This window comes from Talpa europaea (assembly GCF_964194135.1).
Source record: "Talpa europaea genome assembly, chromosome: 9".
Lineage (NCBI taxonomy): Eukaryota > Metazoa > Chordata > Mammalia > Eulipotyphla > Talpidae > Talpa > Talpa europaea.
The window spans coordinates 58,560,128-58,666,304 of NC_140076.1; the positions used below are offsets into that span (position 1 = coordinate 58,560,128).

The 106,177-nt window shown below is 38.4% G+C and overlaps 2 protein-coding genes across 4 annotated transcripts; both read right to left on the reverse strand.

The window, feature by feature from the left end:
* Window positions 1-800: 800 nt before the first annotated feature.
* On the reverse strand, window positions 801-64,174 carry PGM1 (phosphoglucomutase 1; the record flags this gene model as incomplete). 3 transcript variants are annotated; one of them, XM_084243931.1, is made up of 11 exons in its annotated part: window positions 801-890; window positions 2,254-2,388; window positions 3,625-3,808; window positions 6,522-6,657; window positions 19,281-19,396; window positions 21,858-22,012; window positions 23,322-23,512; window positions 25,969-26,094; window positions 27,499-27,645; window positions 27,978-28,140; window positions 63,929-64,174. In XM_084243931.1, the coding sequence occupies 11 exons, from the start codon at window positions 64,172-64,174 to the stop codon at window positions 801-803; spliced, it is 1,689 nt and encodes a 562-aa protein (XP_084100057.1). The 3 variants fall into 3 exon arrangements, with proteins under 3 accessions (XP_084100057.1, XP_084100056.1, XP_084100055.1); XM_084243930.1 differs by having other exon boundaries at window positions 27,978-28,166; window positions 63,913-64,174; XM_084243929.1 differs by lacking the exon at window positions 63,929-64,174 and adding an exon at window positions 33,856-34,339.
* An 11,936-nt stretch (window positions 64,175-76,110) lies between these two features.
* EFCAB7 (EF-hand calcium binding domain 7) lies at window positions 76,111-105,244 on the reverse strand (the record flags this gene model as incomplete). Its single annotated transcript, XM_084243932.1, has 13 exons — window positions 76,111-76,185; window positions 77,761-77,868; window positions 80,089-80,298; window positions 84,530-84,678; window positions 86,273-86,406; window positions 88,469-88,626; window positions 91,229-91,338; window positions 93,860-94,001; window positions 99,107-99,228; window positions 99,672-99,867; window positions 100,431-100,517; window positions 101,236-101,447; window positions 105,058-105,244. 13 exons carry the CDS (start codon window positions 105,242-105,244, stop codon window positions 76,111-76,113), a joined length of 1,890 nt encoding a protein of 629 aa, XP_084100058.1.
* Between the last annotated feature and the right edge of the window lie 933 nt (window positions 105,245-106,177).

Below are 106,177 nucleotides of genomic sequence, written 5' to 3' on the forward strand. Positions count from 1 at the left end.
GTTCAGTTGACCCTACTAATTTGAAATTACAGTTCTTGAATCTAAAGATTTTAAACCTAGGACAGAGAACATTTTGTTTTTCAGCTAGGACATCAAAACAAAATACAATACCCTTTTCTTCTTTTTCAAAAAAGAAAAATTTGTCTTCTCCTAGAATCAAGAGCATTTTGTATTTAAGACCAAAAAAAAAAAAAAAAAAAAGCCTCAAGAAATAGTAGCTTATTTTGCTTTAATATCCCAAAATATTTGTGTGAATGGGAACTTTGCAAAACAAGGCAGAAATCTTTAGACAAGTACGTCTCACTCTGAGGAAAGAGCTGATTGGAGAGAAGGCACCAGAAATTGCATTTTGTTAGAGTACATGTAAACAGTAAATGGGGGGTGGGGGGGTGGGGGGGAAACGAGGGGGAAGTGGGAAAGATTCACCCAGGAGAAAGGAATTTGTACTGTCATTTCATTGGTACATCGCAAGGATGAAAAAGGGCCTCGTAAGCTAATGTCCATCTACCATTGTAGTGTAAACAAAAACTAGTGCTAAGGACACAAATACCCACACAGCAGAAGTGCACGAAAAGGGACTGACATCAGCATAAGCCCTTGGGCCCTCTCTTTCCCATATGTTTGCCGCAGTCATCTCAACGGGAAGGACCTCATTAATGTGCCATTCGTCAACAACTGGTTAGTGTAAAACCAAATCCTCAAAAGGCTGCGTGAAGATACTTTGTTTCTGTCCACGCTCTTCAATCAGATGACCTGGAAGGTCTTAGGGTGGAGGGACGTACTGCATCGGGCTGGTCTTCTTAGGTTATAACAGTGGGTGCAGTGCGTCCTGTCCTTTCCTGGAGCTGGGACACCTTCAGAGCAATGGAAATGAGGGGCGCCAACATGACCTGAGCGAGACACAAAGAGAAAACTTTCTCCATCATTTTTTCTAGACACAGAGTCATAGCTCCAGTCCCAACATTGCCTCTGCGCTCCAGATTCATGTATCTGCCCACCCTGATGTCCCAAAGGCTCCTAAAACTCTAAAACTCTAAAAATAAAGACACAGTCTTTCTTCCAAAAACCTAGTTTTAGCATTCCCTATTTCAGTGAATTGAAATAACAGTGAATCATGTAAAGTGAATGAACAACCAGGTGTCATTCTTAGCACCTTCTTCCCCCACATTCCCCTTGTTTCCCTTGTGCAAGCCTAAGAGATTTGTACCTCCTCAAGGGCACCAAGAGATTTGTATCTCTCAAGGGCACCATTTCTCTCCATCCCAGAGAAAAACCAATGTTTTATCTTTTTACCAAATTTAAAACAAGAGCTATCTAATGCTAAAACTTATGCTCTAAACCACAATGCCAGGGGTTTCCAAAAGAGTTCCACAGGATTTTACTAGGTGTTAGAAGGAAAAAGGCTTGCAGAAAAATAAGCAGGGTGAATGCTATTTAAATGGGTGTCTTTTACTGCAAATCTTCTCAGAACTTTTAAGATGTGGTATGTGTTATGAATTGCCAAAAAAGAGGTCAGTATACCACAATACTTGCTAAACTTTTTTTTGGCTGTGGATCTCTGGTTGGGGAGTATCTCCCAAGACCACTCATCAGTATTGTGAGAGACATAAGTGGGGAAAGCCTGTTCTATGTGTCACTGCTTCCCTTTGTGCCCTCTGTCCCACCTCTGGCTTCCAGGGGCCCTCCTCACTCTGGCATATTTCTGGAAACTCTAGGTGGGGCTAGGAATGCAAACCACCATACTGCAAGTCCGCAGACTTTTCCATAAAGACATTTCCTGTGAAGCCATGAAACTGTCTCCCTCCCCACCCAAATCTAGAACCAAAGTATGTTCTGCCAGGACAGGCAACCAGACCAAGCAAAGCAGTAAATAATCAGTGACAGATCAGAACACCATGAGAGGCTGATTGAAAGATTAGTTATCATAAATCTTCCACTTACCAGGCGTGTGAACCTATTAACTTCTATGTGCCTCAATTTCCTTGTCTGTAGTAAGGATAATAACAGAGCCCACCTCATTTGAGAAAGTCAAGCATATATCCATGTAATGGATTTAGAACGAGCTTGGCAGATAGAAAGTGTTTAGATAATTGTTAGCTATTATGGTTGTTAAGAGGTACTGACAGAGACAAGGAGAAAGTGAGCATACCTGCTTGATCATTTGAGAAACGAATTGTGGTATATATAACACGGGCTTAAGGAAACCATATTTCTCTCTCCAACAGAAAGAACTTGTCAGGGCTTGGGCATTACCTGGGGGTCCTGGTAGATCTTGGCAATGTCCTTCTCATAGCTGTCGATGTACAATCGGATGGTGGCCCCGGCACTCCCAGTGCCGCTCAGTCGAAAGATAATGCGAGAACCATCTGCAAAAATGAGTCGCAAACCCTGCAAAAATAAAAATAAAAAAAGATAAGCAGAGAATTTTTCCCCCAACATTCTGGCAGGGAGATTGAAGGCTGGAAAGTTACAAGAGGTCTGTTAGGATATCTAATTTCATCCATACTTGATCAATCAAAGATTAAATCCTTGATAAATGGCAGCAGTTGAGCCCCATGAGTCTACCCTCAGCCACCCCGTCACTACATCCAGTGCAGGGGCTGAGCTCACACAGGAGAGGCATTCCCAGCATCAGAGGGGAGACATGGGCCCAGGGAGGCGAGGTGACATGAGGCTTGCCCTCTCTTCCTCTCCACTTCCCTGTGATTTACAGACTAGCCATTCCAGTTTGAAGCTTATAAATAAGTAAAATAAATAAACTGCTAGATGCAGAAATTCAATCCCCAGATCACGAGGGAAACTAGGACAGAACAGGTTGAAAGCAGGGCAGAAGAGATTTCAGGAGAAATAGTGGCAGAACTCATTACAAAACACAGACTGAAAGCCTCAAAAAGAGAACAAGTGGAAAATGACCAGCTATTTCTGACCAAGCCCGGCCCCGACCAAGCCCTGACCAAGCCTGGCCCTCTCTCTCTGCTGCGCTTACCTTTCCCTCCCTTAGCAGCATATCTTTTTGCTTCAGGGGAAAAGGTAAGGATACCACCAGATATTCTATGAACCCAGGTAAGAAGGCTGGGCAAGCCAGCTCTTACAATTGTGTCAATTCTTCCATATGAAGAATTTTGCATAAAGCCAAAGACTGACCAATAGGAAAATAGCACTCCTCATCTGCTATTTGTCACCAAACCCCATCCAGTATTTAATCATGCTATTCAGCGGTAAAGACAGCATACATTCCCCAGTTAGTCATCATGGGAAGGATATAGGTAATTCTCATTTATCACTAATCACTTTCTAGATAATAACCCTGGCTGGGAACCAACTTTTCTTTCTCATTAACATTATAACAGAAAGGTGTTGAATGAAATGGTGTTAGAAGTTATTCAAGGCTGCAATTGTATGGGGAATATAACAATAAAATTTATAAAAAAAAAAAAAAAGTTATTCAAGGTACATGTGCAAGTCATGTGTGACGCAGCAGAAAGTCTGATAAGAACGGCTACCCTAGAAAAAACAAGACCACAAAGGAGAAATGCCCCAGGGACCTTTTTCTTTCTTGCCCTTAAGATTTCAAGGATGAAGCTTTGAGGTCTCTCTCCCACATACACACAAATCTGTTCCTACCTGATTTCTCGAAACACTTCCATCCACTGGATCACTGTATTCAAAGTTATCAATTTTCTCCACGGTATAAACTTTGTCACCCGCTGAGAACTGTTTCCCCACAAAGGAGCGATCCGATATCAGGGCCTCCAAGTCCTTCATCATTTTGTTTGCCCCCTCGGCTTCCACCTCCTCATAATCGTACCTGGAAGAAGTTACAGAGTTGAGGTCCCCTGACTTCAGAGTACACCGAGGTAGCTCAGCACTTTTTCCATTATTTGTTTGGTCTTCCCCTCAAACCCCCAACTTCAGAAGAAGCTAGCAAAAAGATGCGCATGTCATTTCCTAGAGATGGAGTAGGCCAGGGATGAAAGGAAGGATTTGGAGGGTTTTTAAGGAAGGACTAAGGAGCTTCTGAATAAGAAGAAATCTTGGCTTTTCTACAGAATAAAGCTCTAAGAAGCTTCAAAGGCTTTTGAGAGATACTATCTAATATTTAATCACACATACTGCAGAGGTAGAATTAAAAGCTGTGTTATCTCTAGAGGATTCTGATAAAACTGCTCATGACTCAGGTACTTCTCTTCCAAACCCGTAGAACTTCTTTGGGGCAATTACTGGAACTGCTCCCAGTCTGGGACCTGCCCAATTCGACTGAGATTTTAGGTAAGGAGAGTTCCAGTCCCCACAGGAGCTTCCGAAAGCGAGGCCAAGTTTTCACTGACCAGATGAAGGAGCCAGACTTTAACTCTTTACATCTGAAACGCCCCCTCCTTTAAGGGAGAGTGGATTTTGGCATTTAGAGTCACCCTGTCAGATGCAGAAAGGCCAAGGGGGGGAAAGGGCCGCACAAATGAAATCCTATGACTTATTTTTCCCCTAAGAATTGTTCTTGACTACTTTCTTATGAGGTTCAAGACTCTTACAGGTGGCTTTTCTTGACCTAGTGGCACCCCCACTCTTGAGAGAGTTATTTTTTAGAGGCTCAAGATAGCAGAGTCTATATTTATTTGTGATAGTGAAACAAATATGATATGTGCAAGACGACACCTTTGAGACATGACAAATACCAGGGAATTAAGGCCAACCTATTCTGGCTCCAGGATTCTATGAATCAAGGACAACAGTCCCCTTAATCTTGAAGTCAGCTCTTTTCCCCAGTTAAAATGATAAACAGCAAGAAATTACAACCAGGTGTTAGTGCTTTACATCTATGACCTTTGGGTGTTCAAGGGAAATGTTCTATAAATCCTAGGCACAGAGGGGTATAATGGAAAGAATCTGGACTTTGGAATCAGAATGAGCTGTGAATTCAACCTCTACTGGTTACTAATAGTGTGACTATGGCAAGTTGCTTCATCTCTCAGAATTTACTTCTTTATCAATAACTGTTTTAAGGCAGACAGGAAACAATGCATGCAAAAGTGCATGGCACTTTTGTTAAATAACTAAAGATGAACGTAAGTTCTAAGGGCTTTGTTTGCAATACATGGTTATTTGAAATTAATAAAAAATATGTTAATTTGAAATTAATAAAAAATATGTTAAAATACTTTTTAGGAGTCTTTTAACTAATCCCAGAGTGACTATTTCTCTGAACCACTCTTCCTAACCTTAATCCACTCTGGCTAATGGTTCACTTATTAACTCATCCATTTATCTATTCAAAGAATATTATGACAGTGACAACTATGAATTAGGTGTTTGCTGGTGCCATGGAGCAGAAAAACAAACATGGTCACACTTTTGTGATATCCCGGACTCTACAGAGTTCAAAACTGGTGTTCTGAATTACCAGGTTTTTCTGGTTCTTAGAGTAAAGATTCTTGCCTTCGATCCCAGAGCTACCGTACAAAACCACATGGCAGTTATTACTTAAACCTTCCACAAATGAATAACTTGAAGGAAGAAGACAGCAATAAATTTGTCCAAAGTTGATAAAATGATTCTGATTAAGGAAGTCAAGTCACTTAAGGCCAAATTCTTCCTATACTATCCAGAGATTTTAGACTATTAAATGGACAATATATTTTTTTTTAAGTTTTCTACTCACCAATTTTATAGAGAGGCAACTGAGATTCAGAGAAATTACATTTACACATTTCTTACAATTTATCTAACTCCTATTTCTTTCCATAATTAGAAAGTGAGGTCCAGAAAAACTTTCGTTAGATTTTTTTACAATTACTAGAAGAAAGGTAAATTGGAATGAGGGAAAAGCACTACTTGAAAAGAAAAATGCTAATGCCTTTTTGAAAATAGAAGCATGCAGCGCAAAGAAGAATTACAAAATATTCTACGTATTTTATTCACGGCTAAAGCCCCAGTGTCTGGTGGAAAGTAGGCACACAGTAAATATTGTTGAATCTATGAATGAAGTATTGACAAGTCTTTGGGGATCTATTTTAATGAGTCAGAAAATTTGATTTGGACTAAGCATAATCATTTCCATAATTTCAGAAAAGAATGTTTCCATACTTTTAGTGTTCCAGAGTTTATAAAACACTCTCAGACTCACATTTCCTTTAATCCACTCAATAACTGAACTGTTATTCCCATTTCTACAAATGAGAAAACTGAGTACAGAGAGAGGTTATATGACTTCCCATTCTACCAAGTGACAGAAATAAACTCCTAACCTATTCTTCTGAATCCAAATCCAATGTTGTTATCTTGTCTACCTGACAACTAGATTTAAGACTTAACAAAACGTTTATTAATTTGAATACAACTAATATTTTAAGCCTCATTCTTTAGGACTAACATAAAAGTTGACTTCATCTCAACCATGACTAAATTATTTGTTAAACTCCCAATCAGTTCATCATGCTGGATGAACTGAAGTTTTATTATGATAATACCGGAAAGAATTTGTATTCATAAGCCCATGTTCATATCCCAATAGGGCTGTGACTTACCTGGTGAAGAAATTACGGCCATACTTTTGCCAGTGATCTTTGAGAATGTCTTCCACACTCTGTTTGCGGGTGGCTAGAATAGAAAGCCAAGCTAGAACAGCCCAGAGTCCATCTTTCTCACGGATGTGGTCAGAACCTGGTTGGGAGAGAGTGAGCAGCTGTGAGAAATGGGATATCTCCAAAATACTTGGAAATATACTCAACAATAAACATGTAGACCCAACCAAAAAGTCATTAAGCTTTACAGAGGAGCTTGAGTACACAGAAGGAAACCCATGTTGACTACAGCAGTATAATATCGAAAAGAAGCTGATAATTCTCAAAGTAATTTAGAAATTTAGGGCAAATGCCAATAAAAATGTTAGTGAAATAATTTGGTGGAGATTGTAAATACTTGTAAGTTCAGAATTCATAAAAGAAATTGATGGATTTGTCTATTTAAAAATTAGCATTTCTTTCTATGTGTGGTATGATGGTTCACAATTACCCACCCACTGCCCAGCCCCTCTCGTGCCCCAGGACAGTTTTCTCTGCAAAATATATGTGACTTTGGTTAAAAGTTATAATTAAAAATGTTGACTGTGCTGAGAAGCAACAGTTTCACAGAAATCTAATTGTGCACAAGTTTCTGTTTTTTCGAGGAAAAGACAGACTTTGTCTTAAAACAGCAGCTTGAAATTTTTCAGTCTTATTTTTCTTTAAGATTCTCTAGTATCTGTAATGAGGTCTCTTATTTCTGATGCCAGTAGTTTGTGTTTTCTAGTTTATTCCCTTTATCTGTCTGACAAGAATTTTATCAATTTTATGGTATTTTTGCAAAAAAACACTTTTGGTTTCATTTTTTTCCTATTGCTTATGTCCTTCCAACAGTTCCTACTAAATCTTTAGGTTTAATTTGCTCTTCTTTCTCTAGTTTCTTTTATTTTTTTTAAAGATTTATTTATTTATTTATTTATTTATTTATTTATTTGTTTATTTATTTATACAAGCACTGGGTACAGTCAGAAGCACGGGAGGGTGAGAGAATTCACCAGAGCCAGAGCAGGGAACAGAACAGGCAGACTGACGAAATACACTGCTGAGGGGAGCAGCAGGCACGGCAGGAGAGGTCTGTCGCGCCATGTGGGACCCTCACTGGTGGCCGGGGATCGAACTGGTGCTGCAGAGCCTGCGGGCAGCTTTGCAGCCCAGCCCTCAACTGCTGCACCAGCAGGGGAGTCCCTTCTTTCTCTAGTTTCTTAAAGTGGAAATTTAGATTATTAATTTTGAAACTTTCTTCTTACTAAGAGAAATATAACATTTTAATGTGCTGTATTTATATTTTCATTTAATTCAAAATATTCCATTTTCTTTTTTTCCCATTTTTTTCCTTTGCCACATGGACTATTTGAATACCTATTTTTAGTAACCAAATATTTGGGGAATTGTCTATGTATCTATATTCTTTCCCTAATTTTATTCCCTTGTGGTATAATATCAATAATCTTAAATTAATTGAGACATATATATCCCAGGATATAGTCTGCATAGTGAATGTTCATGTGCACAGGAAAGGAATGTGCAGTTGTTAGCTGGAAAATTCTATAAATGTTAATCCAGCTATTAGCTAATGTTGTTTAAATCATGTTTGTATTTCTTCCATCATTATCAAGAGAGGACAGTTGAAATCTCTAACTGTAATTGAGTTCTGTTTGATATTTCAGTTTCAAACAGTATTTTCTCCACATATTTTGAAGCTCTGTTGTTAGATTACACATACACATTAAGTTTGTGATGTCTTGTTGAGAAATTTGGTCCTGTTATCATTTTGTAATGTTCCTCAACTATCACAAATTTAATCAAATAGATTTTTAGTTATTTATAAAATAAAAACACAACTTGGGTTTACCAAAGTCACATTCAGTTTTTTTATGGCCTCTGCCTCCACCACACAATTTATCTTTTTTTTTCTATGTCCCCTCACCAAAATAAAACTTACAGAGTCAGACTTCATCTGTTTTATTCACTGCTGTGTCCTAACCACCTGTTACAAAATATGACCTCTATAAATACTTTCTGAATGGATTAATATATGCCAAAACTACAATAACCGTAAGAACATAATTAAAAATTGGCATTTGTATAAGTAATATATACAAATTACAAGGCCATAGTTCAATTTTTTTAAAAAACACATTCTCAACATAAATTAGATGCTTAATATACTCAACATGGAAAAATATTCTAGTACGTTAATAAGAAAAAAGAAAAAGCTCACTAGAAAAATAGGCCAAGGATACAAATAGGCAACTGTCCACAGAGTGAATACTGGTAACCAATTAACATAATAAAAAGCTGGCATTATTTTATAGAAGACAAAATTAAACTCACAGTAAGAAACTGCTACTTGCCAAACAAATGGCCACAGATTTTAAAGTGAGAACACCTAGTATCAGTGGAGGTGAGATTCCAACAGACTGAAGCTAGGACAATTCTGGAGAGCAATTTCACAAAGTAGTATTAAAACCTCAAAAATGGACCTACTTGTCAACTTGTCAGCTCTAAATCTCAGACATCTTTCTTTGACCAATAAGAAATTGGTTAATAACCAAATATTAACCAATATAAATGATGCCACATCTATTTATATACTGGAGACTCTTTTCTAAGAGTCTGATTTGGAGCAAAACTCATACTAGTTGCCTTTAAATTCTTTATTCTAAAAAACAAAAAAAAAGCAGACTATATTGAGCTCTATTTTCTGGTTTCTGAATAGCACTCAGTGCAATCCCTCCCTAAGAGTGCTTTGCATATTACCATGCCTTGAATTCATTATGTCTACACTTCTTGGCTTACCACTGGGTCTTCTACTGAGAATAGAAGTAGAGTATCTAGCACAGTGCTGGCAATGTAGTAGGCATGAGGAATACTGGTTTTCTTCCCCTCTTCACCCTTTTACAGCCAGCTCAAATGTCCTCTCCTCTCTGAGACTAGCACCCAGCTTCTATAGACAGCTATGAGCTACTTTCTCTTTCTTCTCTGTAGTGTCCTGCTTAAAACTTCTCCCTGAGCCTCAGTCATCTACTTATGTCTTATCACCCCACTAACCATGCAATTCTTGTAGGTATATTTTACTTATCCTTGTAATTAAGTGTGATGATTAACAAAGCATATGTAATATAATAAATAACTGTATTGTACATGAATGAAATAATCAATGAATCTACTCCAATATTTTCTCTCTTTTTGATTCATAAAAACACACATGTACTTCTTCTTTCAAAAGATTTTATCTTCAATAGACACTAATTTAGAAAACATTTCTCAAAACATAGATGTTGGCAAAATTAGAGGCATTGAGCAGTAGTTTTTATGTTATATAACAACTGTTGGATGTTTACCTAATTTTATTATCTATGGACTTTTATTTGTCTTTATTGCTATTTCAAGAAACAGAAGTTATCTACCTGATCCTTATAGTTTTTGCAAATGTTGATATGTTTTGGCAATAGTTCATTCTGGGAAGCAAAATCCTGGCAGCTTCCCCAGTATATTGAGAATTCATGATAGCAGTATAGAGCTTGGAATTATTTGTCTGTGCTTGCCTCAGCTTTTTTTCTCCCTCCTTTCCTTTTTCTTTTTCATTTTTCTTCCTTTCTTATTAGACTAGGCTAAAAGCATAGGGGGCAGTGGTCTTTGTGCTTTTCCTTCTCTATGTAAGGAATTTGGCATTTTTCCTTAAGTTCAAATGAAAACAGAAACTAAAAATCTTACTCACCTCTGACCAAGTTACTTGGAGATATGGAAAATGCCCAATATTAATATTATAAGCAAAATACTTGCTTGATAATAGAAATATTCTATTCATTTTCACAATCCCCAATATCTTTGGAAACTAGTCAATCTTGCTAATCACCTTAGATATATCAAAACTCTAGGTAATGCTAATAGTCAGGAATTCTGGTTGAATTTCATTTTCTTTCGGGTTCTGATGAATGACAGCAACTTACTAGTGAAAAATGGCAATGGCGTGTGTATGTATATCTAAAGCTATTTTTACAGCTGCAGGAATAGAAAATGTTTATATTTAAGCCCTGAAAAACATGGGTCTTAGACTCAGTTATTTATAAACTGTTTCATCTTAGGCAAATCACTCAGTTTCTTTATGGGTAAAATGGGTATAATACCACCTTTCTCACACAATTATAAAACTATAAAAAGACAGTCAATAGAACTGTCTTAGAAATTTAAGTACAGTGGAAATGTAATGGATAGCATTATAAATAAGGAAAAAAGTTAAAAAAAACATTTGGGGAAAATCAGTGCTTTCCACTACCTTATTAAATCAAAAATATTGGGTGAAAATGAATTATTACTTAGCATGCTTTTTTTTCTCTACACAGTGAGATTACAGTGTTATTCCCTTCTTCCTTATTTAATTTTCCCATAGTGAATGTGAATTAGTAATATCAGTTTTTTTAATTTAAAAAGGTAAAAGAGGCTAAGTTCGCTTAAATGTGAGAAAAGGGAAAATACTGTCAGAAGCATCACTAGTCCTGGTTGACACAAAAGCAGCAACAGGTTTTGCACTGGGCCCCGTCATACATGGGCCAGCTCAGGGACCAACTGAGTACATGAGAATTCTGCCCTTTCAGCATCATCAAACACCTGTCACTTTACTTCAGCCTAATCAGCACCTTGTGATAAGCATAAAATCAGTGAGGGCACACTCTGGGTCTCAGTCAAGAAAAAATGTCAACTCTTGCTGAGGGAGCCAAGAGCAAACAGGTTAGGGATTAAGTTCTATTTACCAGGATGGGCATCTTAGGAGAGCTGGGCTCTTGGTCCTGCCAGGGGTCAGGCATGTGGACAGGGATGTGGCAACTGAAAAAGAACTGCAGAGTTCTCTGAAAACACTAGTGTCTATCTGGCTGTCTCCCTTTTTTTGCCCCATCTCTATTTTTTCTTCAGTCTCCTAAACATATGTTTTCTCTGCCTGGAAATTTCCATTCCACATATACCCATTAGCCTGGTTAACATCTCCTGCAATGACTTTCAATTTCACCCTTATGCAAGCTGCCTTTCTTGTCACCCTCTGTGCTTATCCCTATTCTACCATTCCCTTCCTGTTTTCACCCCCCTCCACCCCTCATACACCATGACAGCTATTCCTATATGGAGCCTAAAATATAGTTAGCTTCCAATAAGGGTTTTCCAAGAATAGTCAGATCTGTTCTGTCCACAGTCCTGTCCTCTTTGATTTCTACTGCACAAAGTGACTACACTTTGAAGGGAAGTATAAGCTCCTCAGAAAGCCTTTTCCAGATCACTCTAGCCCTCAAGGGATTCTTCTGCAGAACCCCTAAGACTTTCCATTTAGCAATTAATCATCTGCCTTGTGACTGCCACTGCAATTTTGTTTCCTTTGGAGGAAGGTAGTTAGCTGTTGGGCAGGAACTTGGTCTTAACCCAAACTCCATTTTATTTTATTTTTTCTTAAATTCCACTCTACACTTGACAAATGTGAATTAGTGCTGCTATGTTCCAAGTACCTGAGAAAATACCAAGATGAATATGACATGTCCTTTACCCACATAAATGAGCCTAGACACAAGGTGAGGGAGTCACACATGCAGGTAATAGTTATAGGTGAGTTAATTACAATTAGAGCGTAAGCCTAGTTCCACTGTGGTATTCTGTCTGGGAAATTTCCTGGGTCAGCTTGCTTCAACCTTTCCATGGGGGCTTTACCCACAGGAAAATGAACTCAAGAGCTATGCAAATTTTAGATGGAAAATCTGATCTCTCACACCACACCTCTAGGTTAGGTGCCCTGAGTATAATGCTCCAAGAACTCTGTATGTCACTTTCTACCACTTTGCACACTAACAACCTAGCCAGGGTCTGATTACCTTCCTCAGCTGTAGACTCCATGAAACTCCTCCTTAGGAGATCTTATTTACCAAAATGCCCAGGCAGCTGGGATGCTGTTGAAGTTCAATAAACATTTGAGGAACGAACTGATGAAAAGAGGTTCAAATAAGGACTTTCCTTGAAAATTAAAATTTTTTAAGTTTGTAAAGTATTGATGCTGTACTTCAAGCTATCATGCCTAGAAGGTGCATTATCACCAGAATTTAAAAAAAAAGTGGGACAGGGATAACTACTAATTTCCAGACCTGACCAGATCATAATGAACTGGCATATTTACCTAGGATGCCAAATTATCTTCAAACTGGTTTCCTATCCCTCTTTCCCAAGTCCCCCATTTTCCTGAGGAAGAATTTCAAAGGCAGGGACTTACTCTAATCTAAATAAAATGCAGTGACATTCTAATCTAGTCAGTTGACTCCACCTTCAATTTTCCTCCCAATTCCCCAACAAGTTCAAGGTAGGACAAAACAGACACTTTGCCTTCCATCATTGTATATAAACATGTACATCATCCTCCATTGTCAGGTGGGAAAATAAATTTGCACCATGAGATCAACCAAAAATAACAGGTTCACTCTGTCAAGTTCTGGCCCCAATTTCTGATGCCTAACAAAAACACCTTTATCTCTAGCATTTGTAATGCTGATGTCTGGGGAGTGTACTAGCTTCTGTGGCTAAGATAATCATGTGAGCCAACTGTGGCTTCTCCACCATGAGCCAGCTAAAGTATGTTTGGTAACATTAGTAATATGACTGGGCTTTTACTTGTTTATTGATCTTTTTGACTAGGAGAAACAGCTTTATCTGGACTGAAAGCTGGAGACTGAGAGAAGGTACTGAGCTCAGGATTAGAGATTAGGTTCCAAAATGACAATCGGAGATCATCCACCAAAGGTAAGTCTCTACTTTCCTGCAGTCTTTCCATCAATAAACAGCTCGCTGGGAAACGCGCTTGCCACTAAATCACAAGAGTGCCACCATTATGAAAAAGGTATAGGTTTTATTTTCCTTTCCCCCCATAATTAAATTTCCACAACATCTCCCAAGCACAAGTATTATAAAAGAAAGTAAAAACTCATACTTTACAACTCTTAGACTTGTTATCAGCATTTAGTTCAAAGCTCTCGCCATCTTCAAATAGTCTTCTTGCTAAGCCTATCAGTTAAAAGTTCTAGCAGAGGACCTTGGCTAGCCCCTGGCCCTTCTTCCCCACTGTTCCTAGCCAGATAGGGCCAAACAACAGAGTGAGGCTCGGGTGATGGGGGTGGAGCTAAATAGGAACACAATTGCTAATTTTCCCCAGTACAAGACAGTATCTGTAGGTTGATGGGAGAATAGAGGTGGGAGACTGAAGGATCTAGGGAAGGATCTAGGTCCTGTATTCAGCCAGAGTCAGTGCTAAAAGAGGAGGAGGAGGAATGCTCTCCATGCTTGTGGTGTTTGTGCATCATTTTATAAGCTTTCTCTATTTTTTTAAAGATTTATTTATTTATGCAAGCACTGGGTACAGTCAGAAGCACAGGAGGGTGAAAGAATTCACCAGAGTCAGAGTGGGGAACAGAACAGGCAGACCCACAAAATACACTGCTGAGGGGAGCAGAGGGTGCGGCAGGAGAGGTCTGCGCACCATGTGGGACCCTTGCTGGCGGTTGGTGATTGAACCGGCGCTGCAGAGGCTGTGGGCAGCTTTGCAGCCCAGCGCTCAACCACTCTGCCACCAGGGGAGGCCCAGCTTTCTTTATTTTTTTTTTTCACATCTTATCCATCACCATTCCTGATTCTACCATGCCCAGGGATTCACTAGAGGTGTACCAGTGGCAGATGATGGATCTGGAGGAGGCTAGCATCCTTAATACCCTGGATGAGGATGCCATCTGAGGGAAAAGATGGATCCCCCTGGGGAGCTGCTGTGGAGTGGGCAGGAGACTGTAGAGTGGGCAGAATTGGCAGGTGGTGGATGGGCAGGATTGAAACCTCCAAGGTGCTTGGCATTAGGGGGATGTGGATTTGTTTCTGGTTTCCCAGCAGTGGGATTCCACATGTTCAGGTGTTCTCTGAAGCTTTTATTCCCCCAACTGGGTTTAATTAGCCTTTCTCAGTCACAGCTCTCATCCATGTCTCATGCTTTTAAATGCTAGTAGTTTGAACAAATGTCGGCAAGGATGTGGTAAAAAAGAAACTCTCCTACATTGCTGGTAGGTGCAAACTGGTCCAACCACTATGGAAAGCTGTCTGGAGGTTCCTCAGTCTAATAAAAATGGAGCTACCATATGACCTGGCAACTCCACTCCTAGGGGTCTACCCAAAGGACACAAAAACATTGATTTAAAAGAACGCCTGTACACCTATGTTTATTGCAGCACCATTTACAATAGGTAAAACCTGGAAACAACCCAAATGCCCAAAAATAGATGACTGGATCAAGAAGATGTGGTATATATACACAATGGAATATTATTCAGCAATCAAAAAAGATAAACTCATGCCATTCGAAGCAATATGGGTGGAACTAGAAGGAAGTATGCTCAGTGAAATAAGTCAGAAGGAAAAAGAAAAATATCAGATGGTTTCACTTATAGCAGGAATATACGGGAACCAAATAATAATAGTACAAAACACAACAAAGCAAAAACAGACAATTATAAATCAGAGACCTACTGCAGGGGAGGAGGAGGGAGAGGGATCAGAGGGAGGGAGGAGCACAGGGGACTGAGGTGATGGTGCACGGGTGCACTGGTGAAGGAAACTCTATGGGGACTACACCTGAGGGGGTGGGGGGAAGAAAATATTGTTCAAAAATGACCAATGATGTAAAAAATAAAAAAAAGAAAAAATTAAAAAAAGAAATGCTAGTGGTTTACTTTATTTGATGAGCCAGTTTTTCTGAAGTTTGATTCTTTTGCACCTCTTTGTAAGTTAACTTCTGTTCTTTTATAGAAGTTCACCTTGTCCCACAAAAAAATTGGGGACCTTAATTCTGGACTATGGGGTGAGAGTGGCATTGAGACTCCACAAGTGTCTCAAACTGCTGTAACAGATGAAGTAGGAATTCTCCATTGAGCTGGGAGTTTAAGCAGAAGAGCACTGACTGGTAACTTAAGATTTCAGCAGCAAACAGGAGATTACATCAGATGACTTTTCAAGTCATTTCTTTTCTCATACAAAGATTCTGCTTTTCTAAATGGAGGGTGCCAACTGAATACAAGTTGACTCTCAAACTACATGAGTTTCATATGTGCAGGCCCACTTATTTGCAGATTTTCTTTCTTTTTTTTAAAAAAAAAAGATTTATTTATTTATGCATACAAGAATTGGGGTATAGGCCAGAGGTGTGGGGGGTGACAGGATTCACCAGAGACAGAGTGGGGAGCAGAACAGGCAGACTGTCTGAACTACACTGCTGAGGGGAGCAGCGGGTGAGTCAGGAGAGGTCTGCTGTGCCATGTGGGTATCTCCCTGGCAGGGGATTGAACTCGTGCTGCAGTGGCTGTGGATAGCTTCACGGGTTGCATCTTAACCCCTTGCACCACCAGGGAGGCCCTATGCAGATTTTCTTAACAACAAATGACTTAAGATATCCAAATACCAAACAATACAGTTACAATTTTCTTAATAACATTTTCTTTTCTCTAGCTTACTTTATTGTAAGAATACATTACATAATATAGATAACAGACAAGATATGAATTAATCAACTGTTTATGTTATAGGTAAGGCTTTCAGTCAACAGCAGGCTATTAGTTAAGTTTTGGGGAAATCAACAATTATATGCATATTCTTGATGCGGGGGGTGGCCCTAACTTCCATGTTGTTCAGAGGTTAAGCATGGTCTGTTCGCTCATTCATCCAACAAGGGTTTGCTGAGCACCTAGCCTATGCTGGACTTTATAGGAGGCTCTCGGGATATGATGGAAAATGAGACAGATGTGATGCTTCTCCCCATGGAACTTAAAATCTAGTGGAGCCAAGAGACATGAGTTAAATAATCACAAAGGACTGTAAATTAGGATGTAGTACATGCAACACAGGAGAAGTGAGTGGTGCCATGAGAGCCAGTAATAAGGGGATTTGACCCACTCTAGAAGGTTAGGGAAGCTTCCCAGAGAAATTCCTTCTGCTGTCACCAGGAAAATAAATAAATAAATAACCTTACACCCAATTAAACTATAGAATTCAAATATTTCAAAGTTCATAGTGTCACTAATGTCTACCTTAAGAAACTCTGTAAGGCACTGTTGGAAGAGTTTGCTAGCAAGGGACATAGAAGGTGGGAATTGACTCTTCTATAAATAAGGAGATCAGAAGTTCAGTTAAATAAGTTCAGCTGTTCTCATTCACATGACTTTACAGCCTGGTTTTTTAAATGTTTATCTCAGAACTATTACAGACAATTATCTTTTTTGCAAAGAGAGCAAAAAATAGCTTACAGATCATTCCCATGATGCATTCTCTCTTTGGAGATAAAAGTTATCAAAGGGAAGATAAAGCCATGATTGGCACTTAGTATTTGTTGAATGAGTTGATAAATAAATAAACAAGAACAAACTTGAACAAGAAATAGCTTAAAGTCTAATACTTGGCTTCAAAAAATGATGTAACAAGGGGAACTTTTCTTGGCAAATGCTCCTGAGTAAAAACTTAAAGGGGTTTAATTATCTGCAACATTATATGGGCTAAACAGTATTATGAAACATTCAAAAAGCTAACATAAATGAAAGTTTCATGAAGTAAAGTACAGTGCCCACTTCTCTAGAAATAATCATCCCACACTATTCTTTGTCAGTTCAACCTTGAATTTCAGTTCTGGGCATGGTCTTCCAAGAGGGGCAGCGAGGACCTCCCTGGTGGCCTAGTGGGGGACTCAGTGCTATCAAAAAGAGGGACAGTGGAAGGATCTAGAAGCTGGTGATGCCTGGATAAATAATATGAAAAGAGGAATAACTGGAAGGATCAAGGATGAGTGGTCAGGAGAAGAGAGGATCTGAGAGTTTCCTTCCAGTATATGAAGTCCCATCAGGTGAGAGGAGAGTGGTTTGTGCTATCCTGTCTTCAGACCTGTCCCCAGTCAGGTGACACCAGTACTCCTACTTGATTCCAAGGTTCTGACACACATAGGTCTGTGGATCAAGAAGTTACTAGATAAACCACAAAATAAAAAAAGTACTGAACTTTACTATGTGTAAACTGTACAAACAAGATTCCTTACAGCAGAATATCTTGGAATCTTTAGACACCAATATCATTGTAAGTATCCAAGTTAGAGAGGTGAATTCCATGTTTTTCAATCTTTGTCAAACTCAGAAACCTCTCAAGGAACTACTATCTTTCAACATACCCAAATATGCCAGCAAACCTTGTCCTAGACTTTTCTCTTTTCACCTAGCTCAGCACTAGCTCCATGGGGTTGGAAGACCAAAGGTTTAGACATGGTGCATACATTCAAAGACATCTTCATCCACAAAGAAGACTGATTAATAGCAAGCCTGCACTGGATAAGGATAGATGGAATTTCGCCTCACCTCACAGATTCACTGGGCATTCCTCAAGTACCCTATGGAGTAACGTGCATCATCCATAGTTTATGATACAGAAAAAGACTAAATAGTGGACTTGTAATCTCTGACCAAAGACTGAGAAACTTGGGAAATCATCTAGCTTTTTGTGTGGACATTGTTCAACCCCAGAAACTCATCCATCTTTCTTAATACCCTCCAATTCTCTCAAGTCAATTCACTACGAAGGAGTATTGCCACTCCCTCAAGGATATTAAATTGCTTAGAATTTTGTAAATACATGTTTCAAATTTACAAGCTCATTCTATCCACCCTATTCTTGGACTAGAAGGAAAAGAAATGAAGTCATCCTTCTGTTTTGTTTAATCTAGCATAAATTGCAACTCAATTGCAAACCTGATAGAAGTTAGGTCTTTATCTTCTTTTCTTTGCTAAAGGATGACAATAGAGTACTGAAGGACCAAAGAGATTGGCCCTTTTGCTTCAAAATGTTAGAATAAAAAAGAAGAAATGTGGTCTGTGAAGTACTTTATAACTTGCCTGGAGACCAGCACATGTGAAAGGGCCACACACCTGAATGAATGTTTAGAAAAGAGAGAGATTAACATAGGTAGGGTAGCATAGGGTAGTGGGGAAGAGACATTCCCATACTGAAGTGGGACTTCAGGTTAATATTTGGACAGGCAGAGAGGAGGAGAGGCAGAAAGTGAGGTCTAAGAGTCCAGGGATACCGGCAAAGCACATTGCATTCCACTCTTTCATCGCATACATTTACACAAATATCTTCATGGACGGGACGTTGTTTTAATTTCTTGATCACCTAACAAGTTAGTTCTATCCCAATAGTCTCCTTTCACTTAACCCTAATAAATCATAGTGAATTACTATAGAAAACTTGGCCTATTACAGGGTAAGATTTAATGCTATGTTGAAACCACCTCTTAAGTAAAAATGAAAAACTGATTGGCTTCACCATATTTCTTCCCAGAAATGAAAACATTTATAAAGGTTTCCTTGACCACAAAGGGAAGAAAAATATGTTTATCACTCTGTTTAATTCCTACAGACTCAATGACCACATGGCCCAGGAGGGCCCCAAACTTCCTGTCTCCATAGATGTGATCCTCTGAAAGTAAAATTAGCTCTCGTTGGCTGAACGTGCTCACTGCTTTTCACATGTGTACACTTCATCGGTGTTGTTATAAATAAATGGTATCTTGATTTAGGACGCACCAGCTACAGTTGCTATTTCAGTGCTGCCTTAGCAGTCTAAGCTTTCATGGCAAGTTGTATTTACAGGTACGAAAATGGTGGCGCAGACCTGCACACTTACCAGTCCCGAAGCTCTCCTCCCCACAAAGAGACAGTTTGCTTGCATCCATCAAATTCCCAAAAAACTTCCAGCCAGTTGGGGTTTCATACAAAGCGATCTTTGTAGCATTAGCCACCCTTCAAAGGCATGAAATCAAAGTTACATCACAGCAGGACAGTAGCAAAGCCATGTGAGGGATGGAAAATAGCACCCGTTATTGTAATCAAGGGTTCCATTTAGCATGGCTCAGAGGTATACATAATTCTAAGGCTGGTGGAAAATCTAAGTGAAAACTTGTGCACAATGGGTTATTATATGTGGAGTCAGAGGAGGGGTTAGAAGAGGAAGGAGAAAGAATTAATTTAGATCACTGAGTAATATTTTAAAGGAAGTAACGGTAGCAAATGTGCAAGACTGTTTTTTAAGCCATTTAAGCCCACGTGGTTTTGATAGAGACTCATCTATAATAAATCTGTAAAGAACAAAAGAGTAATGTTTTAATCCTGTGATTTATTTTTCTCGGGTTTAGGAAGTCAGCCTATTGCAGACAAGCAAACTGGGTCCAGAATGTTATGTGTGATCAGCCAAAGGTCAGACAGCCAGGATGAACAACTACCTGCTATTCAACTGCTCAGTCAATGCACTTTCATTTCACCAGAAGGCCTGGCAAGGACATTGCCCAGTGGGGTCTCTCATTTACATCAGTTTCATCCACAATGATCCACAAACCCCTTTCTCCTCCAACATATCTTTTGCTCTTCCATATATATCTTTAGACTATTTAAAACTTTCCTTGAGTGACTTTTTTAAAGATCACTTCCCCTTGAACAGGAAAAGTTACATATATTTCACTCACTATTTTAAGTGAAATTTACTTTCCAGAATGCTTGCCTTCTTGCTAGCAAAACAAGATCATGTTTGGATTCTAGCATTTGAACAATATTAAAGCTATGATTTTAAAAACTGTGAAAGTATAACACACTTTTATCTGGGTCATGAGGTTTGCTCATTGTCTCTATATGAATTAAAATTTTTCCAAAAATTGGAATTTAACTGTGCTTGGCTGATCTGATTGAAGGTATAACATCACGGCCACAAACTAGCTCATGACTGCAGATGGGGGAGTGGAGGCAGGCACCAGCCTCACTAGCTCTGATTTAGCTGTGGGATCCTAGAAGACTACTAACTTCTCTGACTTTTGGTTTCCTCTTTTTTTAAATAAGGATGGCTACAAGGATCAATTGAGGTAGTGAATATAAAAGCACAATGTGTAAACTACAAACCACTCAATAAATATCAAGTCATTATTTTCTTGTTAGATGAAATTACATCAGCACAATAGAAAACTACTTTATGATCCAGTGGTTGGGGGCAAAGATTCTGGGTTCAAATTCTGACTCAGTCGTTCATTAGCTGAATGACCTTGGGAAGTACCTTAATATCTTCTTTTGTTTTCCCACCTGTAAAGTGGTGTCATACACAGCATTTACTTCATGGGATTGGTGTGATAAATAGATGAGTTAAAACATACAAAGTATTTAGTGTCTAAGCACCATAAGGTGATGAGCAATACATACTAGCTATTATATTAAGAGTCTAGATATTAAGCTTTCCCCCTGGTTTTGACTTTTTATTCATTCACTCATTTATCCATTCATTCAGCCAATATTTACTGGGTACTTAGCCTCTCCTAATTATGTTCTCCCCAGCCATTTGTTATTTATTACTTACATTTCAAACTGTTTTAGATATGATCTCATAAGCCGCCTTACAGCATTTGTATAAAGAGGGAACAAATAACAAGTAAACAAACAAATAAGCAAACCAGATGTATCAACATTTATTGCTACCAGTTCCTTTCTTTCTCACAAAAACTCAATGTAATATTTTTAAGTCTATGAGCTTTCTGTTTATATTTAGATAAAAGAACATTGACTGTGTTTATGTTTGCATGGACATTGAATGCGATAAGATATAGAATGTTCCTCTGAAAGTTCCATTGAAATACAGATTATAATACTAATTATAATAAAGAAATAAAATGAAATTATAGTATTATAGTATTATAATGAAATACTAATTATTATAAAGAAAAAAAGAAATACAGATTTTACTTCAAACTGCTCTTGCAACCCACACTGAGCACACTGCTGAAGGAAATGATTCTCTAGAATGATGTCTTGACCACAATGAAAACACCATCTTTTTGCTTATTTATTAATATTCAATCATTCATTTTTTAACTGAAGGTATAGGGGGTTCGAGGGTGGGTGTCCTACTATGTGCCAGGCACACAATGGCCGGACAGAGGTTAGGATGGTGAATAAGACATTTATCTGTAAAATTTTATTATTTAGCAGGGCAGACAGTCAAGGAAACAGGCTATCACAACACAGTGTGATAAAAGCTGGGGTGGAAAAAGTATAAGTGCTAAGGGAGATGGGGAAAAGGGCATCTATCCCAGAAAAATGTCACCCACTCCTATATAAAATAAATACTTATTTAGCACATATTATGCACCAGAGGCTTACACTGACAGAAAAGGGTTCCAGGCACACTGATGAACCTGGGAAAGGCCAAGGGAATGCAGAGACTTACCGGTCCAGGGCACCACTGGTGGGCATGCTGCGTGCAAAGCCACGGACCCCGGTTTGCTGGAAATACGGAATGCTGAAGATGTTGGCAGCAATGACAGCCACTGAGTCTGAAGGGTTCACAAAGAATCCATGCTTGCCCAGAATCATATTTCGATCCTTTGGGAGAAAGGAGATTCAAAGTAAGATCTTTTAATCAAACTGCTGAAGAAACCAACTACCTTACATGGGGAGTATTATAAAATTTAAATCTGATACATTTATTCACTATGGATAAACATTGTATTTTATTTCTAATGAATCTGTACAGTACCACTGGGCCAAAGATATCTCCATGCCAGAGAGCTAAACTGTTTTCAATTAAAATGCAAAGGCAAACTCCTTCTGAGTCAAATACTCTGTTCTCCCTCCAGAGGCCACTGACTTTAACCTCCCAGATCTCTTCCAAGCTCTGGAACCAATCACCCCTCTTCCAATGAAGGAAAGAGATCACAATGAGAGGAAATGTAGCTGTTTACAGAATTTGGTAGGTCTGCTAGGCATCCTTCAAGGAACAAAGCAGTTTTTTTCAAGGGAAGACTTCTAAATCATGATTCCTCCATTTGGTGCAGGACCCAACAGAATAATACTGCCCCCTTCACTGCTTCCCTGGTGCCTGGTCAACTGGGAGTACTCAAGTGACTAAAGCATTGAGTGGGGAACTCCCAGCATGCACTGCATCAGAAAGATACATTGACAAATACTGTCTGCTAGGAACCCCTTTATTTCCCAACACTTTGTTATGGGAAAAGTTATTTTTCAGGAAATAGTAGGTGTTAACTATGTTAACAAACAACAGCAACAACAACAAAAAAATATTTTCAGCTAAGTAAACAAGTTAATGTATGTTATCTCTGAGATGCCAAGGATATAAACCTGACTAAGACACATCTCCTTTTGTTATATATAGTCACTAATGTAAATGAAACAACCTGTTTAATTAAAAAGATTAAATGTAGAGAAGTAATGGAACGTTAATTCATTAGTTTCACGATTAGCTAATGTGAATGAATGACAAGGTTTACCAAAGATTGGATAAATAGCCAGCTGCTGGTTGAGAGCAGAAATCTACTTTAGGATGAGTATCTAGAACCCAATCAGTTCATGAAACGTAAGTCATTACTTTATAACCAGGCTCTGAATATTCTGCCACTTCCAGCAAACATGATTGACTGAAATTAAATACATGAGTTTGATTTCAAGGACTGATTTCTATTCAAGTGCATACTTCAATAACTTAGCTCTGATGCCAAGTGTAATGAGGGATCCTTGACTGTCACTCACTAGTCCCACAGCATTTGGTAGAAGCAGACCACTTTTTCCCCATCTATAGAATAGGACCTGGCCTCACCTTTAAATTAAAATTATTAATTAATTAAAATTATTAACTGTTAATTAAAATTATTAACTTCAAGACACCTATACCCACCCCATCTCCATCAAAGGCAGCCCCAAAGTCATGCTCTCCTGTCTTCATGGTCTCCACCAGATCAGCTGCATAGGTGAGGTTGGGGTCAGGATGGTGACCTCCAAAGTCCTCCAGAGGAACACAGTTAACTGCTGAGTTTGCCGGGGCACCAAGTTCTTCACAGAGGATCTTCTTCACATACGGTCCCACAACTATGTAAAGCAGGAAACAGAGAATCAGGAAACAAAACTAAAGAGTGTGAGGAATTGGGGATAGGGTGGAGGGTTCCCAGGGAGAATGGCATGAATAAGAATGGGTGAGCTATGCTCAGGGGCTAGTGGAGAGAAAAATTTGACCACAGAGTACAGTTTTTAGAAAAGGAATGAAGAGAGATTGGGTTGGAAGGGGGCAGGGCCAATAAACCAAGGGCAGAGAGAGGGAAGGGAAGGGATCTCACCATCAGGAAGGCCCTATTACACACCTGGGCCAGATGCCTCTCAACCATTTTCTCACTCAGTCCTTCAGGAAAAGCCCACAAGGCGATAGTGTTTTAAGAGACTGGACTCTGGGATCACCATGTCTAGGTTCAAGTCTCAGCTCTGCCAATCACTGACTATATGATTTGGAGGAAGTTACTTAATCTTTCGGTGCCTCTCTCTATCTCAACTGCAAAATGAGTATAATAATAGTAGCTACTCTACTGATGTGAGGATTAAATGAATCAATATAAAGCACAGAGAATAGCTTAATAACTGATATGAAGCACTGGCCCATATAAGAGTTTGCATTATGATTATCACCTCCAAATTACAGATTAAGAAAACTGAGGTTCTAAAATGAAACTACTTGCCCAAACTTACACAGGTCCTTACATCAGAACCCTGACCTTTCTAGTATATCAAGTTATATGACAAACTGATTTAAAAGAATATAAACAGGGCCTCCCCGGTGGCGCAGCGGTTGAGCGCTGGGTTGCGAAGCTGCCCGCAGCCTCTGCAGCGCCGGTTCGATCCCCGGCTGCTCCCCGGCCACCGGAGGAGGGTCCCGCATGGCGCGCAGACCTCTCCTGCCGCCCGCTGCTCCCCTCAGCAGTGTCCTTCGGTCCTTCTGCCTGCTCTGCTCCCTGCTCTGGCTCTGGTGAATTCTCTCACCCTCCCGCGCTTTTGACTGTACCCAGTGCATGTATAAACAAAAAAACAAACAAACAAATAAATAAATAATAAAACATGCCTCTATTAAAAAATAAATAAATAAAAAATAAAAGAATATAAACAAAAGACAATAAAAAGACAACAACAAATAACAGGAAAAAACAGTTTTTTGGGCGACATATCGTATAACTACCAAAAACATTCATCTAAAGGGCCCGGAGGAAGAAGTCCTCTTGATAACCAGCTTCCCCTCCTGGATACTTCTTCACAAGTTCTATTCTTGCGCCAGCCCAGACTTCTCACACTCTTAATGTGATGTCTATTTTTTAGTCTTCATGCATTTGCTGCAGCCATGGCCTCAGCTGAAAATCACCACTGTTGATTTTTCTTTTATTCAAGCTGATCTGGTCACCACTTCTTCCACAAACCTTGCTTGATATCCCTAGTCAAATATGCCTTCTTCTACATCCCAAAGAGAATTCTTGAAGTGCTATGTAACCCCCATTTGGAGTAACTGGCACTAGTTAGTTTTGCACCCACCTCACCTCCCCCCTGCATCATAAGCTCCTTGAAGGAAGTCATCTGCCTACACCCCCCCAACCCAGGTATGCATGTAACAGCAACTCAACATGTGCCTGTTGAACAGTTTTTGAAATGACAGAATAACATGTCTGAATAAGGAAGTAAATCCATTCTGTGGGCTCCAGAGGGCAAGTGCAGACCCCAGAGGGATACTGCAGGTGTGGGAGATCTCAGCCCACAAAGGTGGTTTTTATCCACGGTTTTGTAGTATAACAGGAGGCTATGAATTGCATCAATGGCAGGGTTCAAGTACAGCTAGGAAATTATCCTCCAACTAGGAAGGCAGAAAGATTCCCAAACTGGGGAAAATCCTTGCAACTAAGAGACTATAAAAATTCTAAGTTGTTAACAACTTAGTTGTTAACAAACAAATCAACAACTTAAGTGCTTCTGCATTCCCATAATCCTACACGTGAGAAAACCATCTCTACTAACCTGGCCACACAACCCACAGAGGAAAAAGGAGGGGGGGAAGAGACACATCCTGCCTTCCTGGATTTAATCTTCATCTTGCTCTTGTCCTCTTCCAAGAAAAGGTACATGTGGGGCAGGCAAGCCAGGGGTGTAGGAGTTTGTTTACCACATATAGTAAAAGACAGTCCCCCCTTGGAAAAAGATGGGGGTGTTTGGGAAGAATGTAAGGTATCTTCTGAGGGGGAGGAAGTCCACAAAACAGTTGCATGTACTGAAAAGCTGATGCTTAATAAGGAAACACTGACCTTCACACTACCTTGCCAGGAGGAATGTCTCTCTGTTATTTTTGCTGCATACAAATTAGATTTTTATCTGTGTAAATATTGCTCTGGAATGGTTGCAAAACAACTGTTTAAAAACCAACAGAGAGTTTTGCAAAAATGTTTGCTAAAGCATTCAGATATACACAGTAGAAGGCAGCTTCATATCTTTGAGAAAGTGATGGAAGAAATGGCGCATACCTCCGTGCATGGCATCTATACGGATCTTTAGTCGGTTTGGACCAGAAAGCAGTTCTTTCAGTGCACTGAAATCAAAGATGTTTCTCAGCATAGTAGCATAAGCTTCCACTGAATCCACGATTTCCACTGTGAGAACAAGGAACATTAAAAGATGGAAGAACTAAATACAGAAAAAATACTATTCTCTGAAACAATATTGCTGTAAGCTTATAACAGTGATTTTAAAAGAACAATTTTTAAGCTGTCCAGTATGCTAGGACTGGTACGTGATCTCTCATGTTCAATACTGACAGTTTTCCTAAGAGGTCAATGCTATTAGTCCTGTTTGATAGATACAGAAGCTCAAGGTCAGGGTGATTAAGTAACTTTCCTACACAACCAGGATGAGGCTCCCCTGATGGTAAACTTAGCCATGTTGCCAAATCCACTCCCCTTCCCTGAGGGTCCCACACACACACACAAAAAAGTATATTCTTGTGTCAAAGGTAATAGAATCATACACCTATTTTTCTTTCCTTTTCTTTTCCCAGGCCCACTGCCATCAAGACTTAATAGTAAAACGCAGAAAAAACATTTTTAATGAATCACTTTTCACGAGCACTTAAAGAAATAAAAGTAATGTAAGAACTTAGTATTGTAGTTCTTATTGTTGTCTTTTCATTACGAGCTTTAGAAACTCTACCGACTTGGGGGTCATTTCTGAACTCCAAGAATGTCTTCAAAATGTACCAATGTGCAACTTTCTCTTGATTTAGGAGGCATTGTCAGCTCTCAATGGGTAGGTTCTAACAAAAACATGCCTTCCATAAGTTGCAGTCCAGAGAAGAGAATACATGTTAGGGCAAAGTGAAAATGCAATTGCATTGCCAACCACCTCATCTTCATTTTATTAATATGAGTAACTTTATAAACATTTATTCCATCAGTCACTGTAATACTCTGGCCATCAATAACAAAATATTAACCATAGCTGCCTATGCAGGGAGTTTTCATTTAACCCCCAAAATGGTCTCATATGATTGTAGTGATTATTAGGGCAGGAAAAACATCAAAGGGCAGGCTTCAGAATCACTCACACCCGAGTCTGAGTCCTGATTTACATCTCATTGACTGTGTGACTTTGAGCCTGTTGCTTAACCTCTCTCTGTCTCTGTTTCCTCATCTGGAAAAGTGAATCCCAGTATGTTGCCCTCATAGGGCTATGCTAAAAATAAAATGAGATCATGCATGTAAAGAATGAGGTACATAATAAAATTTCAGTAACAGTTACTGGTCTTCTAGCCAAGGCTGCCCATTTTACAGGTATGAGGCCTAGAGATGTGGACTGACTCACCCAAGGTCACAAGGATGATCACTAGCAGGGCCTGGAGAGCCCAGGTCGCTAAACTCCCAAACCCAATTCCAAACCTGCTGATTCAAGCATACAATCACACTCTTTCCAAAGCTGCAGACCCAAGGTATTAAACCTTGAAAGGCACATTGCTCAAGTTGGAACTATAGTGGACAGCAGGTGGGTGGAAGGAAACATGCCTGTGAAGGGTTTGAACTTGTTTTCTAGGTCAAACTGCTGCTTTCCCAGTATTCCAAGGTCTACTTTCAGGTCAGGACAAACTGCATATTCTTCTATTGTCTTGCTAATTTGGAAAATCTTATCAGTGATTGCTTCTGGAGCAGGACCTGGAAATCAAACAGCAAACGGAGACTAATTTTGAGTGGCTGACATGGAAATACAAAGAACATAAATAAAGCTCATCCAGTCTTCTTCACATTTGCCATTCCATCATTCAGGTAGCAAAGTATGAGGATTTTCTCAAAGAAAATATCATGTTCATGATCATTCATGCATGGTTCCTCATAATCAGGTACAGAACAATGAGAAGCATTTCATTTTCACCAAAAGGAAACAAAGAATCCTCTTGCTAAGGATGAGAGCCAGAACCCTAGCCTCCCAAGGCTTTGCAATTGGCTTTCATCCTACTGATGTGTCCTCAAAGCAACAGCAAACTCACCTCCATTGGAAATGTTGAATTTGATTCCAAAATCTCCGTTGGGCCCTCCTGGGTTGTGACTGGCTGTCAGAATGATCCCACCAATGGCTTTGATTTTTCTAATAATGCAGGACACTGCAGGGGTGGAAAGGATTCCATTCTGTCCAATAACCAAGCGACCAATCTTGAAGAAGAAATACAAAATACACACTATAATATGAATTAATCCAGAGCTACCACACAGAAACACCAGCACAATAGACAGATGGACAAAGAAATATGTTATTGGACCAGGAAACATATTCTTTAATGAACAGCTACAGTTTTGGTGGTGTTATTATTTTTATTTTGAAGAACATTATTATTGTTGATTAACATTATTTTTGAAGTATAATCATCACTGTTGAACAAAGCCAATACTTCAGATAGTTTTGGAACCTTGCAGTTTTTGAACAATGTATGGTCTGGAGCTGCTATAAGATTTTGGCAAGAGAACACAGAGGATTCAAAACAGAGCCTTTCCAGACTAAGTTCATAATAAGGATATACTGAAAAGTTGTGAGAAACCCACATTTTTATCCAATTCAATCATATTTTTAATCCACTTTGGGAGAAGGGATATGAACATTGCTCGTTAAATGAATTCTACCCACAGAGAAGACTTTTGTAAATTAAAATGCTTGAAAAAAGAAAAAAAAAGCAAACTTTGTATGAAGAGTATTATAAAATGTATCTCATCAATTTATATTTATGGTCAGGCCTGAATTTAGACAGAGTAGGTACCTGGGTTGCCTCCTGGGCTGAGGCAAGGAATGCTGGGAGTTATTACTGAGTCAACCAGTCAGAAACACCTACATGAAAGGACTACAGGTGGTACTTTGGCTGTGTTCTTAACTCTTCTTCCTATGTCTCTCACAGATGGTATCAGCTCCGTTCCTAAATCTCCCTTTACAAAAATGACAGTAATTTGTATTTGTTTCAACATGACCCAAGTTGGAAAAGAAAGATGAAGCATTGTCAGTTCCTCTGACATTCTTGGAGAAGATGTGACTGCTACATAAACAGATCTATAAACAGATTTATAAAATGAAGAATTTGTGCTCTCTTTCCATTCTCTGAGAGAAGAAATGGACAGGAATGTTTTAAATTTTCCTTTTAAATTAAATTTATTTCTTTTCGCCCCCTCTCAAAATAAGCATTGTTGAAGAAATGACTTGATGGTAAAAGAGGTGTTTCTAATATTCAAAATGTCAATGAGATGCACACAACCTTTGGAAACTTTTTCTGGGTTTTCAATACCCTCCCACAGGTCACCAAAAACTTGTCTGCCTTATAATTCAAGTCCTCCACAGTCAACCACCTAGAAACAGCTGTTTCATTCCAGCCACCTCTTGGCTCTCGTATATATGTCTGGCTCTGAACAACTTTGGTTATACTCATATATTTGTTATGTTCTGTCCCCCTCAGGAAGTGGGAATGATCGGGTCAACTGCTCTAACGAGGCTCTTTTATAGACTAAAGGAACCTGCAGACAAGGTGAAATCAAAAATAAGAGTGATTACTAATGAGGTGCAGACTGTTTTCTAAGCTTATGGAACAGTTCATTCTCACACTTGCTCCTCCCAAGTACCCCTGCATTGATGAAGAAGCTAAGGCCTAGAGTTGTCCTGCTCCTGCCCTTTTACTCATTCATTCATCCACCCAACATCAGTAATAATAGGCATTTGAGGGCAGGTGCCATGACAGACATTAGCAGAGATGACATCACAAGGTCATGTGACAAGTGAATGACCATAGCTGGGAAAAGCATGAAAGCTCATGACTCCATATAGTGGGAAGAGTAACTTCTCACTCTTTCAGCAGTTTTTGAGCGTGGCTTTGATGAAAATAAAAGCTTAAGGTTGGGTAGTCACATAATTTCAATAAGAGGCACTTGGGATAGCAATTTAATCATCTAGAGTGGCTAGTGGAGTAATCTGGAAATTGTATTTGAATATCAGGCAAATTTTGTATAGATTTTGTGTGTATTTACTGCATGTATTCAGTATGTATGATGAATGAATAGTAAGCTATGTCACATAAATCCCTCCTTAATTCTGCCTTTCCTAACAGTGAGCTCTGCAATCAGCAACCTTCCAAGACAGAGAGGATTATACCAGGGATAAAAGCAAGAAAGAAATGCAAAAGATAGAAGCCAGGGAAGTCTTTCTCTTGAGCCCGAGAAGAAATAAAACTGCCCAAAATATCTCCTTTCAGAGAAGACTCTTTCCTGTGATCACCCTCTGCAACACTATTCCTCAGTATGATATTGGGAGATAATATTTTACTATTCTCCTTCCCTTCAAAATGTCTGGATCACTGTAATAGCTCCTGGCTCAATCTTCCCTGCCTCTCTCCTGCCTGTATTTCCCTTGTTCTATCCTGGTTGAATCCATTCAATTGACTCAGGCCCACATAGTTCATCTTTCTTTCTTTCTTTTTTTTTTAAAAGATTTATTTATTTATTTGTTTGTTTGTTTATTTGTTTATTTATTTATTTATGCAAACTGGGTACAGTCAGAAGCGCGGGAGGGTTAGAGAATTCACCAGAGCCAGAGCGAAGAGCAGAACAGGCAGACTGACGAAGTACACTGCTGAGGGGAGCAGTGGGCGGCAGGAGAGGTCTGCGCGCCATGTGGGACCCTTGCCCAGCGACCAGGGATTGAACTGGTACTGCAGAGGCTGCGGGCAGCTTCGCAACCCAGCACTCAACCGCTGCGCCACTGGGGAGGCCCTAGTTCTTCTTTCTTAAGCACAGATCTATGCCACAGTTGTAACACCAGTAGAGCCCACTGTTCTCTGACATTTCACAATTGTGTTCCTCCTCTATTCAAAAGCCTTCTCTCTACTACATCACCTACTATATAATCCTCCTGTATACTTTTAGGTAGAGACACAAAAGAGCTGATAACAGGGACCCAAACAGATATCTTACATACTATGTTCATAGCAGCATTATTTAGAAGAACCAAAAGGTGGAAACAACTCAAGTGTCCATCAACAGATGACCAGATAAATAAAATGTGGCGTCTACATACAATGGACTATTACTCAGTCTTACAAAGGAATAACATTCTGTTGCAACATGGATGAAGCTTGAAAACATACTAAGTAAAATAATCAGTCACAAAAGGACAAATATTATATGATCCCACTTATATGAGCATACTGAATAGGTAAATTCATAGACAGAAAGCAGAACGGAGATTGCCAAGGGCTGGGGAAAGGGAGAGGGGATCTGATGTTTCATGATAGACCTTCAGATGGGATGAGGAGACGTTTCTGGAAATGAACAGTGGTGATGGCTACTGAACATTGTGAATGCAATTAGTGCCACTGACCTGTACGCTCAAACGCAGCTAAAATGGTAATTTTTAAGTGATGTATACTTTACTGCAAAAAAAAAAGGAAAAGAAAAACAAAAAAGAAAAGCCCTTTCCTGACTCCCAAGTATCTACCAACTTAGAGATAACTTCCTCAGCCTGACACTAAGGTTCTTCATCAAATAGCCTTTTCTGCCCTTCCTCCTCCCTCACCACTTCCTTCCTCATGACTCACACTCCCAACCTGCACAAATCACTGTTCCCACAACATTTTAAAATCAAATATGGCAGAGAGCAAATGTGAATTTGCCTTTTTGTTGAAAATAGAGTCTGGTGTTTTCTTACATTTCACAAAAAGAGAAGTTCCAATTTCTTTGCCCGACTAGTCATACAAGTAAGTTATATTCTCATTTCTAAACTTATCTCCAAGTTTAAAGCTCTGGGGACTGAAGGAGTATTATTTATAATATGTAGTAGTATTATATATAAATGGAGTCTCTCCAAATGTCTTCTGGCACTAAAATTTCCTGCAAATGCAGGCAGCTCTATGCAAGTAAAAACAAAGAAAAATTTCTAACAAAGGCAGAATTTATCCTGTCATCCACAGATGCACTAGACAAAAGTGTAGTAAAGAAAAAGAAATGCAGGGATTTCCTTTTAGCTCAGTGGCTGAAAAGACCTCCAAGAATTAGCTCATGGGTGGAGGAGTAGTTATTGACAAAGGTGAGGAAGGAACATTGGCTTCTATCAAGATCTATGGCAATAAATTATCTTTTCTTATGATTTTCTCCCTAGAGCTCTGTCTAAATCAAGGGATATTAAAATAATCATAATATAGGATATATTAGAAAAAGAAGAAATCAAACATATAGGATTTGATAGGTATTATCAGATTAAAGTGCTTTTCGGTCCACTAAATGTTTAAGTAATTCAACTGGGTAGTATGACTGCTTTAAATGCAACACTATTTTTAATAAGGAATGTCCTTGAAAAGACTTGAAAATATTGCTTGGGCTGCCAACCTCTAACAAATAGGCAGTTACCATACTTAGTCAATTATTATCACTTAAATGTATTATTTAGCAAACCTTCAGATCGTAAATCTGAGAAAGTCTATTGGGTCTGCCTGAATTACACATTCCTACCACCTCTTGCACATCCTTCAGCTCCACACAAAAATGAAATGAAGCCAAATATATCACAGCAAAGGGGACAGTGTACCAGATCCACTCAACAATCTAGATATATGCGGAGAAATAATGTTCCATTTGTTCTCTCTCAAAAGATTAAAAGCTTCTTAACATCATTCCCTTTGCAGCTCGCCTCAAAGGTGAAATTTACAGCATGTCACATTTTATCTTAAAAATGTGTACGCTTCATAATAATTTCATAGCTGAGTGCTTTATCAGCAATTTTTACATGTGAGGCATTCAGATTCTGAAATGGTATAAAGGAAATCTTGTATTATAAGAAATAGGGTCTACAAACACTTTTAAACTTAATTTGGTGATGTGTGTTTAGTTTTGTATTTTTAATTTGGCATTTGCAATCACACCTATTTGGTGTATTATTATAATAGGCTGACAATGAATCCCAACACATCTAGGAACAATGCTAAATTTTCCGTTTTCAGAACTAGAATCATTTGCAGAAAGAAAAAGAAAATGAGATTACTGAAGGACTAGGTACTGCAAATTTTTGTGAAGTATAATCTAAAACATTCAAAATATATTTTTGGTCCCAGACAAGAATTTGAAGAGCAAAAATGGCAATGTCCTGATGTCTGCCTTCTAGTAAATCAATGGGATTTTGCAAAATTGCTAGATTATCAAGATCAGTGCTTTCTGGCGCCAGATTCCTTCTGATTTGGTTAATTCAGTCAACACAATGTTCCATGATGCAGAGCTTTAGCTATTATAGTCTTAACAGGAATTATCTCTTCCCTGCTGTACAAATTCACTGCACACAGGGCTCCTTTGTGTCCAAGGTCATTATAAGCAGGTCCCTGTAACAGGTCCTCTCGGAAGGCTCACACCTAACATTTCCCAATCCCCTCCCAGCCTTTCGCCATAACTCCCAGGATCCATAAACAACAGCATGCCCTGGCTTTTGTTTTCCTGTTTGACAAGTGACTGAACTTCAATAAGGAAGCCATTGAAAGAAAACAAAATCCTCCTCCCTCCACTACTCATTAGAGCCTTCTTATATAGGATAGGGTGCCCCTTGAAGCCAATTAGAGCATAGATAAGAAACGTTAAGACTGGGGGTATGATTCGAATGTCTAAAAAGCAACAGGTGTTTGTTCAAGCAACAGGAATACAGCACAAAACACAAGAAGCTGGACTTACATTCCTATATCCCAGTGTAATTTCAGGATTATTTGCACTATAAACAATCCCTTAAGGCATAAGGAAACTTAACTGGATGTTAGTAGAATTGAGGCATCTATCTCACACAAATCTCTGCACTCTGTATATGTCTGCAAAATGAAGCAGTTATGCGGAGAGCCAGAAACATAATACTTAACATATACCAACCCCATTGGCTGCTGCCATCTGCACTATTGTTTCTATTGCCGATTTATTAAAATACCGCCCATCTCCACCAACCACCAGTGAGGATCCCTGGCGATCTTTTAGGTCTATAGAAAAGAATAGACTCTGGATGAAATTCTCCAGATAGCATGGTTTTTCCTCAAAACAGTAGGTTTTCTTCCATAATCCACTGGTTCCTGGCTTCTGGTCATAGTAGGGGACTGTAGCAAAAGTCAACAGAGGGAGAGGTCCTTCTTCCATTTGTCTATATTTCCCAGAAATCCATTCACCAAAATTACTCATCTTTCCTTTCCATCATTTGGTGCAGCAAGGATATCCAGAAAGCAATCAAGAGTCCTGCAAATAGTCTGTCTAACCTGAAGCTGCAACGGTGCTGTCTTAGTAACTAAAACAGAGGTGTGCCTGGATGATCCTCAATGAGGAAGCGGGGTTAATTCCTGTTGTCGTCACCTCTGGTGAAAAAGTTGAAGCCGCACACCCACCCACACCCACCCGCAAAGGAGATCTTCAAAGTTGTTTTGATGAGGGCATTTCTACCCACATAACCAAGCCAAATACCCTTCAATTATTCTTGCCTCGTTTCCCTGTTAGAGTGGAGATGGCTCTAGAGGGTGCTGCGTGCAGCAGACTTCAGTTACAAACACCGGATGGCTGCCAGACACCACTCTCGGAACCAGGCAGAGAAGAAGTGAGTGGTGTCCCAAGAAACAGGTTCATGAACAAGACACCCTGGTGTGGCTCCCGCAGCTTCTGACACCCCTTAAACCAGAGCCTCTCTGGGCATTCATCGCTGAAAAGGCCACCTGCAGCTAACGCTGTTCCATGCCATCTAGCTAGTTAAAGGTCAATCTTAAAATGGAAGTGAAGGATGTCAGTGACCTCTGGTTTCCTTGGATCACTGTCATTTTCATACAGAAGTGATGTTTTACTTCCCACATGCAATCAGAGTCAGAAGGAAAAATAAAGATAAAACAGAAACATCTTGGGCCTCCCTGGTGGCGTAGGAGTTAAGTCTTAGTGCTATCATGCTATAACAGCTGTGGCCTGAGTTCCATCACAGACAGGGAGCAAATCCACATGATGCAGCAGACCTCTCCTGTCTCACCCACTGCTCCCCTCAGCAGTGTATTTCAGTAGATCTGCCTGTTCTGTCTCTCCCCACACCCTCTGGCCTACATCCTAATTCTTATATGCATAAATAATAAAAAAAAATCTTGAAAAAAAACCTTACAGAATATATTTCTTCCCTGACCACATAAGACTTACCAAGATAGTATTTGTAGTTACCTAGAAATAAGCCCTGAAAGATCATTGGCTTGGTCATTCCCTTGAAATTACAGCAAAGTGAAAATGATTATCTACAAAATCCTTGAAAAATGTAAGTAGAATGAGAGAGGTAGAAGTATGTTTTTCTGAGTGTGTGAGGTTTGATCAAGTGATTGGAAAAATATGATGACATAAATTTACATTTTGTGCGTTAATTTTCTCAGTTTTAAATAGACTTGACTTTTAAAAAATACTTTTAGTGAAGCAGTTTAAGTTCTTTGCATTTGAAACACCTAAAACATGTTAAAACATTCTAAGTAAATTTAATATCCCAGCCTATTTTATCCCTCAGATGTTATTAATGATTTTTCAAAATACATATATGGATGGATGTATTTAACAAGCAGAAATTGCCTATTACCAAGACACTCTATTGTCAAGATTTTGATGAATTTATTAAGGGTGTTTTAAAAGTAAATCAGGACTTGCTGCACTAACATTTGGGGAGTTTGGCTGAGGAATTGACTGAGGAGTCAGGGTTTCAAAGGGAAAAGTGAAAATCCTTTGAGAAGCAAAATCTGAGTATTTTCCTACTAACTTGTCAAGTAAGGTCCAAAAGCAAACAGACACTGGGAACCGCAGTCCACCCACTGTGAGGCAAGAATGCCCAGGTGTGTTCAGGAACCAGAACTAATGAGTCCATGAGCAGAAAGCAGGCTGCTGGCAAGGAAGCCTGGACTCCTTCAAATGACAAATGTGAGGGACGGGGGTCTCATTGGGGGGAATGCAGAGAGGGGGCCCCATGCAGGGAAAAACTCAAGACATAACATTAAAACATTCACAGGAAACATCAAAAGACAATTTTTATAGTTTATATTTGCCTCTTATTTAGTTCTTAAAATTAAATTCCTTATGAATTAATTTATGAAGCAAGTTTGCTTTAATGGCAGTTGACACACCTACTGTTTTTCAATTTAGTTGAAATGCATTTTTTGGTTCATATTTTTAAAGTTCTGTATCATCTTCTCTGGTTTCAGACAGGCTTGTAAATTAGGTCAGCATATATATGTTGACATAGTTCACAATGGGTCCATTGTATATTGTGAAATATCAACCCAATAATCTTTTCACTGGGAATAAGAGAGCAACTAACCATGTCATTGCTACTTTTCTTAATAAGATCTTGAAACCCCAGAGTAGATTAAGTAGCACTTGGTCACAATGATGGTCCAACATCCCCAACCAAATCTCGTTAGCCTACACATTCCAGGGGGTTCCCTGCCAGTGGCTGCCCTCTTCTCAGTGACTCTTTCTGAAGCTGGGACAAGAGAGTAATATCTTTTTTTTTTCCCCTACATTTATTTATTTGATTTACAGTTTATGGTTGATGCAAATCAATTCCATAAAATGAGAAATGATGAAAAATCAAAGCATTATCTTGCAAATTCAAAATAGATATTCAGCACAAAAGAAACACTCAACAGGTCTTGCTTTAAAGGATGGCATGCTTGCAACTTTTCTTTTTTCTTTTAAAGATTTTATTTTATTTATACAAGAGCTGGGGTACAGGCCAGATGCATGGGAGGGTGAGAGGATTCACCATAGACAGAGCGGGGAGCAGAACAGGCAGACTGATGAAATACACTGCTGAGGGGAGCAGCGGGCAAGGCAGGAGAGGTCTGCTCGCCTGCCATGTGGGACCCTCGCCAGCCGGCTGGGATAGAACCCATGCTGCAGAGGCTGTGGACAGCTTCACAGCTCTGCGCTCAAACTGCCGCGCCACCAGGGAGGCCCCCGCTTGCATTTTTTCTTGATGATTGTGGTCACATCAGATGCTAGAACACATCTCAGTTTACCAATGTGCATACATGTGAACTAAAATTTGTTGCCAAAAATACTTTTTCACATTTAAAGTGCTGTAAAACCTGCATTTCCCTAGAATTAAGCCTGTTGTTAGGCGTAGTGCCAGTTTCTAACCAACTAAATACTGACCAATACAAAACGCATTCCAAATACAACTATTCTGACTCATAAATGTTAAAAAAAAAAAGTTCATTTTCTAAAGTAGTTTTAAGGAATTATTGTAAACCTAATAATGCTGATGCTTTTCCAGTTTTAACTTTTCAAATACTCAATATGCCATCATGGAGTTCATTATTTATTTGCTTCTTAATTTCAAGATTTTTAAACATAGCTCCCAAATAGATATGCCTCAAATCTTCATATTTTATTTATTTAGAATTTAAAATTATACATTTACTTATAATAGAATCCAAAGACAGAAACAAATGGGGGTAAATTTAACAAATTATTTTTTATTTAAATATTTCATTTTATATAATTCTTACATCTTTTTTCATCTTTGCACAATGTATGCATTTTCATTTTGGTTATATTCCCCATACAATTGCACCTCCCCCCTTATTTTGACTCTAGTCCTTCCTTTCTCCCCCCTTTCCCACCCCTCCTCCCCATAGTGTGTCTCTGGTTTATAGTTGTTTATTGATTTTGATTTTTACTTTGTATTGATTAGTCTTTTTCCTGGTCCCTTATTTAGGTTTTCTAAATTCCTGCTATGAGACCCATCCGGTATTTTTCTTTTTCTTTCTGGCTTATTTCACTGAGCATGATCCCTTCTAGCTCCATCCATGTTGCTGCAAGCTGCATGTGTTTATATTTTTTGATTGCTGAGTAATATTCCATTTGTATATGTACCACATCTTCTTGATTCAGTCATCTATTTTTGGGCATTTGGGTTGTTTCCATAGCTTACCTATTGTAAATAGTGCTGCTATAAACATAGGGGTGCAGGTGTCCTTTTGAATTAATGTTTCTGTGTCCTTTGGGTAAATACCTAGGAGTGGAATTGCTGGATCATATGGAAGCTCCATCTTTAGCAGGTTCAGGAATCTCCACACAGCTTTCCATAGTGGTTGGACCAGTTTGCACTCCCACCAGCAGTACAGGAGAGTTCCTTTTTCTCCACAACCTCGCCAACATTTGTTGTTGCTAGTTTTTGTAATACGTGCCATTCTCACTGGTGTAAGATGGTATCTCATTGTAGTTTTGATTTGCATTTCCCTGATTACAAGTGATGTTGAACATTTTTTCATATGCCTGTTGGCCATTTGTGTTTCCTCTTTGGAGATGTTCCTTTTTAGCTCTTCTGCCCATTTTTTGACTGGATTATTTTCTTTGTTGTTGTTGAGTCTCATCAGCTCTTTGTAGATTTTTGTGATCAGTCCTTTATCGTTTTGTTGTGTGCAAAAATGTTCTCCCAGTCGGTGGGGTTTCTCTTTGTTTTGGTTACTGTATCTTTTGCTGTGCAGAAGCTCTTTAATTTGATGTAGTCCCAGCTGTTTATCTTTGCCTTCATTATCACTGCTTTGGGTGATGTATCTGTAAAGATGTCTTTGAGGTGCATGTCATGTAGTGTTTCACCTATATTTTCTTCTATGTATTTTATGGTTTCAGGTCTTATGTCTAGTTCTTTAATCCATTTTGAGTTGGTTTTTGTGCATGAAGTGAGGTGGTGGTCAAGCTTCATTCTTTTGCATGTAGTGACCCAGTTTTCCCAGCACCATTTATTGAACAAACTTTCTTTGCTCCAGTGCATATTCTTTGCTCCTTTGTCAAAGATTAGTTGACCATAAATCTGTGGGTTTATTTCTGGATTTTCTATTCAATTCCATTGGTCTGTGTGTCTGTTCTTGTTCCAATACCATGCAGTTTTGATGATTATGGCTTTGTAGTATAGTTTGAAGTCTGGGCGTATGATGCCTCCATTCCCTTCTTTTTTTTTTTTAAGAAGAGCTAACAAATGATTTTTAAATCAAATAAGTCAAAGACTAAAACATATTTGCTAGAAAAAAATGAAAGATAGCTTAAAAAAAAGAAGAGAAATAATCACATTCATGGGGTGGAATATTAAATATCATTCAGATGTTATTTCTTGTCTAATTGACCTACAGTAAATTCATGCTTAAAGTATCTAACACAAGTGGAAAATGGACACCAGTGCTGGAGCTTCAAGAGGCAATAGATGTCTAACCTGTGGAACTGGGTCACTAGGTGAACCAGATACAAATGTCTGTATGGCATATACACCTTTTGACTTTCAGATACGAATGTCTGTATGGCATATACACTTTTTGACTTCCCTACATCTGAGCCATGGACTAGGGAAGATTCTCATCACTCTCGTCTCTTGCATCTGCCAAGGAACACCAGCAATTTAAATGCATACCAAATCTAAGTTCCAGAGGAAAGAATTATGTACTCCCAAATGGGAACAACAATTTCAGTAACTATGTCTGTCTGGCATGATATTTGTCAACATGCAAAACTAAACCAAAAGAATAATCCTTGCCCTACAAAAGCTTCTATTCTAAAAATGGACCTGCGTAACTATTTTATGGGCACTATAAAACTCAACCCCATATAAAAATATTACCAGAGCAGCAATGTTAGATGGACTGTGAAGTGAGGTAAAAGAGAAGAGGCATTAAAAACATTAAGCTTCCTGAGACACTCAGACTAAGTGGGGCAGCTATTAAGAAACTCATTTGTTTTAGCTCTCCAGCAAAGGTTGAACTTCATCTTCAGAAACGTTACTGTCGAGCATAGCGAACCCAATTTGGCCTAATGAATTCGCCTGCATTGCCAGTACTCCTTCACAATGACGCAAATTACATTTAAACCATATGGGGGATTTAAGGATTACTCCCTTCAGACAAGGAACTTTCATACTGGTCTTGGGTCTAATCAATTTCGTAATGGCAGACTCATGAAACCCTTCACTTCAGGCCCCACGAAGACTCTGGCTTCCCTTCTGATTGACAATGATACCTTCCTAGTCGAGCACAGCAGAAACTGTAGATTTGCCAATCCTTTAAACTATTCTTTCTTTCCATCCGTAAATGTTTGTTGGGTAGCTAAACACTTTGTGCCAGGGTTTGTGTGAGGCCTGGACCCAGGCCTGAATAGGTTTACCTCTTCACAAATGCACAGGAGTGTGCATAGGCATTGGAAGTGACAACCCTGTCTCTAGGTGCAAGCACTAGAAAGCAGTTAAGTGGACTAAAAGCAGCAGGCATCTTCAGACCCTCAGCCCAAGGTTCTCACTGCAGGTGCTTGCCCACCAGGTTTGGGGTGCTTGATCCCAGTGTGAGAAACTCAAACTGAGAAATTGTCATTCACTTCTTCAATCAATGGTAAATAACCACATGGTAATATGAGTCCCAGGCAAGACATTGCAGGATAACACAATGAAGCCAGACATAACCAGGGCTCAAATCTTTGACTGTAAATGTATGGGAGGTACAATTTTGAGCAAGTCACTTAAGTGAACAGAGCCTATAAAATGGGGATAACTCTCAACATTGTTCTGAGAATTCAATCAGGTAACATATGTTAAAACACTTAGCTCTGTGGTTGGCATATAGTATATCATCAGTAATGTGAGCCGCCTCACCCTTATGATCTTCAATTTTTCATCTCTAAAGTGAGATTATAATACCTTCTTCACCTTTAGAGAAGTTGACCTCACAGGATGTCTATGAAGGACTTTGAAAAGATGTAAATACATGAATTTTTTTCATATTCTGAATGGACATAGGAATAGAAATAAAAGTGAATAAACCTTTGTCTTAAAAAGTTCATATCTGAGAGGTGTGTCACAGCATGGTGGTCTCAGTGCTATCCTGGGGATGTGTGACAGAGCCATGGCTCTCAAGAGGTTGCAAAGATGGGGTGAAATTGGAGAAATAGTTGGGGCAAAATGATAGTCACATGACCAGATTAAAGTGTATTTATGGATATGGAGAGATAGGAAAATTTTTAACAGGAGGTATATAAATCAATGTGTTTCTGGAAAGGTGATGGGCTGCCAGTAGTTCAACATGCAGCTAGGAGAAGGAGAAGCTGGAAAAAAGATTAACCAAGGCTTGTAGAAAGGACTCCTTCCTCAGCTGGGATAGTTCAGAGAATCCTGGTCAATGTGATCTCATCAAGAGCTGCAACTTTTTTGTCCTCTTACCCATGATTTCAACTTTGGATCATTTTGAGCCCCACTGAATTATTTCCTCCAACATGAAGACACTATCTGAACAACCTCTCTTTTCTCTGACCCCTTCTCCACATAGTGCCTTCTACTCATTCCTTCTCTTCTCTGAGAATTGTCCCTACTCTATCCAACAAGAATGAGCTCCTGGGACCATGTTTCCACTACAGGACCTTGATACCTTGATAAGAGGCTGTGATCACTGGGGATACCTGACCAAAGTTGTTAGACTGATCTTATTTTCTCTCCCAAGACAGACTCAAAAGTATACAAGTTAGATTCGGTTAGTCCTTTAACTGGGAAGCCAGGTAGACCCAGAGGCTGTGAGGCAGGTACAGTGAGTCTTGAGAACATCTATAGAATTGTGGCTGACAGATGATGCACAGGCATTCTCGACTTGGGTAGTTTTACATGCAGATTTCCAGGTAGCATGCACCTTGGCCAGCTCACAATGTGAAATTCAATTCAATTGTGAAGGCAACCCTGAATGACTTGGGATGAGAAAATGGTTTATCAGGTTGGCACTCTGAAATATAGAAGGATTGAGGATAAGTATAGACAAGATGAAGCAAATCATATGATACAGAAAACAAATCAAACTTACAGTATTAAAATTTTTACAGTAAGTTGGGAGAAAAATCTAAATATGTTTGGCATTTTAAGTTTGGAATATAAATGTTCATAAATGTAAAGTATCACACTGACTGGCCCTGGTGTATTTGTGTATCTAGCAGTTAGTCTTATGATCCCAATTGATAATTAGTAGTTCTATAATTTGTTTTAACTTACGATTTTATGTTTACAGGGGTTAGAGAATTAATTAAAATTTTAACTATTGGAACATTCAAGAAAACTTTGAAAGTACAATGTTTATATGTTTAAGTCATCAGAAGTAGACAGTTTGCTGTATTATATTTAAGTGAATGGTTTCCAAGGACAGATTAACAGTTTTGGGATCCCAGCTCTGCCAGTATGAGCCGTGTGGGCCTGGACTAGCTGTCTAACTTCTCTGTGCTTCCATATTCTCATGTGAAAAAAATGGGACGAAAAATAGCCCCACTACTCCACTTATTATTACAGTCATGACTGAATGAGGAAATATACAGAAAATTATAAAACCAGGACTGGGGCCTCCCTGGTGGTGCAAAGAGTTAAGCACTGCACTATGAAGCAACCGGCAGCCTCTGCAGCATGAATTCAATCCCTGCCCAGGGAGAAACCCACATGGTGAGGCAGACCTCTCCTGTCTTGCCCGCTGCGCCCCTCAGCAGTGTACTTTGGTCGATCTGCCTGTTCTGTTCCCCGCTCTGACTCTGATGCATCATGTCACCCCCCGCATTTCTGGCCTGTGCCCCAGCTCTTGTATGTATAAATAACAAATCTTTAAAAAACAAAAACAAACCAGGGCTAGTATAGCATGTCCTACACAGCTACCTGCTGTCATCATTATTAGAGTATATGAGGACAACTTGAATACTTTCAAGATTTTGCTTATTATACAAAGATTTTAAAAGATGAACACATTTGACTTATACATTTGAAATGCTCATAGGAATGTCAATAAATGTGTTTGTAACTAAGATCACACACACATACACACAAACACCAACTTACATTGCCAAGTGAGTCAACAGAGAAAGGAAAATGAAGCAGATGTGATGAGGTAAACGGAGGAGACTCAGAGCATGGTTGCCTAGGAGCTCTTGTCTCAGGCTCCTGTGAGACCCACCTTACCCTTCCTTTCAGGAGACACTTCTCTAGCTTTATCATACAGTTCTCCTGGCAGCTCACTAAAGTCTGACTGGGTTTCTATTACTTGCAAACGCCTACTTACAGCTCTTCACTGTCTAGCAGGCTCTAAACAACTATCTCCCATGTGCTGTGGGCCAGGCTCCTCTTCCTTTCCATTTGGCTAGAAGAAGAAAAGAAGAGACAATCCCTCCCTTATTTCTTTGAGCAACATCAGTCAAAAGCAAGGGGACAGGCAAAGGGGAAAGGCCCATTTACTAGTTGGGTGACTTAACCCCTCTATGTCCCATTTCCTCATATTTAAAATGGGGGTTGTACATAGTACTTACTGCTTAGATTTGTTGTGTAAAGATACAGTGAGTTCATAAATGTAAAGTCTTATGCTGACTGGCCCTGGTGCCTTTGTATAAGTCCTACATCAGCATTAGCCTTTATTACTGCCTGGATCTGAAAATATACAGCTGTGCTTCATACCTATTTGTGGGCATATGTGTTTTCATAGTTTAAAAATGTCCTGTAGGGGCAAGAGGTTAAGATGCAGCCTATGAAGCTATCTGCAGCCACTGCAGCATGAGTTCAATCCCTGGTCAGGGCGCGACCCACATGGCGCCAGCAGACCTCTCCTGACTCGCCCACTGCTCCCCTCAGCAGTGTATTTCAGTCAATCTGCCTGTTCTGTTCCCCGTTCTGTCTCTGGTGAATCCTCTCACCCCCCACACCTCAGGCCTGTACCCAGCTTTTGTATGCATAAAAATAAAATAAATCTTTAAAAGATAATAAATAAATAAAATGTCCTATAAAGGAGAAATTACACTAAATTACAAAGAAGGTACAAGGTCAGAAAAATTACAAGGGCCAGATGACAGCAAGCTGTTCAGAATCTCAGGTTCAAAAGGACTCTTAAAGCATATTTTGAAGGAAAAAATGAAACAAAACATCTGCCTCAGAGCATGTCCATCCTTTAGTATCTGTCAGTCTGTGATCCTTCTGCTTACCCATCCACATATCCAAAAGTTAATATTTAAACTGACTTTATTGCATTCATTTCATCAGGCACTATGTACCACAGGAAGAAGACAGACTCAATTTGTCAAGAAACCTTTTGGTCTAAAAGGAGATATAGATAAGCCAACAACAAAAAATTTTTTTAAATGGCTCAAAGAGCTAATCTGGAAGGTATGAAAGGGGCAATACGGTGTGGCAGCAAGGCACTGACTTTGGAGTCAGACAAGGGAGCTAAGAGCTCAGAGGAGAGAAAGAAGTATTCCACACCTCCACAAATACCATTTGCAATCAAAAAATAATCTCCTGGCCTCCCTGGTGGCGCAAGGAGTTAAGCACCACACTATGAAGTGATCCGCAGTCTCTGCAGCATAAGTTCAATCCCCAGTGGTCAGGGAGAAACCACATGGCACAGCAGATCTCTCCTGACTCACCTGCTGCTCCCCTCAGCAGTGCTTTGGGTCTGTCTGCCTGTTCTGCTCCCTGCTCTGTCTCTGATGAATCCTCTCACTTCCCCCCCATCTCTGGCCTGTACCCCAGCTCTTGTATGCACAAATAAATAAATTTTTTTTAAAAATCTCCTTAATTTAAAGTTATACAGGGCTTAGGAGCCTCATTCACACAAAAAGCCCATGTGCAGAGGACTCTTGTTTTATTAGATATTATCATATTCAACATTTTGATCTATAAAAACAGCAATTTATATGGCTCATATAAAATTTTTATATGTCTCATTTTTATCTTATTTCCTTTTTGGAGCATTCTCAAGAAATTTTTCATTTAAATCTCTCAAGAATATTCATTTGGAATATTCTTAACTCATTTGAGACTAACAGAATAACTTTCATATTCTGACTATTACCAGAAAGTACGTATTAAAACCACTTAGTAAAAAGAGGTCAAGCTAACGAATTGCTTTATTTTCAAATCATTCCTGGTTATATGTTTCCCTCTTGTGGTAAGAAAAGGAAAAACAAGCGAGTTTTTCTACAGCCCGCAAGAGAGTGTGCTAACCAGACCGGGTGACATTGCTTAAAACCAGGACCTGTTCACCTGGAGCAAGGGGAATCTGGCGCCCTGGAGTTTTGTGGCAGGCAGTGTGGTTGGCTCTCTATCAAATAATTACAACGTGGCAGGATTTCAGGGTTTTTGGGAAAAGTAGAATACTCTGTCTCATCATTAAGGATTTTTCCATTTACAATATTGGTCAACTTAGGTTACGCGGCTGGAAGTGAATCAAGTGGCGAATAAAGAAGAGACATCTTTTCCTATAGGATCTTTGTGAGCCCGAGTTTCTATAAAAATGGGAATAGCAAAACCTCCCTTTAAAGGTTCTGAAAGTACACGTAAAATGCTTATCACGATGTCTGGCTATATAGAGTAATCCCCCTCTTATTTACAAGGCGTGCATTTCAAGACCCCCACAGTGGGTGCCTGAAACTCTGGACAGTATAAAACCCTATATATATTCTGTTTTCTCCTATACATATACACACACATGTGAGAAAGCTTAATTTGTAAATTAGGCACAGTAACTACAAATAAAATAAAATAATAAGAACATAGAATAATAACTAATAATGTACTAGGACGAGTATAATGATATTATGTAATGAAAGCTATGTGTATGTGGCCACTCAAAATATCTTATTGTACCTAACATTTTGGACCATGGTTCATGGGTAACTGAAACCACAGAAAGCAAAACCACAGAAAAGGGGCAACTACTCTAGCAGCTTCTCAGTAAGTGTTTTCCAAACTACCAAGAATAGAAAAGAGATTGATAAAATCTAATCTCATCCTCCTGACATATCCCCTGATCTCTAAAGCAGGTGAACCCAAGCAGGAGAGAGTCAGCAGGTCAGTCTGTGGGACTAATTAAACATCTAAGATGGGCCAGAACTGGGGGCAGGAATAGATTGGGAAACTAAAGATAAACACAGTCCCTGCTCCAGCCAGAGGGATTTGGGGTCAGACAGGGCTGGATCTAATCCATACAGTCTCCCCAGCCTCAGCTTTGTTATTTGTAAAATAGAAACAAAGATAACTACTTTCCAGAACTTTATAGTAGGTCACCATGTGCTGGGCAGTGTTTCAAGTGCTTTACAAGCATTAACTCATTTAATCTACACAAAATCCTGTAAGATCAACACTAGAATTCTCAGTCCCTATCTTAGGGATGAGGAGACTGGGGGATACACAGGTTGTCATTTGCACAAGATCACCTAGCTGGGAAATTGCAGAGATGGGGCTTGAATGAGGCTGTCCAGCACCAGGGTGATAACCTTAACCATCATGCTATACTGCTTCTTACTGTAATATGTAGCCATGTGATCAGCAAATACTCAATAAGTAGCTGTTAAAACAGAGATCTAGGAAACTATGGACATTTTCTCTACTCCAAATGATTTTTGGGAATTCCTGGGGTGAACTGTGCCTCAAGGAAGCCTTAACAAGGCACTCTCTCCTAAAGGTTTGCATGAGAACAAGGCTTCGTGAAAATAAAACGTTGAATTTCAACATAAAAGTTTTGGGAACTCCCTAGTTCTAGCTAACTCATTAAAATTGACTAACGAGTAATTTATCACAATAGAAACAGGGGTCTGAATCCCAAATCTTCTGTTTTTTAGTATCTTGGTGATCTTGGCCAATCACTTAACCTCTATTTCCTTATGTATAAAACAGGAGTCTAAATGACAATCTCTTAAGACCTGCTGAAAAATTCAATGAGCTCATGTAAAGGTCTTTACACAGTATGTCATATTACATGTAGGTTCCCAAGAAGATTTTTAACAACCTAGTATTCTCACTACCTCCATTTTATAGATGAGGAAACTGAGGCTTAGAGAAATTAAATGACTTGCTCAAGGCCTCACAAATTCTAGTGTTGGTCTTATAGGATTTTGTGTAGATTAAATGAGTTAATGCTTATAAAGCATTTGAAACACTGCCCAGCACATGGTGACCTACTATAAAGTTCTGGAAAGTGGCTATATTTGTTCCTATTTTACAAATAACAAAGCTGAGGCTGGGGAGACTGTATGGATTAGACCCAGCCCTGTCTGACCCCAAATCCCTCTGGCTGGAGCAAGGACTGTGTTTATCTTTAAAGAAATACACTGGAAAGGTAGGCTTTGACATCAGTTGTTTTTTTGTTTTTGTTTTTGTTTTTTTGTTTTTTTGTTTTTTTTTTAAAGGATCTTTGGTATTTTAATTTTTTATTCTTTTTTTTTTTTTAAGATTTATTTATTTATTTGTACAAGCACTGGGTACAGTCCGAAGTGCGGGAGGGTGAAAGAATTCCCCAGAGCCGGGAGCAGAGCAGGCAGAAGGACCGAAGCACACTGCTGAGGGGAGCAGCGGGCGGCAGGAGAGGTCTGCGCGCCATGTGGGACCCTCCTCCGGTGGCCGGGGAGCAGCCGGGGATCCAACCGGTGATCCAACCGGTGCTGCAGAGGCTGCGGGCAGCTTCGCAGCCCAGCACTCAACCGCTGCGCCACCAGGGGAGGCCCTTGTTTTTGTTTTTGTTTTTGTTCTTTTTTTTTGTCTCTGAATGGGAAAATTTTTTTTTTAATTTTTTTTTATTTTTTACATCATTGTTCATTTTTAAACAATATTTGCTTCCCCACCCCCTCAGGTGTAATCCCCATAGAGTTTCTTTCACCAATGTACCCATGCACCATCACCTCAATCCCCTGTGCTCCTACTTCCCTCCCTCCTATCCCTCTCCCTCCTCCTCCCCTGCAGAATAGAATGTCTCTGATTTATAAATGTTCACTTGTGCAAAAGTGAACTGAATGCTTCCCATCATTCAGTTGCATGACTCCTTTGAATGATCAAAGTCATTTGAATTTGGAGATATTAAAAGAAAATAGATCTTGGGGGCCTTCCTAGTGGTGCAAGGGGTTAAATCTCAGCACTATGAATCCATCAGCAGCCACTGAAGCACAAGTTCGATCCCCGGCCAGGGAGCTCACTCAAATGGCACAGCAGACCTCTCCTGTCTCACCTGCTGCTCCCCTCAGCAGTGTATTTCAGTCAATCCACCTTTTATGCTCCCCACTTTGTCTCTGGTGAATCCTCTCACCACTCCCCCACCCCTGCACATCTGGACTATGCCCCAGCTCTTGTATGCATAAATAAGTAAAATAAATCTTAAAAGAAGAAAAAAGATAGTAGATCTCAAGTGACCCTCAAAGGATTCTTGCTCAAGTGTAAAGTATATGAGCTCTGATGCTCGTACAACCCACCTGCACTTGATAGAACACAGGTGTTGTCGTTTGAATTTTGCACACCCCCAAAAAAATACACTGAATTCCTAGCCCCAGGTATCTGTGAATGTGACCCTATTTGGAAATGAGGTCTTTGCAGATGTAATCAAATTAAGATGAGTTCATACTGGATTAGAGAGGGCCCTAAGTCCTCAATGACTGGTGTCTTTATAAGGACAGGGATATTCAGAGACAGAGGTACATAAGGAAGAAAGCCATGTGTAAATGGAGACAGAAGTTAGTGTTGTCCTGCACCAACAATTGCCAGTCACTAGCAGGAGCTAGGACGAGGCAAAGCAAGATTCTACTCCAGAGCTTTCAGAGGGAGCATGGCCTTGCTGACACCTGAGTTTAGACATCCAAGTCTCCAGAACTGTAAAAGAATATATTCTATTGTTTTAAGCCACATTTTGTGGTGCAGGTTTCCCCCACTATCCAAAAGTAGAGTTTGCCTATGAAACCTTTTCAAAACTGAAATGGCATAAAGCAAAGAAGCAATTAATCATTACTTCATATAGAAAAAATTTTGAGCACTCCCAGGCCCATAAATTAAACTACCAAATAATACTAAATAACACAAAAACACCTAAAATAAGACTAACATAGAGTGGAGCAGGAATGATGATAAATATACACCCTGTATAAAGCAATTCCCTAGGAATTTTGGTGGGGCTTGCAGTATGTGCTGCCTCAATAATGGCTGAGATAAAAACAAACACTTTTTTCGATTTTGCCTTGGAGATTCTGAACTTGGAGATATTAAAAGAAAATAGAACCTGGGGGCCTCCCTGGTGGTTCAAGGGGTTAAATCTCAGCACTATGAAGCTATCAACAGCCACTGAAGCACAAGTTCGATCCCCAGCCTGAGTTTGCCTTTTGACAAAATCGTAAAAATTCTCTTTGGATTTCTTTCAGTAAGAGAAAATGGTCTTTCAGTAAGCGAAAATAATCTTTTAAATATGTGAAGTGGCATGACACGAATTTTCAAAAGGTGGGTATACCTGTGCTTTGTTAGAGCAGCCCTAGGAAATGAATGCAATAAGTGGATTAAAAAAAAAAAATGAGAGAAAGAGAGAGAGAGCAAGCCCAACACCAAGGTTCTTCAATGCGTTGGCAGCAAGGTGTAGGTTTGAGTCAGAGCCTTGAGGGTCCCTTCTCCTCACACGGACACCCATTTGCTTGGCCCCTCATAGTAAGTAATAGTGCGTGCTATAGCTTGGTTCTCATAGACAATTCTCCCTTGCTCAGCAGTGAGGAGACAGACAGCACCTTGCTCATTTTGTCACCTAAGTACCAGGACAGAAGTCTGGCTCATTGCAGAGAGCCAATAAATATTTAAGTGCCTCAACAGTTGATGTGAGAGCTGTAGATGGCTGCTGTGACTAGGTCTTCCCATGAACGGAGCAGAGTTTTTTCCTAAGTGTGTCCCCTCCACAAACCTACCTTAACAGTAAAATTACTCCCACCAGTACAGACAAACTCCCCAAAAGCACAAGGCACCTGCAACAAAGCACACTCTGCTGGGAAACATTATGAAGTTTCTATAGCACGCAGGCTTGTGCAATAGCACTTAGGCATCAAACCAGAATCTGTACACAAGGCCTGGTTCATGAGATACGAACTTTCTATTAAAAAAATTTTTTTCTTCTGAAATGTACAGGCTAACAGGTATGGAACACTTGAAAGGTCATTGGTAAGGCTGGAGAGAAGAAAAATGAATCTGGGAAGGTGAGAGTTGACCAGGGACTATTAGCAAAGATAAGTCTCTAGTGTCTGTATTTCCCATCAAAATCCCCAACTGCCCAGTGCAGCTACCTGCTTATTATGACTATGTGTGAGGCCTCATGCTAGGTAATTTCCTATGCATTACCTTATTATTTCCCAAACACATCCCTATGACATAGTATTTTAATTGTATAAATGAGGAAAGAAAAAAAGAGATCAGCAGTTTGCCCACAATTAAACTGCTAATAACAGCAGTGTATCCAGGAACCAAGTTCAAGTCTATCTGGCATCCAAAGTTATACTGCAACAGAATTGTAGTATAAAAGAGGTAAGTATGCTATCCTACCAAGACCCTCACCATGACATGATGTCTTTACTTTCTGGTTATTCTTTAGTGCATCTGAGTTTTGGACTTTGAGAGATGTTAGATAGAACTACATGTTGAGATTTGTTTTGGCAGGAGGCTTAAATTAATCCAGGGTGACTTTTGTGAAGCAATTGTGGAATTTAAAAAACAACCAGGTTTGGGTTGTTCTTTTGGGTTTATCTTAGAGTTCCCCAAACTTTTGCATGCCCCGTTATTTAATGTCTCATAAAACTTCGATATGGCAGATATTAGAATTAATCCCATTTTACAATTGGGAGAACTGAGTTTTAGATCAGTTAAGCAGAATACATGATATTGTACAGTAAATTGCACAACTGGGGTTTGAACCAAAATCTTTCAACTCCAACCTACCACAAAATTATTTGTTAAGCTTCAGGGAGCCACCAAGTGGCTTGTCTTCCATTTGGCATTATGCCAGGAATCTACAGCAGCACTGAATTATGGACCCCTGGAACTTTCTTGTCGATTAACACCATTAGCATATTTTAAAACAGAACAACAGAGGTATTAGCTATATGCATTCCTCTAGTTATTGTGCCCTAATTCCACCCTCACTTCACTCTTGGCTAAGATTTCCCTGAGTCCTCTTTATTATTCTGTACTTGCCTCAAAAAACCACAACATGAGGGAAGAGAAGCTGTCCTTTTTTCCTTTCCCCCTCAATGTGGAGTTGGTGATTCTCCTCCAAGTCCTCACTGTTCCTTCACTTTTCCTCTCATACAGTTGCAGTGAGTTGAATAGTAGCCATACCACACTTCCCAGCTCCAAAGATATGTCCAACCAGAACCTGTGAATACAGCCTTGTTTGATATAGGGGTCTTTGCAAATGAAATTAACTGAGGCAACTCAAGAGGAGACCATCCTGGTGTGGGAAGACCTAGCCTACATAATAGGCTTTAGGTTTTCAGTAACACTGAACTACTCCAGTGCTATTTAAATCCAATAATAAATAGCCTTTAAAAAGACAGAAGAGGGCCTCCCCGGTGGCGCAGCGGTTGAGCGCTGGGTTGTGAAGCTGCCCGCAACCTCTGCAGCGCCGGTTCGATCCAGGCTGCTCCCTGGCCACCGGAGGAGGGTCCCGTATGGCGCGCAGACCTCTCCTGCTGCCCGCTGCTCCCCTCAGCAGTGTACTTCGGTCCTTCTGCCTGCTCTGCTCCCCGCTCTGGCTCTGGTGAATTCTCTCACCCTCCCGCGCTTCTGACTGTACCCAGTGCATGTATAAACAAAAGAAACAAACAAACAAACAAATAAATAAATAAAAACATGCCTCTATAAAAAAAAAAGAATTTAAAAAAAAGACAGAAGAGAAGACGAACACAGAGGAGATATTCAGGTGGAAATGGAGGCAGAGAAGGCACTGCCATGCCAACACCTTGATTTCAGACTGCTGGTTTCCAGAATTGTGAGAAAATAAACTGTAGTGTTTTTTTTAAATTTTTTTAAATTTTATTTTATTTTATATATTTTTTTACATCATTTTTCATTTTTGCACAATGTATGCATTTTCATCTCTTGGTTATATTCCCCATACAATTCCACCCCCCTTATTTTGACCCTAATCCCTCCTCCTCTCCCCCCAACTCCCCGTAACATGTCTCTGGTTTATAGTTGCTTGTTGATTTTGATTTTTACTTTATTATAATTTGCCTTTTTCCTGGTCCCTTATTTAGGTTTTCTAAATTTCTGCTATGGACCTCCCCGGTGGCACAGCGGTTGAGTGCCGCGCTGCAAAGCTGTCTGCAGCCTCTGCAGCACCGGTTTAATTCCCTGCCAGCCAGGGAGAACCCCACATGGCACAGAAGACCTCTCCTGCCTCACCAGCTGCTCCCCTCAGCAGTGTCTTCAGTCCATCTGCCTGTTCTGCTTCCCGCTCTGGCTCTGGTGAATCCTCTCACCTTCCCGCGCTTCTGACCTGTACCCCAGTTCCTGTATAAACAAATAAATAAATCTTTAAAAAAAATTTCTGCTATGAGTGAGACTATCCGGTATTTTTCTTTTTCTTTCCGGCTTCTTTCACTGAGCATGATCCCGTCTAGCTCCATCTATGTTGCTGCAAATTGCATGAGTTTATCTTTTTCAAAAATCTACAAAGAGCTGAAGAGACTCAACAAAAACAAAGAAAATAATCCAGTCAAAAAATGGGCAGAAGAGCTAAAAAGGAACATCTCCGAAGAGGAAATGCAAATGGCCAACAGGCATATGAAAAAATGTTCAGCATCAATTGTAATCAGGGAAATGTAAATCAAAACTACAATGAAATACCATCTCACACTAGTCAGATGGCACATATTAAAAAAACTAGCTACAACAAATATTGGTGAGGATATGGAGAAAAAGGAACTCTCCTGCACTGCTGGTGGGAGTGCAAACTGGTCCAACCACTATGGAAAGCTGTGTGGAGATTCCTGAACCTGCTAAAGATGGAGCTTCCATATGATCCAGCAATTCCACTCCTAGGTATTTACCCAAAGGACACAGAAACATTAATTCCACAAAGGGCATCTGCACCCCTATGTTTATAGCAGCACTGTTTACAATAGGTAAGCTATGGAAACAACCCAAATGCCCAAAAATAGATGACTGGATCAAGAAGATGTGGTACATACACGAATATTACTCAGCAATCAAAAAAGATAAACTCTAGTTTAAGCCACCAGTTTGTCATCATTTGTCACAGCAGTCACAGGAAACTAATGCACAAGTATTCATGCCATATTGATGTAGCTAGTATGGGTGCTCCTCTACCAGTAAGGGCATCCTGAGAACAAAGACACTGTCTTATTCACGTTTGTATCCCATAACAGTCCCACACAGTGGCGGGCACATAGGCGACATTAACATTGCTTATTGAGTGGCCGAACCCATGACATCTAGGAGGTTCATGGCAATGTCAGCAGCTTTCCATCTGCACCAAGACATTGGCCAAGGCCAGGTAACCTTTTCTCAGATCCATCCTGAGATATCCATCTTCAAACCACCTATGCTGCCTCATAACTCCCAAGAGGTGAAAGTGCCCAATTTATAGCAATTGTGAATCCCTTCCTGAAAGATCAAATCCCATGGACATTGTGTGGACAGAATCATGATAGGAACCCAGGTGATGGGGGTGGTGCGGGCACAGAAGACCCTCCCTTCTGTCCTGCAATTATTGAAATAATCACTGTTACCATCAGAATCGTCTACTTACTACACACAATGTCAGGCTCTAGGATAAATGTTTCACAAATTTCATTCCATCCTTACATGAATCTTTCAAGGTATTCTTCTTCTTCTTCTTTTTATATCAAATTTCCATATGGGGGAACTATCTATGGTAAACTGTGTGATAAGTATTTTTCTCATGGATTTGACTACTGAAGGCTTGTCACCGACTGTGTGGCCCAGTCCAGAGAGGCGGTTTGGCTTCTGTGACAAGTGCCAACCTTACTCCCAATTCCATCTGAGTTTTCTACACTTATTTCCCTTTTGCTTCATTTTAAAATGGATCTCATCTTGTTCCACTGAATGGATTTTTTGAAGTTCCCATGGAGGTGGTAGAAGTTCATCCTTTTATTACTAAATCAAAAGGTCTTCCCCTGTCTCCACTCAGTGAAGCTATCCCAGCTCCAGTTTCTGGTTTCTTTGCAGTCATGGCATCATGGACCTGAGTCAAGGCGGGCATAGGCTTACCAACTAAGTTGCTGGTTTCTGTGGCTTAGTGCTGACAAGCTCTAGTCCTGGGACAGGCTATCTTCTCTCCTGTATTTTAACAAAAATGTTCCCATGCTGTACAGTTTCTAAATGCTTATCCAAAGCATGTTTTGATGTTCATGAGAATGGAGGGGACCTGGATGCCCAAGTGACCTTCTGTGGAAGATGCAGACAGAAAGCACAATGCAGGCTTCTCCCTCAATACGAGCGCCTACTCAGACCCTTTCCATGGAGCAGTGTGCTAGCACAGTATGTGATATGGGAACTAATTTTAAATGGTTATGCCAGTGTTTTCATCTAAATTAATGCTACCTCCTTCAGTACAATCACCTTGGGAGGCAACACATTTATTCAAACAATGCTCATACCACCTGGACATTTCTGAAATCCTTTTTCCAGCAACCGTCTTTACAGTCTGTGGCACTTCCTTTGAAAGTCTTCAGTCATAACAAATTTAATCCTTTGAGAATAGATTTGAACTTTGGAAAGAGACAAAAATTGGTTGGAGCCATGTCTAATGAATAAAGTGGGTGATCAAATCTTGTTACATCGTTTTAGGTGAAAAATGAGGCATGACTATAAAATAATGTGACTGGTTTTCCTAGGTGACCCATAAACCGACTGGCTGAAAAATAATTCCCGTAGAGGAGTTTCCAAATGCTCTGAGCACTAGATGCATCGCTGGAGTGGGGGTACAGGTCCCAGAGTGGTGATTTGGCAGAGCCCAATACTAATTTGGATATATAAGTTCAATTATGTTTATAAAAAAAGAAATCGGATTGCTTACACTCAGGAAAATGAAGAAGCTATTCTCCTAGAGAAATTTCTCCTCCTTTTTTTGATAGCCTGGACTGCTCTGGACAAGGAGTCTGCTGAGAAAAATGGACACATCTCCTGCAGAAAGCCTCACTGGCCACACTACCTGTCCCCCCAACACACACATACAAATTCCAGGCTGCGGCAGGTGCCATGCCCTGAGCAATCCCAACCATCTCCTTTTTATTAGGTATTAGCTCTTATTATACACAGCAGGGACTGTCTGGTTTTGGGGGGAGGGTTCAGTCTTACCCCCATTCAACTAGAGATTTCTTGGGAAGGACATGTTCTTCCGCTCCATACCACCAATGCTCAGGACAGCAACACAGAAGATACTTACTGTTCTTAACTCAATCCTATTGCCTCCCTGGGTATCACTTGCTAAATTAACTTCTTCTGCCTGGCAACCAAAACTGGACATACAGACCATGTAAAATCCACCCATATAAACTTACGGAGACCTAAACTAGACTGTTGTTGCTCAGGGCCAAAGGCACAGGGCAGGAAGTGACTGGGCTTAAGATAATTTATTTATAAAGAAATTTATTTTGGAACTCTGTTATAGCAGCCAGATCTATAGTTTAACTATTAATAAAACTTGGTATCCTGTACCAAAACCTAAAATATGAGGCATCAGCATACTTTTTCTGGAATGACAAGGCCGTTACCACTGCTACCTTGGAGGGCAGACCATGGGCAAAAAAACCCCTATAGCTCTAAGCAAATGGTTTGAATTCAGAATAAGAGCGTTGTCTATTTCTTGCCACAATATAGAGATGAGCTCAGGCAAGGACTAGCCAGTCTACAGGCAGAAAAGGAAGTTATGACTCCACTAAGGGAAGTTTTCTTTGACTGGGGCCCTGCAACTATGTTGCCCAAGTCCAGTAATTTGTTGCACTACAGAGCTGAGCTGACTGTTATTTTATGTACCCAAGCTCAACAAAAAAGGCTATAGCCTCAAATCTTTCCCAGGATTCTCTGTCACACAATCAGAACTAGCCCACCAGCAAAGTTACATGCAAGAATACTATGTTCTTATTCACCTAGCTTTTCTTCCTGTCTAAGGCAACTGTGGGTGATAGAGAAATCGGAGGAGGGATAGAAAATAGGGACCAGTAAATAAAAACCAAACCTCTGTCTACATGAGAACTTTCACTATGGTTACCAACACATGGATCTAATCAGAAACTTAATGAGCTTTTTAAGTAACTATATAGTAACTATATAATGAACTACATAGTGAAAGAAACCACAAACTTGATTTTCCTCTCTCCCAAATTTCATCAGTTGGAAACAGGATGCCCAAGTTGTGCTCTCCCCAAATAGGCTCCCAATACCTACTCTTCCAATGTCAAGTACCAAGTGAAAACAAAAGATAGAGAACAAGAGTTCCTCCCAGAGAGCAGAACCAGGGCTGGCTATGCACACACCCCATCGCCAGAAAGGGAATCCACCTCCACAGCAGCAGAGGGGGAGCAATATGGCTGATGACCTTTCTCCTTATAGAACTGTGTATCTGTATGTATATGTTTTGGAATCTGGGGTGATTCCCTCGGGAAAAGGGATGTGTTTCACAAATGGGAAGAAGAGTGGGTGTGGTGATCAATATGACAAAGAGGTGACCATAGTAGAGATTTATAGTTGCCCCTCCCTTATTTAAGAGAGCAAACTCACTCATTTATAACTGGTCACATGCCTTCCAACATGAAGACTATACTTTTCAGCCCTTCTTGCAAGTTTGGTGCAACCTGCTGGGAAGATGTAGTCAATGAACTGTCAGAAGGAGTGGGCTGTACAGTTTAAAGGGAAAAAACAGTTTGTTCCATCTTCTTCCTGAGCTCACTGGCTGCAATGTGGACGTGGTGGTGGGGAACCATTTCCAACAAAGTGGACAAGGGCAACACTCTCAGGAGCCTGGAGACTGAAGGAGGCAGGGTTCTAACACCATGAATCTACACACTCACCCTGGCCTGCTTCCAGCCACACTGTTCCACAGGAGAGAAAAAAATTTTGTTTAAATCCACAAGTATATGACTTAAACTATAGGTGACAGGCACATCAAATTCACTTTAGAAGGCACTTTAAAGAGTCATCTTCCAGGGCAGCTGAAGCTGAACTACAACTGGAAGACAGGCTTCACAGAGAACTCCATAACACAGATTTCAAACAAAAGTCGAATAGAAGTCACAGGGGCATAAGGCTCCTAATCACATGTGCTGAATTACAATGGTGATGCTTCCAATATTTTCAACTCTGAGGAGAAGCAGGCATTTACAGGTACAAATATTTATCTTGCACAAATTTAACTATATATAACTGACACAGAGAGAAAGGCAGGTGAAAGAGATTCAAATAGAATGGGCAATTCTTCTATCACTTCGCCCAGTGACCATAAAGCCTCAGTCAGTCTTAAGCCCCATGTGCCTCTCAAGGTATAAACATTGTGTCCTGAGTGTTATATTTATAGACATGCACATTGTGTTACATGTTTTGTTTTCTAATATAGCACTTTCCTAAAGGATTTTAAGGATGATTTTGACTATTCTCAATTTTCATTTTCCACTCTTAACTCTAGAACCATCCATGGTAAAATGTAACTCCCCTGTTCTTCCCTCCTATCTCCCAAATTTCATTAGTGGGAAACTATTGTATTAATTGAATTAGTGATTTGCCTCATTGACCCAAAGGAAGTTAGCTGGTGCTAGAATTATATTCTGTGGGTTCAGTTTTTATTTTTTATGTAAATTATCAACAGAAGAAAAACAGTTGTGCCTTGATGTGGATTTTGCCTCTGTTTCCAGTTTGATTTCATAAGCTGGTGCCAATTCAAATCTAATGGCGAGAGACAGAGTAGCTTCAACCAAGTAGCAAGGTCTACACATGTCTCCAAGGCAACACTCATTTACTGCTTAAAACTTCACCTAGACTGACTGGCCTCAGCCACTCTTAGTGGGAACCTGGCATTTGGAAGAAAGTCCCAGAGGGACCTGTTTTTTCTACTGTAACATCTCTCAAATGCAAGGAACATGTGGAGCCTGAAAGTTCTCATTCTCTCTTTGTGACTCTGTGACCGTGGCTTGGGACCCCGAAATGTCTGCTGTAGAAAGGAAATGAAGCAATGTATGTGGAAACAGCTTGTAAACAGGAGGTGTGTTTTTAGTGCTGTTGCTTCACATAGAGTATGAAGCAAAAATATAAAGTAGGGGGGTAAAAATATAGAGGTAGAAAGTCTCCATCCTACGCCATCAACATGTCATGCTTTCTCACCTCTGGTTCTACTTGGAATATTCTAGTGCCTAAAACAGAGTCTGGCACAGAGTATTTATAATTCAATAAATATTTACTGAATAAATGAATCAATCTTCCCAAGACAATTTGTCCCTCTTCTCTACCTATCTGTTTACCAAATGAAACTTTATTATGAAAAGGGAGACTTTCTTGTTAGTCTTTAATATTCTGTGGGCATTAGATTTGATTTTTAAAGAGAGGGGAAAATTCTAGCAAGAATATTAGTAAACCTAAGAAAGAGAAACACTTGAAGAATTTGGTTTAAAATTGTCACATAACAAAGATTATTTTTTAGTGTCTAAGTGCTAGCTCTAAAAATTAATCCTGTCCATTGCCCCCAGCCCTTTCCTCTCGCCTATGTTCCTGCCTCACGAAAGGTATTCCCCTCTTGTCTGTTCACACACTACCCGCTCTCCAAGACAAAAATCAAGTTCTATCTCTTCTTTCCCCAATCCAGAATGTCCTCTCCCTTCACTGAACTCAGCATCTTTTCTAATTCTGTTCTTTGTATGTCTTTCTCCCTAGCAAGACCGCACACTCCTGCATAGAAAAGGACAATATCTTATTCACTCTAGTGTTTAGTGCCCATTCAAAATCAAGGAGTGAAACAAGAGGGAAACAAGCATTGGTTCATCTTAAAGTACTTTTAAAAAAAAAAAAAGATTTATTTATTTATGCATACAAGTGCTGGCGTATAAGCCAGAGATGGGGGTGAGTGTGTGAGAGGATTCACCAGAGACAGAGTGAGGAGCAGAACAGGCAGACTGACTGAAATACACTGCTGAGGGGAGCAGTAGGCAAGACAGGAGATGTCTACCTTGCCATGTGGGTTGCTCCCTGGCCTGCCGGGGATAAAACTCGTGCTGCAGAGTTTGTGGATTGCTTCATAGTGCGGTGCTTAACCCCTTAACCCCTTGCGCCACCAGGGAGGCCCAAAGTACTTTTTTTAAAAGAGGAATTCCAGCATATTAAAAAGTGATCCAAAGGTCTTTCTCCAAGTTATCCCTGCCCCAAGGATATCAGATTTTAAGTTAAGGGTAGCAAGATGCTCCCTTAACACTAATTCTCTCCATGTCCCAAAACTATTCCCCTCTTGCCTGGTATATTTTTTTCATTTTCTTCTCAGAACTGTATCCAGAAACATGTCCATTCACCAATGTTTTGCAGTTGGGCCTCATGAAAGTTCAAAAAAGAGGTTATCCATCCCAAATGGGAGAGGGTAGAATTCCTCCATTAAAAGGAAGCTCTCAAAGGTTTGGTCTGAGAACCTAAGACCTTTTATCTCTGAGTCATGGATTTGAAGCCTAAGCAGTACCTTAATCCTAAAAGGGAATCCTTTGTTTAGTGCAGGGGTTCTTATGTCAGGATCCTTAGACACCACTCCCATCCCCACCAAAGTCCATGGGTAGAATTCAATAGGGTTTATGAATTTGAATAGCAGAACAAACAATAAAATCCTTATTTTCACCAACCTCTAAATGAAATTTAGCATTTCCTTCAATTGTGAATGTAGGTAACAAACCACAGATGATGATGATGATGATGATGATGATGATGATGATTAATCATTATCGCACCACCACTACTACTAGTAGTTGGGACTTTATCATCAGTAGAAGTCAAAGAAATTTTCACATATTATTAGTTATCTCCAAATATTGAGATTGAGAAATCTGAAATGATCACTTATACTCATCTGTACTCTGAAGTAAGATGGTACTAGCCTCTCCACTAAATCTTGCTATTTAATGTGTCAATAACAAAACATGTATCTCTCTATAGTATCACAATTCTGATCCTCGTATTTCAGTATAATTATTTTCTTTATAATCCTTTGTATTTATTTTTATTTATATAAAAACTATTCTGAGTCCATACACAAGAACTTCTATGAACTGATTTAAAGAAAATCTGCTTATTCACAAGTCCTCACAAAGGCACTTAATATGCTGAGGATAATAAACTATCTTTAAAAATATTTGAAGATTAATTTATTTATTTGTGAGTTTGAACTCTCCCTAATTCCTAATACTGATCATTGGTAGACCATTGGACCAGTGTAGGGTAAAGAAAAATGTCAGGCTTTTCTGCCTTCCCGCCATTAGGATAGATGATGGATCCTTGCAGTCCTGAATGCATGCCTGATGGCGGGCACCTGGAGTAGGGTGTGTGCATAGGTAGATGGGATTCACCTGGGTTAAGACTGTGCTTTTTTAAGGGTGGTGTCACGGGGACGCCGGTAGCAGCGGAAGCAGAAGCAGAGAGAAGCAAGAGAAGCAGAAGCCAGGAGAAGGTCGGAGAGCTCATAGAGGGAAGACCTGCTGGGGGCTGGGAGGCTTGCCAGCACCTCTGCCTGCCAGCCCCCCAGCACCTCTGCCTGCCATATGCCTGGTGAACCCCAATAAAAACCTGCAAAACCACTGAGGACTCTGACTCCTCCTTTACCTGGTCTGCATGGGATCAGAAAACCTGCACTGTGTCCAGGTCCTGCCTTTACAAACAGGAATCTTTAAATCAAGGAGTTTGTTCTGGGCATCCCAATGACTTTTCAGTAACATGGGCCAATAGACTCCCTTTTCTCTTGGGTTACACAAACTTGGGGTTTTGTCACCTTACCCAATTGGGGTCTGGTTAACATAGACCACTCTATAATGGGGTCATTTGAGGGTTAGGGGAAGGTGGGAGAGAATGCTGATCTCTCTGGGAAAGAGGAGATACTACTATCTGCATTAACTTAAAATCCTGGTATCAACGGAACATTGATAAGATAAAGTCCTGCCCTCAGGTCCATTCTTAGGTTTCCCCACAAGGGTCCCCACAAGTGCTGTCAGGTATTTTTAAATATATTGTTTAATTTATGGCTCATCATAGCCTCTCTGGATATGTACTATCATTCCCAACCATTACAGACAAGGGGTGGGGGGGAGGTGGATCACAAATTAAATAACTTGCCCAAGAGAACTGCCCCCCAGTCCTATATTTTTCTTAATACTGCCTAGAATTCCTCACCTGACAAATCCGCCTTGGGAATTTCAATTCATTCTTTAAGTCTCACATCAGCTACCACCCCCATTTTCTCCCCTCCTTACACAGCCTTCTTCTCTACCTAGTACTTACCTCCATCCTCACACCTAACACACTTTGCTTATTCTTATCTACCTCCCCTTCTAGACAACTATTTCCTGAGGGTAGGAACATTTTGTATCCCAAGTACTTAGTGCTATGTCTGATACAAACTAACTACAATATAAGTGCTTAACAAGAAAAAATGTACTCGTCTCTAACTATATGCTGACTTTGTTAAGTGCTCGAATACATTTATATTCCAGACAACTTCACAATACACAACTCAGGAATGTAGGACATGGAGGTCACTAAATGCTGTATTGACCTACATACGTGGACACAGATAAAACACAGACTGTGCTAAAGAAGCTTACATGGGGGAGTACCATATGTAAGCAGATCATTTCACTGGGGCTTGATTAATCTGTTCTAGAGGTAACTATGGGAAAGAAGCATTTAATAGGGGAAGGAGAGTGGCAGAGAGTGGCTTTTGGGGAAAGCTGCCTGAAGATGTTATCTGAATTGAATCACACCAGAAGAGAAGCATATTTAAATCCCATGGGGGAAGGTGTGTGTGTTTGTGGGGAGGACGGGGAGAAAGAGGGATGAATTAGGGAGCAGAGGTTGAGGATAGAAACCTAGGGAATAGCTAGGGTGTGGGAGAGCAAATAATCCAGGGAGGAACTTTAAAGAGTGAGTAGAACCAGAAGACAGTACAAGGCAAGGGAATGAGCACAAAATCAGCAGTGTCAATTCAACAGGAAGGTCAAATAAAATAAGGCCTAAAAAGGCATTCAAAGGTTTTAGCAATCAGAAAGTCTTTGGCAACTTTGGCAAGAGCAATTTCAGTGCAGTGGTGGAAGAAGAAGCCAGATTACAGTGAAGTGGTGAGAGAGAACAGTTGGTGAATGCAGGCCGCTTTTGCAAAGATTGGCAACAAGGGTTCCCTTTAGGAAGTATCCTTTAAGAAAGCAGTAGCTAAACAGTGATGAGGTTTTAAGAAAATGAAATTTTGGTATTAATTCTTTCCTTCCCATCCCAATGGACACTTTTTCCATTTGAATCCCTAAAACTCTACAAGGCTGTAAACTCCATAAGGATGAGACTTGTGTCTCAATCATCTTATTCCACACACAGAATAGGCTGTTTACCTATGTATGGTATAGGTTCAGTATTTGTTTAACCAATGAATGAAATGCAAATTCAAAATGGGTAGTAATAGAGAAATGAAGGGATCTACTCAGATACAGCTATTCTTTGTTTTTCTTTCAAGGGAGTTTGTTTTTGTCTGAAAATTCAGGAGCATAAAGAAAAACCCAGACAATCTTATCTCAGAACTGCTTTTAAATTTTTGACTGGGGAGGGGGCATATTTAGGGCCCAGTTTAGATTCTGGAAACTACTGGAAAATAGATGTTTGGTGTCAAGGCTCCCTTTCATTACCAGAAGTTGTTCAATAAAGCTCTTGGCAGGTCTGTGGTGGATTCCCGGTAGTGCCATTCCAGTTCTGTGTAACCTGCCCAAGTTTCAGTTTTCTCATTGGCAACCCAAAGATGCCCATAATAGCATCTGCCTCATAGGGCTGCAACAGGATAAATGAGATATCACAAAGAGAAGTGCTTTATAGGGTACTTGGCAAAATGGCACATGATATGTTAATAAAATATGAAAGATACAAGACTATTAGAATGAATAAAAATATGACTAAAGGGTATGAGTTCCAGAAGAATTGGGTGCAATCTTATTAATCAGATTTTAAAAAAAAAGAAGTCAAAACTTATTTTAAATGAGGAACTTGTATTTTAAGTCCTTTTACAAAAGTGAACAATGAGCCCCTATTTACCAATTTCATATGTTAAGTTTACTGAAAAGCTATTTCAAAGCTTCACCTATGCGAGTGGACCTGCCCAATTAAACCAGTTAACATTCCTTAGCAGTGGTGGGGGCGGAACCAAGGTGTTGCCATAGTTTCCTGGCCTGCCACCACCGCCTGCCTCAGAGCACCCTTGGGTATGTAGTTTCTGTTCTAACGAAAATTTAGCCCCAGAAGCACCACTGTGCAAAGACTAGCCCTTTCAAAAGCCTGCACGCCAGCAACCCGGCAGCACTAAGGGAGGACTTTGTCCCAAAGCTGTCTAGGGGGTGGGGAACGAAACTTTGCAAATAACCTCAGCAGAACTTCGGGACTGACGCACCAGCGACCCGCCCCTCTGCCCCATAGAAGGGCCGGGCTCCGAGCCCACGGGACACGCCAGGCCCTGACCAGAACAGCTGGCAGCCGCGCGGGAGGCCAGGGGGTTCTGAGCAAGGCGGCGGCTGTCCAGGCTTTCCGGGTTAAGGCAAATGCGCTCTGCGCTGTAACCGCACCTACAGTCGCTGAAAAGGTTAATGTAAATGTCAGAGGCCCCAAAAGGGGGCGGGGTAGGAGAACAGCCGTGGGGCAGGAGGCAGAAGGTGGGGCCTCCCAAGGTCAAGCTCCGCTTCCCCGCCGCGCCTCCCGGGCCTCGGGGAGCCCGGAGAGCAGCAACGCGGAACCCCGCAGCCACCTTGGGGCACACGACGACCTCCGCCCGGCCTTGCAGCCCCGGGGCTGAGCAGCCGGGGGTGGAGACTGGGCGGCCAGCGCGGAAGTGGTGCGCCCCAGCGAGGCAGGAGCCGGGCTGGCGACACCCGCCGCACGTAGCGCACGGCCCCGCGCGCGGCCGCAGCCCCGTGGACCCGGCGGGCCACTTACCCCGTTGGCGGCGGCGATGCGGATGATGAGCTGGATGGCTTCCTTCATGTAGAACCTGCCGTCCCCGCCCACCACCAGGGTGGCCTCCTGTCGCTGCGCCGGCTCCACGGTGGAGATGATACTCTGGATAAAATTCTCCGCGTAGTTGGTGTTGCTCTGGAACACCTTCACCCGCTTCCGCAGCCCGCTGGTGCCCGGCTTCTGGTCCGGGTACGCCTGGGTCTTCACCGTCACGATCTTCACCATGGCGGCGACTGTGGCCTGTGGGGATCTTCCAAGCCGGGGGCAGCCGGAGCAGTGGCTGCAGCTGCTCCGGGGCGCGGGTGCAGGGTGTGAGGGTAGGCAGGGGCTACGCCGGCTCTCGGCCGCGCTGGGCCCTCCTCCTCCTCCTTAAAGGGACCAGGGACTGGGCCCTCCCTCGCTGCTGTCCACTGCCGGCCTGGTCCGGGAGGGAGGGGGGTAGAAGCGCCCACTTCCAGACCTCTTGTGAAATGGGTGGAGCCTCTCTGATTCACCCTCCCCCTCGGAAGCAAAAGCACTACAAAATGAAATTCGCAGCTCTTCCCCTAAGGGAAAAGGCAGAGCTTGTAGGGACCTTGTAGGGACCAGGTTTTGTTGCAAGGACTTGAAGCAGGGTGGGAAAAGTACAAAGTATAATGATCTCCGGTGGTTTAGCTAGTGCATCCTATTTCAAGAACTGTCTGAAACCTGATCTGAGGGATTGAAGAGCTAATCTTAGCTAATTTTTATGACTCCTTATATTTTCTAGTCTTCCTCCACATACTAGAGTATTTGGGAATTAGAAAAAAGGAGTCAGGCCTCCCTGGTGGCGCAGGGGGTTGAGCACCGCACTATGAAGTGGTCCACGGCCTCTGCAGCAGGAGTTTGGTCTCTGTTAGGCCAGGGAGCAACCCACATGGCGAGGCAGACCTCTCCTGTCTCACCCGCTGGTCCGCTCAGCAGTGTATTTCGGTCAGTCTGCCTGTTCTATTTCCGGCTCTGTGTCTGGTGAATCTTCTCACCCCCCTGCATCTCTGGCCTGTGTCCCACCTCTTGTATGCATAAATGAATAAATCTTTAAAAAAAAAAAAGAAAAGAAAAGAAAAAAGGAGTCAATTCTAAAGGTCTAATTCGACCTCCTACTTTCCATGTCTTTACCAATGGACTACACACTTTACTTCCACGGGTTAGGGTGGGTATACTAGTAACTATCATTTATTGAATATGCTTCTAATCCTTGCTAAAGTATAGGTTTTTGCTTTTCTCTATTTTATGCTTACAAAACTGAGAGTCAAAGAAAAACATGCTTTGCCAAGACCATAGAGATAAGCACATGCAAAAGATCAACTCAGGTGGGTCTGGCTCTAAAACCAGAGCTCTTATGGTGATTTGCCAGAGTCTCACCAGGCTTAACAACAAAGACATGTACAAAGAGGTCTTGATAAATGTAGGTGCAAAAATAAGGTAAGGTTGACCATGATTACCATCAAAGTAAGACAGTTATTCAGTTAATAGAAACTTGGTGAAGAGATCAGGAAGGAATATGGAAGACACGGAGTCAATGAAAGGGACTCGCTCGGTTATAGGTATTGCCAGTCTTTCCTTTAGGTTTGATGACAGTGAGTGGAGGATACACTCATGATACCTGTCATTTTGGTGAAGTGGAAAAAAATATGCCTCTTCCGCTCCAAGATGTGTGACCTGGGGAAAGTTAGTTAATGTCTATGGACATCCATTTATTTACTCTAAAATGAATATAAAACCTATCTTGGGGGACTTCTGTAAGAATTCATGGGGTTTCAAATGCCCAAAAATAGATGACTGGATCAAGAAGATGTGGTACATATATACCATGGAATATTACTCAGCATTCAAAAAAGATAAACACATGCAATTTGCAGCAACATGGATGGAGCTGGAAGGGATCATGCTCAGCGAAATAAGCCAGAAAGAAAAAAAAAAAAATACCGGATGGTCTCACTCATAGCAGGAATCTAGAAAACTTAAATAAGGGACCAGGAAAATGAATAACTGTAAGAAAGTGAAAATCAAAATCAACAAAAAACTATGAACCAGAGACACTCTATGGGGGGTGGGGAGTGGGGAGGGGAGGGATTGGGGTCAAAATAAGGGAGTTGCAATTGTATGGGGAATATAAAAATAAAATTTATTAAAATAAAATGAACCAAAGCTGTTTCCTGTATATAAAGGGAGAGAAGAATAGAGTTGGATTTTCTGGATTTATTTGCTTGCTTATTTACTTACTACAATTTATTTTTTGAGATATCTTTGATAATACTTTCATATTTGCTTTGGTATGGCTGAAATCACGATTGGATTGCATCATAGGTTTGGAAATTGCTGTGTGACATGTAATTTGTGCCTTTGCTGTTATTAAAAACTACTGGAAGAATTATTTGCTTTGAGAAATAAAAGTTACCAAAGTCATAATTTAAAAAAAAAAAGAATTCTTGGGGATTTAGATGTCAGTAGTTCTTAATAATGAGTACATAATAAAATCACTGGAGACTCTTTTGAAATTACCCATGCTCCATCCCCAGTCCAAACAGATTCATTCATCTTAATCTATATAAGCAAATCACCTAGCATGGTGCCAGAGACCTAGAGGTCCTCAAACAATATTAGCTTCCCTTCCCCACTTTCAAAACCAGACTCTGTGTGTGTGTGTGTGTGTGTGTGTGTGTAATTCCACTATATTCTTGTCTTTTTGTCAATTGGCCTATCTTCATCAAGCAAAGAGGCTGACAAACCCATGACTGTAACTCAGAAATCATATGTCGTTACAGGTATTATATAGGTGTGGGATTTTATTTAATCACTATAGATAAACTTCAGGTGCAAATAACATGAAAACTGAATCCTGGGCTGCTGGTAATGATTTCTAATATTTTCACTGGAGTTCAGAGTTTGTGGAGCGCTATAATCTTCTGAATTAAGTAATATAATCAACCCCATTTTATAGAAAGAAGAATTGAGACTAGAATGGTGAATGTGATTAAGGTTCCCTAACTCCACACAATGAAAATATAAAATAGAAACACTGAGTCTCAGAAATATCTACCTCATTGAGTTGTAAGAATTAAATTAGATAACAAATATAGAGTTCCTACCATGGTACTTATAAGTATTCAATAAATGGTAACTCATTATTATAAAGTGATGGGCTCAAATTTGGATTGCATGCCCTTTCTATGGTCTTAACTATTTTTGGAACTAGGATGTGGATTCTTACTTAAGAGGAATTGCTCTTGCTCTTAAGAGGAAGTTCTCTCACCTCAGAAGTTGTAACATTTAACTTTAACTGAATAGTAAACTGCTCTAATACTTAGTGACTTAAGACAACTACCATTTAGTATTGTTGTTATTGCTCATGATTTTGAGTTAACTGCTGCTTTGGGCAAGATTCTGCTGCCGGCTAAGCTCCTATGACAGTGGCCCCTATGTTTCATGTTTCTCGGCTCCTGGTAATCATGCCTTTATATAATTCCCTTGCATGACTTTTTATTTTTTGCTGTGTAGCAAATTACCATAGGCTCAACTACTTAAACAATGCCCACTAATTATCACAGTTCTGTAAGTCAGAAGTCTGGGTGCATTTGCCTCAATATAATACTCAGAGTAAGTAGGTAGGTGTATAGATAGATAGATAGATAGATAGATAGATAGATAGATAGGTAGATAGATAGATAGACAGATAGATATAATAAGGTTGCGATCAATGTGTTGGCTAAGGTAGGGTCTTACATTGAAGCTTTGAAAACAGAATCTGCTTCCAAGCTCAATCAGGTTATTAGAAAGATTCATTTTTCGGGGGGGTGGGCGGAGAGAGGAAGGATTAGGGTCAAAATAAGAGGGGGGTGCAATTGGATGGGGAATATAACCAAAATGAAAATGCATACATTTTGCAAAAATGAAAAATGATGTAAGAATTATATAAAATAAAATATTTAAAATTTTTTTTAAAAAAGAAAGACTCATTTTTCTGGACATTATAGGGCTGAGGTCCTCATTGCCTTCTTGGCAATGGAATTTATAATGAAAAAGTTTTGTACAGAATTTGTAATGGCAACACTGGATAGTGAAGTGGGTGATCTAGTGGCCAATTAACAGTTATTACTTACATAGTTCATATAGAAACTGAATATCAAAATAAAAAAATACTGACAGTTCATTAACATGGAGACAAAGCTTCAGAAAGCACGTAAGTGGTATACAGTAAAAGCAGTATTGTTAAAAACAGAACAAAACAAAACTGTGTATTTGTGTACACTCAACTTCCTAACTGGTGGTACTAAGTAATGATGGAATAATCTGTATTGAGAAATATTGGAATAGTCTCCCGCTTAGGCTTAGAAGAGTCACCCAAATCTCTCTCCTACCCAAGAGTTCTACTAGGCTTGAAGGGCAATCTCAAAGGAATTCCGATGGAATAGGGAAATTATAGATCTCCTGAAAAAGTTTTCAATTAGTAATAGCTGGCAAATAATTGATGATTTCATGTGAACCCATACAAATTAATGCTGAATAATACTGCTAATGCCACTTTAGTTCGCTAAATAACCTACATCATAGTTTCTTCCAGGCTGCAGATTTAGTTCATTATGTTACATTTGAACTATTTGTAATTTTCTCAAGTGACTAATTCCTACATATGGAAGCAATTTGAAACAATTTAATATCTATTTGTATCCATAAGTTATTCAGGTACTTAAAACTTTTATTTGAATAAAAGTCAATGGGTTTCTGGGGTCTGTGATTCTGAAATTAAGTTTGTTCCTGTGCCAAAATAATAATAGCTTCTGAACTCATATTTCAATGTCAAATGGTTATTCGCGAAGCTATATGTGAAATTGATATGTGATAAATTGGACTTTTTTTCTTAGAATTCATTTTTGGAATATACTATATAGGACATCAGTCTGAATTAATTTATATGAATATTTGATATGCAAATATTAATATTTTAAGTGGCAAAAAGATAAGATTTTTTTTAAATACAGATTATAAAGGACATTTTAAAGGAAATAACGAATGTCTTCTGTTATCTCATTTCATCAATATTCTTGTTTAAGGAATCAAGATGCTGTGATAGGCTAAATAATGGTCCCCCAAATATATCCATTGCCCTAGCTCCTGAAACATGTGAATGTTATCTTTTTAAAAAAAAAAAAAAAAAAAGATTTATTTATGGGCCTCCCCGGTGGCGCAGCGGTTGAGCGCTGGGTTGTGAAGCCTCTGCAGCGCCAGTTCGATCCCCGGCTGCTCCCCGGCCACTGGCGGAGGGTCCCGCATGGCACGCAGACCTCTCCTGCCGCGCGGGAGGGTGAGAGAATTCACCAGAGCCAGAGCGGGGAGAAGAACAGCCAGACAGACGGAGGACACTGCTGAGGGGAGCAGCGAGCGCGACAGGAGAGGTCTGCGCGCCATGTGGGACCCGCGCCCGGAGGCCGGGAACCGAACTGGTGCTGCAGAGGCTGCGGGCAGCTTCGCAGCCAAGCGCTCAACCGCTGCGCCACCGGGGAGGTCCGTGAATGTTATCTTATATGGCAAAAGAAGGCCTTTCGGGCAGAATTAAGGATCTTGTGATGGGGAGAGTATCCTGATTACGCAGGTGTACTCTAAATGCAATCACAAGTGTCCACATAAAAGAGAGATAAAGGGAGACCTGATTCCAGAGGAGAAGAGGGTGATAATGCCATAAAGGCAGAGGTTGGAGTGAAGCAGCCACCGACTGAGGAATGCCGAAAGCCACCATAAGCTAGGAGAGCAAGAAGCAATAGATGCATTCTTCTCTAGGACTTCTGGAGAGAGAACAACCCTAAATCACCTTCATTTTGGCTCAGGCAAAATGCTAATTTTGGACTTCTGGCATTGAGAACTGTGGGGAAATACATTTATGCTGTTTTAACCCACGAAATTGGTGGTAGTTTGTTATAGTAGTCATGAGAAATTCTTACAGATGGATTAATTTTATGGATGAGTATGATGCAGGAAGCTTATGGCTCCATTCTCTACAGGCCTAAAGAATGACTTAAGGTGGTCAATAAAGAGAAAGAAGGAAAAAAAGGATTCTCCTGAGACTCTACTAACAAATAAACAATGGAGGAAACTGTATCATCTATAGCAAGTAAAATAGGAATTGAGGAAATCATGGAGGTAATTATTTCCAAATTACTATTTTGCTTCTATTAATAGCTTAAATTTCATTTTTTTTCTTGAATTGTCTAGGAAATAACATTCTGTTTCATGTACATAAAGAATTGGATGCCATCTACTAAGAGTGTTCTACTTTAAGGTGTAACATTCCTGACAGACTAGTGTTAGTTTTCCCTCATGAATGATTTTCTTTCTTTCCCTTGACATTACTGACTCTTGTAATTCCTGTTAAATATTTTTCTTACTTTGAAGATATCTTTTAAAATAATTTACATTCACTGCTTTTATTTACTCTCCTTGCATCTATTCATCCCTCCATTCAAATTATCTGTGAAATACTAAATACATAATACAAGACAGTTAAGTCCAGATTAGTTGTGACAAGATTTCATCTTTTTCATAGCCAAACAGTGTTCCATTGTGTATATATACCACAACTTCTTTATCTAATCATTCTTCATTGGACACTTAGGTTGTTTTCATAGATTGGCTATTATAAATAATGCTGCAATGAACATAGGAGTGCATATATCTTTTCAAATTAGTTTTTATATTCTTCAGATACCTATCCAGGAATGAAATTACTGGATCAAATAGATCTACTTTTAATTTTTCAAGAATCTCCACACTGTTTTCCATAGAGGCTGCATCAATTTATACTTCTGTCAGTAGTATATGAAGATTCCTTTTTCTCTACACCCTCACCAACACTTGTGTCAGTTTGTTTTTAAGGCCGTTCTTACACGTGTGAGGTATTATTTCATTATGGTTTTGATTTCCCTTTCCCTGATGATAAGTGATGATGGACACTTTTTACATGTGCCTGATTGCCATTTGTATGTCTTCTTTGGAGAAGTATCTATTTACATCTGCCCATTTAAAAATATTGGGTTATATATCATTTGTTGTTTAGTTGTATTAATTCTTTATATATCCTGGATATTAATTGCATCTCAGATGCAGGATGTGCAAATACTTTCTCCCATTCAGTAGGTTGTCTTTTCATTTTAGAAATGAAAAGATATCTCATTGAAGAGGTGATATACAGATAGTGAAGAAGCATATGAAAAGTTGCTCAATATCATCATCCATTAGGGAAATGCAAATTGAACCCATTATGTGGTACCACTGCTCACCAATTAGAATAGATAAAAGAAAAAATATTGACATTACCAAGTGCTAATGAGGATGCAGAAAAATTGACACTCCACTACATTACTGGTGGAAATGCAAAATAATACAGTTACTTTGGAAAACACTCTGGCAATTTCTTAAAAAGTCAAACACATAATTACCATGTGACTCAGCAAGTTCACACTGGGATATCGAGAAATGAAAACATATGTTCATATAATAATCTGTAAATAAATGTGTATAGCAGCTCTACAACTATTGTCAAAAAGTGGAGAAAAACTAGCAGATGAATGAACAAACAAATTGTGGTACACCCTTGTAATAAAATATTATGCAGCAATTAGTCTTTTTCCTGGTCTCTTATTTAAGTTTTCTAAATTCCTGCTATGAGTGAAACCACCTGGTATTTTTCTTTTTCTTTCTGGCTTATTTTGCTGATCATGATCCCTCCCAGCTCCATTCATGTTGCTGCAAATTGCATGAGTTTATCTTTTTTGATTGCTAAGTAATATTCCATTGTGTATATGTACCACATCTTCTTGATCCAGTCATCTATTTTTGGGCATTTGGGTTGTTTCCATAAGAGACTAGGAAAAAGACTAATTGCAATAAAGTAAAAATCAAAATCAATGGTAACCATAGACCAGAGACACACTACAGTGGGGGGTGGAGGGAGGAGAAGAGGGATTAGGGTCAGAATAAGGGGGGTGGGAATTGTATGGGGGATATAACCAAAATGAAAATGCATACATTATGCAAAAATGAAAAATGATGTAAGAATTATATAAAATAAAATAATTTATTAAAAAAATTATGCAGCAGTAACAGAAGCGAACCGCTGATACATTGAGTTGAATGATTCTTAAAGGCATTATGCTAAGTGAAAGAATTCCATTTCAAAAAGGTTGATCCCTGTGTGTGTGTGTGTGTGTGTGTGTATTTATGTGAGAGAGAGAGGGAGATTGTATGAGTGTGGGTGGGCGGGCTTGGGGGGATAGGGGAAGAGAATTGTGATTATAAGGGATGGTAAAAGGGAGTTTTGGTGATGGAACTGTTCTGTATCTTGTTAAACGAATCTATACATGTGTTAAATTAATAGAATTATACAATCCTGTCCCCTCTCCCCAAAAGGTAGAACTATTTTATGATAATTTTTAAAAATATGAAATAAAAACTTCACAGGAAAAAAGCTTTAAAGTAGAAGCTCAAGGAGCAAAATAGTTTCTTCAGGAGTGGGAACAGTATTAAAGACTTTATGAAGGCATTTTTTAAGTGTATGTTAAAGGTACGGCATGTAACACTTGTTCACAGTCTATCTTTTTTGATGGACTATATATAATGAGGGCAGGAACAATGTTGAGTTTGTTTACCTTTGTATGTGTGGCAACTAAAGCACTGTTCTGCATGTATTAGGCACACAATAGATAAATGATTAATTGACCCATTGGCAATTATATTAACAGGCAGAAATATAAGAAATTCTAGCAAAAGAAACTTGAGAAAATACCTGAAATTTCATCTTCCCACACTTTCTAAATCCCTTTTATCTCTTCAAAGTCACTTAAAGTTTTAGCTCATCTCCCATATTTCTTCCAGCCCATGCTAATGTTTCCACTTGTCCAGAATAGTTCTATCAAATCTTGTTTAATATTTTCATGTAGTTATTCTCAATGTTTTAAGGGCTATGTCTCCTTTACTTCAAGAATTATTAAAATAGGCCTCTTTATATTATTTCAACTTTAAAATACAATATATTGCATGACTAAAATCAAAGCTTTCCTTAGCTTCACACTACATTTCCTACATCCTTCAATCCTCTAAAGTCTATTCCTCGCCACACTCCCAAAATTGGACTCCCTCTTGCTCTTCCTCTTTTGTTCCTATACCCCCGTATTAGTTAATATTTAACTACTGTTTACCAATTTAAGTAAAAATAAGAAATCAGTTTTTACTAATTTCAGATATTATTATTCCTTAATAGGCTAAAATGTAATTAATTTCCTCAGTTCTTTCTTTTCCAGAGGATAGAGATCACGTCAGCCACTTCTCTGTTTTAGCTAATACAACATGTAATAGACCCTTGCTAACTGGATGGACTGTGTACCATTCATCAGTCTACTTATCTACAATTTTTACAGTTCTGCTAAGAACAATTTTTTCAAAAGCTAAATCTAGATAATTTTTGCAACAAATGTTTAAAAGAGGCACAGAAAAATGTAATTTTTAGTAATGCTGCATATTCATATTACTATCAGAAAATTTACAGTGTTGGTATTCTATAATGTATTGACATTATAGACTGAACCTAAGCTCATCTTGAATTTAAGTTGGTTCATCTTTTGTGTAAATTGTTAAAGAATAAAAATTAAGAATATGTATAAAATGTTCAATAGTTATCAGTTGTGTCTAGAAGACACTGAAAGAATATTAATATTTGGAGAATGGAACTATAACTTTGACCCCTTTATAATGTGTATGTCTTTTTTCAAGCATTTATACATATATTATTTAAGTATATTATGTAAAAAAATACCTATTTTTAAAGTATAAATTGACTCAGTGAAATAACACAAATATAAGCAGCTTCTGAATTATTTGTAAGAATTGAAAAGGCTTTTTCTTTGTTTTCCTTACAATCCTAGCTATAGTTAACCAGTACATCACTTTAAGGCAACCAAAATCTTTTGACTTTTGGCAACTATTTCTACTTTATGGTCCCCAAATTCTCTCTCCATTCAAATCTCATTTACTTCCTCTAAATCAGTTCCACTATTTGTTTATATCTCTTCAAATCGTAATGCTGTTATTTTCCCACCCAGAAATTAAGCTAAGATGAGTAGCAAAGATAAACCATTTAACACCATATAAAGATAGCAGGGCTATCTCATTATGCTCTTATATCTTGTAACTTATAAGAAGTGAAAGTATCTTTTTAAGAGCAAAGACTAGTATCCACTTTATAAGTTAGAAATAATTTTTATATGATCTTTAATAAGAATGGTGTATGTACCCCTGTATGAATATATCCATAGTATACAATATATTTTGCTAAATCTGTCTTAGAAATCACATTGAAGTTAATGCAGAGCTTGAGAAATATCATGTCTCTCGCTAATGAATAATAACATAATGCTCTCACCCTCTGGTGGCCAAAATTAGAAATACATTTTCATTTTCCTGGATTGTATCCAGAATATGAAGTGTGATGTATTAAGTTTCTGCTTCATATTTAAACAACACCAAAAATAGATCTAACAAAAGGCCACTGGCTTAAAAAAAAACAGGTATAGGACAATACCAAGTATGAGTTTAGTAACTTTTTCCATCAAAGATATTAACAGTTAAATCAACAACTTAAATGTCTCTAGCAGAACACTTCTTCAAGTAGTCTGGAAATACAAAATACTTTGCACGACGAAAGCTGAAATTCCACGTGGGTACCACACGATATTATGTCTGCTCCAATTGAGCAAAATGCCTATTGTCACTAATATGAACTGTTTCCATAAGCTTTCTAGCATGGTTACCCATGTCCTGTATGGCTAAGGTTCCAAGGTCTGTGAGTTAAAGTGGTTATCACATTTTGATCTGTTTATCTCCTCTTGTAAATAACTTCTGGTAAGAAAGAATAGACTTGGGCCTCCCCGGTGGCGTGGCGGTTGAGCGCTGGGCTGCGGAGCTCTGCAGCGGGGGTTCGATCCCCGCGCTGGCGCGCAGATCTCTCCTGCCACCTGCTGCTCCCCTCAGCGGTGTGCTTTGTCGGTCTGCCTGTTCTGCTCCCTGCTCTGGCTTTGGTGGGTTCTCTCGCCCTCCCCTGCTTCTGACTGTACCCAGTGCTTGTATAAATAAATAAATAAAATTTAAAAAAAAAGAGCAGACTTATTATGTCTGAAAAGTATTCATATACGTTTTCTTTAGTACATCAGTAATCATATCTGCATGGCCTTGACATCAAAGTAGATTGTGAGGTTCTGTTTTAGCACTCTTGCACCAGCTCCTCCCAGGGCAGGGAGTCTTTTCACCAGAGAAATCACTCCTGAATCTGTGATTTACTGTAGGATTAAGTTCAATTGCTCAAATGTTAAATGACACCATTCTCACCAGGCATCCTTTCTATTGTGCTATCATGCATTCCTTTTAAGACAGGCATCCTGTCAGATTTAATGCCCAACTCTATACCTGTTGCTTCATTCTTAGCCGCCTGCAGAATGGTGGCCAGTGTGAATGATGGAAGAAACGTATTCACAGATCTTGAGAACCTGCAAGGCCCTGTGAGAAAGCACCAGCTCAAAGCTGAAGAGGTACAGCAGGAGGCAGAGACTGTTGGTGAGGAGGCTATGCAGCAGCAGCAAAGAGGGGCCCAGGAGGCCCCCAGCCTCCCTCAGCCACATGCATGTGACTGCACTGTCATAGACTAAACGGTAGTCCTTGGACCACAAGGTCCCTCAGACAGCACATTGAAAGGCCAGATCAAGAGCCCAAAGTGTTCCCCACAGTGATGCACATTTTTGTTTAGTTTTTTTTTTTATGAATAAGATAAACCAGAAGTGTATAGGATTTTATAGAAGTCATCAAGTATTACTTTTTAAAAGCTGACCTGCAATTTTATTTGATTTATTGTTCATAAATGAAATACACCCAGATTTCTCATTAAATTAATACAAAGGTCACATTAAAATCACTTATATTTTAATAATAAAGTATATAATGTGGACATAAGATATAAATACATACAAATTAAACAGAATATCACTTATTTATGTACATCAGTAAAATATGATTAGAATTTAGTTGATCAACAAATAAAAAACTAAATATAAAATAATAATTCTTGATTTGTCTCAGGTAGACATATTTCCTAAAAATAATTTTTAAGATATAAGAGAATACACACAATAATATACCCATTCTTGTCGTTCATTCAGAGGCATTACGTGTTGACAAACCTGCATAGAAAGATAGAAGTTTTTACTTTCTCATTTTGTTATTTCTGGCTTATTTTTCAATTATTTTTCCTAGACCATATGGAAAAAAATACCCCTCTACAGATAAAATTCTTTATTTGTCCTTATCAGGGACCTGATCTGATGTCTAATGGGATAATCCAACATAACATCTGTTCTAATATAGTAGTTGACAGTTGGTGTGTGCGAATGTGGGGTGGTAAAGGGGAAGTAAAATATCCTTTCCTCCCAAGCCTAGACAGAGCTTTTTTAAAATAAATTGTTGGGCCTCCCTGGTGGCCCAATGGGTTAAGACGCAACCTATGAAGCTATCTGCAGCTACTACAGCATCAGTACAATCCCCAGCCAGGTAGCTGCCCACATGGCGCAGTAGACCCTCCTGACTCACCCTCTGCTCCCCTCAGTAGTGTATTTCAGTCGTCTGCCTGTTCTGTTCCCTACTCTGTCTCTGGTGAATCCTCTTACCGCTCCCCCCATGCCTCTGGCCTGTACCCCAGTTCTTATATGCATAAATAAATAAATCTAAAATAAATAAACACTGGAATAACAGAAAAGTAAATCTCTATCCTGTTCTAGAATGTTGTAAGACAGTATGGAGAAATAAAGGGTAAGAATAGAAAGTTTTTCCTTTTTCTCTTCACTAAACCAGTTTCAGGATCTACTGATCTGTCCCTGTCCTTGAACTCCTGGCTAAATGAGAAACCCAGAGTTCTTTGAACACCAGAACTGCAACTGTTCCTCCCTATGAGTTGGTTATCTAAAATTCAGAGGCATGTCCCCTTTCAGTTTACCTTAGAATACCTTAGAATAATAATGTAGAATACTTAGAATATTCTAATAATGTAATAGATTAAAAATATTTTGGATTATAAAATTCATATTAACACTATTTTGTATTTGCACATGAGGTTCAATGGTACTTTTATGCAAATCGTATTATTTACTTTTACGTTAAGATAAAAATATTTTGTGGGCCTCCCTGGTGGCACAAGGGGTTAAGCACAGCACTGTGAAGCTATCTGCAGCCTCTGCAGCATGAGTTCAAACACCAGCTGGCCAGGGAGCTACCCACATGGTGCAGCAGACCTCTCCTGACTTGCCCGCTGCTCCCCTCAGCAGTGTATTTCAGTCAGTCTGCCTGTTCTGTTCCCCACCCTCTCTCTGGTGAATCCTCTCACCCCCAGCACCTCTGGCCTAAACCCTAGTTCTTGCATGCATAAATAAATAAAACTTTTTAAAAAAAGATAAAAATATATTGTGAAGTACCTGAAGATAATGCTATTATATTAATTTTATATTTAAAAAGAATGGAAGAGAGGTTAAGTAATCTTTCAATAAATACCCAATCAAATAGAACTGGGTTAGAACCAAGGTCTCCAATCTCCTAGCTCAAGGGTACTAATTTGAGTATCTTACTTAAAAGAATTTTCTACTTTACTTCATATCTATACATCTAATAACAGCATTAATAACAAAAAATATTTTTTTCAAATAAAATATTTTTTAAAAAATTTAAAAAATAAAACAAAAGATTTTAATTAGAAAGCAATGCATTACCATTGTAGATTTGGGTGCAACTTCTACTGCAAAAATGTTGAGTCCTCTGTTGTTTATGCAGTTTTTACTGAGTTCATTGTTGATATGAATAATCACTTTATTATCTGACTGTAAAAAAAAGGCTTCATAAGTTGCTAGTCCTTTCCCTTAATACAGAAATAAAATAATTACAAAACACAATGTAAGTCTTGTGATAGAAATATTTACAGGGTTCTATAAAACATAGCAGATATATAGAAACAGAAATATTAGTGAGACTGGGCTATCAAGGAAGACTTTATGGAAGAAGTGACATGATACAGTAGATCATAAATAACAGATAGCCTCTAGGATGGATAGCAAGCAAGAAGAGAAAGCCAAATGAAGCTGATAAATGGAGAAATTCATGTCAAAGTATTTCCCTGTCAAAAAACCTACAATCACTCCCTAATGGCTACAATGGGCAGAGATAACATTAGACTACCTGTTTTCATTTTTCAGTTCTTTTACTATTTACTTGTGCGACCTTCTACACACACTTAGCCAATGTGATCTTATATAATTTCCCTGTGTTTCACTTTACTTGTGTGTAAAATGAACATCATATCTCATAGGACTGTTATAAGAAGTAAATGTATTGGGCCTCCCCAGTGGCGCAGTGGTTGAGTGCTGGGCTGTGAAGCTGTCTGCAACCTCTGCAGCGCTGGTTCGATCCCTGGCCACCGGGTGAGGGTCCCACATGGCGTGCAGATCTCTCCTGCCTGCTCTCCGCTCTGGGTCTGGCGAATTCTCTCACCCTCCTGTGCCTCTGACTATACCCAGTGCTTGTGTAAATAAATAAATAAATAAATAAATCTTTAAAAAAAAAAAAAGTAAATATATTAATATGTATGAAGTATCTGGCATACAGTAAGCTCTTAAATAATATTACCTGATTTTTGGTAAAGGAAAGTTTAAATTTTCTTTGAAGGAACAGGAAGTGGAGAGCTGAGAAATGATAGGTAATAGCAGCACAGAGGAATTCTGATAAGGTAGTGATTCCTTTATATCCTTTTGATCTTAATAAGAGGGAGGAAAGAGAAACTTGATGGATCTCATGAATCACCCTCCAAAGTTTTATGATCTACTGCAATCTACTAGTTGAGGATCTTAGCTTATTTCACCAAGTCCAAACTCCTCTATCTTGTTTTCAAAGTAACATACAGAATCTGAACCCATTACACTTTTATTTGCCTTCCTAATACTTCTCAAAAAAAAGCTCTCTGTTTCTGCATATTTTTACTCTTTGCTCTATAGTTTTTATTAATGCTTTCTCAGTTTTCACCTTAAATTGTCTCTTTTCCTTCTAAAGGCTATTTGTCTACAGATCTAAATCCTAGTTATTTTTCAAATTCCATACACACCAGTTCCTTTCCTTCTCATCACAAATCCTCTTCCAAATTCTATTGTCCAAACTAACATCAACTCCAGGAGATACAAATACAGTCAAGCCACTGTATCAGATACAAACAGTATTATATAATTTAACATTTATTCTCTGATCTCTTGAGACTTTACAACTAGTCCATAAACTCCTTGTGAGTAAAGACTTTTTGTTACACTTCCTGGTGGCTCCTATTCTTGAGCAGGAGAGTTAGTTATATAACTCAATACTCAGCCAAACCTTAAGCACTTTTAAGAAACATATGGCAGGGCCTCCCCAGTGGCGCAGCGGTTGAGCTCTGGGTTGCAAAGCTGCCTGCAGCCTCTGCAGCGCCAGTTTGATCACTGGCTGGCGAGGAATTTCTAGATGACTATCTCTGACTTAAAAAAATTATACATGTAATCTCATAACCTGCAATATCAACAGTAGCAGGGAAGATGACCAAAGCTAGAAATAACTGGCTTGATTTAAAAAATAGGTCCTAAAAAGTGAAATATATTTAATTAGATAACATGATGACAGTCTACAGGAATTCCAAATTGTGCAAAGTTTTTATTAAAAAATGGGCTTTTTTCTTTATTTTTATATTTATTTAAAACATGATGTCTATTATTTAAAATAGATATGCATGTATGAAAATTTTCAGTAACAAATTAAATATTTGGTACCTAGATTATGCTCTATCCTCATAGATCTCCAAATATGTTATTTTATATTTTAACATAAAAACTATTACCTCATGTCTTTAAAAATCACACAAAAATTATCATGCCCAGTTTGAATTAGAAACCAGAGGAAAAAGAGTAATTGCCTGTTAGACATATTATTAATGTAATAGGATATTAAATATTGTACAAGAATAAAGTAAAAAGATAAACATATTTGTAAAAATTGCCATTATCAGAGGAAGCACCTAATAACGATACCTTGTTTTCAATGACTGACGATATCCAGCTGTTACATTTATAAGTATGTACAATTATATTTTCATAGCCATCCATTACTTTGGCATCACCTTTGTTAACGACAGATTTACAAATGGCCTTCTCAAATTGCCCACTGCATGCCTCCATATAGACAGCTTTGATTCTTGGCTTGCATTTTTCTGCATAGATATCAATGACAAATGGACATGCCTAATAGGAAAGAAGAAAGCAAATCTTGTTTTAGCTTTTTGATAGAATTTCAGATAAATTATTTTATTGTAAATGTTTATCATATGATTTAAGAAGATAAACAATAGGGCCTCCCCGGTGGCGCAGTGGGTTGAGCACAATGCTGTGAAGCTGTCCGCAGCCTCTACAGTGTGGGTTTAATTCCCGGCCTGCCAAGGAGATTACCACATGGCGCAGCAGACCTCTCCTGTTGCACCCTCTGCTCCCTTCATCAGTGTATTTCAGTCATCTGCCTGTTCTGCTCCCCGCTCTGTCTCTGATGAATCCTCTCACCCTCTCATGCCTCGGGCCTATACCCCAGCTCTTGTATAAAAATAAATAAATAAATAAATCATAAAAAAAAGATAAACAATAAAAAGTTAAAATGCTTTAAATCAAGCAGTTATAGAAAATTTTAAAAAGCCTTAATTTCTCTTTTGACCAAACAGGGAGTAGTTTGCCTCAAAGCAAACACTTTGTGTTGTAGCTGGATAAATGCTACAAGTAAAACCATCAACAATTTATCAAAAGAGCTTACAATAAAAGGCTATACAAAGTAGACTTAGGGAGACCTTGGGACTTGTGTTGGCCAAGCCTGGAAAATCTTGATCCAGGATTCTGCAGCTCCCTCCAGTGCCTTCTCAAAAAACTTCTAGTTATAATTGTTTGCCTCAGAGTTTGTTATCTAGAGTCTGAAAATATTTTGGTAGAGTCACTGTCCCAACTGATGACTTAGAGACAAATATGAGATGAAATCATGATAAATATACAAACTGAAAATCAGATCTCCAAAAATGAAGCCTCTTCTTCAAAGAGAATCAATGATAGTGATAAAAGAACCGTTTATCACTTCTACAACTTTAGCAGGATAAAAATCAAAAGAAGAGACTAGAAATAAAGTTCCCACAAATGGATGAAAAAACTGGTTAGTCTGTTGTCAGAGTAATGTGTAGTCATCAGAACTGTTTTTTAACTTGTTCAACAGATCTGCAAAAACTCATGTCAATGAACACATTTTTGTAGGCCAACCACTGTCAGCTCCCCACTTTTGAAAGTCAGACATCAGAGACAGACTCACGTCAATAAACACAACTGCTGAGTGCAACCAATCTGTCTCATTTGAATAAAGAAGCTTCCCCCGAAACTGAGATAAATAAGATAAGCATCCTGCTCTGCATGATGGTATTGTTCCTAACCAGCACAATTCTCCCTTATAGCATGAAATCAATTCAGTTTTGGCTTTCTATTTCAGTTACTGAGGATAATCTCATTACCCTTTGATACTTTCACTGGATATATATATAGGTAATATATATATAAAAGGTATATATATATATATAAAAGGTAAATATATATATATCTTTTGAATTTTCAATAATGTGCATATAGAAACTTTCAATAAATGGAATATAAATTAAAAAGTTTAATCTCAGAAATGCTTCTTACCTATGGCTCCAAAAGTCAATGACATCAGTAAATGTTATAAAATGTATTAAGTTGCTCCAAACTTATTTCTCTAGTAAGAGAAGCATATATAGTAGACAGAATATTATTCATAGATGAGGTGCTGATTTACCATGGTTAAAATCTGGTATTCAGGGCCTCCCCTGGTGGCGCAGGCAGTTGAGCGCCGCGCTGCAGAGGCTGTCTCTGCCGGCCAGTGAGGGTCCCACATGGTGCAGCAGACCTCTCCTGTCTCGCCTGCTGCTCCCCTCAGCAGTGTCTTTCGTCAGTCTGCCTGTTCTGTTCCCCGCTCTGTCTCCGGTGAATCCCTCTCACCCTCCCGCACATCTGGTCTGTACCCTGGATCTTCTATAAATAAATGAATAAATCTTTAAAAAAAAAATCTGGTATTCACCAAATGTTAGGTTAAAGTAGGATATAAAAAGTTACTGTAACTACTTACCTATTACTTTTTTTTTTTAAGATTTATTTATTTATGCACACAAGAGCTGGGGTAAGGCCAGAGGTGCTGGGGGTGAGAGGATTCACCAGAGACAGAGTGGGGAGCAGAACAGGCAGATTGACTGAAACACACAGCTGAGGGGAGCAGCACACAAGACAGGAGAGGTCTGTTTCACCATGTGGGTTGCTTCCTGGCAGGCCAGGGATCGAATTTGTGCTGCAGAAGCTATAGATTGCTTCACAGTGCCATGCTGTGCTTAACCACTTGCACCATCAGGGAGGCCCCCCTAATTACTTTTTTATTTTATTTTTTTTTTTAAAGAATTTTTTTTTTTTATAGAGGCATGTTTTTATTTATTTGTTTGTTTGTTTATACAAGCACTGGGTACAGTCAGAAGCGCGGGAGGGTGAGAGAATTCACCAGAGCCAGAGCGGGGTGCAGAGCAGGCAGAAGGACCGAAGTACACTGCTGAGGGGAGCAGCGGGCGGCAGGAGAGGTCTGCGCGCCATGTGGGACCCTCCTCTGGTGGCCGGGGAGCAGCCGGGGATCGAACTGGCGCTGCAGAGGCCGCGGGCAGCTTCGCAACCCAGCGCTCAACCGCTGCGCCACCGGGGAGGCCCTAATTACTTTTTTAAATGGGGAAAAATTATAGATAACTTCTCTGAAAACAGGTTTATAAATTTTGAATGATGTCAGAACTAGGAATTAAACTAAAGTCTCACTATTCCTGAAATTAAAAATTTTCTGTTGCTAATGTTACACTTCTGTGTTTATTTATTTAAAGAATAGATACCATTTTTAACTTTAGGAATATAAACAAAAGTATTACTATCTAATGTGTGACCTGAAACTCTTAAAATTTATTTTATATTTTTAAAAGGTTTAGGCATACAAGAGCTGGGGTACAGGCCAGAGGGAGTGAGAGGATTCACCAGAAACAGAGTGGGGAACAGAACAGAGGCAGACTGACTGAAATACACTGCTGAGAAGAGCAGTGGGTGAGACAGGAGAGGTCTGCTTCACCATGTGGGTTTCTCCCTAGCCGGCCGAGGATCAAACTCGTGCTGCAGAGGCTGCGGATTGCTTCATAGTGCGGTGTTTAACCCCTTGTGCCACCAGAGAGGCCATCTTAAATTTATTTTAAACCTGACTTAACAATACAGAATTTAAGATACAAAGCCTAATTTTATTCTTCTTCTGGTTTATTGCAAGTTATGCAAGTTTGCTACGTGTCATGTTACCAAATAATAACAACGATAGCTAGTATATACAAAGTGTTTTATAATTTTTTTTAAGAATTTATTTATTTATTTATTTATACAAGCACTGGGTACAGTCAGAAGCACAGAAGGATGAGAGAATTCACCAGAGCCAGAGTGGGGAGCAGAACAGGCAGAGTGACGAAGTACACTGCTGAGGGGAGCAGCGAGCGCGGCAGGAGAGGTCTGTGTGTCATGGGACCCTCGCAGGCGGCCAGGGATCAAACTGGCGCTGCAGAGGCTGCGGGAAGCTTCGCAGTCCAACGCTCAACTGCTGCGCCACTGGGGAGGCCCCTAGTACATACAAAGTGTTTTATAAAAGCCAAGCACTGTCAAGCATTTTATAAGCATTTAACCCAAGAAGTATGCTTTATAAAAAGATGAGATTTCTATTTTTCATACAGACATGATCCCCTTATTCTAAAAGAACTTTTCTTCTATTAGGACAAAATGTATCCCTACAGAAATGAGACTTCAGCATCTCATATAGTCATCACTAATTAATAATTTTTTAAATTACCATTTTCCTCTCCATATCATAAGCTCAAACTCCTTTACTCCTGAACTGTTTATATGTCGGCAATAATTTAATTTCAGCTAAGAATAGGAATTTGCATAAATTAGCAGAAACATGCTGGTGCACACAGGATTCATTCATACACTGAAGTTCAAGAATTTGAGTGCCAAATTCAAAGGTGATGTGTGATGAAAATGTTCATGGGTTAAAATACCATGTACATTAAAATTGCTGCAGGGCCTCGCCCATGGTGCAGCGGTTGAGTGCTGGGCTGTGACGCTGTCCGCAGCTTCTGCAGCACCGGTTCGATACCCGGCCAGCCAGCGAGGGTCCCACACAGTGCGCAGACCTCTCCTGCCATGCCCGCTGCTTCCCTCAGAAGTGTATTTCGTCAGTCTGCCTGTTCTGCTCCCCGCTCTGGCTCTGGTGGATTCTTTCACCCTTCCACGCTTCTGATTGTACCCAGTGGTTGTATAAAATAAATAAATCTTAAAAAAAAAAAAACACTGCAAAACTTTGTGACTTCCTTACCTCTGTCAATTCCAGAGCATTATTGTAGCCCATTGAGTGCAGAGTTACCCAAAGATCACGAGGATCTCCTCCTCGATCATTGGCTTCCATGAGATTCAGGTCCATAAAGCCTTGTCTTGTTAGTTCGTTTTTCTTTGTATCAAAATTTTCTGTTAAAACAACCAAGTGTTTCTTTCATTCATAATTCAATAATTTACAAATTCATAAATTCATATACTTAATAAAATGCCTGTTCTATATATTATTCAAAAATATTTTATATATTACTTTAGTCTGTTCTATATATTATTTTAAAGAAGTCCCTATTAATCTGTGAGTAGCATAAAAGTAGAATAAGAATGGCTCAAAGCAAGCCTGTGAGATACCATTCCGATTTCTCACAGCTCAGCAAAAGGACCATCACAGTGTATCATTTAGTTTTTCAACAAAATTCAAGGTTAAAAATGATGCAAATATATTCCAAAATTAGAGGAAATTCTAATTTTATGGGTACATTCCAACCTACCTCTTTATTTAGAGTATATACTGATATATATTTCAAAACTTAAAATATGTCTCATATACTTGCCATTTAATCCCAGAAAACCTGGATAAATTTGATATATACATCCCAAACTACTAGTATTTCAAAAAGGGAGATGTGGAAGATGCCAGATTTATATGTTATATGCCTAATTACCTTAATTTTAATCAAATTGTCCCCTGTTCCTCAAAAAACTATTAGACAAAGGGGATTTTTGGGGTCCATGAATTGCCCAGACAAATCTATTGCCCATTTTTTTTGTTGTTCTTCAATTTGTATATTTAACCTGATACCTTCAAGCTATTAATTTCTCCACTACTATTCAAGCCCTCCATTTTTTAAAAAATTGGTAAAAGTATTTTTTTTTTTATTGAGGTTACACTGGTTTACAAGGTTGTTTGTGATTTAGAGGTATAGGATCTCCCCTTCAGGTATTGTTGCCTTAGCATATCCACCACCAACACATCCACAGGCCTCCATCAAAGTCCATTGTGCTTCTTCCCCACTTTGTTTTCTCCCCTTCCCCTCTAGCTCTGGTAGTCTCAATTCTACAATGGGGTTTCTAGGATTTGTTATTGTTTTGGCCTTATTTGATCCTCTATTCTGTTTCTCTATTCCACATAAAGTAACATATTCAGTGTTGTCTTCTCCTTCTGACTTGTTTTGCTGAGTATAATCCCCTTGTAAATCCATCCATATTGTCGCAAATGGCAAGTTTATCTTTTTTTTATAGCTGAGTGGTATTCCATTTCATATATATACCACAACTTTTGATTCACTCATCTGTTTTGGGGCACTTAGGTTGTTTCCATAGGATGGTTACTGTAAATTGTGCTGCATGTTGATGCAGATCTCACCACTGATGCCCATATTTGGGTGGAAGATCTTGGTAAGGTAGTAGTAGCCCTTGGGTGGGGAGGCAGGAAAGCCCTTCCCACAGCAGGAGTTTCATGTGGAACAGTTACCTCCAATCCACGGAGTCTCCTCAGGGCTCTCAATGGTGACCTGCAGGTTGGTGAAGCTATTCTCACTGGGAAAGACCTTGCTGCCATTAGTAGGTTAGCATCATTATCCCCTTGTACATTAGGAAGATGATATGGGGGACAGATTCCGCACACTGGAGTTCAGGACAGCTGCCCTACCGTACTGAGACATTTTACTTCTTCAGAATGGAAGGCTGCTATGTATTTTTTTACATATACATTAGGAAAAGTGCTTACCTCTACAAACAGCCCAAGCATCTTCATCACATTTTTCACCACTTGTTCGCAATTCAAAAAAATTATATTCTTCAAGGCTAAGAAGACCATTTCCATCTAAATCAATTATTTCAAATATATCTGATAAAGTTGACCTAAAATTATAAAAATACTAATTTTTCTCTAGTCTCTAAGGCAACTAGTATGAAGATTTCTATGAGGATAATGTTCAAAAGGAAATCAAGGCATTAAAGGATTCTATAAGCTATAAAGTTAATGTGTCCACTACATGACATACATCTCAGTAACATCTTTAAAGACTCATCCCCCAAAGCAAAGTAAGTGAAGGAAAAGATAAACAGCTGGGATTACATCAAACTAAAAAGCTTCTGTACAGCAAAAGAGACATTAGCCAAAACAAAGAGATACCTACTGATTGGGAGAAAATTTTTGTACTCCATACAACTGATAAGGGACTAATCACAAAGATCTACAAAGAATTCACATGACTCAACAAAAACAAAGTAAACAATTCAGTTAAAAAATGGGCAGAAAAACTAAAAAGATACTTCTCCAAAGAGAAAATGCAAATGGCCAATAGGTATATGAAAAATGTTCAACATCACTTTTAATCAGGGAAATGCAAATCAAAACCACAATGAGATACAATATGGCTCATATTAAAAAAAAAACTAGCAACAACAAATGTTGGTGAGGATGTGGAGAAAAAGGAACTCGCCTACACTGCTGGTAGGAATGCAAACTGGTCCAACCACTATGGAAAGCTGTGTAGAGGTTCCTCAAACTACTAAAAATGGAGCTACCATATGACCCAGCAATTCCACTCATGGGAATTGACCCTAAGGACACAAAAACATTAATTCAAAAGGATACCTGAACCCCTATGTTTATTGCAGCAATATGTATAAGTAAGATATGGAAATAACCCAAATGCCCAAAAACAGATGACAGGATCAAGAAGATGTGGTATATAAACACAATGGAATACTATTCAGCCATCAAAAAAGATAAACTCATGCCATGGGTAGCAACATTAATGGAGCTAGAAGGAATTATGCTCAGTGAAATAAGTCAGAGGAAAAATATCAGATGGTTTCACTTATAGGATGAACACAGGGGGACCAAATAAGGGATCAGGGGGAAAAATAATAACAATAAAACAAAATTAAGAGGCAACTATAAATCAGAGACATTCTGTAGGACAGGGTGAGAAAGAGGGATCAGAACAGAGGAGGAAAGAGCACAGGGGACTAGGGTGATGGTGCATGGGTCAATTGGTGGTGGGAATTCTATGGGGACTACACTTGACAAGAAAAGCAAATGTTGTACAAAAATGAACAATGTAAAATATATACAAACAAATAAATTACATTAAAAAACAAAGTTAATGTGTCCAAATACATTCTTTAAAAGATTTATTTATTTATGCATACAAAACTAGGGGACAGGCCAGAGGTGTGGGGTGAGGGGAGAGGATTCACTAGAGACAGAGTGGGGAACAAAACAGGCGGATTGACTGAAGTACACTGCTAAGGGGAGCAGCGGGCGAGTCAGGAGAGGTCTGCTGTGCCATGTAGGTAGCTCCCTGCCCAGGGATCAAACTCATGCTGCAGCGGCTGTGGATAGTGTCATAGGTTGCGTCTTAACCCCTTGCACCACCAAGGAGGCCCTCCAAATACATTTTTATTCAGTCTAATATTATATGATATAAATAAGTTTCTGAAGCAATCACAGTATCTCAATACATAGTAGGGACTCAATGAATAATAGTTTCCTTTTTCTCTTTCTCCAATGTACTTTATTCTTCTCTACCTGCAGTCAGATCTTATTCTGTGTATATAGCTCATGAGTGAACTAGCTAAATGTTTGGATTTCATATTTTACAGTTATCTAAAGCAATAGTGCAAGTAGCAAGATCTATTTCTAAGGCAATGTCTAATGGTAAAGATATCAGTAAATATGTGGCCCAAATTAACCTGGCAAATGTTTGGAACTCAGAAATAAATATCAATCCCAGACCCAGTGAATCAATACTAGTGAATGGAAGGTCATTTTCAGATGAATAGTGAATGAGTTAAGTTACTGATTTTTCTAGGGATGGGAGCATAGTCTGGCCAAAGGAAAGAATGAAATACAGGCTACTGATATATATCCAGGTTAGAAGTCATAATCATAACCTTAATAAACAAAACTTACCTAAATTCCTTGGTAAGAAATAATTCTCCTGTTTCATCTCTATACACAAGTTGGGCTTCTTCTGTTACTGGTTTTATTTCTTTCCTCAGCCAACAGCCAGTTGTAGAGGGAATTAACCAATAAATTCCAGGTCCTAGTTCACCATTCCACCCAAATACCTTTTCTCAAAAGCATCAAAAAGATACAGTGATAAGTCTAATGTCTCAATCTTTCTTCTGAAATGGAAGTGTTACATGTAATTTTTTACCCAATTATCACTAATACTACTATGGTTTAAAAATTTTTTTTTATAGTCTTTAAAATCTTTTTATTAAATAAACCAAAACAAACCCTAGAAATCTGGCTGTAGAATTGAGGTTACCAGAAAGGGAGGGTCAGGGGTTCACAGGAGTATAGTGGAGGATTGCTGGTGCCTTTGTGTTGGGCCTGATGTATGTGACTGCATACATCTGAAGAGGTATGGACCTATACCCCTAAGTCAAATAGTATTGTAAATCAAAGTTACTTCAATAAAAATGAGACAATTTGCAAGCAAAAAATCTTTTTGTTAATCATTTCTTAGTACACGAACCATTACATGTAGTTCTTTATATATTTTAAAAAATGCCTAAAATAGAGTTTACTTTTTGTATGAATTAATCATATTTGTAAGAAACCAGTAATGTGGACAAAAGCACTGGAATTTTGCTATTTACATGATATAGACAATAAAACAAGATGGAGGTATCCCAGATAAACCTACCTTCTATAAAATTCTTTTCCATCACAGTATGTTTATAATGAGTGACAGGACATTTGTACTGAAAAACATTCTAATCTCCTGTTTTATAAAATAAAGCAAAATGGTACCTCTCTACGAGCCTTGTAGGTTTTTCGGGAGCCCTGTGGTTTCCTATAAAACTTAGGGGTTTTCTCTGTCAAATATATCCAACCTAAGCATTTTCTAGTCATGCAAAAGAGCTAAGCAAAGAGCTATTTTCTCTTCAGAATAGAACAGTCCTAGAGAATTCTGTCTGATATCATCTAAAAACTCCTTTCAAAACCCAGGTATATTTTAGGTCATCCTGAGGGCTCATATATAAAATAAAGTTACTCAGCTGAATTCTGAATTCAGCCCTGAATTCTGTCCTCACAAGTCAGAGGTACCATAATCATCCCATCCAAAATAGTGACCGTGTCCTATTTTGATAAAAGAAGCAATCCAATAAAGCTGAGGGTCATGTTGAAGACTAAATATTGATTAAATTCATTCTTTGGAAGCCATTATCTTGGCGAAGTGTAGATTGATATCCAAGAGTGAAAGATAGTTCTTGCTGCCTCCTTATACGTGTTATCTCATGAACCTCCCTTATCTCCACATATAACCTTGAATTGCCACAGTGACTGACAAATGGAAAGTGTACCATGGGTACAAAAATCTTCTTATAGAAAATAATTATAAAATGAAACATTCTTTTGTAAATATTACATATTACAGATAATCAAAAATCTATATTGTAAGAGGCAAATATAAAGTCATTCAAACTTGATCACAGGCTTGTTATGTTTCTTACTAACTTTTTTTAAAAAAATTTTATTTATTTATGGATATAAGAACTGGGGTGTAGACCAGAGGTGCAGGGGGTGCAGAGGGGTGAGATGATTTACCAGAGACAGAGTGGGGATCAAAACAGGCAGATCTACTGAAATACACTGCTAAGGGGAGCAGTGGGCAAGACAGGAGATGTCTGTTGTGCCATGTGGGTTAGCTCCCTGGCAAGCAATAGTTTGATAGCACTGAGGTTTTAACCCCTGCACCACCAGGGAGTTTCTTACTAAACATTTTAACATACACAATCTCATAAGAAAATAATTTATCCAAAACAAAATGGAAAAAGCAATTGCTTTAGACAATGCTTTATCTTGAACTTTGTAGTCAGTTAAAAATAAAGGTTTAGTCAAAATATTAACTTCCTCATTTTAATTTGTTTCTTGCCTATAACTACCCTTGTCTGCTAAAAAGGCAACAATAAAGATGTGTATATAATATTTCATCAGGGAAATGTTTATCTGTTGTTGGGCCTATGTAAAGATTAAATATGATCCTGTAGTAAGTCCTTGAATAGTATTAATCCTGTTGGGTAGAGATGTTTTTTGTGGCCCTCATTAAATAAATAACCATATTTATGTATCTGCCTCACATATTTGGCCTCTGATTAAATATATAATTAAAAAAGATCAGTACAACCCCACCGGCAACATGTAAAATCTCTTAAAAACATGTCTTCACATAATCTATTTTTGAAGACTATGAGTCAAGCACAAAGATAGTAATCTTGAAGTGTTTCTTTTTTAGCCATAGTAGTATAAGACAAACATCTGAAGCAACTTTCCCAGTCTTGGTTTCCTTCCTTTTAATGAAAAAAATCCACTAGCATCACTTACTTTTATGGAATACAACAAGAAATGTTCACCTATGAGGCATTAGATCATTTAAAGAGGAAAGTGAAGTACAATGTCATACAATTTACAAGTTATAAAGCTGAGATAGCTAATCATTGTTCAATTCTTAAATCTCAGCAAACAAGAAAAACTCCTTTATAGTTAATAAAGCATACATAGTATGAAATGTGTTTAAGTATTGCATATACCCTAGTTGGAAGGGAAGATACAAAAGTTTAAAAAACAAATACAGAAAGACTATTATTTTACTCAAACTTGAGTTCACACTATATGTAAATATTAAACTAATAGTAAACATTAGAAAATAAATATGTATACTTCTCTATTCCGTAGTTCAGTAAAACATATGAGCTGTAGATTTGCTTGATTTTCATTTTCTTTAAGAACATACAAAGCAGTATCAATTGATAACCAAGAGGATGGTTTTCCTATAAACAAAATACCAAACATCTTAAAATAAGCCATCACTACTTACTCTTTTGAATCTAAAAAAAGCACTTAGTGCTTTCTTTCCCCTTTTCATTTTTTTTTACAAAGAAATACACATACATTTTTATAGGAAAACACCACTGCATTGGTAATAAAGCACACACTTATATACAGTAAACTTGACGTTCGTTAATGTTCTCTGTATACATGCTTTCTAAAAATCATAACTTTTCTTGAACTTATCAGAGAGCAAAAGTTGCAGGGCAATCAAATAGACTGAAATTCAAGGGAAAATAGACCCTTCCAAGGAAAGATGGGATGAACACACTGGCTTCCCTAAGGAAGAACACAGGAGGAAGAAATATCAAACACCATTTTTGTGCTGTGAGCTCTAAAATTTCTGTCTCCAGTTAGTATCTTTCCTCTGAACATCAGACCAGCAACCAACTGCTTATTTGCCATTTCCACTTGAATTTCTATGTCTAAAACTGGCTTTGCCTAATCCCTTAAAAAAAAAGTCCATCCATACTTGTCTCTGTCTCAGCTAATGATAATTCATTCCTTATAGTTGCTGACATTAAAAAATCTTGGAATCAGGCCTCCCCTGGTGGCGCAGCAGCTGAGCGCTGGGCTGCAAAGCTGCCCGCAGCCTCTGTAGTGCCGGTTCGATCCCCAGCCACCAGCGAGGGTCCCACATGGTGCGACAGACCTCTCCTGTCGCACCCGCTGCTCCCCTCAGCAGTGTATTTTGTCAGTCTGCCTATTCTCTTCCCCGCTCTGGCTCTGGGGAATTCTCTCACCCTCCCGCACTTCTGACTGTACCCAGTGCTTGTATAAATAAATAAATAAATCTTAAAAAAAAAAATCTTGGAATTATCTTTAACTTTTTTCATTCTCTCATATATCATAATCAATTCTCATAAAATCCTATGGTTCTACTTTTAAAATATATTCAGAATCAACAACAACAAAGAAAATAATCCAGTCAAAAAATGGACAGAGGAGCTAAAAAGAAACTTCTCTGAAGAGGAAATGCGAATGGCCAACAGGCATACGAAAAAATGTTCAACATCACTTGCAATCAGGGAAATGCAAATCAAAACTAACATGAGATACCATCTTACACCAGTAAGAATGGCACATATTAAAAAAACTAGCAACAACAAATGTTGGCGAGGTTGTGGAGAAAAAGGAACTCTTCTGCACTGTTGGTGGGAGTGCAAACTGGTCCAACCACTATGGAGAGCTGTGTGGAGATTTCTGGACCTACTAAACATAGAGCTTCCACAGGATCCAGCAATTCCACTCCTAGGTATTTACCCAAAGAACACAGAAACATCAATTCCAAAGAACACCTGCACCCCTATGTTTATAGCAGCACTATTTACAATAGCTAAGCTTTGGAAACAGCCTAAATGCCCAAAAATAGATGACTGGATCAAGAAGATGTGGTACACTCATAGCAGGAATCTAGAAAACTTAAATAAGGGACCAGGAAAATGAATATAAGAAAGTGAAAATCAAAATCAACAAAAAACTATGAACCAGAGACACTTTTTGGGGGGTGGGGGGCGGGAGGGGAAGGATTGGGGTCAGAATGGGGCGTTTGCAATTGTATGGGGGAATATAAAAATAAAATTTATTATTTAAAAAAAAAAAGGTGTGGTACATATATACCATGGAATATTACTCAGCATTCAAAAAAGATAAACACATGCAATTTGCAGCAACATGGATGGCGCTGCAAGGGATCATGCTCAGTGAAATAAGCCAAAAAGAAAAAGAAAAATACCGGATGGTCTCACTCATAGCAGGAATCTAGAATACTTAAATAAGGGACCAGGAAAATGAATAACTATAAGAAAGTGAAAATCAAAATCAACAAAAACTATGAACCAGAGACACTTTTTGGGGGGTGGTTGGCGGGAGGGGAGGGATTGGGGTCAGAATGGGGAGATTGCAATTGTATGGGGAATATAAAAATAAAATTCATTAATTAAAAAAAAAAGAAATATTTCACAAAAAAAAAAATAAAATAAAATATATTCAGAATCTTTACTTACTTCTATCCCTTCTATACCTTGATTCAGGATATCATCAGTCCTCTCTCCTAGAATTCTGCAACAGCATTCTCCCTGGACTCGGTTTTCTCCTAAGTACCCTTCTATTTCCCATATGGGAATGGACTGCTCTTGTTAAAATAAAAGTCAGATTATGTCTTGTCTTACTAGACATTCTCTGGTGGAGTAGAGAGTTCAAAGAGTATAAACTCCTACCCTAACAATAACCACATGAAGAAAGTGTAAAATCATAAGTTTTCTTGAACCTATCAGAGCTGAAGATGCACAACAACCAAGTACCCTGAAATCAAAGGAAAGACAGATTCTTTCCACAAAGAAATGAGAAGCAAGCACTGGATTATGTGTGGTGGAGCATAGGAAGAGATGATTTCATGTACCCACCAATGTAAGAAGCATCTAAATTGATATTTTAAAATATGTACAGAAAATTTAAACTTGCCTTCAACTTGACTCAGGTTTAATGGTTTGATTGTTAGATAAACCATGGATCTCTGAGCTATTTGCATCTTGTAGTGATGACTAATGATTTCACCATCTTCTTCTAAAAAAAAGCAACCTTTGGATTGTACACATTGCCATTCCTGAAATGAAGGGAAAATTTTTTTCAAACAGTTATAACTAAACATAAAAAGTGGTTAGGACAAAAAAAAATTACATATACAAAACAGTATAATTCTGATTACCAAAATAGTTCTGGACACATTGTAGGTGCTTAATAAATATTGTCTGACTGACTGGGGACATTAACATAAATTGAAAAGGCAACTCATGAACTGCATCTTGAAGGATCAGCAGCTCTTAGACAATAAAAAATTAGGAAAAGGCAGAATGAAGAGAAGAAATAAGAACAATAAAATTGAAACAAAATAATAAGTATGCTGCTGCAATAATTAGGATGAGATTAAGTAAGAATGAAATTAAGGACTGCTAAAGCTGTTATGCTGAAAGAAAAAGCGATGGGACTATATTTACAAGATAAAGTATAGTACAACAAAAAGAATTATTTTAAGTCAAGATAAATACAAGAACAATAAATACATTTCACAGCTATAGCAAAATGCAAATAAAAATCAGTGTTGAGAAAGACCTTTATATAAGATTGGCCTTACTATTTCTTGGTCTATCCAGATCCTTTCTCCTAGTTTAAAATAACCTATATATTTGGGATCTCATAACCAAAATAAAGTAAAACTTGAAGAAAGCAACTGTATTGAAAGTAAAGGATTCTTTATAAAAGGTAAGAGAAATTGTGCCATTATCATAATGTGAAGATACTTTTCACATTACTAGTAGGTTTCTACCTGTAAATGGTAGACACCTGTACTTTTTTTTTTTTTTTAAAGATTTATTTATTTATTTATACAAGCACTGGGTATAGTCAGAAGTGCGGGAGGGTAAGAGAATTCACCAGAGCCAGAAGGCAGAGCAGAGCAGGCAGACTGATGAAGTACACTGCTGAGGGGAGCAGTGGGCTGCAGGAGAGAGAGGTCTGCATGTCATGTGGAACCCTCGCCTGGCGGCAGGGGATCAAACTGGCGCTGCAGAGGCTGCGGGCAGCTTCGCAACCCAGCGCTCAACCACTGCGTCACGGGGAGGCCCGGCACCTGTACTTTAAATATGTAAAACATATTTGTTCTACCCCTAATGACTTCCAAAAATAGAATATTAATGAAGTTTTGTTTTATTTTAAAGATTTATTTATTTATGCATAGAAGAATTGGGGTGTAGGCCAGAGGTGCAGTGGGTGAGAGGATTCACCAGAGACAGAGTGGGGATCAGAACAGGCAGATCTACCGAAATACACTGCTGAGGGGAGCAGCGGGCGAGACAAGAGTGGTCTGCTGCACCATGTGGGTCACCTCCCTGGCGGGGGATTGAACTCGTGCTGCAGAGGCTGCAGAGGCTGCGCATCCCTTCACAGTGCTGCATCTCAATCCCCTGAATGACCAGGGAGGCCTGATTTTTTTTTAAAGATTTATTTATTTATACATACAAGATCTGGCATGTAGGCCAGAGGTGCGGGGTGGGGAGGTGAGAGGATTCACCAGAGACAGAGTGGGGAGCAGAACAGGCAGATTGACTGAAATATACTGCTGAGGGGAGCAGCAACGTACGAAGCTATCAGCAGCCTCTCAGCATGATTTCAATCCCTGGCTGACCAGGGATCTACCCACATGGCGCAGCAGACCTCTTCTGACTTGCGTGCTGCTCCCCTCACCAGTGTGTTTCAGTCAGTCCACTTGTTCTGTTCCCCAGAAGTGCACAGGGGGTGAGAGGATTCACCAGAGACAGAGTGGGAAGCAGAGTAGGCAGGCTGACTGAAATACACTGCTGAGATCCCATATAGACAGGTTAGTTTAGACTAGGAGAAAGTTATAAAAAAGAAGTGAGATGAATACCACATTATTTATATCAACCAAATTTCAATGTAATAATCAGATTATTTTGAATACTAAGTGACATTACTAGAAAATGCAATTCTATTATTAAAAAGGAAGCATGCAAATACTTAAGGACTGCCACAATTATTAAATATACAATGCTATTCAATCTAAGATTTCCTTTAAAACAAACAGACTTTCAATCACACAAAGCTTTTTCTCTAGAATTTAGACTAAAATGCTATGAATTAGAAGAAAAAAGTACTGATAAAAGTAGTGGCTCATTCAAATAAATCAATTTGAAAGTATTATAGATTAAGTTGACATATTAAGTAATATGATAAAAATGGAAGAAGGCTGAATTTCAAAAAGGAATTTAGAATGATAGCACAAGAAATTCCAAGAATGATAATAATTTTTTGACAATATAGAGTGGAAAGTGTTAGCATGTAATTCTTAAACAGGACATAAGGTGGTGCTCTACTCTACCAATTCACACAAATTCATATAAGCTAAAACAGAACTGTTAATTCATCATACACAAATTTTAGTTATTGTCATTCATAATGTATGAGAAAATAATGAAAATCACAAATTAAAAATATGTAAAGTTGAAAAGCCTAGCCATCAAATCAAAACAAATATATTAGTAAGTTATATTTTTTCTTGGAACACATGAACATGTTTTAACATGCTAATTCTGTATTATTAAAGTTCTAGTGAGATAGAATTATTAAACAGTATATTTGCCATAGACAGAATTTATCATCATCATTGTTGTTTTTTTATAAATATATCTTACATCACATACATATTAGAAAGTAAATTCCTTTTAGTTCTTTAACTTACATTATTAAAGAATTTTAAACACTAGTAGTTTAAAAGCAAAAAACCAAACAGATGATTTACACAGAGAAAACTTCTGAAATGGATTGTCACCTAATCTATTTAAGAAGTTGAACTGATCAAAATTTTGAAATGTGAGACATATTTGTAGGAGAAGTATTATTTGAAACCTTCACAAAATTAAGTTAACCATTCTGAAGTTTAAATTGTTCGTATTGTTATATAGAGATAGATATAAAACATATATGTGTTATACAACATAATTCACGTACAACATATACATATGTTATGCTACACAAAGGTAGGCATATTACACTTAGGATTCTGGATATAGGAAGGATTATATATCTGCAGTACGCAACTCATGGTTTGGGACCTCTTTAATTCTAGTCATCACTGTTGAGGTTATTCTGCTCTCAAAGAAAACTTTCTGCTGTTCCTTATACATTACAAAATTTAAGCAAGAAGAAAAGCCCTTTTGTAAGTGACATTTCTCAATACCACATGAAATTGAGATACCCAAACTTGTTTAAAAAAGATTTAAAGTGTTTAATATAATTAATCTAATAATTCTTTTACTAAGTTATTCTACCAATTTCAATTAAAACTAACTATATAACTATATTTATAACCAAGAACTTCTTAGGGCTGTTATGAAACTAAGAAATATATAAAACTTATAAAATAAATAAAAACCTAAAAATAAAATGCAAAAAATAACTGAATCCTGCTAAATAACAAAAGGATCATTTCAGTTCAACTAAGAAATATCATTAACAGTGAAATATCAGATAATATCAGGATCTAAAACAGGATAGAAAGTCAGGTAAGTGATATAGGGCTAGGAATTATTTCCAAAATACATTTCATTTTATATGAAGGCTACAGAATTTAGAAGTTGACAGTATGTCATCTTCTTTTAATCACTAAATTCTTGGAATACTTTTTTACGTAATTTCCAATTATCATCACTATCATTTCCTGTTCTGCAGGTCCTAGATGCCAAAATTCAGTCTTTTGTTACATAATTACCATAGTCTACAGACCAATTTTGGCAGACGTGTTTCAAAAGTGCATTAAATATAAATTTTCCCAATTTATTGATAAGGAAACTGAGACTCAAGAGGGCTGTTGACTACAAAGGTCACACAGTAAGTAAGTGTCAAAGCTAGGGTTAAATTACAGGTCTTAATCAGCACCTAGAACAGTGCTTAGCAAAGCAGTCACTCAATATTGTTGGAAAAAAAATGTATGTATAAATGAAATAGAATGCTATACTACCTTGGTATTACTAATAACCTAGTGAAAAAGGTATTTTTAATTCAAGGACTATGTTTTATACTAAGCAAAATTGCTGGAATACAATACCTGTTTAGTAAATATTTGTTGAGTAGAACTAAAAGAATTATATTGGTTTGGGTTCAATTAACAAGAGCATGACATAGAAAAAGTTTTATTATGGCTTTAATATAATTCATAGCAATGTTTAATTATATCTCCTTTTTTACTGGCTAAAGTTATGTCTACTTACACTTTTGAATCAGGTAAACCAGTTAAGTTAGTTTTATTAGCATTTAATTTAGTTGCAAAATACAAAAAGGTTCCATTGGTGGAAAATAATATTATTGGACACTAAATATTGTGTGTGAACATGTTGGACATGCACACCAAATTGCTTAGGGTGTATAGATTCCTAAACAGTCTGAACAAAATTCCTTGGAGATAATGTTTTAAAATTTTAATATAGAACAAATGTCACTGTCTAGCAATTTAAAGATATAAGGGACTTCAGAGTTCAATAACAAATACAGAGTTGTTATTTGAAACAAAAATGTAGCTCTTGAGAACAATCAGTTCAGTTTTCTAACAGCAGTTATAGTATGTGGTCATAACCATTTTTCCCCCTTTTACAGAGGTCTCTAGGTACACATTTTTAATGTATCCTAGCAGTTTCCAGTTAATGTTTTATATTTCTGTAGCCATTATTTTCTGTTGAAAGAAAACTAGTAAAGGTTGAGTCTAGAAAGGGAAAACAAAGGAAGAAGATCAATATTAACACTCTACAAATATTGACTTAGCAAAGTGACTTTGTTGTCTTTCTCTCATAGGAATTGATATTGAACAAATGACTTATTTATAAGATATACCTATGGAAACTGTTTGTTAAACAAAACAAAAATATTGTTTTGTAAAGTCTGTAATTAGATAATCTACTCATCGAGTTCAAAAACTGAAGAGTCATTTTCAAAATGAAGACCTTTTAGTAATATTCTAATTTACCATTGCTATCTTAACAGTACTGAAAACTAGCTGGCTAATACACAGATATACTGCGATCCACAGAAAAACATCAATTTCCTCACAAACTTCACTGGTTCTCAGTTGACACCGAACAGTTAATAAACGTAATTTAAAATGTTTTCCTAAAAAATCACATATGATAATTTATAATACTATACCTTTATTGAGTTTGGCTCAGTTAGCTTTGGATTTCTGTTATCATTTGCACCCATGGTAATTGTGAAGGAAACAGATGTTTTGAACTTTCTAGTTGCTTCCAGTAAAGAACTCCTTGTGTCACCTGTAAAAGTGATAATCATTTGGTCTCACATCATACAAAGTTGCCACAGTAAGTTTGTTTCTAAGCAAAGTGTAGTATAAAAGGTCTGTGTATTAATTTTGTTCTCTTTGTTCTTCCTTTTGAAATAAAGCCAGAAGTTTTATATTAATCAGGCTTTAGCAGCCCCTAATTTATAGGCTACTAATCGGATTCCTTATTGCAATATGTCACCTTTTAGGCAGAAATTTTACTTTTAATAAAATATAATGAGCATAGCCAAGTCAAGTTCCATAATAAAATTTTACTTCAAGAGACTTTTATAACTTAAAGAGTCTAGAAACTGCAGCTAACAAAAGTTAGATTCTCATTCGTTTTATCAAGATAAGCTAAGATGGAAGGAAAAATTTACTTGAATATGACTCTCCATTCTGAATCAAGAAATGTTTATTGTCAAAAGTAAATACCTTTATTTGAGAATGTTTCCTGATCAATTTTTCTTATGATTCTCGGTGATGGTTTTGATATTGGTGATGACTCCCGTTCAAGGGACCCTTCAATGTGGCTCCCAAACTGCTGACGCTTCAGCTTACTATCAACCTCCAGCTTTTCTAAAGTAGTTTTGAGACATTGCTCATTGGTTGTCATATATAATTTACAAAACTACAGGAATAAAAAACGAGTCCAGTGGGTAAAGCATTCAGTCACACATGTGGGAGAAGGCAAATGCACATTAGTAGGCAAGGGATAGACTGATAGATGGAATATATTTCCTATTGAACTAGGTTACTCATTTTATTTTCTTGAATCAGATTGACCACCCTCAAGTGACCTAGTGAAATGCAGCCATGATTCACAGAAGGGGTCATACTCTGAGTGAAATAAAATGCTGCACAAAGAGACGTGATTTATTATTATTTTTTATAAGACATGTGTAGACTTGCGTTTGTTCTAAATAATTTTTATGATCCTTCTACCCCAGAAAAGACCCATTTCTAAGGGGAGTCTCTATGTTTGTGTCTGTGTTAAACACTCACATGTTTTAACTTGGTTATGCTATTTTTAATGTAGTCATTAGATTACAGCTATGGAAGTAGAGAGATTAAATTCCTAGTACAATCAGTTTATAATATATAAGTATATGTTGCCAGTATTAAAAAGATGTGCCCCTTTAAAAAATACTTTTTCTACACAGTAAGCAAATTTACTTCTATGAGCTTATGTACCTTGATATAGTCAAATTTGCCATCCGCATTCACATCAGCCAAATTTATTATGGCATTTACTTCGTCTCGAGTCATCTTCTCACCTCTCTGAAAAAAATAAGATTTATTTTAAGCAACATGACTATTATACTTTGCCATTTATGGGGATAGTGGAAGTTCATTTTAATCCTTTCTATAAGTAAGTCTGAATATATGGTTTCATTATAAATCTCAGAATGAGTATATGACAAGCAAGAATGAAACTGTAATATAATATAAAATTTCACAATTTTATTAAATTTTATAAAAGTGTGCTGAACTTCAGTTTATTAAACTTCAACAATTGTATATTGGAGATCTAGTAATGGCTACTATTGAATTTAAAGTAATGATACTTTCTCACAATGTACTAAGAAATAAAATGAATTCCTAATCTCATTTCTGCATTGTTTCTCTCTTACTTATCCCATATGAACCTATCATTGATTTACAAAGGATTCCAGACAGGAAAGAACTGCAAAAGAGCAAAAGAGAATTATAATATGGGCTCAATTTTATACTTTATTTTTTATTACAAAGCATCTTCCATCTAGAAGGATCTTTAAGTACTTTGTACACCACATATATCTGATCCATTTCACCTGATAATGAAATACCTTTTTTTTTTTTTTTTTTTGTGGGACCCTAGCCGGCAGCCGAGGAACGAACCGGTGCTGCAGAGGCTGCTGGCAGCCTCGCAGCCCAGCGCTCAACCACTGCGCCACCAGCTAGATCCCTAGCTGTTTTGCAAAATGAGCAAATTAGAAAATTGTTTCACAGATCTTACCTTTGTTAGAAGTTTATAAAGATCAGTGTGTAAAATAGAACCATCATCATTTACATCTAATTGCTTAAATGATTTTAGCAGTTCTGCTTTTGAAGTAGGTTTTTCCTTCCTTAAAATTATACAAAAATCATCAAAATTCAGTTTGGCAGTTTGAGGAGTCCAATATTTATTAATGGTCTTTTGGGATGGATTTCTTCCTGCATGCTGAAGTGCTGCCCGATAAAAACAAGTATTACTTGTTATAGTAATATTTGGAATTGGTATTTAACTGTATTTTTTCTTTAAATCATTATATATTATAATATTAAAAACCAAATTAACATATATACATACCAACATATTACCTTTGGTGTTCATAATCTAGTGATATCAGTATGTGTTTTACATTCACAAATATATATATATGTGTGTATACACACACACATATGTAAGATGCTGATTTATCATGCCAAAATAAATGGATTTTCCCTATTCTGACAGTTTGGTTCTCAATCTACATAGTTTAATTAACTGATAACATCCAATTTACTTAGTAAGAGATCCTTGAGGGAAAAAAAAGGTTAAGGACATAAGAATAACAACAAAAAGCATAAATTGCTCTATTTAATGGCACAACAATTATCTTAATGTAACAAGAATATTACTATCAACAATGTATGGTAACTAAAAATGCTCATCATCATACATTATAGTTTCAAGGACATTAATCATGTTTCAAATGTCAATTATAGGTACAAAAAATGATCTACTTGCAGTTATGGACCTTCTAAATATCAATAATGTCAACATACTTTGAGAGAAGAATATTATAGGGATGCAATGGCCAAGTTACTTTTCATTTTTAACCATGAAACATAAAAATCCTTCTATAACTAGCTATTCTTAAGATATGCCTATTTGAAAAACTATGCCTTCCTATGTATGAAAGGCAAAGAATAAAAATGAGAAAGGCTCTGTATATTTGTATATCTCATGTAACACTAAAATATAATTTTCTTAAACATAAACAACTGTAGATATTTTATACAATTGAACAAAATAATTTGGTATTATTAAACAATAATTTGCAAATTATTTGCAATAAGCAAACTTTTTATTTTAAGACTTAAAAGTATTTAACATGAACCAATGATAAATTTCCTAAGTACTCTAGAAGGGTTTAACAGATTTAAAAGATATAACTGTTCTGAGTTGTAATACCAACTTCTATAATAAAGCTTTATTTTAGATATTTCCAGATATTTTAAGTGAGATTTCACAAGATCCATGCTTAGTCAATCAACACTAAAAAATAACCTGTTTTAATGTAACAAGGACTAATATATATAAAACAATTAAACCAAAGAAATGTCCTCAAGGAAATCAGTTCAGGGTATTAAACACAGACATTTGTGAATACACTATATTGAGCATTTGTTGTGCACAAGCATAATACATGGTGATTTTTTTCAGAGGTATAAACTTTTTGGTACCTAAGAAGTTTTATAATCTAAATTGGAACTCTACATCCAAAGTATAAAAGGGCTATCTGTGGCCATGATTTATGGTTAATAATATATTAATAACATGTTAATAACCATGTTAGCATTTATGATTGATAATGAGTACATGGACTAAGAAGAATTCTCCAGATTATACAAGTGCTTGGTACACAGATAAACTTTGGCACAGAAACAAAAACAAGAAGATTATCTAGAAGTAACTTTCAGAGCTAAAAAAGAAAAAAAAATGCTGTAGTAACTGCTATCTTCCATTTACCTTGAATGCTTTTGTGTAAATTTGTAGAGTATGTATTTTAGGATGCCATCCTCAGCCAACTCTACCCTTTAAAAGCTAGGAATACAAGTAGTACTTAAATGTAGTTGTGCTTTGGAACCAAGAGTCTGAAAGAAAATGGTATTTTCTGTACTGCTCTAGGAAACCAGGTGTGTGATACCCACAATGACAATTCAGCCATTCAAAATATACTTTTGATTACACAGCAACTTTCTCAGGAAAAAATTAACTATGTCAAAATAAGTACTCGGTAAGCAGACATTCTGTAGCTAAGAATTTGGTATAATTCATTAACTACTAACCTAACTATAATGTCTAGTTTTAAATTTTGTTGGAGCCCACTATTAAGTCTGATGACAATAAAAACATTATTAACTACAAGTGTTTAAAAAAATCTGATACCAATATACCAACCTTTTGCCAGTGTTTATGTTAACCTTTGATATTAGTAGATAACACATGTCAGTTGGGGATGGAGGGTGGGGAAAGGAACTCTAAAAGTTTTAGTATCAGTAATACTCTATCTAACCTTGAAAGGGAATGTCAAAGCACATGTTATGTGCTTGAGTGTCAGAAGGATATAGGTCAAAGACATAGTAAAAAGAAAGACATCACTGCTTCACAATACTTTTCTTTAAATCTAGATTATATTAAATCAATCATTACAGTTACCAAAGTATTCCACCATAAAAACCAAAGGTATATATGTCACTGAAAAGATAAATACTGCATTTATCTTCCCAGATATTCCATAAGACTGATAGCACCTTAGTAATACATATTCACTGATTCACAAACTAAATGCCATAAAGATGGAAGGCAGGGGCCTCCCCTGGTGGCACAGCTGTTGAGCACCAGGCTGCAAAGCTGCCCGCAGCCTCTGCATCGCAGGTTGATCCCCGGCCTCCGGCGAGGGTCCCACATGGCACGACAGACCTCTCCTGCCACGCCCTCTGCTCCCCTCAGCAGTGTATTTCGTCACTCTGCCTGTTCTGTTCCCCACTCTGGCTCTGGTGAATTCTTTCACCCTCCTGCACTTCTGACTGTACCCAGTGCTTGTATAAATAAATAAATAAATAAATCTTTAAAAAAAAGAAAGATGGAAGGTAAATTAAACTTTTGAATTTAGTAGATTTGTGATATTGGCCTATTTTCCAAAAGAATAAATAAAAACTAAAATTACAGTTCTTAATTAAAAACAAGTCTTAATCTTTTCAATTGTCACATTCCCCAAATTTAATTTCCTCAAATAGGGATCTTACTGCACACAAATCCAAGACATTGTTGCAAAATAACACATTTTAAAATTTAAGGTAACTGTTTCTAAAGTAGGCAAAATAACTCAGTTTTTGTACTCTTGAAGTTATCAGGCTTGGTGTCATGGACATGAGTATTCAATATTCTTTGGTACTGTTGTTTACCACTTTATCAAGACTAAAGATGTCTAAAATATAAAGACCAAAGTCATTTCATGTAAGTGGCAAGGTCCAAACTACTGATTTGGGGCATTTTGTGACAAGAAAAATTTAAAACATGGTAAAGGAGAGAAGCAAAAGAAAAAGGAAAAAGACCAACCTCACCACCCTTCAAAAATAAAATAAAATAAAATAAGCCCTAGAACTCTTTTCTCTCTAAAAATTTCACTTATTTCCTAACAATTCTCTTTTTTATAATCATTCAACCCATTTTTACATCTCCTTTACATTTTCCTCAGTATAGTTCAAATTCAAACTAGTGATACAGATGCTAAAAGTGTTTTAATGCTATTATTATAAATCTTAAGGTATTAAAATGAGAATTAAAGAAATATATATCTAAACAAGTAATTGATAGAAACCTTAAAAATACTTAGTTTGCATAATTTGCAAATGTTTCGACACTCCTAGTACATTTAATTATATAAAATAGTACAATAGCAATGGTTCCACTGCACAGGGTTTCTCAGAAACTAGGATGATTCAGCAAAGTAATTCTAATTGCAGTTTTTCTGATCTATTAACTTTCAATCAATAAGGCAAAATACTTAAATTAGAATAAAAAATTTACCTAAGTAAAGTTGATCTTTAGAAATAATGTTTTCTAAACTGCTTTTGAAAACAGTTAAGTAGGCAGCTCTACAATTCATATAAAATATCTCCTCTTCTGTTAGTGGAAATTTCTTTGTCCGAGTACTCTCTGAAAGTGTTGATTTCTGATTGGAGAAAGCGGTATCACTTCCTGGACTGATGGCCATTCTATAAGAAAATAATTTTAAAATTTGTTTTAGCTGATGCTGAAATAAGAGGAAAATTCAGGACATTAAAGTTTTTGTGTGAAAAAAGACAAATATCATAATATGCATTTGGACGTACTACCATCTGTTAACAAGAATTCACCCTTGGCTCTTGATTCATTTATAGATGATATAGATTTATGGATATAACATATGATTTATATATAAATATATAAGTAAAAGTAAGTAATATATGTGTGAGCAAGTAAGGTAGGGAAGAAGGAAGAAGTTGAAGAGAGAGAAAAGGGAGGAAGGAGAGGGAGAGAAAGAGAAAGAACACCAAAGGACAAAGCCAAAACAGAGATGCAACATAACTAATAAAGAACAATCATAGAGCAACAGAAATCACACTTCTATTTTCTCAAAATAAGAGAACAGTCAGTTGAGACTCTTCCCCGGGTTGTCATGAGAATGAAATAAATTAATACGTGTGAAGCATACAGAATAGTGCCTGGCACATAATACGTGGTAAATAAACTGCAGATAGAGTAAAACTTCACAGTGATGAGAATTGAGATATGCCATGATTGGCATCCCTCCTCCACAGCAGGATCAAGCAGGTAATTTCACGAACATCTCAATAATGCAGCCACACATTTTAAATGACTGAATTTTAAAATCCCATTTATAGTATTATGATGAGATTTTACTGTGTTCCATTACCAATACTAATATTTTGGATTTATATAGCACCTCTGCTCATAAGAGCTTAAAGAACTATCACGTAACTTGATTTATCCCTACTACAGTGGTCAGGTATTTTTTTGTCCGTTTTACAGATAAGGATATTGAGGGACAGAGATGTCACCCAGCTGATAGTAAGTAGCAGAAGGCAGTAAATTTCAGTGACAGTTTCTTCTATATTAATGTGAACAAAGGCTTCTCATGCAACAG